The sequence below is a fragment of the Haemaphysalis longicornis genome, unplaced genomic scaffold (genome assembly GCF_048455015.1).
Source record: "Haemaphysalis longicornis isolate Haplotype H1 unplaced genomic scaffold, Haemaphysalis longicornis Haplotype H1 scaffold_2, whole genome shotgun sequence".
Classification (NCBI taxonomy): domain Eukaryota; kingdom Metazoa; phylum Arthropoda; class Arachnida; order Ixodida; family Ixodidae; genus Haemaphysalis; species Haemaphysalis longicornis.
In genome coordinates, this window is record NW_027526295.1 from 43106832 (window position 1) to 43251010 (window position 144179).

At 45.1% G+C, this 144179-nt stretch overlaps 3 protein-coding genes, 1 long non-coding RNA gene and 1 pseudogene across 5 annotated transcripts in view; all 5 read right to left on the reverse strand.

The window, feature by feature from the left end:
- LOC144167926 (uncharacterized) overlaps positions 1-3313 on the reverse strand; it is a 5395-nt pseudogene extending 2082 nt beyond the window's left edge.
- Positions 3314-12342: 9029 nt separating this feature from the next.
- Positions 12343-34043, reverse strand: LOC144167927 (uncharacterized). The gene is made up of 5 exons (XM_077697050.1): positions 34036-34043; positions 32189-32327; positions 19369-19438; positions 16839-17029; positions 12343-12502 (listed from the first exon to the last, which is right to left on the reverse strand). Exons 1-5 carry the CDS (start codon positions 34041-34043, stop codon positions 12464-12466), a joined length of 447 nt encoding a protein of 148 aa, XP_077553176.1. The 3' UTR covers positions 12343-12463.
- Positions 34044-36451: 2408 nt separating this feature from the next.
- LOC144167075 (uncharacterized) lies at positions 36452-51293 on the reverse strand. Its single transcript, XR_013321837.1, has 3 exons — positions 50863-51293; positions 43589-43651; positions 36452-36528 (listed from the first exon to the last, which is right to left on the reverse strand). It is a non-coding gene; the product is annotated as an uncharacterized LOC144167075 (long non-coding RNA).
- A 3201-nt stretch (positions 51294-54494) lies between these two features.
- Positions 54495-101454, reverse strand: LOC144167076 (uncharacterized). 2 transcript variants are annotated; one of them, XM_077696467.1, is made up of 8 exons: positions 101367-101383; positions 88648-88714; positions 88457-88524; positions 82299-82405; positions 78691-78797; positions 76752-76805; positions 65449-65484; positions 54495-54599 (listed from the first exon to the last, which is right to left on the reverse strand). In XM_077696467.1, the coding sequence occupies exons 3-8, from the start codon at positions 88486-88488 to the stop codon at positions 54531-54533; spliced, it is 405 nt and encodes a 134-aa protein (XP_077552593.1). In that variant the 5' UTR covers positions 88489-88524; positions 88648-88714; positions 101367-101383; the 3' UTR covers positions 54495-54530. The 2 variants fall into 2 exon arrangements, with proteins under 2 accessions (XP_077552593.1, XP_077552592.1); XM_077696466.1 differs by lacking the exon at positions 88648-88714 and having other exon boundaries at positions 54496-54599; positions 101367-101454.
- Positions 101455-110543: 9089 nt separating this feature from the next.
- Positions 110544-144179, reverse strand: part of LOC144168849 (juvenile hormone acid O-methyltransferase-like) — a 41628-nt gene continuing 7992 nt past the window's right edge. The window contains exons 2-4 of the mRNA XM_077697836.1: positions 129172-129724; positions 124778-124943; positions 110544-111147 (exon numbers count right to left, since the gene is read on the reverse strand). Coding sequence (XP_077553962.1) covers positions 110972-111147; positions 124778-124943; positions 129172-129724 — 895 coding nt within the window. The 3' untranslated portion in view covers positions 110544-110971. The remainder of the gene's footprint in view (positions 111148-124777; positions 124944-129171; positions 129725-144179) is intronic.

Sequence of the window (144179 nt, forward strand, 5' to 3'; positions counted from 1 at the left end):
CTGAGGGGTGATAAGGTGCTGTTCGGAGGTGTGCTATGTTATTCAGCTTCATAAAATTGCGATATTCCCAACTCGTACACTGTGGGCCATTATCGGATACCAGCATCCGGGGCACCCGAGTCTACTGAACAAGGTGCGCAGAGCCTCTATGATGGCTTGCGTGGTGGAACTCTTCATGGGTATCGCTTCTATCTACTTACTGTGGGAATTTACCACAATCAGTAGCATTTGACCATCGCTCGGCCCCGTAAAATCGATACGCAGCCTCGACCAACGCTCATTCGTCTTCGGCCATGCAACAGGGGGTTTCTTGGGGGGGCATAGGAGCAGCTTGGATGCAACTGGGGCAGGACTTAACCATGTGCTCAATGTCATTATCGATCCGGGGGTACCACATCAAGGAGCGCCCTAGCCGCTTCATTGAGCAAATTTATTGATGAGTATCATGCAGCGGACATAACATCACTGATCGGGCACTCTTAGGGACGATCACTCGATGGCCCCAGTAGAGAAGCCCGTAACTCCCCATTATTTCAGCCTTCCGGTTGAAGTAAGGCATCAAGTGCTGGTTCTCAGGCCCACCATTTCTTGGCCACCCCTCCTGCACCTATTTTTGCACCTTTGCTAAATCGTCATCGCACTCCGTGAGAGTGCCCAGTTGCTTCGCAGATATGAGACCATCATTGAGGGTTTCCGTGAGCAGGACATACTCACCGTCCCTAGTTTCTTCCTACGTCTCTGGCTGGGAAGTTGCTTACGTGGGGAGCCGTCTGAGGGCATCTGCTGGAACGTTGTTTTTCCCGGGCTGGTGTTTGATGACCTAATCGTTTGCGCTGAGCAGCAGGGCCCATCGCTGGATTCGCGCAACGGCCATCACGAGTACTGGCCTGTCCTAATGAAAAAGGCCCAGAAGCGGTTTATGGTTTGTCATCAATGTGAAAGTATTGCCCAGTAAGTATTGCCGGAATTTCGAAGCACCAAACACAAGTGCCAAGGCTTCACGCTCCAGCTGCGAGTAATTCTTCTCAGCTTCCGTCAATAACCGAGAACGGAACCCTATGGGCCGAAGTACCACGCCCCCACCTTGTGTGAAAGCACTGCGCCGATTCCGTCCGGGGAAGCATCGCATTTCAGTACTAGCGGCCTGTGTGGGTCAAAATGCGCAAGAACATGTGCGGATTTGAGAAGGTCTTTCACCTTGCTGAATGCCTGTTATTGAGGGGTACCCCACTCCAATTAGCTTCCTTCCGGAGTAGTTGGTATAAGGGCCCATGGTGGTCGACGCGTTGGGAGGAACCTTGTGGTAGTACGTGACCATGCAAGGTAGTACCTTAATTCTGCGCGATTCCGCGGTGCCTCAACCTCCAGGATGGCGTCTATGTTCTCCGTTTTTGGTTGAAGACCTCGAGTGCTGATTCGATGTCAGAAAAATCCACCTTTGGTTGGCGTAACTTGCACTTGTCTGCGTTCACGCGCAGGCCATATTCCTAGAAATGCTTCAATACTGCGCCCAGTGTAGTGCAGTCATTGCGTTTCTCTGCCACGATGACGTCATCTAGGTAGACCTGAACACGTGGAAGCCCCTGAAAAATGGTCTCCATACGACGTTGAAACACGGCCGACGTAGACGCCACTCCAAAAGGCAGGCGAGTGAAGCTAAACAGTCCCTTCTGCGTGTTTATGGTTGTAAGTATCATGGCTTCCTCATCCAACGGAAGCTTGTTGTACGTCTCCCGCAAGTTTATCGCGGTAAAAACTTCGCCGCTCAATGTCGCCAGGATATCCTCCACCCGAGGCAATGGATATTGCTCAGTGTGACAGTCTTTGTTTACGGTTTGTTTAAAATCGCCGCAAAGGCGGATGCAGCCATTCCGTTTCACTACCGGTACCACTGGTGTGGCCCAATCCGAATGAGGCACCGGGACAATAATACCCGCGCTGTCCAGTTCAGCGTCGACCTTTGGGCGAAAAGCATAAGGAACTTCGCGTGCTTTCCAAAATTTCGGCACCACGTTTTCTCGCATCTCCAAGCGTACCGAAGGCCCTTTTATGAGCCCTAAACCTGGCGCGAACACATCCGCGAATTCGGCTAGCCACCGGACCACGTTAATGTCGTCAGCCCTGACTAACGGCAGTTTCTCACCTGGCTTGTTCACGTTCATGACCGCTGCCTCGAGCATGTGGAACGCTTGAATCAGGTCGCGTCCGCAGACTTTGGGACCGGAGCAACCAAAGACTTGCAGAGATCCATCCGTCAACCCGTTTCCGCGCCAAACCTTGAGCTTCAGTTGTCCCCGCCCTGAAAGCCGTCCCAAGAAGCAGGTCAGTTTCAATGGCGAACCACGCAGCTTGGGCTACACTGCTTTGTTCCGTTCATATGTGGGCCACGTGATGACCGAAACCGGTGAGCCTATGCCGACCTGCATGTCAACTGGTACCCCAGCACAATCCAAGGTGCGCACGATGGGCTGTGTAATTCCGATTTGGCCGATATGACTGTTCGCTGCCTCGAGCGCGAACATACCGTCGGTGCCCGTGTCCTCCTCCCGTGACGACAAGGCGTGTACTTGGCGCACTGGTGGCACCACCCCGAAATCACTCTCATGGCTCGGGCGATATGACCGCGCTGTTTGCACTTGAAGCATGACGCCGATCGGAAGCGGCAATCCTCGGGTCTGTGCCCTTTTGGTCCGCAGCGGTAGCACTCAATCTGTGGCCGGATTTTTGGGCGATAGGACTGGCCTCCCAGCGCATGCACAGTTCCCTCAGCGGCGGGGCTTATTATCTCTTCACGTTGGCTTCGGCCATTTCGGCGGATATCGCAATTTCTTCCGCTTCACTCCTCGTCAGCTGTGGTTTCGCGAGTAGCTGCCGACGCACACCTGCGCTTTGCAGTCCACACACGATGCGATTTCGAAGCATTCTATCCAACGATGTACCGAAATTGCAGGTGTCCGCTATCTGTCGAATCGCCACGATAAAATCCTTGACCGGTTCGCCAGGCAGCTGGTTGCGGGTGAAGAACTTATAAGACTGAGCTATCTCATTCAGTTGCGGCGAAAAGTGCTGCTTATCAAGGCTACCACTTGCGGGTACGAACCTTCATTCACCTTACCCGGAGCACAGCGTCCGCTCAGTACGTCAACGGTGTGGGTAGACAGTGCAGTCACCAGCAGGACCCGCTTCTTTTTGCTTTCGTGATGCCATTTTCCTCAAAGAAGGCTTCCAGCGGAACCTGGTAAGCGGGCAACTTGTCGCTGGTCTCGTCGACCAGCGGCGGGCTGGCGTATCCTCCCGTGGGTGCAGCGGTCATGGTTGATTGAGTTAACGCCCCGTTCTTATCCAAGCCTCGTCACCACTGAAACGAACACGCCGGGGCAGTGGCTGGGCCAAGACCAAACGTTTATTGCGATAGCGCGGGTTAATGTAGCGTTCTGCGAGATGGCTCAAGAGAGAGGGAAGGAGAAGCAGCAGTGGTGATAACGGCGGCTTCGGTTGGCGTGACGTCACAGATACATCTGTTCAGTTTTTTTTCTTTCCGGGGGATAGTGAACATCCCTGTGACGTTCTCTTAATTTCGACATGCTGTTTGTGTATCTTCCCTTCAAGTGTTTTTATTTCATGCACTGTCACTTCTTGTAACCGTTTCTGTTTTTGTATATTTTTATTTACATTGATGAACGATACTGCATTTTGCCATTGTGATGTACACTATGTAATACCCTCCCCCGGAGGGCCTTTAGGGTAATTGTGAACTAATATAGAGTAAAACTAAAGTACGTAAATCATATATTTTCAAATAAAGAAACATATAAATAAATAAATCAGCATTTCGAAAAGAAAAAATACCGGTTCGGGTACGGTTCCGGTTCGGGTGAATTCATTCTGTTCCGCTTCAGTTCTGGTTCGACTGTATCGCAATCCGAACCGGTTGGCGAATCAGTTCACTAGTGGTGATAGAAAATGTTTTATAGTTTAAATCGGCAATATAAACTAAATACAATTCTAATGGATTCAAAATACTGCTTTTCATTGTAAGAGATGCAGAATTTCAAAAACAACGGTGAATAATTACGTCATATTGAGGCAAACACATGAAGCACTGACGATTTTTGGCTAGTTTCCCGCCCAGTTCTTATATTGTCAATTCTAGAGTCCCTAGCTTTCTTTTGTCCTTGTTGAAGACTGTACGCCTGGATTCACAGTACGTCAAGTTCTAATGTGCATGCCAGACGGCTCTACTTCCCATCACAGAATACAGAAAGGAGTGCCTCAAGGAGTCGTCTTAAGTCCTGTGTTATTCAACCTTACGCGTATCCACCTAAATCGTGTTCTCCTCCCGACGTCAGGGTCACACTTTATGCAGATAATATCTGCATTTCGTGTGCGGCACAGACCCGTCGTACAACGCAACAGCGACTACAGAATGCTTTGAGAAATGTTTCTCGTAGCTTGCGTACAAGGTTCTCGGCCTTTCATTTAAAAAAAAGCGTCACCATGGCGTTCATACGAAAGCGGGTGACTCACTACCCTCTAATCTTTGGCGGTCGTTGTCTGCAATACGCACGAACCCGAAAATACCTTGTGATTATCGTGGATCGAAACCTATCCTGGGCGACCGAAGTCAAGAGATTTTGTACTCGTATCTCAGCGGTGCACAAATTATAGGGTACCTTGCCGAAGTCGATGTGGCAGCGATGGTAGATCCATGGTGCTACACTGCAAAGCTCTGCAAAGCTTGCTGTGCTACAGCCTGCCTGTTCTGCAACGGCTGTCGCCGACATGTAAAAATGAGCTCAATGCGTTCAGGAATAACTGTCCGCGTACCTGTCTCGCCCTCCCTAAGGGCTCATCGTGTGTTGGCACTGTCGCAGAGGCTGGATGCTTGCCTTTAGATATTCTTAGATTGCAGGAAACATTTCGAACATACTTGAGGCATACGCTACACGCAAAATCCAAATTCTTGAAAGGTATTGTACAATGAAACAAAAATTCGACCTTTGCAGAAACTATAAATACTATAACCATCCTTTTACCTGCCCAATGCCGACGAATCATGTCAACTGATTCTCGGCTTGGAAACTATTACCCGTATGCATAAAATTTAACATACCTGGACTCACCTCAAAAACGTTCTGCCTATATTTGCCTTCTTCAAATAACGCTTGTACAAATAAGTAGTCAATACTCTCAGTTAACCCACATTTTTACTAATGGTTCGTCTACGCCTGACTGCGGTTCTTTGGACTCTTCATTTCATCAACCACACAAACACTCTCATACCGTCCTGAGCGCCCAACTTCAACCACATCTTCGAGCTGCATGCCATTAAAGAAGCAATTTGCTACATTCTGCTCCATCAGCCAGCCCAGTGGTTTACCTTTAACGATTCGAAAACAGTGGTACAAACGCTTCGGCGTGCCAGCTGCTTCAGCATTCACGAATATATAACCCGTTTTGTCTCCTACCTTAATCACCTTCTGCGTAGCCGGGCACCGCGTGATACCGCAGTGGATCCCTGCACACTGCAACATCATACAATCAAACCTCATTATATCGAACAGTGCGCGAACCATGAAATTGTTCGATATAACCGAAATTTGATATATACAATTTGATCAAAAACGCGTCCAAATGCAGCGCGATTCAATCACTAAAAAGGCAACAAGAATGACTACTCACATGAAGCGTTAAAGTGAACTATTTATTCCCAGGGGAAAAAAAACTGCAGCAGCGTTGACTGTTTCTTCGAGTTGACTGCATGTCGTACCACAGCCTGCTTCATGGTTTCCAAAGAGCCCACGAACGCGAGACCACAACCATCCATTCCGCCGAAGTAGCGGCGTAACGTTCCACAGCGGCTACAGCTTCCCCCGCAGTTGGGAGCGGAGCGGGGTCCTCGGTGGTCGAAGGGCCAGGTTCGCCATCCACCGCCTCTAAAGTCAGCTCGCAGGTGACCTCCGCGGCGATTTCCACGTCGGTTAGTTCAGCCGTGGTCCCCGTTTCGTCATTGCCGACGAAATCATTGATGGTCATGCTCTCTGGCACAGCACCCACAAAACGTGAGAACTCGCTCCACGTCTCTTCGAGCGAAGGTTCTTCGAAATGCTCAGACGTTTCATCTTCCTCGGACGATTCCTCGGCACCGACGACGAACCGAGCGTGCCTAAAGCTGTTGGCGATCGTCTCCTGCTTTACGTCACCCCAAGCACCTTTGAGCATTTCAATGGCAGTTAAGAGGTCGATCTTGAGGTCTTGGCCCATTCGCAGCTTGAGGAGCAACTTTTCGATCAGTCTTTGCTTGTAGATCGCCTTGAACGCCCGAATTATACCCTGGTCCAATGGCTGTAGTTTTGACGTAGTGTTCGGCGGCAAGAACTTGAGCTCTATGTTCTTGAGCGGCACGTCCGTGTGGTGTGCCGAGCAATTGTCGACGAGGAGGTACGCCTTGCGCCCCTGTTCCGCAAGCTGCGTGTCCCAATCCTTGAGCCATTTTTCGAAGACGTCGCGCGCCATCCACGACTTCCTGTTCCACGCGTACGTGACAGGAATGTCGCAGCGGTTGCGCATGCAGTGCGGCGTCTTAAACTTGCCGATGACAAGGGGCCGCAGTTTCGTGCTGCCGTCCATGTTGGCGCCCAAGAGGACTGTTGTGCGGGTTTTGTTCTGTTTGCCGCCATGACACTTCTCCCCTCGGGTGTCGAGCGTTTGTCGTGGGAGCATCTGCCAGAACAAACCTGTCTCGTCTGCGTTTAATATTTCCTTTGGTCGTATCTTGCGAGAACGCCCGGCCATTCTTCGTCCAACCACTTCTTAATGCTATCGTCGTTGGCGTCCTCGCTTTCGCCAGAAACCATCTTGCCGACGATCTGGTAGCGAGCTTTAAACCGTTGCAGCCATCCACTGCTTGCGGCGAAGCCTTCGGCTTGGTGGATGAATGCGAAATCCTTCGCTTTCTGTTGGAGCATAGGCCCCGACACCGGAATTTTTCTGGCTCTGGCGTCCAGGAACCACCTGTGGAGCGATCTTTCGACGTCTTGGAAGGCTGGCTGCCGAACACGGCGTGCACCGCAGTGCTGGCTTTGTCTCGCTTTCGCCTTGATGTCACATTTCGTCTTGAGCAGCGTGCTCAACGTACTCCGCGGTATATTGTACGCTGCGGCAACGCTGGACTTCTGCTCTCCTTTTTCGACGCGGCGGATGATTTCCAGGGTCGCAAACGTCAGTGACGTTCGTTTCGCCATCACCACGCCGCACGCGGCTGACACAGCGCCTTGCAAACACAGTCACGTAACTGCGCGAACAGTGTCCGCTAGTTTAAACCACGCACGACGCTGAAGAGTCCGTTAAGGCGTTGAGGCTTGGTCTGATCGACTTAAACAAGACAAGATGATGACTGAAGCTGATGAACAACGACTGAACCAACCGGTGAACCGGCTGAGCCGGAGTCAGCCAACTGCATATGCCGCCTAGCCTAGCCTACCGGCGCCTCAGACATGCGTTTGAGTCGAAAACGCCTGCTGCGCCACCGCTATTCTCCCCTGCGTTGCGGGAAAGCCTGCCGCCTGTCTCCGGAGCGCGCGCTTTCGGACGGCGCTGAGTTCGATATATCCATTTCTTAACCGAGCGAGTTCGATACAGAAAATTAAAAATGCATGTAATTCTTTTAGAAAAGTGACAATGGTTCGATATAAGCAATAATTCGATATACCAGTGTTCGATATAACGAGGTTCGACTGTAGGCGACGAAAAAGCATGTGAGGATTCCAGGAGATGTTTACAGGTGTGGACCGTGAGGGACATTTTCTTCACGAAACACGATGCCTCGACACTAGCAAAGAAGCTTGTTTTCAGGGAAAGAAGCACCTTCTGCTCTCTCCAGGAAAACTAGCACCCATTCCTACATCATGTAGCTGCTTCTTTGACACTAACGTTACCGTAGCGACTTGCAATTCAGCTCGAGACTTTGTTCCATCAATAACGTCTCAACGTAGCACTCACAAATGCCAGCGGTATCGCCTTGGCCTAACCTCGAACCCGTATTGCGAAAACTGCTGTTCACCGGAAATACTCCAGTATATTTTACTGCAGTGCCCTACATAGAGTCAAGCAAGAAACGACCTCACACAGAAGATGGAGTGCCTCAACTACAGTTTTTAACTTTAAAAGAACTCCTAGGACTATGGCCATCTTCCTCATCTCAGCGTAAAGTGCTAACCGCATAATTTATATACTTCAATGACATTGGTGTCACTGAGATGATATAGGACCAGAACATCCTTGCACTGTGCCACCGTCTATAGATTTTCACGTGTCGCACTGACGGTCCCAAACACACACGCTACCTCCTTTTATTACTTTTCTTCTTCATCCTGTACCTTCCGCCTTACTTTGTTGCAACCCCTCCCCGCCGAGTAGCATGTAGGCTTTATTTAACCTGCAGGCAGACCTCTCTGCTTTTCTCTAATATAAAGCTTTCTCTCTCTCTCCCTTCGAGTTTAAAGCAAGCCCCACTGTTCATGACTGTCTGCTTCTTCTTTTGTTTCGTTAAAGTCGCAAACTAGAATCCTCGCAGTAGAATCGGCCATTACCCTCAAGGTTAAATCCCTAGAGATAGGCCTGCGTACCGGTGAGTAACTTCCGTAAATAATGCGAGGACCTATTTAAATACCAGCCGCGTACTTTTCTTCATAATTTTTAGCCCAAGAAAACAATACACCAGCAGCCACACGAATACTACCCATTAATTGGATTTTTGGGCCACTTATGGTCATTTGTTCGCAGTCACCTTCTCGACGGTTTCAGCCAAACTCATTTAAAACTGAGCTTTACTCAACTGCCACTAACTAATTATTGCTCTGATCACTGGGATGCATTTTAGGTAGCTATTGCGAATGCGTGTGGTCCGACAGACTACGCTTTCCTCCCCCTCTCCCTGCACTCTCCCAGGAGGCAGAATCGTTACTCCGCCGACTACAAATACCTTTACCAACCCAGTTCAGCTACATCGTATGTTTCCAAGTCAATACTCTGCTGAATTCCAATTATGTTCACAACCATGACCCATACCTCTTATTACAATGCAGTGTGAACACAATCTTAGGCTTCCTCCTCTCCCATCCCCTCATCCCACCCCTGTGTTTTGGAAAACGTAAGGAGTCCAGCGGCAATCTGGCCGTCTGCCGACTCCTCGAATTCAGAAAGAAGGCACTCTGCTCCCCCCATAGATTCCCAGACTAGGAAAGCATTCCCACTTCAGCGTCTCAAATAATAGTCTCTCTCTTGGTCCCTCTCTCTCTCTCTCTCTACCTATCTCTCTATCGACATAAATAGACTCTGTTGCGCCTGACCACCATGCTCTTTCCCTCCGTAGGTAGCTGATTCTTACGACAGATGGTCCGATAACAAACTGAAAGGGTGATAGCACGCGTAAAGCATGAAAAGTAACTGTATTCTGAAGGCTCTAATTTGTTAACAGCACTACTCCCCCTCCGGAACCAGTAACAGTAGCATCATAGTTGCGAGTTAGAATAGCTAGCTGGTCTGTGAAGGGCACCTGCGATAACACAAATCAGCCATTAAAGAGACAAAACAGCACAACAAACGCAAAATGTGGGCGCAGTGCAAATAGGATAGTGCGGGGAGGGTGTGCCTTTCTGCATGTGTCGTCTAGTTTTTTTGGTGCGGCTTCTTATCCAAAACAAAATAACGTTGGTCCTCCAAGTTCGTGAGATAGCTTTTAGCAACGTGAAAAAGTGAGCGCCATAGTCTAACAGTTTTGTCGGTTATATTTATAATCAATATTTGGACATGTAAAAGTTCGCTCAGCGCGCCCTGAAAACCTATTATCAGCCACCACGGACCACGCTGATTTCTAATTTACACATGTTGATATGTTGAAATAAAGGCTGAATAAAGGAAGGGGTCTCTAGAGCAAAGTCCACCATTTTGTGCTTAGTTTATTCGCTGGCTGAAGACAGCAAAAAGGAGGTTAAATTTTTGGTGTAGGAACTCTGCACGGAATAGTTGAAAACCACGTGGTGTGCTTTCTTTTTTTTTCCCGCAGAAAAAAAGACACTTGTAAGAAAGACTGGTGCGTATGATGCCCCGAAGCTATTATTATGCTGATTCACACCGTATTTGGCGGGCTGGAAGAGCAATTGAAATCCCCTGGAAATTTTTGACGTGCGTCGAAATCTAAGTTTTCGTTTTTCATCTAGATCAGAAAAACTACCCCCGCATGGAGAAATTAAACCCGCATCGCCGTGGTCGGCAGTCTATGGCCCAACCACCGAGAAGCTTCACGCTGTGAAGTATTTAAAATTTCCAGGTGTGCACCCTATTTAAAGCAACTTTTGAAATACAGGAATGGCGCACCTTTCTAGTGTGGGCCTTCGCCGTTGCGCAGTGCACCAGTCTTGCCGCCCGATTGTCTTTACACAGTGCAACGAGGAAAGGGAAATGTCAATGTTTCATATCGGCGGCAGGATGCCGATAGCAGGTAATGCTCTTTGGTCGGTCCTCCTCTCTGCTCCAGCTACCAGCAGCAGCATTGCCACATTGGCGGCATGCCTTTCCTCTTGTAACGACAGAGAGAGCGTTGATAGTGTTGTGAGTGGTCTGAAAGGGACACTGCGTCAGAAGTCAGCAAGTTCATGGTACGTGAAAATAAAATCTCGTAATGGCGTTAAAACGGCCTTATCAAGAGCGGGTCTTCGAACCGTTTCGTCGAGAACCGGTAACCGTTATTTCCTTTACGGTTCAGTTCCGGTTCGGGATCAGCGGGCTTACGAAATAGAGTTTTAGCACGGGCCAGCCCTTGCCATGCCCGTGTATTTGTGTTGCTGGGGTGCACTTCCTCGCGCTTCCCGTGCGCGGCGGAGAAGCCGGGTCCTGGTCAACACGGTGACTACGTAAAAAAGGGATCATACGGAGTGCAAAATCTCACTAATAACGGTTCGGATTCTGATTCAGTTCCGGAAAAATAGCGGTTTAGGTCCGGTTTTCGGTTCGGTTCCAGTTAGAAACACTGAAGTGAAATTATTAATAATGATTGGTTGAATAATAATGAGTTAATGTTTAAATATAGGGATGGATATTGTACGTAGGTGTTCAACTACGTCTCCCGCTATCTTCGCTGCTTTTGGAGCTATCAACTTAAAATCTTAGAGGATATGCATAATAGCTGTCTCCTTAGCAGTACAATTTCATACTGAAAACTGCAATAGTTTTAAAATATTACCAGTTTTATGGGTTTCTTCTTCGGCTTAACGAATATTTAAAAACTGTTTTTACAGCCTCAGGGCTGAATCTATTTCTCTGTGCGTTAAATGCTTCTAGCTTTCTTCTGAATCAGAAATAATGCTGTCCGTAACCATTCATTTTAAATGTACTATTTATATATGTATTCATATATATATATATATATATATAACTTGCACAAACACACCCTTAGTAATTCTGAGGAGAAAGAGGTGTGAATACAACAAAATTTGTGCGAACATGCTCATTCTGGTTCAGAATGTGTATACCGCATTGATAAAGAACTGACACACAAATTGTTTCCAAAACTCAAAATGTCGAAGAGAAAATGTTTCTTTTCTCTGCTAAAATGGTGTTTTGAGAAATTGTACTTCAAATTTTTCGTTTCATGTTTTTCAAATCGTAGCTTCTTTCTCAAATTCTGCGAAAAGCTAGGCAATGCTACTGGGAAAGTGACTTCAGGAATAAATGATCACTCAAATATGTTAGAAAAGAAACCAATTGCATGCGCGCCAACAGAATAATAGGCGACCGACCTGACGTAAACAAGCATTTCGCCATGCATGCGAAACGTAATGGCGCACACAACGCTGCGCTATTGCGGTTTACAGTTAACTACCAAAAAATCAACTGTGTGCTATATTTCTAAGTGTAAAAATAAACGTTATCACACGTGTTCCAAAAAAAATAACAATGTAAATAACACTTAACATCTCTCGAAACTTGCAGTGACTTGGCGGGGCCACTTGTGGCGCATTCGGCGCTATTTTTAAATGATTTCTGAAGCGCATCCGAGGATGTCACTTCATGGGGACGTTCTTGAAGAATAATAGAATATTTTGGCACCATAATTGTCGGTTTTTCTATCCATTCATTGCATAAATAAAAATTGAATAAATAAATTGTGTTGATTTTATTGTGAAACGACACGGCAGCTGTCTGCGCTCGTAGCTACAGATTTCCCTGGTGAAGCCTAAATGCTATAACACAGCCTTGGGCAATAATCTCCAGACGGCCGCTTTCTTCAGCTTCATGGACCCAAACGGACAAAATCACCTAAGAAATCTGACTCATACGCAAATCTTCACGGTTTATTCCTCATTGTCATTTATTGCAATATGCTTGAAAAAAACGAGCATCTTTCAAAACAGGCTACAGCCATGCAAGTTATTTTGACCAGATTTCTGCCTCAACCAGCTCCTTAGTTGTTTCCTTGTGCCCATGTTGGTGGGGCGCCCACCTGAAACCGAATGACAAAATGCACGTTCAGTTATTAACATGGTTATTGAACGGAATACAGAAATTAAACACAATAATATTCTTACTGTTATCAGGCGCGTTACCAACACAGTTTTCAGTTGAAAATTTGACCAAACACATCTGTAGGTTTTTACCACTCTACGAGTGTTGTTAAGGGCGGGGACACCTTCTGCCCGACAAAGGACAACGCACCCCTCGTGCAACTTATCACAATACCTGACAGTCCGAAAATGTTTGCAAAGCCATTAACTTTTATTTATCAATGGGCTGACTAAAGGTGAACAGGATCTGATATTGGTTAATATAAATATTGGTTGCCTCTAAAAACATAAGGACGAATTTGCAAGTCTTCTCCCACCTGCAGTTGTTTGTGGTGATATCCTAATAATCACTAAAATGCATATTGCGAACACCTCCAGGCTTTTTGACGTCACGAGGCTACAGTTACTTATTTTGGCGCGGTCATTTTGCCGAGGAGGCATTATTACAGTTTTTGTTCATAGTCGCTTCGTAGCTGTGTCTTCAAGGGCAGCTTTCGGGCATGCAATATCCAGCCAGTGGATTTGCTCACGGGAATTCTTTGATGGGGCTTTGATCGATGGCGTTCATATGCAACCACTGATATTTCGAAAGGAATGGCGGTCATGCCTAAAGTGTTTGGTGCAGGGAAATTAACTAAGCCTAACAGGTGATTTCAGTATATCATATTACATCTAGTACAGCAAAGCGGGCTTGGTTACTTGGGAGTTTCGTGTTTGCGCCGACTTTGTTGTAAATTCTGTAAATTCTTCTTGTTAAAGGACGTCTACTTGATACCGACCGTGCCGAGCGCATTAGTTGAAGCCCAAACAGGAGATACACGAGTGGCTGTAGACCCCTTTGAGAGCCCTTCCTTCGGCAGTCAACGTGACCATGTTGAAACATTTGGTCGAAACCTCTGGACCATATGGATCATGATGGAACCTGCGGACCATGTGGAAATTTTTGGGTGTGTGAGAAGGTGGTGCAATTAATAGCATTCACATAATATAGATCAACCCTTACGTGACTGATCTGGCAGTAACTGACGTCTTTTCTGCACTTGAATGCAAGAAATTACCTTCATTCATGTTACGGACACCGCAGAAGATACGAAAAAACAGTTTTTCTCTCATGCATCCTTGTGAGATAGCACCATAGTCAACAGCCATCTAGGTTCACTGCAAGATGACGACCTCTCCCATTGACCTCAACCAGCTCCCGCCCTGCGGTGCGCCATTCTATTCTTGGCCTCTGACGTTTCTAATTCGTTTCTCCGTCCAGTTAATGGCCTTCCCCTTCTTCAAGACCCCCCTTTTGGTATCCACTCCTTTAACCTCCTGGTCCACCTGTTCACCGTCCGTATCACGACATGGCCGGCCTAAATGGGAACTATGATATCTTCTACTCGAGTTTGCTCCCTGATCAGGGATGCTCGTTTCCTGTCCCGTAGTGTTACTCCTGTCATTATTCGCTCCATGGCTCGTGGCGCCAACCTACGTTTGTTTTCCAGTCGTTTGGTAAGGGGACAAGTTTCTGCTTCATATATCATGAGCGCTAGAAAGCATGGTGTAAATACTTATCTTTTAGGTATAGAGGTAGTTTTGGTATCATTATTTGTGCGTGCTTGCCGAGTGCGTCACAAACCGTTCCTATTGTGCGCCAGATTTCTTTCTTGTGGTGGGAATCAGCACTGACCACCTGTCCAAGGCACCTATATTCTTCCACTTGTTCCAGTACTTCGCTGCTTATGCTGAAGAAGGCGCTTTCACCATGCTTATTCATTATAAATTAAATTACTTATACTTATTTTAACCCCACGGCGAAGCTGTACATCTTCTACCACTTTTTGCAGTTCTGTCGATTCACTGAGCAAGAATACGCTATCTGCAAACCTCAGATGACTCGTGTTCTCTCTTCCTCCGTAAACCCGTATTTTGCTTGTCACGCTTCCTGAATACCCCTTCCAGACATGCTGTTAACAATTTTGTTGAGATGGTATCTCCCTGTTGCACTCCCTTCTGGATCAGGAAGTTTTAGCTTTGCTCGTGCAGGATTAAGCTGTCCGTACATTCCTGATATATTTCGTTTGGGAGTCATATATAGGTCTCTTTTATTCCTTGGTGTTTTTAACGCCCCCATGAAATGTCCGGTGTCTGTTGAATTAAACGCTCTTGCGTACTCTATAGATGGCATGCAAAGAGGTTCATTATACTCTGAAGATTTTTGTATTACATGATTGATAGCATGAATGTGCCTTGTACTGTATCTTTCATAAACCCATCCTGCTCCCTCGGTTGTTAAAAATCAAGGCTCTCACCTATGCGGTTAACTCTTATCTTGGTAAACATCTTGTAAGGAATCGACAGTAGGCTCTCGGGTGGGTAATTTTTATGATTTTTCTTACCTCCCTTTCGTTCATCAGAACTATGTTGGCGTTGTTCCAGGCCATGTGCACTTTTATTATACTTAACGATCTTAACCATTCTGAGGATTGATTAGCAAGCTTCTTCAGTACAATATCTCCACCCTCTTATAGAAGATCCGCGGTTATGCCATCCTCTCCGGCAGCTTTTCCTCTTTTCATACAATTCAGCGCTCTTTCTATTTCCTCTTTAAATACTAGCGGGATATCACAAGATAAGCTTGTGGGTTCAGTTGTTTTCCCTCGGCCAACGTCACTGGAGTATAGCCTTGTGTAGAATCGCTATGCTGCTTTTATTCTCTTGTTCCTGTTGCGCGACACGTTGCGCTGTTCGTGTCTGAGTTCCTACATTCTGTCTCTGCCAATAGCCAGCTTCCTCTTTGTTGGGTTCAAGCTTCCTCCTGTATGCATGTTGTACATGGTGTAGGCATAAATGTCCCTCCATTTTTACTTTTATTAGTCAATTAGGACACATCCCCTAATTCGATTTGACCACTCGTACTCTACAATTTCATGCTGTTATATATCGCAATAAGTTCCCTTTTTTTCCACGTTAGCCTACCACAATGTTTCCTACATGCTGCTTCTCCCACAGATGCTGCCGGGTTTGTGATTGCAGTTGTTAGGTTGTCCTTTAGCGTATCAACGCTCTCGTCTTTCAAATCAGTTAAAAGCGCGAATTTATTCTGTGGTGTTATTTTGAACTCCTGTGACCTGATTTTCAGGAATACCTGGTGGTTTCTTACGTTTTGCCAGTTTCTCTCTTTTCTTTTAAACATAGCCGTATTTTCCACCTAATCATCCATGGCCGATGCTCTGAATTTTGCTTAACACCTCCACGTCATGTACAATACCTGGCGTGCCACTTAAAATGAATTCAATTTCATTTCTTTGTTCTGCCGTTGGGACTTTTTGATGTTCATTTGCTATTCCTTCGTTTGTGGAAGAATGTGTTCATTGGCCTCAGGATATTTCTTTTCCCAAATCAAACCAGTGTATCTCCAGCGCTATTGCAAGTGTCTATTTCCAGGTTGCCCAATGACCACTCTCCCAGCCATTTTTACCTACTCTTGCGTTAAAGTTTCCCGTCACAATTGTGATTTGTGTTGTTCCTTTGTTTCTTGTCAATTCGAAGTCTTCGTAGAAACTATCAATCGCATCGCCATCGTAGACAACTGTCGGTGCATAAACTTGTACCATCTTTAGCCTGTATTGCTTGTTTCGCTGGATCACAACGACTCCGACCCTTCGGTTAGTACTGGAGAATTACTACACATTCCCTGCTATCTCAATGTGGATGAAAAATCCCACCACGTGTTCTTCCTTGTCGTGAGCTAACTGGTAGAATAGAATAGACCCCCCTACTCAGTTCCCTGAAGCCTCACTTAACCCTACAATATCCCACCTAATGTCTGTCCGGGAGCTCCTCTAATAGTCCAGCTAAACTACCTTCGCTAAACAGACTTCGCGCGTTGAACGTTGACAAGTTCAAGTTGCTGTGGAACAGGTAACTTTTTTTGCGGATTTGTGTGCGTGCCAGCATTACGAACCCTGGTCACTGGCCTTAGGAGCTGATTGCTCGCCGCAAGCTCGTGCGCGTGGCAACCGGTGTAGTTTCCACTCTTCATAATCCGTTATCGGCTTTACTTTACTGAAATATAACCTGTCGTCAACACGTTGTAATAAGATGGCGTCTTTGGTCTTTTTCTTTTTGGTCTATGCACCAGCACAAATGCGGTCCACCGTTTTATGGGGAGGCTAAGAAATGATTTATTTATATGTTCATTCCGCACTCAATGTATGCATTACATCCCCAGGCATGAAAATTGGGGTTGGTCTTGCATAGTTATCTACCGCGCTTCTTCACTCTTACCATGAGCTTCCTCCACCCCTGGGGAAGTTTCACCAGCAGCTCGTCGGGCTCGATGATGACCGCCAGGCTTCCGACGGGCAAGGCAGAAGACGACTTCTGGAACGACGCCGCATCTCGCCAGGCTGTTGTGTGCCTCACCAGCAGGCCTTCCGTGGACACTCCCGCGTCGAGGCCGTATTCAGAGCTGTCACCTGTAGACTCGAAGGCGTCACTTAATTTTCTGGCTGACTTTTTTTTTCACGCTCGTATGCATAGATCACCCTAGGCACTGTGGCTTTTCGCTAGTGTTTGCAATATTGCCTAGTAATATTGTTGGGAACCATGCTTCGAAATCAGCTTGTTTTGCGCCAGTACGTCGCCCAAAATAGTTGTTGCCCTTTCCTCGAAGCGGAGTGCGCGTTTTTTCCTTAGGTTGCATGGCGCGCAGTGCAAGCAGGTTTTACGTGGAGATGGTGCCAGCTAGGCTCCACTATACTACACGGTTTATCTTCGATAGACATTGTTTTCGATGACAGGAGAATTTCTGGGAAGGAGACCATCTAAAATAAAGGCATGCAGGGCAAAGTCCGCGGCCTTATATTTACCAACGCTCATCTGTCCCCGTTACTGTGTGTTTCCTTGTGATTTACTGCGAAGCGACGTTTACTATGATTAACCATATTTATACAAAAAATTTGGTTTCCGCTGTATTGCGTGACGTTATGATACAGTAACATTCTACTTTAGCTATACCTACTAAGTCTTGCGTCAAGCCTAGTTTATATGTCGGTAAACCTGGATTTAACGAAGTTGACAAAAGTTCGCAGTTTTTCGCTTCATCTAAGTTTTCGTTATATGCAGGCTTCGAGTTAAGGCTGCCCGGTAATGAAGAACAAACGAAGCCAAAATGCGAGAAATCAGTGAAGGTGAACTCCCCGTTCACAAATTTATGTCACAGCGAAAACTGCGTGAGTTGCGCCTCCTGCTACCTCAGGAGCTTAGGCACTACACGGAATCGAAAGAATTCGGATTGAAAGACACGGAATCGAAAGACTTCAATGAGGTATCGAAAGTCTTCGCTAAATCCAAGGATTTGTTACATAACAGTTCGTTACATCCAGATTTACCTGTATAATTAATGACAAGGGTAGTACCTGAGAAGGATGTGGAAAACTAGGCACAAAACAGCGCAGCTTTCAGTGTCGCCGTAACTGAGTACAGATGTTTCCTCCCAGCCATGAACATCCATTCCTCAAAATTGCGCTTGAAATAACATTTGCCCAAGTGAGCCAGGATGTTCCGCAACCTTCTTATACCCAACCCCCTTAGTTAAGGTGAACCTGAGAACCCTACATCCCCAATCGGACATTCGCAACTTGCAGGGCTGTTTTGTAACGGAGGAGTGACTTGTAGAATCAGGACAATAAGCGTAAAGAGAAGAAGAGCAAAAAGAAGAAGGGGACTCATGAAATAATAGATAGCATTAGGTCATTCAAAAATGAAAGCTTATTTCTGTGCCATGACAAGATAAATGAGACTGATGGCAAATGAGACAAATGAGACAGTTCCAAATATAGATGGGGTATATTGTATATTTGTTAGCTAAAATCTTTGATTATTTGCAAGCATAAAATTTCAGTGCACAGTAAATTGTTCGAAGAGAAGGTCTGTAACAGCTTACCCCGACGTGAGCGAACAAGAGCTCAATGCTGTGACGCATCCGTTGTTTTATCACTTTCCAGGGGTGCGTGCCCATCTTTATACTACTAATAATGCTATTTCTAAATTTTTTATGTATGCGTTTTAAATGGTGCGTCTCCTTTCTTTCCAAATCCTTTACATTGCGTAATCCCATTTCAACCAGAATATTTAGGTCTTAGCGGCTATTTATATCTGCTATTAAGTATATCCTACTTATATAAAAGCGTCAAAGCAGTTCAATCATCAATTCTGATGTGAATAAACTTTGAGAACGTAGGGACGTTTTCGCGCAGGTGAAGGAGTGATAAGAAAAAAGCCTATCTGAAAAATGTTTTTTTTTTCGCCGCGGTAAAATCTATAGTTTTGGTGTGGCATTGACGTGCCTGTTTTCAAGAACTGCACTGACTCTTCTGGCCTTACTTTTTAGGTCACAGCAAGCTAAGCCTAGAAGAAATCGTCATTAGGTAGGCCGCCTACTCTTCCTGTCTTAATATTACTGCAAATCGCAAAACTCCTATTAAGTCCTAAATTTCCCACCATCGACAACGCGTTTAATCCTATGCATGGTAAGAGATGGATGAAAATGACCTGAGAATAAACTCATGAAAAAATAGTACAAAGCGTTGGGAGGAGGCCGTATTCAAGTATTTGATTTCGCAATTTCACCTAAATGATCTATAATTTAGGCATTGAGGTAACAAGTGCCCTTGTTCCTAACTCATGACATTTCGATGTCTATAGGGCTTTTTTTATGCGTGGGAAAAAACTAGCTGGCAGGATATGTGTGCCATTAGCTGCGCCAAATTATCACAGAATTTGGTCTTTTCAAATTTCTTGCTTCTGTTCTCACCGAGCGCCGGAATTCCAGGAAGGCCCGGCAGCCCAGGTGGTCCTGGTGGCCCGAGTTGACCGCATTCACACTGCAAAAACATGAGAACATCGCCAGACATTGGTTTCATGAGCGGTCTTATGCACCAGCGGTTCTGAGAGGCTATTGTTTTTGTTTTCAGGTAGGCTATCAGAAGCGTAGGAATGCAGTAATATGCCCATGGTCATCCTCATCATAACCGTCGTCATCAACATTGCCACTATCATATTTATTGCCATGCCTGCCGTGAATTTACCGAGCACAGTTCGTATCTCTCCAAGTTTCAGGCTTCGTCCCTACATTATTTAACTTCCCCTACCACCCATTATTCGTATCGGTTTGACGGTTGGTCTTACGCTTAACGGAGGGGCTGTCAGCGGATTGTAAAGGAATCGCAGGCAGGTTTGATGCAGGTAATAACAGAGAAAATTTTTGTCAGAGAATCATTTGTGCTAGCTCGTGTGAGAGGCTTTCATTCTGCAATAAACAAACACGAGGATGATGATGGCGATGAGCATCACCAATTCCGTAGTATACCAGTTGTTCGTAATCCAGATTACATCTCCTGTCAACACACCTATCTTGCTTATTTCCAAGTAGATCCTATTCCATTCCAGTTTTTCCCTAATCCAAGCTGCTCTTTTCTTGTACTCAAGTGTTACCCCTAATATTTTTTGCCTTTGCTTGATGTGCAGAAACCAGTTTTCATTTAACGGGCTTCCTAAGGCGCCAAATTTCTACGCCAAATTTTGTCCCTGAAAATCACATTGGTCATACTCCAGCTTTTTCGTAGCATTAGGCTTACTACTTTGGAATTCACATAACCATCGACCTTTTTTCGCGTTTAACGGACTTTTTACGACTGGTATCAGCCATAATAACTTGCCCAAGATAAACCGAGGTATTAACTTTGTCGAGAATTTGTTCGGCACCTTCAAGGAACCAAGGAGGAGGAGGAATAAATGTTCATTTAAAGAGCGGTGGTGCTGCTGTTAGGGCACCTGCCCGATGGGGGCGTCCCTAGTCCAGGATGCCCTGGTCTTGGCTGGCAGTCCAGGCCTTCTTCATCAGTATGTTCAGGGTACCAAGGTGTGGACTTTTCATGCAAGCCACCCACTGCTCGTGAAAGGTCTAAGAGTTGAGGGCTAGGCCTGGTGTTTGTATGCACTCCCATACTTGAGAGGTTACGCTGCCGGCTAAGAGGCTGGAATTACCCGTGGCCGTGTATAGTTTGGGGTAGATGGCATGAAGAAGGGTGCGATGATAATAAGAGTTTGTGTGTAGTCTTCGGTGGCTGGTGGCTTCTTGTCTGGATAACTGTAGATGTGCAGCCGGGAATATTATTCTGCTCTGGCGGTGATAGGCCAGAACATCTTCATATTTAACCAGAGCTACCGTCTTTGGAGCAGCAGGGGATGCTTTTCCCTCGCAGATAATGGTCTGGCGTACACGGGCGTGGGCAGCAGCATGGGCCGCCTCATTACCAGCGAGGTATGTTTGTCCAGATACCCAGAGGATTTGTATTTCAAGGAGCCAAGCCTAGGTTTTGAGGTTGAGGGGTGAGGTGGAGGGATAAATTACTGCGGCATGCTGCTTGCCATTCCCTTAGCACTGTGGTGGCGTCCTTCATAGTCCTTGCGCTTCGGTCAACAGCTACTTCGTCGCCGTTTTTGTGTGTGTGTGTTTTGCACGGACGGTGGTGGTGGATATTATTTACCTGCTGTATTGGTGACGCATACCGCGTGGGCTGGCCGTTGAAGATAAGGTGACGTGTGAATGTGCCTTGTCATCGGGTTTAGTCATACTTTATGTTTGTGACACTGGTTCATGTGATGCGGCGAGCTTGAGTGTAAATTGGGTCCACGTGTCGTGGTAGCAGCGTTACTGTGATGTTTTTCTAGGAATCGTAACCTGATGTTTTTGTGCTGGCGGCGTTGCATAGTTCAATCTTCTTATGGTGACTGTTCCTGTGGGCGTTAACTAGAGTCGTTCTATTCGAGAAGTATGATGGGCTTCATCAATAACTTCCCAGGTATTGTGCATTCTGAGTTGAAGTAATTTCTTTGTCGACGTCTTGGAAGGCGATCCTAGGGCATTTTTAGACGCTTGCCAGATTACCATATTCAATCTTGCCTTCTCGTTTGTTTTGAGAGCCACCTACGGTGTACCGTAGTCGATCCGGCTGACCAGCACCGCCCCTACCATGCGCAAGGTGCCTACCTTGCAATTCAAAGTATCTATGGGATACGCGATGTATTCAGTGCATCATTTGGCTAAGCGTTCTTTGTGGTGGGGCTATGGTGTGGAGGCCTGATCTATTTTGGTGATTGTAAGACCCAAAATACGCAGATTAGATACCTTTGTAACTGGTTTGCCTGCTATGTTAGATTCAATCTAACCTAGATTCAATAAAAAATTCTGTACAGAATTCTCGAAGCAGGTTCTTTATTTCCTACCTGGTATGACCGAATGAGACGATGTCATCTCCATAATTTGCTCAAGTACAGTCGAACACGGATATGTCAAATTATTGTGTATATATTAAAGTCTGAACATTCCCTTGGAAATCCTACGCAAATATATAGCGTTGTTGTACGCGTGTATCGAACTTCACACCACAAACACATTCTATATATCGAATGCTGCACCGCAGGTGCCCCTCAAAGTGCGCTTCTCCGGATTGGCTGGTAGCGATGATGATGACGTCTCGCGGGCGCTGCTTGGTCGAAGATGAGGAGGCGCCACCACGTCGCTTCAGTGGCCTTCAACAAACGTCTATTCCCCCATGCTTCACAACCTGCTCGCACGCTGGCACGGGAGCAGCCGTGTGGCACCGCGAGCATGGGGAGTTACTGAGTGCTAAAGGCAATAAAGGAGGGCGAAACCAGTTGGAAGCGCTAGGATTCTGGCATTTTTTTTCAGCTTGCTTCAGTGATTACCAGTGGCGGCTCGCGCAGGAGGACCTATGTGGCATGGTGCGTGTTTATTTTGTACGCCGCAACCCTTTCGGAGCCACGGTCACGGGAAAATGTGGATTTAGTGACGAAATTTTGGATTTAGTGGACATTTTTCGATGGGTGCAGGCCAGTGAAATGATGTCGGCTGCGGATCTCGTATTTCTGAGTGCGGTAATGGGCATCAAACCTGTTGTAAAAGGGAGAGCCGCGTGGACAAGGCCCGGCCGTTCCGGTGCGTGTCGTGTGCAAAGCAGCCTTGTTGCGCGGCTCCAGAGGAAGGTTGTTCTGTTACCGCGGGCAATGAACGTGAGTGCCTCGAGACTAAATTCAGCGAGCAGTCAGCATTCCCATGCGCCATTATCCGAATTTTTCGTGCTGTGAAGAACCAATGGGTGAGCTACCGCTTGTCGCGACTTGGGAGCGCTATGAGTGATGTGCGGGGTTTTCGGATAGGTTTCAGATGGACCTATATTATATTTCGAATTATCGATATATCGAACTCTTTCGCGATCCCCTTGCAGTTCGACATATCCGTATTCGACTGTTTTCCTCATTTCTACGCACTGTCGGGGGCAAATGTCTGTATTCCAAGCGAGTAGTGCCCGAAACCCATTGCAGCGACACCCGGCGATAGTGCACATGCAGCCGAGGGGCATATGTTACCTGCAGGCATCTTCGTTCGCTCCTATAAGCTGATACACTGTTGGTAAACTTACACTCCAATGATGTCGCTTCGGCTGCACGAGTTGAGATTCTTTTCAAAAGCGGTCCCGCATAGCCTCTGAATTGGCAGTTACTATCTCTGGGCGCGCTATCACTCGGATGTAGTCTCGCTGTTTTACAGCGAAGAAGTTAGCCTCGTCTTTGTCAGAACGTTTCCTGTTTTGAACAAAACATTCACGCAGGACCCTGCCGTTGTCGCCCAAGACGCTGAGCGCATGCGTCAGTCGTGCAGCAAGAGCTCGCTTTTAGTGTAAAAAAAAGACAAAGCAAGCATGGAAACCACATGATGAATGATGAGGCACCGGTGAATTTCAATCCCTTTCACCCCCCCCCCCCTATTCTGGTAAACACGCCTTTAAACACGCCCCTACGCCCCTACAGGTTTGAAGGAAACGTTGTACACCACTAATATTAGGCCTGTGCTAGAATACGCTTGCCAATCATGGGATCGATTTACTAATACAAATATTGATAAGTTACAGCGCGCCTAAAAACGAGCAGCACGCTTTGTCAGAACCTCATTACATCATTCCTAGACGAGATAACCCAAGAAAACGTAGACCGTATCAGAGCCGCATTGATGTCTTTAAATACTCATTTTTTTTTTCCTAAAACGACCTAAGATTGGAATGCTCTACCCAGTGAAGTAGTTGCCACATCTGATGTTCACACTGCCGTCGATGATTTTGTGATGTAACATGTAACAGTTGTGTATTATGCTCCCCCAATGTATTTTTAAGTGATGTAGCCCTTTTGTGTATTGCCCTTTTTCTGTGATTGCTTTATGCATCAAGATTGTAACCCCCCTACAATAATGCCACATCGGCGCTGTAGGTATAAGTAATAAATAAATAACGATTACGTTTGCAGCTTCTCACAAAAGGAGAGTGAGGTTGGCGTCATTCGTGGGCTAGCGCATTCCTCGGGCTAGCATGGACCCAGCAGTTATCGCCCAAGACGCCGAATGCATGAGTCAGGACGCAGAATTTGCCGCCAGGGAAGCCGAGCGAAAGCATCAAGCCTGCCGAGACAAGGAGGAACACTTCATACCCTCCCCCATCAGCATTTGCAGGGGTTTACAACAACTGCGCTTGACATCCACTTTCGCAGGGCCGGATAGCGTTCATTTTTTTGTTATTGCTTCTTACCCTCGTTGTGATTCCCGCGAGATCTGGTACTTAAGAATAAACACATTAATGGCCGCGACTTGAATGAGTGAAGCATGTCGTATGTTTGAGTTCATGATAAGGAGTAACAAAAGAGGCACCATCGGGCGACGCATCACTCTGCTCTTGTTACAGCGCTGAGACTGTCTCTGCCAAATGCTTTAAAAGGCGCAACAAAAGCGCAGTCGAAGCAAATTTGTCCGGCCCAGGTCACTATTGACAGCGTATCAACTCATGCGAGCCAACGAACATGTGTTCAAACCAGTGTCTCAGCTGCAGACACTCCCTCACATGATGGCGAAGCGATGCCTTTAGGCTGCCGCACGCGTAAAACCCAGACGTTTTCTCCGGACAGTACCTCTGATTTTATGTACGGAACAATTTAGGTTCCCGGTTTGTCGTCGAGGCTCGTCCGTGGCCAAGGTGTCACTCGGCGTCAAGCACCCGAACAGAGGTTTCTAAAAGATACCCGCTTGTTGCTCCATTTAGCCTTCCGGCTAAAAATTGTTAAGGATACTTGAACAAGCGGTTTATATAAGCAGAACCGTTCGAAACTCGAGGCACCGCTAACAGTGGTCATACATGTCCCAGTTATTTAGCGGAAAGAAAACGGCTAATACATTTGAGGCAAAACATAAGTACTTAACCGGACGTCGTCTAGTTTACTTACTTATAATGATCGTTTCGTTGGTTTTTTTCAATAGTAAGCGAAAAAAAGTGGCCGCAAGAGACAAGAAAGACTCGTTCAAATAGACACAGAATGGCTCCATCACGTGCGAGATCAAGGCAAGCACAAAAAGAGCAGACCCTCACTGTGCTCTTTCTGGCAGAAAAAGAAACAAAGACAAAAAAGTGTGCGAGCTTCCCAGGAGAGGGCGTACAAGCACTGCGAAGGTGGCAAAATTGCATTGAATGAACCTCTGTTCAAATCATCAAGAGAGGAGTGATACAGAACGGGGAGAGCGGGAGGGGTGGTAGCAAAGAGCGGACAAAGGCCCCAAAGCCCTCCTGGCGAATCCCTTCTCTGCACTGCCGACAGCTCTCACTTTGAGTGGAACTCCTTTAACTTTTTTTCCCTGAACGCGCGCTTTCAACGCCCTTTCTAGGGAGGCTGTATATAATTTTCTAATGACTATGCCGTTGTTGTGCACCCTTCCCTCTGAGGGCACCCACCTGGGCAGCCATCTGAGCCTTTACACGTCGTGTTGTTTTCGCGTATCCAACATTGAATATTTTGGAACTGCGCTAACCAACCCTCATATACACCACCAACACGTAAACGTGAATTACTGCATAGGTTCCAACTTCGTCAAGCGCCTTTTCATAATCTAGTAATCCCATATGAAAAGGATCATTAAAATATTCGGGCTTGAGATTATCTATTAACAGAAAGGAAATTCTCTTTAAAAATTCTCTTTCTTAAAAGTGGCGTGTATTTCTACTGCTTAATGTCTAATGTGTCGCTTATGATTTTAAGTATAACACTTGTAAAAAAGTTGTAATATAGGCATGGTATTCCTATGATACGTAACATCCCCTTCATTGTGCATTGGAATCATCTTTGGTTCGTTAGGAAGGTGGTACCTTAAAGTACTCCGTCTTACAAGAATGGCTCTGCTATCGGTTTGCTTACTATGTCTCCGCCGTAGCATAATACGGAACCGCTGTAATTTTGTACACCTTCCAGGTTTGGCTTTTTTTATTTTTTATAGGCATTTACCACTTCCCAAGTGCTACAGTATAAGCGTTTCCTGCGGCTACAGAAATATTTATTATAATGATGGCTTGTGCTTTTTGGGTGCACAGTGCACAGTATCTTAATGAGTACTTCAGTTCTGTTTTCAGTACATTTTGTCAACTGGGTGCAGAAAATAGGCAGGCTTGTTATACTGGTTAATAAAAAATAGGCGACATCGTGACGACCACGCGGGGTCAAACAGACATACACAGTGAACTTTATTGTCCACGCGGGGCGTTAAAAATTATTAGGATTAAAATTTTCGACATCGGGTGGCACTGATGGCTTATCAAGAGCTATCTCAAGCTTACCGTGCGATCACTTCCCTGTAGTTAAAAATTCAAAATTATCTTTGAAAAATCAGTGGCCATATACTTAATCATAGACGACTGCAATCTTATCAGTATCCTCGAGACAATGTAGAGACAACAGTATCCTCGAGAGAGTACCGAGAGTTATCGACCGGTATCTTTGAAGTGCGTTGCTTCTAAATGTCATCAGCATATCTTATGTAGTAACATTGTAGAGCACCAAAACCATAACTGCCTGCTTAACCGGTTTTCGTAAAGGTTTCTCTTTTGTCACCTTTCTTACCGAATTCGATCACGGTACAGCTAAAGCTTGAGATAATAAATTGCCTATAGACTGTGTGTGCTTAAACTTCGGGAAAGCTTTCGATGCGGTATCCTGCAGCTTGTGTATTGACAAAATCACTACCCATAATATTAGTTTGTTGATAGTGAACTGGGTAAGGGCGTATCTTGCCTCGAGAAGTCAGTTTGTCCTCTTAAATTTAGTACGTTCCAACTTGGCGGACGCCACACGAGGCATGCCACAGGGTTCAGTTTTGGCTCTGGTTTTGTTTTTAATTTCGATGAAAAAATATCACCTTCAAAATTAACTCTCCAATGAGGCTATTTCCAGGTGATTTTGTGCTGTACAGAGACATCAAATCGGATGAAGATGTAGGTACGCTTCAATGTGCTTTTGACAGCATCAGCCAGCGGTTATCAAAATTAACATGACTTTCAATAACGTAAAAAAGTTTCTAGGAGGATTACAAGAAGAAAAAACCCGAAATGGAATATCCGATGTTATGAACAATGAACGGTTATGTCAAGTACCCAAATACAAATACCTAGGTGTTTATTTTACTCGCAGTTTTGACTGGCTATGCCAGGTTGGCTATGTGCCAACTGTAGAATGTACAGAATTTGGTTTCCTTCGTAAGAATGCGAAAGACTTCTCCTAAGAATCTGAAGACTTGCTGTACAAGGCAAACGTAAGATTAATCATGGAGTATGCACGACTTAATGGTATCCGCCGATAACATGTGATAAAAAGAATCTGTAAAGGCTGTAAAAGTTCGCTGCGCGCTGTGTTTTCGGCGGATGTGGTGCCAAATTTAGTGCGACCGGAGTGAAAGAACAATTAAGTGGGACTTGTGGACAACCCACCGTAAAAAACTACGATTACAACTTTTGCATGCAATTTATACTTCAAACTCGCATACTAGTGGAAAAATATCGGTTTTCTCCTCAATATACATCAAAGCGAAAGGGTCACGCATTTCAATTGTGGGAATACTTCGGTAACACTGAATCGTGTCAGTTGCCTTTTTTTCCCAAGAGCGTCCGCGACTGGAACAACTTTCCCTGCTACATCGTATCGCTTATATCAAAGGATTCATTCTTTTCGAAGTTGGTGAAACGCGTTTTGTTGCAGTTGACACTTTAGAAAACAGTGCAAAAAACTCGGACAGAGAGAGGGCAGACACGAGCGCTGTCGGGCAACTGGTGAAATTTTATTAGGAGATTGCAATAAACCGAAGAAGGAAACAACGTGATCATACGCTAGTGCGAGAAAGAAAAGTGAGATAAACAAAGCCTAAACAGTGGCGTCGGCTATAAATGGCGATAAAATACACAAAAATTATTTTCATATATCCCGATACGCAATCTCCCAATCAAAGAGTGCCACGGACGACGAGTTCACGCATCCCTTTCCCTCAATTATTACAACTTAAGCATCAAAGATTTCGCGGGATCGGGCGTCACGGTACCGTTTTAAGATGCGTGTTTCCTTGAGCTTACCCGCCGCGGTGGCTCAGTGGCTAAGGCGTTGCGCTGCTAAACACGAGGTCGCGGGTTCGATTCCCGGCCGCGGCGGCCGCTTTTCTGATGGAGGTGAAAAGCAAAAACGCCCGTGTGTACGAGATTTCGGCGCACGTTAAAGATCTCCAGGTGGTCAAAATTAATCCGGAGCCCTCCACTACGGCGCCTCATCGCCTGCGTTGCGTCGGCGCGTTAAAACCCTACAATCAATCAAATCCTTGAGCTTGGGGTTTCGTTGAGCACTGCAAGAAGTTTTCCTATTCTTGCAGTGTAAGGCAAGATTGCTCCCTGTTCCTGTGCGCATGTTATATGCGTGCTCACGAAGACGGTCGTTAACGCACCTGCCACTCTGGCCCACACAAACCCGCCCGCATTACAGTGTGATCTAGTATACTATACAGTCCACGCATCTAATGTAATTTTTTGTATACTTCATCCCACACGTAGCCCTGGGATCCTTTCCAACATTCACCATGGCGCACCTATCTTCTTCAGGGGGTGTGAAACGCCGTGTACCTTGGGGATGATGTTGATGTGGCACCTGGCATTCTCTTGCTACATGTTGTAGCCCTCTTCAAACTCACTCGCTTTAAAACGGCCTCCGCTGAACTGCGCAGCAATGGGGTGGGTTACACTGCCGAAGTGAGTCTGCTGACCTGGCTGTCCAAGCTCCTCGTCATCGTGGGAAGGCAGGACCTAGTCAGTGCGTTTTGAATGGCGCTACGGCCATCCCACGTTTCACCACCTTCGAGTGTGCCGAAATGAACGATAAATTTCCTTTTTTTGTGAACGTGGAGAATATTGCCAACACACGAGACTGCCGAAGGTTAATTCCAGGTGTAGGAATCGCAGCTTCTCGTCTTCTGGCGTCTCGCTCGTCAATGGGAAGGTCATTAACACAGATAAAATGCCTCCAGAAGCTTGTCTCTTTGGCTCAATGGGTATTCACAAACCTTGAAAAGCACAAAGAAGTCATCAACATACCGAAACGTTCGTACGACTGCCAGGTCAGGAATGACGAACTGCCGGCGCCTGCCAACTAGAGCAAGAAGAAGGTCGCTGAGCACGGGTGCTATCGAGAAGACTATGTACACTCCCTCTCGCTTGAGTAACAGCTTGTGGCTGTGCATTACAAAAGTTGACTGGAGGTAAAATGCTAGCCCCTCAAGGCAGCATATAACATGCGCACAGGAGCAAGGTGCACTCTTGCTTTACACGGCAAGAATTGCAAATACGGCAACCCCAATCTCAACGAAAACCGCATCTTAAAACGGTACCGTGACACCCGATCCCGCGAAATCTTTGAGGCTTCAGTTGTAGGCAATAAGAGGAAGGGATGCGTGAGTTCGCCTTCCGTGGCATTCTTTGAGCGGGAGATTGAGCATCTGGCCAGGTGAAAAGAATGTTTGTTTGTTTTATCGCCTTTTATATCCGACGCCGCTCTTTAGGCTTTGATTATCTTGCTTTTCTTTCTCGCGCCGGCGTATGATCACGTTGTTTCCTTCTTCTATTTATTGCCATCTCTTAATAAAATTTCACCAGTTGCTCGTCAGTGCGCGTGTCTGTTTGCCCTCTCACTGTCCGAGTTTCTCGCGGTGTTTCCTAAGGTGTCATGTGTACAAAACTAGCCCAAAGACAAGCTTTAGGGCATTGGCACAGTTTTTCTTTTCCTTCAATGAACTCAGCAATTTTATGGACACTTGTTTGTGGTGTATATCTGCATTCTACAGATGTTTTGTATGTCTGATATGCTGTAAGCCCGATGTGGGGCTGTTTGCAACACTAATATTTTGTTGGATCCTTCCCCCCCCCCCTTGTAATTTCCTTGGCCTTGTGGGTATTTAAACAAACAACTAAATAATAAAACAATAAATAAATAAATAAATAATTGAAAAATAAAAAATTCATTGTTAAATAAATGCAAAAACAACTAAATAAATTAAAATATAACTCGGGCAAACAGCGCCAGGTTCCAGAAATATCAGGGGTGTTCGTCAAGTCAGTACCACAACGACGTGAACTCCTGTGACGTTTCTCCGTTATTTTCAATACGTCATCCGTGTTGTTTATTTTTTTTGCTTTTTTGACCGGATAGTTGCGTGCAGAATGTTACTGCCAATAGCTAGCATTAAACGGGTAGTTTTTAACTTCCCATTCTCTATGTTCTCTCCAATTGTCGCGTGTTTCTTACACGAATACGAGCATTAGTGATTTCGTTAATCATTTGGACCACTCTGAGATTTCTATTTTTAATTAGGCAGTTGATATGGCAGTACTCGTGGTCTCTCTAGTGTGGTTATAAGTTTGATGTTTTGTTAGGTTCGAATTGTTCGAGATGTTTTTATTTTACCGTTAGTGCTGTTTAGGTGAGAAATCATTATTCGGAGCTTCTATAATGACGACATCATTCCGTAAAACAGCAATTTGTTTTCGAGCGACACTCTGAATTTCCCGTCGTTTCTCACAGGGTGCACGTTGAAACTGCTTGTCTCTAGTATCCTAATTCTTTCAGTTTAAGGCCAAAAATTATTCTTGCGATAATTAAGGAGGCTCCGTGAAGTATAAGTATCACAGGAATGCTTCACGGAACCTCCGTATGTCGTACAATACTGTAATTGCTAAGTAAATGAATTCAATTAAAACTTTCCGTCCTAGTTGGCTTTTTATGCCCCTTTTATTATCTCTCTTTTAGAGAAGATTGCACAATTCTTAATTTACTCTTTTTGCAAATACAAACGCCATATCGCGTCCACTGCTGCGAGAGTGTATTTCAAATGGTCCTGGACTCAGGCTCCCCTACCTGTTTCTCTCCATCTTCTGCATTCAAGTCTCCCTAAGCATTCACGTCATCAAGTAGAAAAAATGCGACAATATGCGTGCTACACCCCTTTATTTGGGAACGGTTCACTTATGCTGTCACCATGGTGGCATGGTCGTATGCCAGTTTCCACCGTGACGACTTCACTATTGAGTGGCCCTCTTACTTCATGCGCAATAAACTTTCCTAACTCACTCAGGGCCGATACAACGAAACTCATAAGTCTGGGCCTGATGCTCCTGCTGGAGTAATTTCACTAGGCCGAGTTGGTATCGATTCAGTGCGTCAAAACGACTCAAAAAACCATGTACCAGAAAAACAAGCAGGCGTCGTGCATCCTTAGTACTTTTTTTGTTGATAGTTTTCTGCAGTTTAGAGAGAACAGATAGTGTTCTGTTATTAGAAGAAGAATTTTGGTATCGATTGGTCTTTTTTATAACCAAAAATACTTTCCCCAAACTACAAAGATAAAGCGAAAAGTGCGGACACTTTGGGAAGCAATATTTATTTAAACGACGGCAAATATATGGGTAACCAGACTTTAAACTTATAGCTGTGGTTTAACGATATATGTGAAAAAGCGCTGATAAAAGCCCACAAATAATTCCTATATAACAAAAGGACTACCATTCATTGGATGCTTATTCTGAAATTGGTTCTGTGGCATGTACTCCATCGATGTGACTGTTGTAATTTAGTTTTAAAAAGTAATTACAATCTTTTACAAATTCCGAAAAAAACATTTAGATTATGCAGTCAACGATGTTGACTTCATATGATAGCCCTTGCTGGATTCGCCTTTGTGTTGAGCCGGCGCACGTGTCACATGATGTGATCAAAACTTGCTCTCACTGCGAAGGAACACAACTTATAAGAGGGAGCGACAAACCCATATTGATGAGCATAAATGCTGATGGCAGGACACTGGCCTGGTAGAGGAAATCTTCACTCTATATCCTATATTTATGTCCTACCAGAGAAGTAATTTTTTTATATCTGCAATAACCCGATGTAATGAAGAATCAGCAAAAGGTCAAGACATCAGGTACAAAAGAGACTTTCAACTACATCTGGAAAACCGTTATAAGGCTTCTTACATTATCTACGAAACGGCTTATAATCTTTCAGAAGATACCATTTTTATGGAGATCCCTTTAGGCGGGAACCATGTTGCAGGATACGTTTTAACTAACCGTATGGCACGACTACCGTTATTTCGAATAATACGTTATGTAGGAAGATAACTGATAGAGAGCGCTGAAAAACAAAAATGAAAGTGTACCCACCTTGCCTGCCTGTTGGCAGGGCACACCAGGTGGACCAGGAGGACCGGGTGGACCTCGAGGACCCGGAAGACTCCTCCTTCGACGACTAGAAGCGGCGACCTCGGTGGGCTGAAAATGTGTGACAAAAACAACCACTAATCTACAGGATTTCCAGAAACCGCTATGTACCGGGCAGAACCACGTACCAAAAAAAAACGCACGAAGTTACAACATTGGTGGGTTGTCACGATGGAAGGGGCGTTGTTGTCAGTAGGTAATTTATTAAGGTTCTACAAGCTACAACTTCCCTGGTAGATCATTTATGCGACGCCTACAGGAAGATAGCAAGCAACAGCTTTCGAGTTGTCCTGCGAAGTATTGTTTTCCTGTTTTTATCTTTGCAAGTTCGACGCTATTCATTAGTTAAAAGTTAGAACACTCGTGTCTCATTCTGTCGTTCAAATGAATCGTGGAACTTCATATTACGAGAACTGGAGTCCTTAATGAGTAACATATATATGATAGTATGCCCTCTTTAAATGACACAGAGGTGTTTAAATGAAGCTAGAGTGAGTATTTGCGATAGCACAGCAGCATTCGCTGTCACTTGCAGCGTGGATGCAAACATTATTAGAAATTTTGTCGGTTCGGGTAGAAACACACTGCTGGCAGGGCAGCATGAACTACTTATGGGCATGGGTAGCTGGTAAATTTCCTGTAAATGTAAAAACTCATTTTCAACATTTTTTGAGATATTTTCTCTGAAACAACAAAATCTAAAAGCGCTTTCACGGGAACAAAAAACTACCTTGAAGTAGTTTGGCACGTTTGTACTGTTACAGGATATATTTCTCAGTTTTATATTTCTTCAAAATTGCTTACTGTCGTGTTTGGCATTACTAAACATATTAAATGCAGTAGTAATCGCAAGTTGCTGGTTTCCGGTTAGTTGGTGCAAGGGCCTGAACAAGCACTCGTAATGCCGTCGTGTTGGCGCAGCCACCAGTTATTTCATTCTTATACCATAGGATTGTTCCTATTTGGTATTTTCGGTTTAAGGCTGGAATACTTGCGTACAGCGAATTAACAGTGACGTGTAAAACATTTTGGAATTATGCGAAACTGTATCTTCGTTGAGACGTACTTGCGCTGCCTCTCGCTCAGGTGGAATATGTTTTTTTGGGGGTTGCGACAGGATCGTTGTGCATGAGCGTGGAAGACTTCGTTCGATTATAGTATCGCTCTTGCAACGGAGCACCGCCGGCTATCCATTCTACCTTTTGGGCACCGTCTTTTCCGCAGTTACATTTCAAGTGCATCCACAACCTGTCTTTCGTATGTTTGTGTGGCTGTTACATCGTTAAGTAGCGCTTGAAACTGGACGACAGCAGAGAAGACACACACGACGGCGCTAACTCGCAACTGAGTTTATTACGCCAAAACACAAATATATACTCAGAATGAACACGTGCCCTGGTCAGCCCCTGGAAAGTGCGGTTGGATAAACACAAGATGACAAAGGTTACAGGATTACGATTCGATAAACACAAGATTACAATGGTCACTATAAACGCGCAACCCACCAAACGCCCAAAGTAATGCATTTGATAAGAAAAGAAATTCATTTTCATTTAATGCCACCGACGCGTGGCTGACACACTTTTCATCATTCTGTCTTATATAGTAAGCTTCAATTATATCTTGTGTCAATTGGAGGTTGTGCCGCCACAGCACGCTGCTGTTCTCAAATAGTGAACACATTGCGCTATTGTAAGTACATTGTACTCTTGTGTTTATCGAATCGTAATCCTGTAACCTTTTACTCTTGTTTTTATCAAACCGCATTTTCGAGGGGTTGAACTGGGCACGTGTTCATGCTGGGTATATATTTGTGCTTATGCGTAATAAAATCAGTTACGAGCTAGCACCGTGGTGTGTGTCTTCTCTGCTGTCGTCCAGATTCAATCGCTACTTAACGATGTATTAACACCAACTAGCCCAACTGTCAATTTTACTGGGTGGCTAGTGTGTGGTTGCGTTAGCCTATGCAGCCTCCATAAGCGGACGCTGTTATTTTCATCATTATATGGGGTGTGATTTCGTGCCAAAAACGCTACGCAAACTTCCATTTCTACCAGTTTTTTTTTACTTTAATCGCAAGGTAGCCTAATATATACACGCTTCACTGTTACCCAACACATGTGTTCGGTTACATCGAGTTTTATTGTATTTGTTTCACGAAAGTTCAATCACCAAAGTTTTTTAAAATAGCATCTTAGAAAAGAACATTCAATTTTTTTAAATCTGGAGGTCACCTAAAAACTTCAGGCCCCAATATTTGCTTTAGCGTGCCTACACACTGCGCCATTTTCAAAGTTTTATGTATTTTGCAAAGCATGAAGGAGGAGGAAAAAGGTACTTTTGAGGCCTGACAAGCTCTCGCCAGTTTAAATTAGGACAACGTTGTAATCGACATAAAAAGTTTCTGGCCATTAAAATGGCTTCTGCAAGCTTCGGCAACTGTGCTAGATTCAAAGTTCCGCACAAACTCGCCAAGGTGCTAAAAATAGCTGTTAGCTGTTTTACACCCCATGCACTTTTTTGAGCAGTAAAAGCCACCTTACAACAAAATCTGATCCTCATGCTTTTGATCTAATCCGAAAATTAAAACCACAATTTGAGCAATAGTCGCAGAGGTCATTACGAAGGAAGTAAAGAAACTACTCGTTGCTAGGTAGGATCCAACCAACTGCGACCCATGATATGCCTTTGTTTAGAAATAGCAGCATCTTGCTGTTCGGCCCCTAAAGTTTTCTAAGGTTAGGCTCTTGAGACGTTCTGGTGTTTTATTGCCATAAAATTGTTGTAATCCTAATGATCAACCCACAATAGATCAGAATACACTTTACGTCCTGTATTCAAGCACGCTAGGACCTTTTCATTGAAAAGCTACGTCCTTTCCGCAGTGCGTGTTTCATTTATTAATAACAATTGGCCCTAAAGTATTTGGCAATAAAGCTCCACACTTAGCCCGTAGGCCTTACAACTCTCTTTGCGATCTAAATGGACGCTACACAGCGCTGCATTATCCGCAGAGCACAAGAACATTTTTGCCGCGTTCGGCTGTAGCAACCGTTCAGCAGACATTTCATTCACTGCAGCAGGCATTTTGGAGACCACTGTTTTTCTACCTAGGTTTCGGGGAGTGCAGAAAAGGTAATCTCAATTTCAAGGATGATATAACCCGTATTGGGGAGTTAAGTACCGTTTTACTGTACTGTTCGAGCCCCCATTTGCTGTCCTGGTACCCATTTGTAAGGAAGTCAGAATGGCATTATTCATAAGCAAACATCACTTCAGTGCAAATATTCACCCCACTTTCTAGAATGTAGGCTATTCAAAGCAAAGATAATCATCCGTCATTCAATATTCCTATAACAAGTGTGGGATTCAAAAAGCCTACACTAATTTTTGGGGGGAGTGCCATGCCGCTGGGTGAAGACTACCAGGCTTTGACAGTACCAGTGACATTAATCGGGTGCAGAGGAGCGATCTAAAGGGTAACTGAGGTTAAGTTACTTAGGACACGTTTTTAATATTTTTCACAATAGCAATTCTGAAACATATTACAAAGATATCTTGAAAGAGATTATAAAATCTCTTTAAAAATGTCAGAGCTCCATCATCATCGACTGCCCACGGCCTTCGGCGGCGAGCCAGACTTTAATGGCCTTCGGCAAATAGCCCTTGGCTAGCACCATCATCGTCATGCCTCCTGCCCTATAAGCGCACGCATTGCTTCTTCCTTTTCAATAGCTTCCACTAGACCTTCCATTTAGCCCAGACCCCAATGGTCGCTTCTGTCCTCCCTTGACGGTTGAGTCTCGTTCCTGGAGATCGACGAATCACACACTGATATTACCTCAAATCCACTTCATGGGCAATCATAAACCAATTCTTTTCCCAGGAGATTTTCGCATGGTTGTCATTGAAATCTTTAGATTACATGCGACCGTTTTGCTAGATATAACCGCTTGTTAGTTACCATAGTAAATCTCTAAGTTTGATCATTACAACCGTTTCTTGTGCAAAGCGGCCACAAAGAATTTTTGTAATTCTTGTTTAGGCTGCCTATTTTTGACACAGCTGTTTTTAATAACCTCGCATTAAGAAACGATTTCATTTTTTTTATTCTGCTAAGTATTACACGTGATTGCTTGTGTTTTTAACCGCATTGTATTCTGTGAAATGTAAACTGGAAGACAGAGAAAATTTCAAAAATGACTTGCCGCAAGAGTGACATCGCCCGGCAAGCCAGGAATCCCAGGTAAACCTGGAGGACCTGGTTCTCCTCTTTCACCCTGTAATAAAACGTGTTACCAATATTTTGAGACTGCCAGTTTCAATTTATTGTGCGTAGTTCCCATTACTCAGCGACAGTGAACGTATTCGGATTCATCGACACTCATCAGGGTGTTGTGGCGTTAGGGCCATCGTGTTAGCTCTTAAATTTACACCACACTGCATCAGGAAATGCATCTATTGCGGGATTGCTTGCACGTTGCTTGAACGTAGATGTGACAAAATATATAAACATCAACGTTTTCTATAGCCTCGGAATTTGCTTAACAAATGAAACCATGGTCCACAAAAACTTTTATCCTTGCGAGCACCTTAAGTGCCCACCAGTTACGCACCTTCATTGCTTCATTACAAATTTAAACGCGACTTAACACCTTATTTTTTTGTTGTACCACCATAATGGGCATATTTGTTGTACATTTATTGCTCCCTACCTTATGTTTTGTTATGTGACTTCATGTGAGGTGCGAATAGTATGCCTAATTGTAACACCTAAAAGTTCCCTATTGGTTGCCGCTGTCGAGACCAAGTACTGTCTCGGCGCACGGCTGGGGGCGAGAAGCCCCTAAGGGCCCGTTCAGTTGGCAATACGAGGTGGTTCTAGTCGTGGAGCCTACTGCATAAAACAAAAGAATTCCAGCGTCAAATGATTGTTGGTTAAGACTAATAAAGTTTACAACCAGCTTGATGAAGAATAAAGCCCTTAAAACGTGTACATGCGGTGTAGAACTGGTAACAAGGCCGAGACAGACACCCCTTGTCATACGCGCTTTGTGATCGACTGCTGACATTTCATTCAATTTCGGTACAAAGGGGCGTATGACGAGCCGCGACTCTCTCGGCCCTGGTACCAGTTTTATGGTGCATGTAGACCTTTTAAGCGGTGTATTGTCCATCAAGCCTGTTGCAAATTTTATAACTGTTACCCAACAACCATTTGATGAAGAATTTTTTTGTTTGTTTTAAGCAGTAGGCTCCACGGCTAGAACCACCTCGTACTGTCAACTGGGCGGCTGCTTAGAGGCCCTCGGCCCCATCCATGGTCAAAGATGGTACTTGGTTTTGGCAGCCGCCACCAAATAGGGGCATTTTAAGCGTCTTTATTGCACACATTGTTTTTTCGTACGTATGTGCGTCAATTTAGGTAAGCCAGTTGAATATACAAAAACCTTTCAAATGTTTACGTTGCCAGGACTAGACCACTCACGCGATTTGAGAGACTCATTGTGGTCTCCGCACAAGTTTGTACAGCGTGTTATTCTTCCGTATGAATATCCCTAAAAAAATCTTTGCCAAAGATCGCCAATAAACTCAGGAACTGAAAAATGGCGATTCTTATATTACTGCATATTACTTAAGCAGCTACCTGTTTCAACTATCTTGATTTTGGTACAGAAATATTTTCAATTATGCAAGATGTCCCAGCTATCATGCACCAACATTTTTTTAAAGAAAGCAAAAGCGTTACTCCAAGAAAATCTAGGGCGCAATGTTTCCAGTGCTGTCATATATCGGCCAGTAGTTCTGTAGTTAATGACATCAAATTAATTGTTACTATTATCTAACTCGAGAAGAACAATCCTAATTATTAAACTGTCAACAAGGCAATTGTTGATACCCGCGAGAGGTTTCTAACTCGGGTCTTTTCAGCGACGAACTAATTGCATACTTATTTATTCAGGCTCATAACTGGAAACCCCGCAAAATATAAAAAATACCACGCGACGGCGTTCCCGCCTCCGTCGTAAAGCAATGTCATCGAACAGGCTGCCTCCTAGTTAGCCAGACTGAAATAAAGAACAGAAAGACAAGAAATTGTGCCCGAGTTTGTGCCTTATCTGCCGCAAGAGCACCACGAAACTTGCTGTTTCTGCTCTTTCTATGCATGAACATTATCAAGGTGATGCGCTGTCTCTTCGAGAGTGTGACAGGCAAGGCAGATGCTTTCAATCAGCCAATTTGAGGGCGCAGGTTTATGCAGCACTTTGGAGCGCCGTCACGCGGTATTTTTCATATTTCGCAGGCTGTCTTTACCAGCCAAAATAAATGATTAAGCAATTCATTCGTCGCTGAAAATAACGTGGTGAGATACCTCTCGTGGGTACTTAAAAGTGTCTCATTGACACTGATGATTAGGAGAGTACTTGTCGAGATGGATAATCATTACAAATTATTAGATCTTATTGCAAACACATTACTGGTCGATACTTCACAGTACAGGTAACAATATGGACTTGTTTTTTTTTAAGTAACCCTATTGCTCTTTTTAAAAACCTTGGGGAATGATAGCCGGGGCATCCTGTATACGCTTAGCCCTATACTGGGCCGAACAAGAATATTGTGCTGATGGCTCGCGGGTGGTATCGTGCATTTCGATTTAAATATAAGCGCGCAAAACCTAAATATACTCAATATCATTCCGCGCCCGCTTGGCCCCAAGGGCTTTCCGTGATGAATGCTAAACATGATCGACGACTTTCCGAGTCGCTCATTTTCGAAAATAAAATTGAAAATATGATTGTCCCCCCGGTAATTCTGCAACACAGCAGCTATTTGTCTGTTAGGTGTAAAATGCAACCACAGTTACGATTGTTGGATTGTTTTTACATACCAGACGTATCGAATGGACGCTAGATTGCTTGGGCATATGTTAATCAAAAATGTTTACGTAATTACATTTAAAGGCATGCAGTCCTAGCGATCACGCAGAATATTTAGCTTGTTACAGCTTGCATAGCCGGAATAATGGAAATAGTGAATCACCAGTGCGTAAGAATGGATTAAAATTTGGTGGGATCAGTAATAAAACGCAGCTGGTGTAGCAAGGCATGGTAAGAAAATTCCACTTCAATGGAAGAGCGCCTAAGTCATTGAATTCCCGGAACACGAATATGTGTGTGCGTGCGTGCGTGCGTGCGTGCCTGCGTGTGCGTGCGCGTGCGCGTGCGTGTGTGTGTGTGTGTGTGTGTGTGTGTGTGTGTGTGTGTGTGTGTGTGTGTGTGTGTGTGTGTGTGTGTGTGTGTGTGTGTGTGTGTCTGTGTGTTTGTGCGTGCATGCGTGCGTGCGTGCGTGCGTGCACGCGCGTGTGCGTGTGGGTGTGCGTGTGCGTGTGCGTGCGCGTGTGCGTGCGCGTGTGCGTGTGTGTGTGTGAGAGAGAGAGAAAGAGAGTCAGCAAGCACCCACACGCTGCCAAAAACTTTAAAACTAGACATTTGTGATGGCTCTTACGCCACTCAAGAATATTCGCCCAAATTCGCGTACCAAAGCTCGCTTAAAAAATATTCAAAACAAAAAAGAATACCCGCTAAATATGAAGGTCTCGTTTCTAATTGTTTTCAATGTCAATTCCCGGTAAAGTGCGTCGGGCCTATACTTGTGATGTACTATTATGAGCAATATGAAAGGGAACACGGGAACGCCTAGAAAACACCCTCAGACCGAGCTATGCGTTATACGCAGCGGCCGCCATCGGAAACAAAGTGGAAAGAGGGACGCTGTTCTAACAACTGTTCCCATTCCCGCCGTGCGTCTTATCGGCTGCCCGACGATACCATATTATCGGCGAAATGACGTAAGCTGCTGCTTTGCAAAAATCCCAGCGTGGTGGGTGTGCCAACAGTTAGTGGAAGAGCGCCCTCCTTTCCCACTTTGATTTTCACAGCGCCATCCGCGTATCGCTCCGAGTCTGTTCCGAGGCTGTTTGCCACGTGTTCCCGTGTTCCCTTTCATAAAGCTCATAATAGTACATAACGTGGTAGCAGCTAACACCATTCGATGAAATCTTGTTAACAGTATTGACTAACGGGGACTGAAGAGCCAACGGTTGGGGCCAGAATGATTGAATATTCTGTGCGTGTTTTTTTTTTTCAGCGTGAGGTAAGGTTCCTTATGTTGCACCTATGACTTGTGGAGTACATGTCACAAGAATAGTGATACCTCATGTGCAAAAGGTTCCCAAAGGACGCTTTAAAATGTATGGCATGTTTTATATGCTCTTTACGCGTATTTTGAGCCGTGTTTTCCTCTAAAACAACACAAGTGATCTTACTGCAGGTAGCAAACCAGCAGCGCGAATAGATGTTGGCATAGCCAACTAAAGCCGTCGAATCACTTCTAAGTGCTCCCAGCTAATTCTACGATACTGCAATTGAATTGAAAGGGGATTTCTTATTCGAGGTGTTGGTACGGTAGACAAAGACTGTTTTTAGAAAAATTGTCGTCCTGTGTGATGAGATATGACGGATTAGCTAAGCTGATGATTAGGTCATAACGACTCTAGGAGAGTGCTTCCCTAGGCGTAACCGCCAGTCGATCCACCTTTCCAGGCGAACGAAGCGCTTGCTATTTGGGTAATTTTTATTACCGTTTCACGCAATACAGGAGCAACAAGTGCTCCAGGATTTCTCAATCCACTCTTCTAGAGCTGCTCTTTGGTTCTCAAGAAGGATAGAATGACCGACATTTTAGACGTATCTGCATGCGCGTATACAGTTGTTTTCTATGCCATAAGACAGATTGTGACGAAGTACTTTCTCTCGGGTCCAAACATTCGCCACTGATAACTTTATAACCCCCAGCTACAGCTGCTCTTTCATCTGGCATAGAATCTAAGAGACAAGGACTTTATTTACGGTCAGCCTAAAACGAATTCGCATTGTTTTGCCAGATGTACAATGGCCAGCTTGTCAATGAGGGCCTCCGACGCCAATCAAACCCGCCATTTAAGAGGATAGGATTATGGTAATGATGGGACAGTTGGGTGGCGGGACAGAAGATGTGCTCCTCATTTTTGTACGTGCAGGGGCAATTGAAACAGTATGCGTCTGAGCAATAACCCTGGAGGTAGAGACATGCCAGAGTAATGATGGTGTTCAGCGGGATAGCCCGCATGGTATGTACTTGCGCCCTGGATGGGGAAGTGTGGGGTAGCTTAAACGTCTGTAGCGACTGCCGCACGTGTTGTTAGTATTGTTTGAGTGTCTTTTTGTAGACATATGCCTCGTGGGCCATCGGCGGGAAAGGCCGAAGGATCGCAGGCACCCGGATAGTCATCTCGCTTCTAAACTGAATTCTGGCGATCCATGTGTCACCTGCACTCACACCAAAGTGATGGAGGCACGCGAGAAGAGCAACAGGGTTATAGCGCGGTCGTCACGGACGTTTTCGGGAAGATGGTTGTGCGGAAGAGCTCGAATCGCCGCCATACCATCAGAGCAAATGTGATAGCGGTGAGAAAGGCGCTAGGAATTTAGTTCTCTGGTAGCGTTAACAATCCCACCAGTTCGAAGACACCTGGTGAAATAGGATGCGTGCAAGGGCCTCCTGTGGAGGTGACTGCGGCCTCAGTTAGGCCGGACATAATAGCCCAAGCAGTGCAGCCACAAATAGGGTTATATGCCGCGCCAATACAGCATGTGACAGTGTCTGGAAAGGAGAAGTCGTGGTAGTGGGCGCGAGCTTGCCGTCTGCCCTCGGGAAGGTAGGGGAAACTTGGAAGAGGTAATTGGAGGTTCGTCCGGAACAATATTGTGTACACAGACACACATTTTAAGGTTTCAATGTGCTCTTAACACACATTCCAAAGCGGTCCTACATTTTCCAATACACGCCTTTACATTGAAAATGTACGCCACGGGTCGGTTTATTCGCCTTCCCAATTTTTGGTGCCTCCATAGGAATAACGGCCCATCGACATTCTGCCCATCGACTTTCTGCTACCACGGCCCCACAACGACCTGCCGCGGTGACTGAGTGGCCGTGGAGTTGTGCTGTTGAACCCAAGGACGCGTGTTCAATTCCCGGACGCGGCGGCCCCTTTTCTGATGGAAGCGAAAAGCGACAACCCCCATGTGTTCAAGATTTTGGGGAACGTTAAAGGTCCTAAGCTGGTCGAAATTAATCCGGAGCTATCCCCTACGGCGGGCTTCATTGCCTGTGTAGCATCAGCGCTCCAAATTCCACAATCAATCACTGAGAAAATATTCGTTGCCTGTTTTATATGCATTCTTATGCAGCATAAATGCCCACAACAGAGCATATATTGTTAAGACAACTGTTTTACTCGTCTCGTCAATATCGCGTCTTATGACAAGCTTCTCCTTGTGTGTTTCTAAATACCTTCACTTATTCATGCTCTGTTCTACAGCGAAGCTGTATTTTCCTCGCTTTCCGCATATAGCGTGCGAGGATAAAAGGGGAAGGCGGAAAAGTTTTTACGCCCGCGAGCTCAAGTTTTGTGTTTCCTTTTTGAAGGGCTCCTCGTGTGACGTTCTTTCGGGTGTTTTTCTCGCAAATTTGGATTGCTTCCGAACCGATATTTTGCCCGGTATCTTCCATGTCCAAGCAAGCGCACATCGGCGGTTGCCGGATATAGGTGCACGGGTGGGAGATGAAGAGGACAGCGTGCCCGCCAACCAGGCTTTTTGCTCTTCTGGTGGCGTTCCTGTTTTTCTGGTGAGAGATTCAAACGTTGACGTCTCACGGGCAAATGCGACCGGAGTGCTCTTCTCCCTGTCCAAGCGCTTCGAATCGGTATGTTATACAAACAATAGGACGCCTAAGACGAGGGAGGGAAACATAGGGCCTTTTGTTTATCCATTATTATAAAACTCTACTCCTTTGAAGTTCGATTCAGCTAATCGGCTCGGAAGTCTGTTGCATCACAAAATACAAACAGTGTTTTATTTCTTTCCCTCCATGGCCTTCGCCCAGCTTCGCTGGTTACCCCTTAGAGAAAGGGCACAGAATATTATATTTGGTGCAACTATAAGTGATATGAAAACACCTTTATAAGGGGATATGTTGTATACAAGAAGGTATTGTTTCGATCACTAACTTAAATATAAAACTTAGAACAAATCTGCAGTATTAAAACATTGCGCATCCTAGAGGGACCTTGTTTACTAACTGACCAACTTCCCCGCGCCTGGTAACCTTCATGAAATTAAAAATACTCTTTGTAATTGTTTCTCTTACCCGTTTTCGTAATGTGCGCTATATGCAATACAGCGTCCGGATACTGCCTTTAAATAAGTGTACTTTTAATAGGGAAGGACTTACCGGAGCACCAGGCAACCCTGGTATGCCATCTAAACCAGGAGGACCAGGAAGGCCTGGCTCACCCTGTAATAACAAAGATGAAAAACGAATAGAACATAAAATATCGTAACTGAGATACAGTGCATTAGTTATGAGCATTTGTGCTTCCCAGGTTAGGTACCCTTCACTTCGTTAAGTTTGCACCTCCAGTGTGACGTTCAGGTAGGGTGAAGTTAATGCATCTTCACAACGCACAAATAATGGGACAAAGGGGAGGATTACACTGGACAAGCGCTGAACCAAAACTCTTTTTTTTTTTTTGAAGAGACACAAATATAGAGCCACCGAAGGTATAAAACAAAGATAAAAACATGACATATGAACCCATTAAGAGCAACTGCAAGGGTGCATGTTCTCTGGTACCGCTCTCAACAAGATACCCAAAATGCGTATCTGAAAGCTACAAAGACGTCGCGCTAGCACAGGAGTCAAGCATTTTCCGAATTTTATACGCTTCCACTACTTCCGTCGCCTTTTGGTCACCGTGCCGGAACATTACTGTTATATCATGAAGGAAAGGCATACAGCCACAATCATTGCAATGGGTGGAAAGATGGCCTGAAGGCACTCCCTTAAGTGAACTGTTATGCTCCCGCAAACGAACATTAAAGCAGCGGCCTGCTTGGCCAACGTAAAAGCGACCAAATTTGAGGGCAATGCGATAGACCACACGTGATCTACAAGGAACAAATTATTTTTCATGTTTGCCACTACAGCCATCTGCTCGGCCATTTGTACTAATACTCTTTTCGATGGCGGAACACATGCTGTTAACAATATAATAATAATAATCAATCAATCAATCAATAAATCAATCAATCCATCAATCATGTTTATTTACGTACCCAGGAACAGCTAGAGGCCTGAGTGCTGGCGCACGGATAGTTACATGAAAACAAAATACAAGAAACGTATTGCAAGAAACAAACAAGCGACAAGAGACACACAAATTGAGGTAGTGAAAATGACAGAAATAAAGCACAGGTGGAGCCTGGGTACAGGTAAAAGGATAAAAAACGAAGATACCTTTGTTGCTCTGCTTATTGTAAAGACCACACAACAAGCAGAGCAACAAAGTTTGACAGAAATATAGCAAAAACAACGGCAAGAGCGTAGAGACAAATGATAAGAGCAACAAATGACAGTAAACAGTTTGAAAAATAGCCAACAATCAGTTGGCAAGACACAACCACACAGAAACCAAATTCAAGAAGAGAAAAAATAATAATAATATAATAAAGCTTCTTTCAATGTTTACATACATGATGTATATATTGACACGAGGCACCGACAGGCGATAACAAACTATGTGGTCATGGGGGGATTTGCCACAGATTAAACGAACGGGGATTGTGCGACGAGTTCCCGTGGAAGAAGAGGACGAGGTGTGATGATTGTGCTTCCCTCAGTGTGTACCAGCGGCACCCAGCCTCTTGCGTTTTGAGGATTGCAAATACAATTGCTACGGCATCCTCGCCTCGTAACATCTTGTGGCGGAGGTGCGGGACCTTCTGAGAAGACGGAGCTTCGCAGCGGTCGCCAAATTTCATTCACCGAGCTTCGCTCAGACGACCCAGCGGCTACTGCAGCCATGACAACCCCGCATCGCAACGAGGCCCCAGCGGCTACTGCCCCTTTGACAAGCCCCCACATCATTTTTTCGCACCCCCGGGACCCTCCCTTCTTCTATGGCAGGGCTGACGAGGATGTGGAAGACTGGATCATGATGTACTAGCGCGTCAGTGGCCACAACCGCTGGGATCAGACCATCATGCTCGCCAACCTGTCTTTCTGCCTCAAAGGTACGGCCCAAACATGGTTTCGTACGAACGAGGCACGCCTCACCAGCTGGGACGTTGTCAAAGAAGACCTCAAGGCCATTTTCGGGACATCTGCTAGTGGGCAGCTCACAGCAAAAACCAATCCCGCTTCTCGCGTGCAGAGCCCCACTGAGTCCTACGTCGGGTACATCCTCGACATACTGGGCCTTTGTCAAAAAGTTGACCGACAAATGTCCGAGGAAGACAAAGTGCGACACGTTTTGAAGGGGATAGCGGACGACGCGTTCAACCTCCTGGTTTTTAAGAACTGTGACAAAGTAGACGGAATTATCGCCGAATGTCGCCGCTTTGAGAAGGCGAAAAGCCGGCGCATCGTTCATTTCACACGACTTCCGAACACGGCCGCGACCTCGTCGTGCTCTGATAACGTATTGCCAACACCAGCTCAGTTCCCTCCCACAGGAACAGCACCGACTTCCAAGAATGTGACCAGAATAGTGCGTCGTGAACTCTGGTCTCTGGCTCTGCTCTGAACTCTGGCTCTGCTATGGGTGCGAAGTTTGCGACGAAGCGCCGCTAGTACACGCATAGTCCGAGAAATCTTCGCACGCCCTTCTTGTCTTTCGGCCTTGGGAATTTCGCTATGGCAGACGTTTTCACCGGGTCAGGCAGGACTCCCGCGGCGTTCATGACGTGGCCCAAAAACGTGAGCTCGTACGCGAATCGCCACTTTTCAGGCTTCAGTATTAACCCCGACGTACGAATAGCTTCGAGTACAGACTCCAACCTTGCAAGGCGTTCGTCGAATGTCCGGGCGATACCACAACGTCGTGGAGGTATACGAGGCAGGTGTGCGCCTTCAGGCCAGCTAGCACAGTGTACATGTCTCTTTGAAACGTTGCTGGTTCCGTGCATAGCCTAAACAGCATCACCTTCAACCCGTATAGGCCGTCCGGGGTTACGAATGCAGTCTTCTCTCGGTCTCTCTCGTCCGCTTCAATTTACCCGTAGCCTGTCTTCAAATGCATCGAAAAGAAGTACTTTCCGTGGCAGAGGTTGTCGAGGGCGCCGCCTATTCCTGGCAGGTTGTACACGTACTTTTCGTAATCTGGTTCGGTCGCCGGTAGTCAAGCAGAAGCTTAATGTGCCATATTTTTTCTTCACGAGTACGACCGGCGCAGCCCAAAGAATTTTGGTAGCTGTATAATGTCGTCGCTAAGCATGTCGTCGACTTGCGTCCGGATGGCTCCCCGCTCGTGTGAAGACACACGGTACGGTGACTGTCGGGTAGGTCGGGCTGCATCTTCGGTTATAATTTGGGGTTTCTCTAACGGTTTCTGACGTAATTTTGAGTTCGACGAAAAACAATCTCTGTAGCGACTCAGCAAATTCAGTAATTTGTTCCGTTCTTCTGGCGGTAACGCTGGATTCACGTAGAAGGGAATCAGCAGCTTGAAGGTATCTTCCGGTGCGCTTTCAAAGTCGGCGACTGCGACCAGGTTACTTGCTTCTTGCGTTTCTCTGAGGAACGCAATTGCAGCGCCCCTGTTTAAGTGCTGGTACTCCTAGGTTAAATTAGTGGGCAAAACGTGGGATTTGCGTTAACATCGCAATGGATCGTGCGACGGAGACACCACGGTCGAGAAGCAAACTTTTGTCACCCTCTACGATAGCAATGACGTCAAGGACAGCATCTTCTGAGTAAACAGTGATCACCAAGCTTGCGCGCGGTGGCAGAGTGACATCATCATCGGCGATGCTTACACCAGCATGGTGCTCTGGTTTCGGTTGCGGCATAATGAAGTGATCGCAGAAAAAAGTTATCGACTTGGTCTGCAGATCAATCATTGCACCGTTTTCCATCAAAAAGTTCATTCAAAGGATTACGTCGCGGGAGCAGTTGGGCAAAATGACCAACGTAGGGTACGTGGGGCCGTCTAGGATGACGCGTGATGTGCACGTTCCACTTGGCGTTACGAGATGGCCTCATGCTGTGCGTATGTATGGACCGTCCCATCGTGTCGTAACTTTCTTCAGTTAAAACGCGAATGGTTATCGGCCATATACTGTTGGCTAAAACTACATAAATGGATCAAGTAAACAGGTTACGTATCATCGTTAACGTCTAGTAAGCTTTTTAAAGAACGTCTGATTAAACATAGTCTTAAACCAATAATGTGTATTTATATGGCCCGCACTACCATATTTCAACAGCAGGAAATTTTCTAATCATGGAAGCAGTACGCGAGGAGAATGACGACGTTCTCCCATTTCCTTGGCCTCGACTATTTTTAGCCAGCTTGTGTGTAACTACACTAAAGCAGCAACTGTTTGCAATTATATATTAAACAATGCGTAGCCACTATTCTTGGCTTTTGTCACTATGGCAGGGTTTACTAGCTAGGATTAAACGTTTCTAGGCATTTTTTTGTATGTCAAAATGCCCCTTTCTGAATGTTACTTTACAGGCCCACGATTCCACTCTGGTTATCCAGTGCGGTAATCATGCTTTAGAATTTGTCCCCCAAGTTACTTAGCAAGGCCACGAAATCAGCAAATCTGAGGGTACTGGGGTATTTTCCCTTACCCCCACCTGTTCCCAATCCAATGTTCTCAATACCCATTGAAAACATGCTGTGAATAACATTGTAAGGATTGTGTTCCCTTGTCTGACGACATTCCTTATAGGTATTTTACTGCTCTTCTAGGGAAGGACGATGGTACCTGTGGACCCATTGTATATATCTTCTAGTATTCTTACGTAATGCTCGTCTACACCCTGCATCCGCAACGCCACAATGACTGCCGAGGTTTCGACAGGGTCGAATGCTTTCCCCATCTATGAAGGCTGTATATAGCGATTGACGATACTCCGCGCATTTCTCGATCACCTGATTGATCGTGTGAATATGGTCCTTTGCTGAAAATCCTTTACGAAACCCTGCTTGATTTTACATCACCTGAAATCTAAGGTGGCAGAAATTCTGTTAGCAATTACCTTGGTAAGTACTTTGTAGACGACTGACAGTAAGCTGCTCCGCCTGTAATTGTTGAAGTCCTTCATGTCACCTTTCTTATGAATTATGATGACGTTCACGTCCTTTCATGATTCCGGTACACTCGCGGTCATTAGGCATTGCGGATATAGGTTTGCCAGTTTTTTCTAGTACAATTTCCCGGCCATCCTTCAAGAGGTCTCCTGTCAACTGATCCTCACCAGGCGCTTTGCCCCCTTTCATTTCTTTGAAAGCCTTCTTTACTTCTTCAGTCGTTACTGGTGGATTATGTATCCCCTCTGAACTGCTTCCTTGTAAGGTATTATCCTGGATGTCGTAGTTACCGCACAGATCTCTATAGGACTACTCGGCTACTATAACTACTTTATCCCTATTTGAGATGAGATTCCCTTGCTTGTCTTTTAAGGGCATACATCTCATTTTTCTCATGCCTAGACACCTCCTCACTCATTTTAGGTGGCCTCCTTTATTCACAGCTTGCTCAATCCTCTCCATAATATACTTCCGTATGTCACCTGTTTTACGCCTATTGATTAACTTCGAAAGCCCCGCTATTTCTATTCTGTCAGCAGCGGTGAATGTGGTCAGGCTTTACTGCTTCCACTAAATATTTAGTCTCCTGAGAACGTTTATCAGTCTAGCGATCGTACCTCCAACTTCTACTCCACACGCCGTGATAATGCGTGTAACGTTGTCGCTAGCTTCCTGCGTCGTAAACTCTGCTTCCTCGGTTAGATCTGAATATCGCTTGTGCAGTTCAATCCTGAATTCTTCAACTTTCCGTTTTACTCTAAGCTCATTGATCGGCTTCTTTCGTACTAGCTATTTACGGTTCCTTTTTAAATCTATCCTAATTCGACATGTTTCCACATGCAGGTCGCTACACCCCATCCGTCCAAGCACTTCCACATCCTGCCCGATGCCAGGGTTATAGCATAGCATGAAGTCTATTTCATTCTTATGCTCCCCATTCGGGCTCGTTCAAGTCCACCTGCGGCTTTCCCGTTTGCAAAAAAACGTATTCATGATGCCTAGATTATTCCGTTATGGGAGCTGTACTAAAAAGCCCCAAGCCCCTTCGGTTATTTCTACAAGCCAGACGATAGTTCTCAACTGCCTTGTCTGCTTGTTGCGTACTTTTGAAATGAAGCCTCCCAATACTACGGTATACTGTGTTTTTTCTTCACTCATTCCCCACAACACATTCTCATAGAAGCGTTCAACCAGCTGGTTGTCGTGGCTAGATGTAGGCGCGTAGCCGGCACCACCTTGATTTTTTACCTCTCATTAAGCCTAATTACAAGACCAGCTACCCTTTCGTTAATTCTATAGTATTCGTCTATGTTGCCAGCTATACTTTTAACTACAAATCTATCTCCCAGTTCTCTTGTGTCCACTAGACAACGGTACCATAGTACGCGTTCATTTTGCAGCACTGTAAAGGCTTCACCTGTCCTCCTTACCTCGCTAAGCCCTATTACACTCCATTTAATTCCCTCTATTACTCGCACAACACCTCTAGACCTGCCTCGCTAAATAAAGTTCTCGCGTTAAGCGTTGTCAATTTCAGATTAAAATTAAGGCATGTCCGGATACAGGTACTTTTAGCACCCCCGGCTGCGTCACAAGGTCTGACCGCCACCGTGGTCAGTTGCTGCGCAGCCACTGGATACTGAGGTTGCAAGATTAATTGGCGTAATCATGGGAGTTAGTGACCATTCCTACACCAGGGCGGCCAATGCTGCTCTGGTGAGGGCATGCATTACCGGCAATGGTCACCGGGATCATGCCGCGCCACAAGCTTCCTTCTGCAATTTCATTAACACGCGGATTTCTTTTATCCGGTGGGAATTGGGCAGCATTGGGATTCTAACCACGGCCCTTCTAGACTCGAGACGGATGCTCTACTCCTACACCTCCACTGCATCGCAACAGCATATATTGTTCGTAAAAACAACACCAACCCCTCATTTCGGAAACAAACATGCCGCAAAGCAGCCGATGTCTGGATTTTATGCATATGAAGTATTAAACCACGAACTCATGCTTTCTGAACTGCCTTTGTGTTTTCGTCATCATTTCTTAACCTAGTTTCAAATACGCATGCTTGAAGAGTTTTTAGAGCAGCTTCGGTAACACTAGAAACTTGCATTTGAGGTCAGCTGCCTCCGACGTTCATTCCGTCATTCGGAGGTAGCCTAACCCGCGCACACATGATCTGATGTTCTAGGGTTAAGAATAGAGAGTACTTGCTTCAAAAATACCTAAAATAGAAAATGGATGTATATTTCTTAATCTGACTAGAATTTTATTTTTCAAAGTATTGTCATGTGAGGTACTTTTGTAATCATAAAGATCTTTCATGTACTACAATTTTTGCAACACTGCCAGGAAGGGTGCATGTCCTAGCTAACAGTAATGATATAAAACCATTTACCTTTGGACCAGGCAGCCCAGCCGGTACAGGCCCAAAAGAGCATGTGGTTTCTCCCCGCACTCCCTGCAGTTTGGATAGTTGCAGACATGTAAACTTTCAGAATACAGTATCGCTTACCGACGCACCTAATCTAATTGCATATAGCTCAAGTCAATATTAACCGCACTAGCTGTGCAGTGCTGCGCGGTTCGTCCAACATTGTGACAGTTGCCTGCAGCAAGATACGAGGTAAAGCGGAACTGATACTATTTTTGATATAAAGGTATCTCAGCACAGCATTGATTCTTGTGGCCACCAATGATTTGGGGAGGAGTACTGTTACTAGAGCCACTTCCTGGTTGTGCCACAACGCATGAGAGAATTCAGTTCAGGGCACTAGGTTGAACGTTTCTTTCAATTGCTCAAAAATAAAACATTGCCTTCCTCAAACTTCCGCGTTGCGGAATTATGGCAACACGACGTTCTTCACAACAAAACATAACACCGCCAGAAAACCAGGAATTGGTTGAGATACACAGGATATCAAAAAGAACACACCGTACGAAAAATGTCGCTCTCTTTTCAGACTCCCCGCTACGTCATATCATTTCCTTACGGATTATGCCCTTACGAACTCCAGGAAAAAGTAATAGTACAGGAGAGTCTCATTTCGCCATTTATCTATAGCTATAAAATGAGGTGCCCGAATGGCTGAGTGACTGACTGACTGATTCCTCCAAGGCCAGCCAAAACCGGTAGATCTAGAGCCGAAATTTCGCGAGTACATTTGCGTTGTAGCGTAGGGGCTCACAAAGGCAGGATTTTCGGAAATTGCACTCCTAAGAGAGCTAACGGCGAAATTGTCTTTTGGTAAATTCGGGGTTATGTCGGTCACTTGTTCACATATCGAAGTCCTTTTTGCTGATATACATGGGCTCGAAGAATATCTTAGAAATAGTTTTAGGATCTCGCCCTGACCAACACTCTCGGGGTGATTCCGCACTCCTGAATAAAATGGGTGTTCCTAAAGGTTCTACAACAAATATTTCACTCATTCATTTATCGAATTGGTTTTTGCTATCATATGTTACTCTTACATAAGACGAAAACTGGTTTTAAGGATTTCGCCCGGCAACGATGGTAAAAGGGCCAAATTTGTTTTGGAAATGGGACGCCTGACGAGCAGAAAAGGCCCAACAGGTTCAGGTTCAAAGGCCCAACTGCTGGTTCAAACGGCTTCATATTTCGCGAGTGCATTTTGATTACGCTGTTGGACCTCAATATTGCTGAAAATTTTAAATATTGCACCACCGATACAGCGAAAAGTGGTGAAATAATTTTTTAGATATTAATTTTTTTGATCGCACGACATTTCAGATATCTAACTGGTTTTTGTTGTTGTAAGTAACTTACTCGGTATTCTGAACACTGCACTACAAGATTTTTCTATGACACCCACCTAATAGGGAAAATCTGGATTTTGGCAAAACCGTCTGTTTTTACACATTCCCCACGTACGCAGCCCGTTAATATATCCAAGTCGTTCTTGCTTGGAAATGCTGCCCATCCAACTGCGGAAAAATCAATTTGAGAATTTTGTACTAACGCGCGATAAAAAGGCATGCGAGGTTTTTTTTTTCAATTCACAGCGCTTTGGTCGTGGAATTCACTGGAACTTTCTCGCGATCGCATAGCGCTCTCCATCTGTTGGAAGCTTCTGCAACCACGTGCCTCCCAGGACCCCGGTCATTTATACCTATAAAATGAAGTTCCCAACTGACTGACTGACTCATCAACGGCCAGACAAATTTGGTAGATCTAGTGACTTGAAATTTTGCAAGTACATTTGCCTCAAAGCGTAGGGGCTCACTAAGGCGGGATTTTCGGAAATTGCACTCCTAAGAGAGCAAAAAGGTGGAATTGTGTTTTCGTAAATTTATTTATTTATTTATTTATTTATTTATTTATTTATTTATTTATTTATTTAGAGAGTGAAAAGCGGTGAAATCATTTTTCAGAAATTATTTTTTATGCGCAGGCCATGTTAGATGTTGAACTGGTTTTTGTTGATATAAATAACTTACTCGGGTATCTGAACACTGTACTACAAGACTTTTCTATGACACCCATCTAATAGGGACCGTCTGGATTTCCGGAGGACATTGTGATTTTACACATTCCTAAATAAATACGCAGCCGGTTTATATTTTATATATCGTATTCGTTTTTGCTTGCAAATGCTGCCCATCCAATTGCCCAAAAATTTATTTCACGATGTTGTGCTAACAAGCCGATCAAAAGGAATGCAAGTTTTTTTTTTTAATTTACACCCCTCTGGAGATGGAATTCAGTTGTATTTTTCAGCGTTCGCATAGCCCTCGCTATTTGTTGCCCTTTGTGCAACCACGCGCCTCCCAATTGCCCTGTCATTTATCATAAATCTCAAAGAGAAGACGTGCCGGTAAAAATCGCAAAGGCATAGCGCTCGCTCATCTGTTGGGACTTCGTGCCACCCCGCGCCTCCCGTACTAGCCCATGTTAGTTATCATAAAACTATGACCGATGAGCGTCCTTCATTCCTTACGAGATAGCACTTCTCATGGGTAAGAATACCTTTCCTCGCCCATTCGGCCTCCATCGCATGTTCCCAGGACAATCACCTGCCGAATGCAAGTTCTATTTACAACCCGTCACTCTTCCTTATATTATATTAGATTGCAAGCAACACCCGAACCTCGCCTCTCGTCAACCTATCCTTCCCACCCATGAGCTGTTTTATAACCTGGTGACCAGCAGCGGTCTGGGTGTCCAAACAATTTTTCTGCAGAGCGAAGGCGTTTAGCGAGAGTTGCAGTAAAACAAGAGTTCCAGGCGTTCCGCGTTACAAGAACGCGCTTGGGGTTGAAGCCCACGTAGAGACCGCAGGCAGGAGTTGCTGAGTGTGTACCACTTCACGATGAACTAGCCAATATATGACAACTAACAAATAAATGAACACTTGTTATACCTATTAGTGTCAAATATATAATGCCCCCGCCCGCCCTCCCTCCCCCCCTCTCCTTCCGGGCCCCGCCGGGTACTACCGCTAGTATTCAATAAAGGGCGAAATCAGACTCTTTCTTGTTTTCCACATTCCGTAGGAACAGAATTCATACGGAGGTGGTGTGATGTTTCGGGGAGAATGAACAACAGCGCGACATTTTTCATGCAGTATGCACTAATTTGTCGCCATGTGTTTCTCAAAAAATATTTCGTGTTATGGCGGGCTTGTGTTAAGTTGGGTAAGAAGTGCGTTAACGCCGCATGTTCCGTCTCGGCGCGCTATGAAAAGGTTAAACACAAAGCGGCAGCTTGCAAAGTGAAAGCTGCTTTCAGGCTTGCTTTTTTATTCACAGATGGGTTTTTCTATGCCGCGTATTTTTTTTTCTAAACGGCTGCTAAGTGTTGTCACATTACATAACCTACAAAACACATGTAGGATTATTCAATACCATTTCCTTCAGTTGTTGTAATATTGTGTCCGTTTCGTTAGCAGCGTAATACAAGTATTTTTTTGCATGGCGCTTTTTATTTGAAAATATTTAAGTTTTTACTAACGTAACGCCGCGAAGTAATTTTATCAGTTCATCTGTGCTACACGGTAACTTACCGGCGCCGTACAAAATATATTGCCCGAATGTGAATATGAACTAAAGATTACTTGCCTTTTCGCCAGGACGCCCACGACGACCAGGCAGCCCAGGATATCCAAGATCCCCCTGTAATGGAAGATAATGAAAACATGGGTGCTTTTCTTTTAAAAAATTCACTTGACGCAACAGAGATTTACTAATAAATACTTCTGTATTAGCATAACGAGTGCGGAATTGTTCATGGTCCTTCATACCCGGTGTACAATTCTGTTAGGCTCATCATTTGCACGTCCGCACGAACTATTCCTAATGCTTGGCCTGCCGGAAACACAGTCCTGGTGAAGTAACACCAGCGTTTCGGGGAAGAAGTGAGGGGTCAAACGCCCCAATTTTTTGTGCACTGTCTTGACGGGAGCCTGAAATTTTCGCCTTAACAAAACCTGCGTGATACCACCCAGTTCGAAGCCGGATTTGATTTCGCTTCGTTGCCCCGCTAATTGATTTTTTGTGGGAAATTAACACTCTTCCAAGATCTCGGCCGCGAACATTGAGATTGTTCATCATGTCCCTGCCAAGAAAAGAAGAAAGTATATCATTGCTCGAATCTCATCGAGAGCTAGGAAATTTAGTTCTATAGCAGAGCGGGTAAGGCGCGTCAGAACACTGGGCTTCCTCGATTATCAGTCCCGGATCGTCCGCGGACTGCCCGAGACGCGATCCGGTGCTCGATTTTCCCATGTATTCCTATGGGACCTCCAGTCCGAACGCAGTCCTCGGACTGCCCGCGGATCGTCCAGGACTGCTAAATCGAGGATGCCCACTGCTGACGTCATTATAGAATCCCCTAAGCGTGAATCTTTCATTATCAAAGACCACCTCTCTCCAGGAAGAAAACGACAGTTCATTCGGGTTCTGCCCCAGAAGAAAGAAAATACCTCGGAATACCGGTGGACTGGCAATGGCGTTATCAATTCTACGAGAACCGATGAAAGTAAAGTGCATCGGATCTCCGACCCAGATGTCCTGAGAGTCATTTCGTCGCAAAACCAGTTATTCACGAAAATTGCTTGCTTTATCATAGCCTCGAATGTCTTCTCTTGCACTGAAGCTAAGCATCTTCGGGATCAATCGCTTCCATTATCGCTCGTACATTTCAACACGCGTACCCTAAAGAAGACATTATGACGACGTTCTAGCCTTCTTAGCTATATTCGAACTCACGTTTTACATAATCTGTTTTTCCCAGACATGGCTGTCGGCAGACGACGGGGATCTCTATTATTTACCATGCTATGCATCTGAACATTGTCAGCGCGATATATATCGTGGCGGTGGGTTAGCAGTACTAACAAGGTCATCAATTTCACGCAAGTGCCGTCATGAATTGTTGTTGGCAAATCTTATTGTGAGGGTGTCTGGCTGGAAGTATGGCATTCTGCTCAGCCTTTGGTTGATTGATTGATTGATTGATTGATTGATTGATTGATTGATTGATTGATTGATTGATTGATTGATTGATTGATTGATTGATTGATTGATTGATTGATTGATTGATTGATTGATTGATTGATTGATTGATTGATTGATTGATTGATTTTAACGCGGCGACACAACGCAGGCGGTGAGGTGCGCCGTAGTGGAGGGCTCCGGATTAATTTTGACAAGCAGGGGATCTTCAACGTGCGCCGAAATCTCGTACACACGGGCGTGTTTGCTTTTCGCCTCCATTATAAAAGCGGCCGCCGCGGCCGGTAATTGCTCTGCCTTTGAACAATGGCCATACCATCATTGCATCCACCTACCGTTCACTCTTTTCCTCGTACTCAGTCTTTTGTGTGCAGTTCGAAAAAATTCTCGACATCGTGACACCATCTGTGCTGACACGAACATAAGCCTATTTGATAGCAACAGCTCAGCATCCACTGAATATGTTCGTTGCATTTAGTTCTTAGGGTTGAATTCTCTTTTTGATTGTCGGACCAGATGAGATGTGAGCGGGTCGAATAGAGTAATTGATTAGACAGTGTACGATATCAGATAAATTGAATTGATGTGATCAATATCTCATCAATCAGCTGAGTGGGAGGAATGGCAAAATTCCGGCTTCTTGTTCTGGGACTCCAATATTCTCGGGGGATGTTCATTTTCTTGTTTTTCCTTTCTACTGCCTTTAGTGCCCTTGAGAGCTGAACACGAATAGTTCAGTAGAAGATACGCCCCAAAATCTCTCAGAATTATCAAACGATGTACACCCCAAGCAGGAAGCTCCTTCACTAGGTCTGTTTACTGAACGACACCGTTGACTCTAAGCATGGATGTTAAGTTAGCCACACAGAGAGCAACGCAGCAGCGGAGCGCGAGCGGGCGCGGCGGGGGATGCCGTGTCTTCGCTCCATGTAGTTCAGCCCGACGAATATACGGCGTCCTGCCGCGGCCGATTTTCCGCCGCTGGAACTTCCTCGGGGAGGTTTGCTCCATGTATTCCGGCCTAAATCAATTGCCTCTGCCGCAAGTCCCTCGGTTTGTATTCCGTCCTTGCGACAGTTTCTTTATTTCTGATAAACACGGGAGGTTTTAAAGCAAAGCTTTACTACTTCGTCCAGCGATTTCGGGGAGGATGCACAAATGACCTTTTGACCAAAGACACACCTCCAGCGACATACCCCTCGAAGCGCATCGCGTGATTAGCCGGGACGGCGTCGCCACCGCCGCCAACAGCGTCGCCACCGCCGCTGCGGCCGAGGCAGCTCACCACCCCCGTAACCTCCCATGCATGCGGCGCTGGGTCGTTTCAGGCAACGTGACTCGTCTCACGCCCGGAGAAGAGGAACGGTGCGTTCGCCATGAATGAACGCCTCGTTCGCCCGGCCCCCTCCTGTGAGTGTTGCACGTAACCGAACGGCTTTCAGACGTGGACGGAAATACAGCTAACTCAAAGGTTAACCAAGCGAAACCATAACTCAACTAGACAAAGCCACGCTTTTTCTTTGCATACCGAAAAGTAGCGGAGCTAAACCCCAGACAGTTTTTTTTAAACCGTCCGCTACTCTTACAGCTTTTCAGAGAAAAGCTGTAAGGTTTATTTACTCTAAATACTCCCGCACTGATTCTCCCTCACAAATAATGCTTACTAACAATATCCCAAGCCTCGAATCCAGGAGAAAGTGCTTCCGCCTTGATTTCCTTTCTTCACTAAGCAAAGGTGCACTGTCAATTGACCCATCACCGTTCTTGTCACCGTTGTCAACAAGACCTACTAGGCATCACAACCCGAACGCTTTCACCCCATATTTTGCTGCTACTGACACCTTCAAATATTCTTTTTTTCCGCGTACGATACAAGAGTGGAATGAATTACCCCCTGTATAAGTGCCTTGTTTGCTTGTATTGTTTGTATTTTTCTGCATTTTATCTTCTTGTGCCCCCCTGCTTGGACCTAGCCATGGTCTGCAGTATGTATTAAATAAATAAATAAATAAATAAATAAATAAATAAATAAATGTCGAGTATTTGGTTTCAAAGTTCGCAGACCACTTTACCAGCCTTACCGGTGGACCATTTGTTTAACACAGCAGTTCACCAGGCACAAAGTGGAAGGTATTTGCAAACAGGCAAACCGATGGAAGGATGATAATAAAGAAATAAATTGCCCTTCGACAAAATAAACACGTTTTAGGAGAAGCGTACGACCGCCCATTTTTGAGGGTCTAGTCGGTTGATTTCTAACGCAGATATATATTTCTTAAATCATTTTTTTAAAGTTTAATCCCACTTTGATTATCCCAATAATACAGGTTCCTTGGATGGAACAGGTGCGACTGACCTCATTTTTGGCATTTCGCCAAGTTTTATTGCCGAGCTTAAGACACCCGCTACGCGAATGATCAAAGTTGGGCATCCGCGCTAACGTGTGAAATCGAACGTTGTATCACTACGGTGGATGCGAACAGTGGCTCTGCCGCTTGGTAAAAGCCGCTAGGTTGACCTTGGCCGTAGTGACGTGTTTCGAACGCTCTCGCCTGTACCGGCCACACCTTGCGTGTTGCCTAGAAGCGCATTTTATTGGTTGCGCCTTCCCTTTTGTGACCTTGATTGAGTGGCGTCACTGTATGACAAGAGAACCTCGCTCAGCCAAGCTCTTTGGCCGCCTCCGACTCATGCTAAAGGCTTCAAACACCGCCACATTATTTTTCTGATACACCTTCGATACACAGGTTTAGGGTGTTTAGCATTCCATTGCGGGAGTCGACTGCGTCTGGGCGAGAACGGTGTCTCTGTGGCACAGGCTTTACCGTCGCCACCAAGCTTCCTGAACAGACGAAGTGTATTCTCGCGTCTTGATTACAGCAAATGTTACAACAGTGCGCTGGGCGCTTAATGCTTGGTACAGCCGAGAGAAGTAAGCTTTTTTGATGGTGCTTACTATGCTATCCTTCTTAAGCGTTGCTGAGTAGTACGACAAACCACTATTTTTATCAGATGGGTGAGCAAAATGGCCATTCCTACAAGTGCTAAACCTCTCCCAGACGAGTTAATTGGTTTGCAGAGTGTTCTTCGGGCTCCAGCATCTTTCTGGGGACAATAATGTAGGTTGTGGCGGAATTACTACAACCTATTGTACTTATTGTTTCCAAAATATGTACGTGGCCATGAATTCGTTTTATTTGATACCAACTGTCCTCAGTAGATGGCGCCACCAAAATGGTTTCCTGCTTTCAGGTTGTACAGGAGACATCTATAAAATTCTTAAAACAGATAGTTTATTCTGAATCGTTAATCCGAAAGGTAAATATTCAGGCTACTTTAAATGAAATCTAATATCTAAGAGCAACGAAGGTTTGCGTCATTTGTCTTGAGACTAATTCGAGAGATTTCGCTGCTTCTACCACCACGGGCGATAAACCGGAATACGTAAAAACCGCAAACGCTGTGCCAAAACGTGTCCTACCGTTTCCAACGGGAAACAAAATCTCTGGCTTCCAGTAATGCGGTAAACGCTTACGTAAACGCAGTAAACGATATACTAGAACTTCCTATTTTGACCAAACCTTTAAGGTGGAAGGAATGTGCACTCACGCGTTAAATATTTAGGGGAGAAAATGAATTATGCAAACCCCAATGAAATGCTACTGAACGTCCTGAGGGGAAGCCTTCGTCGTAAAAAGATAACCAGCGTGTTGTCGATAACGATAAACTCCCATCCACTCCGTTATGACAACTGGTCCTTGGCACTATAAATCGCAGTACCGAAACTGCTCGACACCAACATTTGAATGGCGTTCTCGACCCCCCGCGATGGCACAGTGGCTAACGCGTTATGCTGCTGAGCCCAAGCACGCGGGTTCGATTCCCGGCCACGGCGGCTGCTTTTCTGATAGAGGAGCAAAGCGGGAACGCCATTGTGCTCAAGATTTAGGCGCACGTTAAATATCCCCAGGTGGTCAAAAATAATCTTGAGCCCACCACAACAGCGCGCCTCATCGCCTCTATAGCGTCGGCTGGTAAAACCTCGTAATCAATCAACAAATGGCGTGCTCTCGTTCAAGGGATGCGGACGTAAACACTTGGAAGTAGCGACAATTGTTGGGGCCCTCCAGAAATCACCCGAAGATTGGTGTTACGAAAGGTCCCGCACTCTGCGATCGATTGTGATACAACAGCTACCCATAGTCAACGGTGTGCAGCAACTCCTAATTCTGCAGCTGCCAAAGAAATAATTCTTCCCTGCCTCCGTCTCCCTGCATCGACTACAGCACCTATCATTGTCGAGGTGAGAAGCATAGCGGAAATTATTAAATCACTGAAACTGCACTCCACCCAGATTCAGGACTCAAAATGCCGTGAGCGTTCGTCTAATACACGTACCAACAATTTAGTCATGCTAAGCGGAATTTTCTAGGACGCATCTATAGCAAATGACCTTCCCGCTGACTTAAAAATTGAGAAGGTGGTTCCTTATACATAGCGGGTCACAGGCATTACCAATTTGATTACAAGACCATCGATTTCGTAGCAAGCCCCGCAAAACCACGGATAACATCAGTATTTAAAATCTGAATAAATTTCTCACGTACAATTAGGTTTCTAAAAGTCACAGCAGAGTTACAGGAAAAAACGCATTGGTGTGAAACGCACCTCATGGCCTTTTCAACGAAAACTTCGCCTCATTTTGGAGAAACGTTCGTTTCTGCCTTCGTTTTAAAGCAAAGCTGATTCGTGGCGTGCGGGACAGCAAACTCCCAACGCGGCGGAGACGGCCGCGGATGGGAGGAGGGGCGGAGGGTTTCACTCATGGAGCACACTGTAGATGGAGCGGCGAATTTACCCACCGTTCCCCGCGCGCCAGTGCCTGCTCGCTGGCAGCGTCGTCAGCGGTACGGCTTTGTCGTCTGCTTTAGCAACGGTTATTTAGGACTGTTCTGGCGTGCTTCGCGTCCATTGCGCGCTACCTTCGCACGGCTTCATTAACCTCTTGGGCATAACCTCCAGGGAAACCCGCACCCGATGGAATTAAGTCGTTGTGCCGCAAACATACGTTAAGGACTTGTTCGCCGGGCGGGAAAACAAAATGTAGAGACACTTACAGACATCTGGCAGCTAGAGAAACGCTACATTTTCCGCACTTCTTGCCACAAATGAGACTTCATTTTTAAATTGGTGAATACCAATTTGGTTGTGTTTTAAGAGGGACTACAAAAGGCAAAAGGAGCAATTGGTTCTCATAAATAGCGATTATAAAATTTCCCTCAGCTTTCTTGCAATTCTCAAACTGACGAAACTAACTAGTTTAAATCGGTATAAATTGGAATCACTAAGCTCACATGCCGAATTGTTTCGGTGTCTGCGCATCAGGCTGGCTAGGTTCCGCTGTCTCACCCTTCGAAAGACGCTCCTCTCCGTTTTCTTTCCCTAGACTCACGACCGGGGTACAGCGGCGACGTCGCCCGCCTCTCTAGCCCGACTGTGACCGACGCTGCTGTTGCGTTGAGGACGCCGCCCCCGCGAATTCCTGGTAACGGTTGGCAGAATCCCTGGTTTCACTCTTTAGAGAGCCACGTGTGCGAATTCAATTGAGGTCGCATGGGCAATTGTGGGTGTCGTTTAAAGCGTTCTTTTCCAAGCACCTTCCCAACGTGGATTGAAGGCAATTTTTTTTTAATGTTGTAGTGGTCCGTATTTCGACTGAAATTATTCTTCCACAAACTGGTTTTGCTAACTTTAACCCAGAACTCCTTGCGGAACTAGCAATTTCTCCTGTTAACCGCTGCCAGTTCGCCTCAGCTAAAATGTTTGCCACAGAGACAAGCGTCGCTCACTCACGTGTTCCAGAAGGCTCGGTATTAGCTGATTCTCCTTTTCTATTTTTAATAACGCTACCTACTGTGGCCTTCTAGCCATTATGTTTGGATTATTCACAGTACAGTTCACCCTCTTATCAAGGCGAGAGCCTGAAATGCATAAGAGAAAAAGCGTCTGCGTCGGGGGCGTGTCGAAACAAAAAACAAAAATACGTCGATAAGCGTGCAGCGCCCCCGCCGAACAGAGGAGAACGAATAATAGTAAGATATTACAACGATAGAAGGATGATGGTACTGGTGAACCAACTAGAGAACAGGGCATGTGATTTGCCGTGCTTGCGAAGTAGGCGAGAGACCCTACGCACATGACACACACCACCGGATTACGGCTGCACGCCACCTCCCTCCCAACGAACTTTGCCCTCTCGCCGCTCCATTAACCGGAGGCGCCGCACTCCCCAACCAGCCCCAACCAGCTCCGCACTCCCCAACCAGCTGTCGAGGGGACGAAAAGAAGATTAGAATGCTGGTGGACGAAACGCAGAGAGGGGAATATTGCCTAGGACAGTTACCAACTGTAACAGGGAAAAGAAAGTATTTCGGGCCTAATAAGCTTTAGTGCCTGCCCTAAGCAGCGCTAGTATTAAACTAAGAGTGTAAAACATGGTTATATTATACCTTTTGGTAAGATGACATGTCATCACCCCGCTTCAAAGGGGAAACCAATAGCAATCATCATCATCATCATCAGCCAAGTCGCTTTGCGCGAATCACGGATGCACTGCTTGCACGCACTGTCGCCGCTTCCGCTACTCTCAGCAGCGTGAAAGCTCGCACTGTTGACACTGCCAACAGTAAGACATTTACTACTTGGGGAAACGTTACTCGGGAATATTTAACGGGCATTGTCCTGAACTTTCGCATTCCTGCTCTAAGGCGGCCTTAAGTGTTTCTGGAGAATTGTTTTGCCAATCTGTCGACTATCATCGTTTCCGACGCTCATTTCCTCTCCAATTACAACAGGTCTAAGCTTCCTGCAAACAAAACAAGACAGGGCATCAGCTCACAGCTTTAAGAAAAGAACTGCAGAACACGGGGTCCTGCCCGGCTCTGGTTCTGGTATGTCCGCTAGCATTGATTATTCAGACATAATAAATTGTACCATATGGTTCCTGGTTGCGTTTGTGTAGCCTGTTCATTGTGGTTAGTATATTCCGCCCAAAACAACTGATACAGTTAAACCTGGATGTAACGAATTTGAAAAAAGTTCGCAAATTTTCGTTACATCCAGGTTTTCGTTACATGCAGTTTTCAAGTAAACACCAGGGAAATCATCACGAACACCAAAAAAAACATGCGGCAGATGCCGATTTAGCGCAACTTACCTCAAATGTTTATTTAACACAAAAAAACTGCGTTATTTTCGCCTATGTCTTTCGCGTCAAAGACGACGCAACGCGGCGGTCCAGAGAAACGAACTCCTCCAATGCTTCCTCATCATCCTGCGAGCCGACGTGACGGCGCAGCACGTCCAGCGCATCCAAGACCTCCTTTGCTGTAGGCAACGGGAATGTATCCGCCTCTGACGAACCTTCATCATCGCCGCGATCTCTAACAGTTTCTACAAGTGCCACATCCGACATTTCTTCTGTAGACACAGCATCACTGTCAGCGTACAAAAAGTCATCGAGTGCAACGTCGTCGGGTGCTCCACCATTCGCGCGAAGTGCATCCCACGCTTCGGTGACGTCGGGTGGGTTTGAAGGTTCCTGGGGTTCTTCTTCATCGACTTCAGTTTCTGTTACCGCGGACACCCGGGCGTTCCTGAAGCAATTTGCGACTGTGTGCGCTTTTACTTCCTGCCAGGAAGCAGCAAGCATCTCAATCGCTTGGTAAATGTCGATTTTTGTCGGTCGTTCCAAGCGTATATCCAAGAGGATCTTCTGTATGATGCGACGACGATAGCAACACTTGAAGCTGTTTATGACCCCTTTATCTAACGGCTGTATTAGGGAAGTGCAATTCGCAGGGAAGTACTGCAGCTCGATGTTGGATAGCTGAAGGTCTTCGATGTGGTGCGCGGAGCAGTTGTCAAGCAATAGGCATATTTGGCGACCCTGACGCTTGACATCTTCGTTGAATGCCTTCAGCCATTCGCTAAAGATTTGTCGGGTCATCCAGGCCTTCGAATTGGCCACGTACTTGACAGGCATCCGCTTCGTGCCTTTGAAACACCTTGGCCGGGCATTTCTTCCAATAACTAATGGCATCCTTTTGTCGCTGCCATCACTGTTAGCACAAAGCAAAACCGTTACACGGAGTTTGCTCAGCTTGCCGCCTCGACAATCGTCCCCTTTGAGCGCCAGCGTGCGATTCGGCAACATCTGGTAGAACAACGCAGTTTCATCGGCGTTGTACAAGTCCGCTACCTCATAGCGCTTCAAGATGTCAGGCAGCTTCTCGACCACCCACGAGGCAGAGGCATCGCTGTCAGCGGATGCGGACTCACCGCTAATCACTCTACCGACGACACCGTGCCGGCTCTTGAATCCTTGCAACCAGCCGTTACTTGCCTTGAAATCGCCATGGCCAAGAATACACGCAAAATCCTTGGCTTTCTGTTGCAGGATTGCACCACTTATGGGCACGTTTCGCGCCCGTGTGTCCAGAAACCAGGTAAAGACAGCCTTGTCCACATCAGCGTAAGTTGACGTCTTGAGCCTTTTCTTCTTCGAACTCGTTCCCGACTCCACAGCGTCGCGGATGCTGTCTTTCGAATGCAATATCGTCGACAGGGAACTGGCTGGGATATTAAATCGAGCAGCAACGTCCTTCCTCTTCTCACCCGCGGAAACCGCATTTACAATCGCAAGTTTGTCTTCAAGAGACAAAACCTTGCGCTTCCTCGGCACGGAGCTCATTTTCACAGCGAGCGCTCACAACGATACCCACGACGTCGCCGCGCTCAGAATGCGCTACGCCTAACAACAGAACACCTACCGGACCAGCCTAACCAGAGTGCGCTCGCCCGTTCGGCACGGCAGCGCCACCAGACGTCACAAAACATCGATGCTCGCATGGATGGCACGCACTTGCTTGCTGCAATCGTATGCGTTCTACCCGCCATCTTGCCCCATATTTTTTCCCCTATTATATAGAACTTGCGCGTTGTATTTACAAATTTTTAGTAGTGTTACGGCTCAAAATCATAAATGATCAGTGCCGCGAATTCGTTACATTCAGGTCGATTACCGCAACACCTTCGTTACGTGGAGGTCACAAATACATGGACTTCTATGGAGATGGTGTTGGGGATTGGAAAAAATTTGTTAAATCCAGGAATTCGTTACATGGAGGTTCGTTACATCCAGGTTTAACTGTATTATAACATGGGTGAAGCCCTACAACATTAAGTTATTACTCGCCTACATTAGTTTTGTAGTATGCAGATCTACATGAGAGTGACGGGGCTGTAGGCGGGGAGCAAACGCACACTACTTAGCAGCCCGGAAGAACTATGAAGCCTTGTCTTCAAGATGTCGCCCTCTTCCCACCTCGCCATTCTTAATACAATCCAGCGCTCATAACTCCCCTCTCCACAAAATAGTCTCGTTAGAGCCACCTCTCCCATCTCGGCTACTCGGCTTTATATATGAGGTCAATACAGATCTACTTGCCTTCGGGCCTGGAAATCCGGGACGTCCATCTTGCCCCTGCAAGTAGAGAGGGCAATAATTTACACAATAAACACTGATTAGAGCTTATCGCAAAACGCAATGTGTTAGATACACTCCGATACAGGCTGATGAAGTATCGGCGCTTCTTGGCACGTACTGCGTACTATGCAACATCGCCGTATGAATAACCTTTCGGGCTTCCGATGGTTTTGCTAGTGCTTCCCAGCAGATGACTTGTGGGTGGTCTTTATCCACTAGCAAGCCAAACGAATATATTCTTTCGAGTCGGCGACATTTGTTGGGCCATTAAAGAATGCAGTAATGTGGGCGCCGTGAAGTTCTTATGGCAAAATGTTTTCGTTGGCCAACATTTTCGGTTTCGGTGATACAATGACAGTCCGGTGCAGGCAATCCAAAACGTTTGTGTCATACTGTCAGCGGGGTACGAATTAGTAAGGATCGGAAATATCTTGGTTCATAAATCGGAAACGACGCCCAATCTTCCGATCAAAACCGTTTATTGCTCAAACAGCGTTGTGTACTAGGAACACCGATTGACATGAAAAACATTGCTCGTCAACAATTCAAAATTCCATATCGCAGTACAACAAAAACTATAGAATTAACTTATAAATTTAACCCGTATTTCGCGTGAGCTTATTTGTTTTCGTTTCTGCCGTCGTTATTCGCCAACATACTCTTCCATTCTCTGTATTATTTCTCATCGTATCATTTGTTCAATTATATATAGAGAGCTTCACTGGGGAGAGCCCCACGGCGTTATCTGTGGTAGCGTAACCACCACTTTGAGCACTCCAGCCAGCAACCCGACGCGGTGACTATTTTGGGTGTAGGCCTAGCAACGCGTTTTTTTTTCCTTTTTGCTCACGTGGCATTTCTATCTGTGACCTCAAATGACGTGATCCCCAGCCAAGAACTTGGAGATGCGAAACAATTTCACGTGCCATCGGGAAATGAATATGCAGGCAGTTAGAGCTAGCTTCGTACAACCCCGACACCGTAGATGTGGATCAACCAAGTGAGGGCACGCAGCCTCACGGTTAGAAGCGGCAGCGCTATTCTTCCAGCAGGATGCTGGTTCTCCCGCAAACGATTAAGAGGAAATGCAAGTTTTTCTACGAACTCCTGCCCCAAATTTTACAGCGGTTATGCTTATGGTAACGCGTTGCTGGGAATGGAGGCGCACTTCTGGCCAGTGGTTTTAAAGGCTGCGTGCAAAACAGCATAGAAAACGGGGAAGCGCAGGTTACGTAAGTTGTCACGGAAACAATGCAGTGTAAAGGACAACCACACTGAAATTTTACCTCCGTCGATTTCAGATAAACGTACAGTACGTGCCATCAGTCAACCGGGACATGACTGGTAGGCCGGCGAAATACCTGGTTAAATAATTGGACGCGTTTAAAATAGCTCCGTCGCAAGCGACGCTGCGCCTGCCAGCGGATCGCGAAAGCAGCTGATACGGAAGTGGCACTGTAGGCGCCCCTCCGCTTTTTCCTACGGCCAGCCAGGAGAACAGGTAGAGTCCGGTGGGCGCGGGCTAGGACGAAGCGCTGCGCGCAGGGTCGCTCCGGCCGGCCGGTCGCATGCTGCCGCTCGCTCGCCCGCTGGGCCGGCTGGAGCTAGAGCACTGCACGGGCCTGATTTTAAGGCCCGAGCCCCACCGTGGTCCGTAAAACCTAGCCCAGACCCGGCCCGGGCCCGGGCATTCGTAAGTGAGCCTGGCCCGGGCCAGGCCCGGGCCCGTCGTCTCAAGCCCAGGCCCGGCCCGGGCCCGGTCATTTAATTTTGAGCCTAGGGAGGGCCCGCGCGTATGTCACCAGGACCACTTTTTGACGCTGATGAAAATTTGTTTATTATATTTGGTTCAGCGTCTTCGTAGCGGGTAATCAGACGGAGAATCTAGTCTGTACAATCACGTCATGAAGGGAAACGCAAAACATAAGGGTTTAAAGTGCACGTAGTTTAGCTTACAACGTCTGCAGTTCACGTCACATCGACGTCATAATAGCTCGTATTCTTGCACAAGAGACACCTTCACCTTTTGTTGTCTCGGCCACATGTTGGTATCGCTAAAAATTTTTGATCCACATTTTATGTACGTGCGTTGAAATATTTCACCTCCAGTGGTTGTTAAGCAGTGGTTTCTTTATCCCGCGAGTTCGATTCCCCGCGGCCGCAGCCGCATTTCAATTGGCGCGACATCTAAAACGCGTGTACATAGACATAGGCGCACAGCTCCAGGTTGTCTGAATTAATTCCTTCCCCGCTAGGGCGTTCCCTGTTACCGCATCTTTGTTATGTTGTACACCAAAATATAAAATCTTGATGGAGTGCATAAAATGTCAATAAAATTACAGCGTAGTGACTATCAGACCTAGCAAAACACGTTTTTAAAACAATGCGTACAAGTAACATCAAGAAGCGCTCAAAAATAAACTAAGAATATTCATTCTAATGGTCTTTTCTACACTTAAAGGGACCCTGCAACACTTGCCATCGACTACTAGTAATGTGTTTTGGGATAAAGTCTATTGTCCCAGAAATCTCCTCCCGCAAGAATTATGAAAATCCGTTCACAATTAACGAAACTACGCGCGATGAGAAATTGCGCATAATCGTTCCCTCTCAACTCCACCGCGGAACTCGACGAAAGCTGCGCGCTCTCTCCCGGAGAGGGGGGCGGCTCGCGGCGTTCTCTTCGGCGGCCTTCGATATATGACATGCCGGGTAGTTTTCTCCTTTTCTCCTCAACGCGGAGGGGCCTATTTCCGGTCTGGTGCCGCAAAAAAGCAGGCATGGGTGCCTGCTCGCAAGTGCGCGCTCGGGCTCGTAGGGCGTTTTTGAAGCAATAAACGTTTGTAGTCGAGTGGTCCCGTTGAAAAGGAAGTATTGAGCTCATCACTCAAACTCCGTGCGCACTCAAAACACAAAAGAAACGGCAAAACTGTGCCTACAGGTTCAGGCATAGAAGAGGTTCGTACACAGCGATGACGACGACGGAAATGGGAGAATCTAGCCGCGAAGTTGACCAGTGGCAGCCGATCGGGCAGCCATGGCCTATGTGACGTCCCTTAGGCCATGCATAATGAGGACAACTGAAGAGAGAGCGGTTGGTTTTTCCGCGTCTTTCACATCGATTTGCGCGCTCACCGCTTCACGTGCACGTGTAATATTTGGCTCAGGTATTCCTGGCAGTGTAATCTAAACGTCGCGCAGGTTTACTTGCACTGCTCAAAGAGTGTTGCAGGGTCCCTTTAACGCCAGAACTATTAACGGCCGGGCCTATGAGTTGAAGCCCAAGCCCGGCTCTGGCCCGCGACATTGAGCCCGGGCCGGCGCGGGCTCGCCGTTAACCTCCTTCGAGCGGCCCGGCCCGGCCCGCGGGCCGGGTTGGGCCCGGGCTTTAGGGCCGGCCCGGGCCCGTGCAGTGCTCTAGCTTGCGCGTCAGCACCCGGGCCTTAATGGCAGCTCTCTTCGCGATTTCGCTTTCAATATCTTTGATTTTCGACCATCGTTTGCCCCGCGGAGACGCGTATTTCAGCTGCCATATTTTGTATCTTGCAGTATTTTTAGGCAGACTGAACGAAAATAACGTTTTCAAAAGATTAAAATTTTGAGTTCAGTTGGCTAACCAAATTCTCAGATTTTGGAGTCACAGACTTCCACAGCAAATACAATGTGTATTGTTTACAGGCCTACAGCGCGATATTTTAAAGGTTTTTCTGCCATTATTGACAAAGTATCTCTTTGGGATTACCGCATAATGCTGTAATATTTTTGGTAACGATAAATTGTAGACATGCTGGTACTTGCGTATAAAAAATGAGCTTGAACTTTCTTTTATTAAAGCGATACGTAACGTATTGACCACTCTGAATTCAGTTTTTTTCTTTCTTTCTACAAGCTCCGACTAGTGCTTATTGGTGGGTGGAGCTCGAAAGTGCGGCTTTTCGTCCGACCACCTTTGTTCCATCTACATTACGCAGAAAATGATTGATTGATTGATTGATTGATTGATTGATTGATTGATTGATTGATTGATTGATTGATTTTTCTTATGTTCATGGTTTTTATTTATTTATTTATTTGTTTATTTTCAAGAGGTTAAAGTACATTCACACTCAGGAGGAGGGCGAGAGGCTACAGCCTGACGAGGCCCTTTCTTCCAAAGTAACTTGCACCGAAGTCGGGAGCAGCACACATCAGGAAACCAAATAAAAAAAAGAAAAATAGATACTGTATTTTCTTATATTATGCAGAAAAGGAACAACATAGCTGGCACAATTTTCGAAGCCCAAAAAGAAAGAAAACGCTATCGTAAAAGGAATACAAAAATACACATACACATACCATACACTAACATTTTACCGCAATAATTTACAAATCAGCAGAAAAAAGAAAAAAGAGTGACATGCACGCGTTTAGTAGAGCCACACAGCTCAATTAAAAGTGAAAGCACAACAACCAAGACAAGTTTAATACAGAAAGTTGCTCAATTTAAACATAAAAACAAGCATTACTAAATTAACACAAACGTAACACTCTTTCCAAGAAAATTATACTGTCTGCTAACGCATTATAAACGGGACGTATTATTGTAACAATATCTTAAATTAAGCAAATTTTTTGAACAGTTTTATGGATTTAAACTCTTTAATCTGCTCTTCAATCTCCTCGTTATTATTTAAAAAGTCTATGACCTGATATTGCGGCAACTGAATGTCACAACTTGTTCTAATTCTCGGCTTTCTATAATGTTTACTTCTTAAGGGGTACACTGTCTGAGGTGAAGGTTCTAGATTCGGAAATAGGTCGGGGTATTCATAAAACATGTGATGGATATCCTGCCGGCAACTTAAATTAACTAAATCGTGGATTTTTAGAATGCCCAAGCTTCTCCAATGTTGTTCTGTACTTTCTCTATAGGATAGATTCGCAATAGCCCTGATAGCTTTTTTTGTAGTACAAGTAAAGCATTCACATTTGAATTTGCAGTATTGCCCTATATCAGACGACGATAGTGCAAGAGGTACTGCACAAGAGCGAAACACAACTGCTCATTAAGCCAACAGGGTAACAAACACTTTAGTTTCCATAAAATGCGGACAGAACGCGATAACTTCGTACATGTGTGTTTACATGATCATTCCATGACAATGTATTATTGAAAATAACACCCAAGATAACGTATTCAGGGGACCACTTCAAGAATGGATTCCCGAAATATAATCACTGGAGAAAAATTGATTGATTGATTGATTGATTGATTGATTGATTGATTGATTGATTGATTGATTGATTGATTGATTGATCGATCGATCGATCGAGAGAGTGAGTGAGTGAGTGAGTGAGTGAGTGAGTGAGTGAGTGAGTGAGTGAGTGAGTGAGTGAGTGAGTGAGTGAGTGAGTGAGTGAGTGAGTGAGTGAGTGAGTGAGTGAGTGAGTGAGTGAGTGAGTGAGTGAGTGAGTGAGTGAGTGAGTGAGTGAGTGAGCGAGTTTCTGAAGACGGCCCTTCCTGACCTTTTCGCAACAACCCTGAGCCGTCGCTGAATTACTAGTGATGTATACCTACAGTTGCTGCTGACCATTTTGTCATACCGTTGACCATAGTAAACATCAGGGTAGTTCAGGGAGCTTCGCAAAGGCATACTGGTGTGCTTGTTACCGAGAGGCCAGTTTACAAATTTCAGCTCACGGTAGAACATAACTTCAGGAAGCCTAGATTATTGAACTAGCTCATTACAAATTAATTACCAATGAAGATACATTCGGTTGTCACGAGGCCAGCACGGTCTGGATCACCCGCACTAGAGTATATGCGATAACGTACCAAAACAATTTCTCTAAACCATATGAAAATAGTATGGCTCCAAAATTGTATCTATACATCAGGAAGCATCGAAATAGGCTCACCCCTAAGCTAAAGAAGCCTGTTATCCCTGTTTTTGCAATATTCCGAAAATAAAACACAATGCGGTCCGATTCCATATGGTATAAGCAATATCCTCTTCTTTATAGCAAGAGAATCCAACAAACACCAACGGATTGAAATACAAAGACAAGCCTGCACTAGACGGGTTGGCAACAATGTTTTTTTAACAGCAAATGCTGTTTACAACAGTTAAGAGACAAATATAGACGTAGACGTTAGACGTAGACGTGTCAGACATGTTAGACGTAGAAGATAAACATTACTTGCGAGAAACAGCGTCCATGACATTTTCCGGTCGGCCTTAGGCTCATTTATTTCCTCGTTCATTTAATGGTTCCTTCTGCCCACAGAACATTACTTCAACTACGATGACCTTCGTTTGACTCAAAGCTTGCTTTGGGCCAAGCCCATTGATATCACCTGACTTGGATACCTCCGACACAATATTTCTGTAACACCTACTGCAATTAAACTTTTCACCATCGAAATCTTAGGCCCTCCTTTATGGTTATACGGTTGTGGTGCAAGAATCGTCATAAAGCTTTGATGTCGCAGTAATATAACCCACACAAAAGTAAGCCATCCGCTTCATCTGCCAAAGATGAGGTCGCATTATTTCCCGTTCTAACTATCCCACGTTTAAGTCCAATATCTGGTATGCACGACTTATTAGGCTTCAATTTCCTCTACCCTTGAAATATCCACGGCAGTTTCCGTCATTACAAAAGTATCTTGAGGGTGCACAACCATCTTAAATTCACAACACGAGTCAACACGCGCTAAAAGTTAGACCGTTTTACCCCAAAACTCTTCCGCTTAAAGGGGTCATGCAGACAAAACACAAGTTTGGTTTGTCGCTACCAGCGCAGAGACAACTAGCCGCGGCAGCGTTTGGGCTCTAACTGTTTTTTATTTCTCCAGACAGACACACAGACAGACATTGAACTTTATTAGGTCCGGAAGGTCTAACCTAGCGGCCCAGGGGACCGTCCAGAGTAGACGCGGGCCGCACCTGCGCGGGTGGCGGGAGGTTTAGGACCTCCGCCCTAACGCAGGCCTTCTGGACAGCCCGCAGTTGAGTGTAGTATTCTTCGCTGTGGAGGACCATGGCCCATTCTTCCTGTGTGATGAGTTCGGCGTCTTCTTGTAACGCCGGGCACTGCCATAGCATGTCGTCTAAGTTACAGTAAGCTGCGTCGCAGAGGGGACAGTGAGGGTCAATGTCTGGGTGAAATAAGCTAAACCGGCTCCTGGCTGGGAAGGAACCGGTCTGAAGCATTCTAAAGGCTCCTGACTGTGGATGTGTGAGAGCAGGGTGGGCCAGCGGGAGTGTTCTTCGCGTAAGTTGGTAGTGTGTGACTACCTCGTTGAAAGTGAGTAATGCGTCTCGGAACTCTCTGGGGGCCTCGGGAGCTCGGCCTGTTCAATCGCCGCGGCTGATGGTTTCTCGCGCGCGATCGTGAGCGAACTCGTTGGCTTCGGGGAGCGTGTCCTGGACTCCGTGGCCAATGTGGGCCGGGAACCGCGGGATGTTATGGAACGTCACTTGTTTTCTTCCCTGTAAAATCCTGTATGAGTCTTTGGCAATGGTTAATCTAAGGAAGGCTCTTGCCGCTGAGCGGGAGCCCGTGTAGAGATTTGCTTGAAGCGGGTTTCCGTCATGGCGATGGATAAGGCGATTTGTTCGGCCGTAGTGGCCTTTGGTGCATAGAAGGACGCCGAGGTAACGAGGTTTCCTTTGACATCCACCGCTGCCATGCCAAACCTCCCCGAGCGGCCGTACTGGGCAACGTCCACGATCCTGTATTTGCGAGCTGTAAGATGGTTCGGGCCCTGGCTCACCTTCTCCCCTCGTTATATTGGGGATGTACATTCCTCGGTAACGGGTCTACCTAGAACGTTTCCCTCACCGTTCCCGGAACCTGCGCAGTGTGATCCACAAAATCTTCCTTGAGTGCGAGCGCACGTCAGCGTTTGCCTCCCCTTTACGTGAATAAAGTTATTTCTCTCTCTCTCATGGTTCCGCCTTCGTCGTCGTCGTCTCGGCGTGGCGGACCGGCGCCACGGCAGGGTTCCCCCCCCCCCCCCCCCCCGTAGAGCCGGGGGCCGTTATTTATGCCCACGTGGCAGTTTTTGACGGTTGAAGCTGTAAATTCCTGGGCATGGTTGTTGAGACGGGAAATGCTTGGCTGGCCCTGCGAGAGGCGACGTATGCCGGCTTTACCCGGTCAGCGGCGACGACATCGTGCGGCCGTTGATGTCGCGGTTGAAAGTCTTCGGGTGCCGCTCTATGACGCGGCATGGGCCATCGAAAGCGGGAGTGAGAGGACGATGGGCAGCGTCACGGCGCACGAACACGTGAGTGCAGGAAGAAAGGTCCTGGCAGTTTGTTTGTCGTCACTGGAGTCGTTTACAAGCATATTAGGTCCAAAAAATTACGGGAACGGCTCACGTCATGATCAAAATATTCCCAGTAACGCCCTACCTGCGCCGCGTAAAGAAACATCCGGCTACGGTGGTAAGGCACAGCGGCAACTTCCGGTGCCGTTCTTAAGTGGTCACCGAGTATAGCCGCGGCAGCGTTTGGCCTCGAACTGATTTTTAATCCTTCAACGCGAGTGCACGTGAGCGTGCGCCTCGTGCTCCGCCTTCGTGGTCGTCGCCTCGGCGCGGCGGACCCGCGCCGCTACAGGTTCATTCGAACGATTGTCTGGTTAGAACAATACTGACCCCAGTATTATCGTGAACTTCCTTCAAATGAGCTACAGAATTAAGGAAAAAGGGAATGGCCATGCGACCAACTAGCTCATTTCCCGCAACAGAACCTATGATGTCATATGTGCCAGCTATGTGGTTGCCTGAGGTAGGCAAAACCAAACGCAAATCAGCAGGGCTTCTAAGCTTGCTGAACGAGCTATTTGGGCTGACATTTAGGGCGCATTGTCTTTATAGCACTGAGAATGGTGGGGTAAACAATTAAAGTTACGCAAATACCCGTAAACATAGAAATACCGATGCGAACTGCTGGTGGTACTGCGCGCACTATGCTGTTTTTAGCTGCGCAGCACTGCGGCGCTTTAGGTTGCGAAACTGGCCGATTGGCGTAACCGAAGGTGTATTACGTGAGCATATTTATCGACCCAACAGCATGTTTCACGAAACGGTTACTTTTTACCTTAACAAAAATACGCGAGGTACAAATACCGCCAAAAACACAGGCAGAACACGGCCTCCCGCGGTATGGTGGCGCCATCTAGGTTGCGTAACGTTAAACAAGGCTCCCCAGCACATATGATGTCATTGAGAGGTCGCGAAAACACACTATTTGGCGGGAGAATCAAACTTTTGACTTAAATTGACTAATTGGTGCATGAATAAATCATAGATGGCAAAGAGAGGAAACAAACTTGTATTTTGTCTGCATGGCCCCTTTAAAGATATCTTTTTTCTCTGTCTTTCAAGCCCTGACTCTATACCTGGTGGCACTCGCACGGTGTCCATGGTGACACTCGCATGGGGAACGTAACAGCGAACGAGTTTTGAGCGCACCTTCTTTGTTTTTTATCTTACTTTGATACATTGTGGCTCATTCAGTATTGCAGATCAGTTTTGCTTTATGAATGTGCGCCTGTTCTTGTGTTGTATCATCTGCATGTCAAGTCCTGCAATTGTTTAAAAAGGGCTGCAATATGCATAAGTAAAATGAATTAAAATAAAAATATTTCCAAGTGCTGCCTAAGCGGTAAAAATGTGTTTGAAAAATCCAAAAAAATTATGTCAGTTTATGAAGAATGTGACATGTGTGAAAGCAAGTCGCTTGTAAGCATTATGCAAAATCTGACACCGTTTTTATGAAGGCCTAAACCAGTACGCAAGGGCCCCATTGCTTTACCGCAGGGATCAATCCATCAAATATTTGTTCCGTTTTGCCGTACACCGCAATGCAAATGTGGAGTAAAGGTCTGCGTTTCTGGGTCAAAAGCCGAATAAACGTCATCGTTATTTAAGGAGGCGTTTTGCCCTACTCTTTCAAATAGGGGTGCAGGAACAATTCGTCAATTTAAACAGACCAAGACACAGTACTGCAAAGTAAAGGTACAGCCGCCGAATTCTTCAATAATATCGCGGCAGCATCGACCGGCGGGTGAGTCAGCGCCTTATCACGGTAGAAAAACGGCAAAACGAGCGAGAATAAACGGCCCACTTCGCAGGCACATAATGGCCCTTGCAGTGCACCTGCCGTCTGCTACAGTGTTCTCGCAAGTGCAGCACAACCTCTTTCTGCTTTTAATCTGCCGCCTATCGTCATTGCCGCGAATAAAACGCCCTATAAACCATGGTCCCCACCCGGCAATCGGAAATGCCTGTTAATTGCCAGCAGGAAGGTATTGTTTCGGCATTTAACGAGCAGCCTAGCAGGCGACGGTTGAACTGCCGGCTTCGTTCTGCGCATGCGACTGTGCCATCTACCCTTGTCCGTTTCGCCGCTTTTTACCTAGACAAGGCGCTGATCCATCCTCCGGTCCACGCTCCCGCGATATTATTATAATATTCGGCGGCTGTACACGCTTCCAAAATATTTTATTTATTTCCAAGTTCTTACGGGGTGCACTCGTTGATAAAGCAAATATGACTGAAGTATCAGCAAGCTCGTCAGGGGGGACGCTCGAAATGTTCAGTGAAGGTAAAGAAGCTGCCCCGGCGTGGCCTGACTGCACAGATTAGAGAGCCGAAAAATCTTAGCCACTCGTCCCGCCCTTACAGTGCTGGCCATTCATGCGTGTCACGTGATAGATATACCTACACAACAAATACCGTTCACTGTGAACCGTGTGCTCTCCTTATAGTTTCAGAGTTTATTTTTTTTGTTAAGAGGTATCCCCACCTGTATACTGACTAGAAAGCCATTATTCCTAAACTGTGGTATAAAGTGGTAAAACGAGAGACATGGCCTGGCTACTTGTGACGAACAGGAATGACAGTTTATGCTGTATTCTCAGTTATGTGTTATATGAACAACTGCTGATGCAGCCCGGCATAAAGAAAAGCTTGTTTCCGGGGTTTCGGGCAAAATTACAGAATGAGTTGGTCGTTTCTAGCTTGAACACCAAAAAAACTACACAGTCCATGGCATCACAACCGTTTTATTTCGCATTCCCGAAGTACTAAGTTGCCAGGGTCTGTCGTAATTTAAGTCTTGTTTATCATGGTAATTTCCTACCTTTTGGGTTTTCATTTGGATGCCTATTTTATGGGTTCATTGCCTTTTGCCCTGTTATCGGCCCTCTGATTTATGCAAAAGAGGTTTAATGCATTGCACCCTAGAACGTCAATACGGGGGGCTTACCGGTCTACCGGGCGGTCCAGGCAGCCCCGGAATGCCGTGGTCTCCTTTTTCACCCTAAATGAAAGGAGGTGAGATGCATAACTTCACACATGTTTTTTCACATATTTGCTCTATTATGTTAAACACACGAAAGGTTCCTCTACCGAGTAGGGCTCTCAATCAGTCGTGGCCTTTGGGTTTCATTTCATTTATTTCATTTATTCCACCTTAAAGGCTCGAAGGCACTACATAAGTGGGGGCGGCGTACCAGGTATAGAAAACGGCGCAACAAAACACAAAGGTTACCAATGGTAAACATTCAGACAAAAATATTAATGCAAAAGGTACAAAATGCAAAGTATACAGTAAACATTACCAAGCGCAAAATAAACGTAGAGGTACAAGGGTAAACATTCCGGGGACGATGAAACATTTTAATCAGTACTTCAGAATTATTGTAAAAACTGGCACGAGGAAAGTAAATTCAGTCAGTTTGTGACATGTGAGTTTTTAGTTTATTGCAGTAGGTTTGGCGGGTAATGCATGTTACTAAATTATCGAGTGGTTTGTTCCAGAGTGTAGTCCCATTGGGAAAGAAGGAGGTAATCATTGCAGATTATGTGTCCATTTATAGGTGCAATAGGATGGCTGTGGTTTATACGGGATGAAGTTCTGAATGATAGCTGAAGAAGGACGTGCCTTGATTTAGGATGATAATAGAAAGCATGCAAAAGACACAACCGAGAAATGATACGACAAAATTCAAGGGACGGCAGGTTCAATGATTGTTTTAGTGCAGTAACGCTAATATCGTTAGAGTATTGGGAGTAAATAAAACGGGCAGCGCTGTTTTGAATCCGTTCTAAATCGTTAGTATGGTAAGTTTGTGAGGGGTGCCAGATTGAGCAAGCATATTCTAATTTCGGTCACACTTTAGTTTCATAAGCTAACTTTTTAATGTCTGGCGAGGCTAATTTTAAGTTGCGGTGCAGGTATCTGAGGGTGCGTGAGGCGTCCGAACAGATTATTTGAATATGGTTTGACCATGACAGCGACGATGACAGATGCACTCCGAGATATTTGTATGATAGTGTAGCGCTAATGGGAAGAGACTTTATGCTATAGATATACCGTGCTGAGCTCATTTTAAGGGTATACTCTTGAAGTTGGTATACTCTTGACGTTGCTTACCCTTGGTGTACTCTTGACGTTGCTTACCCGCCCTTCAAAGGCAGCATTTACCTTTGAAAAGACTTTTTCTGGCTTCTTTGGAAGTAGAAACGCTTTGAACCAAATTGGCACCTTACTCTTATAGAAGGATCTTGAAAACGAGAACGTGAAAGTTACTCGTTATAAGATACCAAGTGGTCGCTGTTGCCCGAACGAAAGTTGAACGCCGCCATTTCTGTGTTTCGCAGAAGCGTGGCGCGGACATGATTACATAGTAATGCAAACGGCAAAATCATTGCAGCATTTGACTTGTATAAGTTCCTTCCAAGATAAAATTGCTTCGGCGTTGCACATTTTTTTCGGGGCTACAAAATGACCTTTTAGATATTAAACAACACGATATAGCTCAAACGGTTTTATTAGTCATTTCACTGAGGGGTAAATGACACGGAATACACATTCCTGCAAGCAAGCGCACACCAATATCATAAAAAAAGAGAGTTTTTCTTGTTTAGGGTAAGTATTCTTTTGGCATATCTGGGTTATTTAAGAAATTTGTGTAGCGCGTTAAACGTGTTACGTTCGCTCTGTGTCTGGCTATAGCGACTACGCCAGCACAAAAAATTAAAGTTTGGATGCCCTGGGCAGTCGCATATTTACCTACGAAGGGTCAGTAGGCGCCCGAATTGTGTCCTATATATGACAAAGGTTTTTGGGGATCGCATGTCATCTTGGCGGTCTCAGCGACAAGGCCAGAACAATAGGGGAATTCTTTTCCTCAGTTGTTCACCTTTATGCCCGAATCCGTCGACCGCTTTTGGCGGCTTGATTCTGGTGGCATAACGTAGCTGCCGGCAGCGTCAGCATGCTTTGGCCCAGAGTCCCTCCCTGATGTTCCTGGAATAAATCAGGAAGCTTTAGTTAGCGCCACAACAGCGTCGCTGCGAGCATTGCACGCCACAGCCGATACCTCCTCTGTTTTGTCCTTCCCCCTTTAGAGGATTTACTGTGAAGGTGTCCTCAAACGCATTTATTGCTGCGACTACAAAGAAGACGGACAATAGCCTCGAAATGTCCTGAGTGACACCACAAAACAGCAAATCTTTCACAGACTTTCTACAGTATCTGGCGAATATGTCACAGTAACGTTTGCATTTTGTAGGTACTCTCTAACCAGTCGAATTAGCGTTGTAGCGTTCCAAAAAGTGCCAGATTTTACAATTTTAAGACGTTTTGCAGCAGACATTTAAAATGGTGTTTTCTATCGATACTCTGTGCAGGCTTACATTGAGTTGCACTGGTAGGCTATTGGAAATTCGATTTCATGAACTACATGATCCTACTATAGGGCTGTGGAAACAGTGCATAAACAACTGTTTTTATACACATAAAAGATGAATATGCCAAGGTTTATTTCTCAGCAAACATCGTAAATAAGCCTATAGGGCCGGTATTCAATTTTCCAATAGTAGCTACTATTCCGAAATAGTAGCCAAGTATCAAAAGTATTATTGGCTAACAATGCTAATCCATGACACGTCAAAATTTTCTTTGCAGCCTAACACACGTAATTTAATTGCGACCTAACGGTAAAACCGGTACACTAAAAAATTCCACCAAAGCATTACAATCTGTCTTTACTTGTTGATACGAGGCTCAATCCCAATGACTATCTGTTTACCTAAACACAATAACACGATGAAACTATTAAGTTTACAAAGCCGGAAGCCAACAAGTGAAGCACTGGGCGAACAAGTATTAACATATGACGAAATTAACACCTGGGAGGCCATTTCAAAATTTTTATCACTTCTATTTAAGTCATTAAATCATTTACTACTATTTAAATGACCGCCTGGGCATTCCAGCGCAAACAGGCGCTAAACTTTAAAAGAAAGTGCACCTATATCGATATATTGCAACGTTTAATATATCCCTCTAGCACTAAACGTGGTTTATAAAAGCAGCAAATGTCAAAAGGGGTAAGACCGCTATCACCACTTTGTACATTTTCCTACACTACGATATGGGACAGCAAAAAATTATGAACGGCAAAAAGATGTTGACGGAGCCTATCTTATATTTTTTTCTTTGCCAAATTGTACGGTATAAACTTATGTATCTCAAAACAAATGTGTCTGAACTTCTTCTGAGCCAATGTTTTTCTGTGAACACAACATTCAGCTATTAAACCTACAGATACCTAAGTTACCTGCCTCCACAATCTGTGCATACTGTTCCACTTTCGATAGCAGTCAAACATTGTTTTGTTGTTGTTTAACAAGCGAAGTGAAAGGATTCGTCTGGTTAAAGGCGACATGTATTGTGCCTTTTTGCTACCAGCGGATTCAACGGTGGTTCTAGATAGATTATACCACGATGTAAAAAGCGAAATCTGGAATTTTTTTACACACAACTTAATGAACCAATAGTTATGGTGGTTTGGGTTACCTCCCACGTTCTCTGCACCTGAACTGGTTAGCGAGTTTTGTAGATATTATAATAAATTTGCTAGTTCAACTAATAGAGGATATTGTTTACAACAAATATTGTTTACAACAAATGATGTAGAGCTGAGTAGGTATTTTTTTGCAAAAATAACTGCAGCTCGGAACAATTTTTCAACGTTTAAGAAATAAAGAGCGAAATTCGAACACACGACAGGCATCATTACAGACTCGCAAAGCTCCTCGGGTTCTTTCACTGGACAATAATGTGCTGCGTTACGCGTGGTCAGCCGCTGTTTCTCTCGGCTGGTAATGCGTCTGCAAAATAGAGCCAGCCTATTTGTTATTTTGTTCCTGTGGCAGAAATTTACTTTTTACGCATAATTCTTCCGGGTACTTTACCCGTGCCCTCATTTTGGCGCGCTCTATTATTGTAATTAATCTAGATGAAGACTTACTGGTTGATGTTTATTTCTTTACTGGTTAATTTTTATTTCTTTATCTATGTTTATTTTCCTTATATTATTTCTAATACCTATGGTGAACCCCGGATTTATTAGGAAAATAAGTGCGCGAACTATATAGATTTCTGGAGGAAACAAGCAAAGTTAGCATAGCATTTTTCTATGGATCTTTTGAAGGTGTTGGTATACAGGATGACTGCGACGCTGGCGACAACGTGGTACCACTTCTGGCTGTGCTTCAATGAATGCACTGCTCTAAATTAGGCGACGCAAGGCGGCACAGCACCTTTGATACTGTGGCCAACCTAAATGATACGCATGAAAATTAAGCTTTCCATTCAACGAAAATAAATTTATTTTGCGCGGTTGACTGCAGCACAAATATACTTGGTATAACCGGGAACTCAGCACTCTGTCGCTAGCAATTTCAATTTTATTGACTTTAAAATTAGGAGAAAAAATATTTATTTTCAATCTGCATCATTTAGTCGCCCTGTATGAGTTGTTCCTCCGGAAATTATCCAGCACTGAGCATTATGAGCAGCCTTTCCTCATATATACAAAACAAATTTTTAAGCAGACAGGCCAACAACAAGTTGGGGGATTTCTGATACAACTTTTGATCTCCTGCTTTTTCACCAAAACAACCTTTTTAGAAAATTTTTGTTCTCTCCGAACTAGAATTCATAAGAGCCATTTAGGCCCGGCTGTCACTCCACTTATTATTACCAAAAACATTGATTGACTGTAGGGTTTAACGCGCCGACGCAACGCAGGCGATGAGGCGCGCCGTAGTGGACGGCTCCGGATTAATTTTGACCACCTGGGGATCTTTAACGTGCGCCGAAATCTCGTACACACGGGCGTTTTTGCTTTTCGCCTCCATCAGAAAAGCAGCCGCCGCGGCCGGAAATCGAACCCGCGACCTCGTGCTCAGCAGCGCAACGCCTTAGCCACTGAGCCACCGCGGCGGGTTATTATTACCAAAAACAAAGCCATTTAAAAGTACATTGCACGTTTCGTTTAATCAAACTCCGTTACGCGGGTATTTGATGTGGTTCCGAGACGAAGCAAACATAGGAGACTACACCTAACGTCGTACGATAACGTCCTATGCATACCGAACGTCTTATGTTAACCTAACAGTATGCCTAATGCAAAAGATGAAATATATCCGGAGGAGCGATGGGGTAACTATTTGGTGAGAAGCTACTGTGCATAAAACTGTACTGGACTGTTAGACGAGGGCTCGGACACTTTGACCCGAAAACAAATGATGCGGTAGGAATTGAGCTTTTGTGAACAAACTATCTGCTGGAAAGTTGTCCATGATCAATTTCGCCTGCCATGAGAAGCTCAGACTATGTCTGATGGCCTTGTATATTCCTTTCTTTTTTTCTTCAGTCTATCCAAATGATTTATTTTTTTACTTATTTATAGATTTTGTGGCCCACAGTCACTACACTGACTATCCCGTCCTTTCTCACCATCAACCAGCAGAATGTCGTGCACATGGTTCTGAAGATTCTGGGCTGACTGTGACGCAAAGCCAACCACTCCTGCCAGCATGCAGCCGAGCAGCACGGCAGATTTCCTGCATGAGCAAAGAAAGCAGATGTGAAAATGACGGATGCATGTTGGTCAGCTAAGTGCCAACAAAAAACCTGTAACATCACCCACACGAATGGATGCAAAAAGCTTGAAAAGTCATGTCAGCACAAAGTCTCTCAAAGCATGCAGCTTCAGGCTGCCGACTCAAGGATGCCAGTTTTCATCGGAAGTCAAGTCCATCTCAATCACATCGCGAACTTCCTGTAAAACACTTGTTGTGGCCATTCCTTCCAACGCGAACTCGGCGAAAGGCGGAGCGTAAATGATAATGCATGCACTCGTAAATTAATTAGGAAGGCGTTTCCTAATTAATTAGGAAACACAGCCCCAGGGCAAGGACGGAAGAAGTGATGAACTAGAGAGCTGAACAACTCGGGAACGACTTGTTACAAGATGCGGAAGAACACAGGACGCAGACACGCATTCGTTCAATGATTAGTTCAATCACACGGGATATACAACAGAAGCTCAGCACACATCAATGATAATACCGACTAACAGGAAGTGTCAAGGCGGATTCAACAGCCCAGATACGCGATTCCTCGTTCTAAAAAATGCAATCGATGGCGTGCTCACACATTGTTCACCCGGAATGTCAACCACTGAAGTCTCCAATAATTCCCGAGAGTGAGCACATCGATACTGTTTCAAAATGCGCATTTTTCTAACCTTTGGGTGTCAAGCATGTTTCTCGCATGTCTTGCATTGTATTCCAAGATTACCTCCCGTTCTTGTGCGCGTAATGTAAGCATGTTCACGAAGGCGCCCATTTACGCATCTACCACCGTTACCTTCATCACTGCCATGTTATATGACCGATTATTGTTTGTTTTACTTTTGTTAATCACCTTAAACAGCTCTCTTAACTCTACTTGATACAACGTACTTGATCCGCTTTCATGTTTTTACGATTCCCAATAAGTTGCTTTGTTTTCTTACCTAAACGCGTGCTTACCTAAACCTTTGTTTTCTTACCTAAAACGCGTACGAAACGCGTGCTAAGAAAAGTCCAATTTCATACACCACGCTGTCTGCACATTTGACGTGGTGGTTCTAATGCTGTTCGTGTGTTGGGCCATCGTTGCTAGTTACCTGGGCGCTGAAGACCCCAGGGCATGCAAAATGGGAACATGTAAAAATGAGCGCATTTGTCATGGCGTTACGCAGTACCACACTGGAGATTTTATACTTAAGAAGGAACGTTAAAACAAGCAATCATATTTGCCAACGTGATGTTTCGTACAATGCTATTTAACGAGATAATTTCAAGCGAATGCTAATTGACTGCAAAAACGGCGCTAGGATAGCTGACGAAGCAGATACAAAGAGACATATCCAAATGATTTATGTTTGGTAGGAGTTATTGTTTACTAATTACGAAAATTTAAGAAAATTGATGTAATGGTAAGCTTCTTGTAACTGGCGAAGCAAGGCTACTCCATGCTCTCACAGCACGGAGAAAAAATCAGTATTTGAAGCATTAAACACGGAACGGAGGTTAAATTAGAGTGATCTATTGTTTGCCACGCGTTCTTCTCTGTTTTGAGAACACAGAGTGTTTGTTAAGTGTCAACATTTAGTTGAGTGTGGATCAACTGGCATATAATTTCCAGTCAAGCGGATTTCGCCTGATTTGGAAGACTAAGCATGCCTGCATTTTATTTTTGTTCTCAGGTGAAGTTCGTTCGCTTGTATTGACATTATTGGTTTCATTTTTTTCTGACGTTATTCGTTCCATGAAACATTGAGCAGACCTAAGTTTCTTGTCGAGTTGTTTTGTAAGATGCCAAGGTTCAGCTCCGTAGGTCATCATCGGCAGTATACACAGGTTGTTTATTTTTCTTTTGAGAGACAGAGGTGGCTCACTTTTTATTATTTGAGTGTGCTTACCCAACATCTCTCCAACCCATACCTATTCGGCGCCGGATTTTATTCCTATGGTTGTAGTCAGCACTAGCCATCTGTCCGAGGCAGTTATATTCTTTTAGTTCTAGCATTTCGCGTCCTCCGCTGCAGAGGGCGTTTTTGGCAGGCGTAATGCTCATTACATTAAATTTATTCATATATAGTTGCAGCGCCAGGGCCGTGTTTTCTGATTTTATTTCCTCGACCATTGTTTGCATGTGTTCTGCAATATCACTCAGAAAGGCATTGTAGTCCACAAACCTCAAATGTATTCTCCGTTTATTGCTATTCTTAAGTTTCATCAGTCAAGCATTATAAATATCTTCTTCAAACATGTTGTGAATAGTTTTAGCGACATGGTACCTCCATTGATTACTCCGTATCGGATCAGCAAGCTATCGCCTTGCTTGTTTAGGGCTATCCTGGTCTTTGAGTGCTTCTGGCACGGCTTGCGTGAGCATGGAGCCAAACGCTTTCTCATAGTCTATAAATGCGATGTAAAAGGCGTTAGTGTACTTTTGGGATTTTTCTATTACCTATTTGACAACACGGGCGTGATCCATCGTTGATTACCTTTTCCTAAACCCAGCCTGCTCTCTGGGTTTTGGGAATCCGGGCTGTCATCTCTGCGGCTAACTATAACTTTGCCAAACAGCTTGTAAACAGATTAGAGTAGGCTGATGGGGCTACCATTCCGAGGTCCTTGTGATATCCCTCCTAATCAATAGAAATGATGTGGAAATTTTTCCAAGCTATGTTCACTTTTTGAGCCTTTAAGTGTTCCGAAAATAGCAAACAAGCTTTTCAACTACAATATTTCCTCTCTGCTTCAAAAGATCCACCGTTATGCCATCGTCACATGCATCTTTTCTTAATTTTGTGCCGTTGGAGCCTTTCCTAGTTCCTCTTTAGTGGCTAGTAGCGCATCGCAAAGTGAGTTCGTACTTTCAGTAACTTCCCCTGGTGTAACGTCGCTAGCATGCATCCTGGTGTAAAATCGTTCTGCTACCTTTATTGTCTAGTCCAAGTTGAGCGTCATGTTACCCTGATCGTCTTTGAGTGCGTACATTCTGCTTTTGCCGATGGCTACCTTCCTGTTAGTTGCTTGCTTTCAAGCTTTTTCGTATTCACACCGTTACCTTGATCACTGCCATGTTATATGACCGATTATTGTTTGTTTTACTTTTGTTAATCACCTTAAACATCTCTCTTAACTCTACTTGATACAACGTACTTGATCCGCTTTCATGTTTTTACGATTCCCAATAAGTCGCTTTGTTTTCTTACCTAATGTTACGGTGTGTTTTCTACATGCTGCTCCTCCCACAAATACTGCAAATTCTGTAAGTGTCATTGTTCGGCCCTCATTTGACCCATCCACACTATCCTGGTTCTTGCTTAAGAGCGCAAATTTGTTTTGGTGCAATTTAAACTCTTCCGTCTAGACTCTGATCGACTCCATGCTGGGCTTTTTTTATTTTTCACGAGTTTTCTTCTTTCCTTTTGAGATTCATCCGTACCTTGCATCTAATCATCCTGTGATCGCTGCTGCGAATCTTACTCAGTACTTCTTCGTCCTGCACAATATTTTGGTTGTCACTTATAATGAAGTCAATTTCGGTTTTTGTTCTTTAGTAGCGCTTTTCTAAGTACATTCGCAATTCTTTATAGAAGTATGTGTTCATCAACCGCAGGTTATTTCTGTCAGAAAATCCCAGCACTGCATCTCCTAGAGAGTTGCGATTGTCTATTCCAAAGTTTCCCATCGACCTTTCTCCCGTTTGCTTCTGACCGACTTGTGCGTTAGTTCTCTGTTGTTTCCGTGTGAACCATGCGTATAAAAAATTAATCTAGCAAACGCCTTTGCAGTCTTACGGCCGTGTGCGGGGGGGGGGGGTAACGACATACGCGAGATGCGTATCTCTCTCTCGCTCTCCATCTCTCTCGTTATACTCTTTCTTCGGTGTTCGTCTGTCACTCTGAGGTACGGAGTGCTGCCTGCTCCGGAAGTACTAATCATCTAAGATACCTCAGAGGCTTAACTAGATAGGTTTAATCATACTTGGAAGGCTGTTTCGTACACAAACAGCAGTCGCTCTCTTGAAATGGATCTGACCACCCTGACGTAGTAGTTCGCCTACACCTCCTATGATTTGCCAAAGCAAATTTCCGTCCTGAGTCCACAGCAGCTGTAGAGCACCCGACCCCAGCGGCGGTGAAGCCAGCGATAAAGCACAGAGTGCTAAGAACATTTGGTTTCGGACCGGCCACCTTCAGAACATGCAAACGAGATGGTGTTCGCGTATGCAAGGACCGATCTCGCAATTGTTTTGTACACCAACTTAACCCTTTGATGCCCAGTGTTGCTCAGGAGAAACAACTCAAACAGTATTTTTATCTCGCACTTTGGGTTTTTTTTCGATATTCAGCACCATCTATCGACAGACAAAGGATCCCGGACTTGCAAAAGTTAAAGAATAGAGGGCGGCACACACCTCCGTGTGCTAAAAAATATTGTTTGGGCGTGCCAACTCGCATCCAGCCCGGGTGGCTGAATGGGCTAGTCACAAGTAACCGAATGGTGAGATTTTGTTGTTATTACAAATCATAGTTATTACAAATTATCACAAGATATTACAAATGTTATCACAAACACAAACTTTACGTTATTGCCTTCACTTGAACCATTTATCATGGTGATCAAAGTAGCTCTCCTGTTCAAATGATATATGGGCAGCCAGTGCCCAGTGTTTCCCAGTGCCCAGTGGGCCTAGTGTGTCCAAGTGTTCGACCTAAAGAACCAAATTTTTTCTGAATTCATAATTGTGATGTAGGAAGTTTTCTTAGATCATTAAATACTTCTTGCACGCTTAAGCTAAATAATGAACTTTTTGGGCATTAACCGGTTAATATGATAGGAGCCGGAAAATCGGAGCCTTTTGAAGGAGATGAGTTTTCTGAAGGCGGAGGACGTGACGTGTTTGACATTGGTGTCCCACTCAAATTCGTAAGTGTCCCACTCAAATTCGTAAGCCGAAGTATGTGGGGGTATCATTATTATTATTATTATTAGGCCGAAGTATAGTGGGTATTATTTATAGTGTACAGTTGGAGGTCAATGGGAGTTGTCCCAGTCAAATTCTTAAGTAAATATTATGCCGAAGTATTTGTGGGCATTATTAATAATATTATTATTATTAGGCCGAAGTATAGTGGGTATTATTTATAGTGTACACTTGGAGGTCAATGGGAGAGGCCTTCGTCCTGCAAGTGGGATGGTGATTATTATTATTATGATGATGATGGTGTTGGTGGTGGTGGTGGTGGTGGTGGTTGTGATGACGACGTAAAAAGGAACGAATCTTTCTTCCTAGTAACAACCAGCAGGGCACATTATTTGACGTTTAGCGCCTTCTGCCAGTCTTTACTCCAATCAGAAACTTCATTCAGGGCTACATGTAACGCTCTGTGATGTTCAGCTGAGTTCACCTCCCTATTACGTTCGATACCCTAGGTACGTGCGCCAATCTGTTTGAACAAAAACGCTGAAATATTTTTGTGAGGCGAAGCTGCATGGTCTCATTTACCCCCTTTTGTTTTGAATTGTTCAACGCTTTGAGAATTGTTCAAGCACAGTGTTCTGTATACTCTATACCTGCTGCCCTGCAACGTCTTAAAACTTTGTGAGGCTGCTGATCCGATGGAATAGTTTTTGGAAGGGTTTGGCATGTTTTGCTTCGACTTCATTCTGGATGAAAAGCGCCCAATTATTCTTAAACGTACAAGTTGCCATTATGAATCACAAACATTGAACGCACCAAAATGCCTTGGCACAAACCACTGCATTTACCCCAGTAAACTTTTGAAGACCGTCTGACACAAACGTATCCCCGCCATAAACATTTATGTGGTCGTAGTATCTCCTCGGCCTGTTCATTCATACAATGTTCAGAAAGCCACAACAATGCAAAACTGGTCCTAAATTAGGACGTCATTTAGGTTTTTCAACTATGAACCTTTTGCGTACTCTCATAAGCTGATCGATACTCCCTCGCAATTTTAAATCTACGTATGCAATAAAATTGCGCACTACCAGTCGCTGTCGCCCTATTTTGATCACAACACTCACATTAAAGTGGAGGCTGACATCTCCGTAGTCATCAGCCGAAAGAGCCCTTCGACGAATACTTGTCAAACCTGCATTAAAAAATGACACAATTGTACTAACATATAGGTAGGCGCACACTTACAAACACATAGCAAAACATCATTCTCGGCTGTCCACACGCGCTGATATGTTTCACATATGACCAGCCTTACCCGACGACCTCAGCGAGCACACTGTAGAGAGGCAACTTCTTTATGCTCCCGGGTAGTTTCGTGCTCACTGAAAATATAATTTCAATGTTAAAGGGACCCAAAAAAGCTTTGTGAAGGTGGCAATCAAATGCATTCAGGTGGTAGAACACATAACGGGGGATTTTCGAACCAAGTGTGAGCCCCATACGTTGTACGGATAATTTGTAAACAATTTTTGAAGATCGCCTTTCTCAGCCGATGAGCGCGCCACTGCAGTGAGCCGACCGCGGGTGACGCAACGGTGAGGCGCCCCCCTGATTCGGCCGATCGTCGGTCGCCGGCAACGTCACTGCCATTGGCTTCCGGTTGCTCTTCCTCCTTGCTCCGCGATCCCGAGGCAAAGGCGGGTCTGCAGCGATTGACGCGTCCCTAGGGGCAGGAATGTAGCTAGCGGAGAAGAACGGAAGTCGAGCGTCGCGATGTCACATGGCTATTCCCAGTGTTTCCAGCTGCTTTGAAAGAAGCAGAGAGGGAGAAGGAATCATTCGGCAAGGGGGAAGAGGTGCACTTAATTGCTTCTGGCGCAGCTAATAGTGAATGTAGATTAATGATTCCAACGGCATTGCATCGCTATATTGGTACTACGCGACAATAAAGGCAGTTTGTAACTTTTACAACAGTCTTTTTTGGGTCCCTTTAAACTACGGAAATTTTGATATCATCCAGTTGGCTGCATTTTAACGAGGCCAAATGGGAAGGTGTAACAAGTCCACTTTTCGATTATGCTTGCAGTGCAGTCCACACCCCAATGAGAGCTCCCTGGGAATGTTCTAACTCTCATGAGAGTGCTACTATCATACTGTCAGCACACAAGCGTTTTCTGAGGAGCAGCTTCCTCGCCTGAAGGTTACCGAATATTTACGCCTGTCTGAAATGAGCCCTTCTCACGGTTGAGCTCCAAGTATCTTAACTTACAATTCGGTAGAAAAAAGTGTAATGATGCTTACGGTCTTCTTAATGATACCAATACGCTTTCAGTGTAATTATGTTCACCGAAACGGAGTTTTAATGATAAGACGTACCTATATGCCATAATACAATCATACTATATGAATCGTACTGTAGAGCACGAAGGATGCGTATGCATGCTGAACTTGAAGAGCGCGCGATTCGAATGGCTTTGTGATTTTTTTCTGGTTACTACCAGTTATGACGTCGTTACAAATAAATCGGGATCGCACGTTCCTTTACATGCCATCGTTCAACTGGTGGGGATGCTTCAAATTTTCCCGTGTTTTTATATCGTTTTCTCGAATTTTATTTTGTTTCGTAGATGCTACTAATCCTTGATATCGATTTAATTATTAGCATGCTGATTGACAGCATTATAAAACAGAATTTAAAGTAATGCTTAACCTTAACTGCTGTCAGAACACCATAGCCCCACCTGCCAGAACAGCCGAAAACACGCTAACCATCCTTGACCTTTTCATCAGAAATTTCGACATCCGATTCGTATTAGCGGGTGTAATCGCATACGCAATTAGTGATCCCCTACCAATTTTTAATCCCTTGAGCAAACTTTAAGCCTGCTGAAAGATTCCACCATTACACGTATCGTCAGATCAACCCCGCAACGTTAAATTTATTCCGTCAGGTTGAAACAGATACAATTTGCGATCAAATTCTTCCAGACGGTAATGCCAAATAAGCTTACAAAGCATTTATGAGTGTCTTCACGACTGCATATAACGCTTCTTTCAAATATAAGGTACACACACTAATAAACAAGTCACGCAAACGTTGGGTTACAAAAGATATGCCGAACCTTCCTAGAAAGCGAGACCGACTGTATGGTCAATGTCTTCCAACCAGTGTCCTCAATCATTGAATTTATATAAATAGGTTAGAAAATACGTTAGCAATAAGTTCAAGTTTGCCAAAAAACGCTTCCACCTCGATCTTTTCACTTCATTAACAAACCGCTCGTAAGAAGTTTGAAAATTTTAAATTCTTCAGTCCAACGTTCACCAACCCTATCAGAGGTCTAATTAAGAATGGTCGGAAAATAACTGGAGTACATTAGAGCAACCTGTCCTTCATGAATTCATGCAATCAAAACTCGATTTTCTGACCCAGCTGATCGCAGAGAAATTAAAACATTATTTATGGAGTTCAAAAACACCAAAGCAGAAGATGCTTTTGGTAGTCAGATTAAACTTATAAAATACCTGATTTGTGTAACATCACACTGCTCAGCCCACATTTTCAATGCCTGCATATGAACTGCTAAAATTCCAGCTAGCATGCACCTTTGAAGAGTTAAAAATAACGTACAAGAATAGAAACCAAAATGATTTTCCAATAACCACCTGACAACTATTCTACATGGTTTTTCAAAGGGTCTGGAAAACAGTTTTGAAAGACCTTCAACCTCCTTTCCTTGTCGGTTCCAAATGTTGCCCCGCCACAATAGGGTTACCGACAACACATGTCGACCGAATTGGCACTACTAGCACAAAAATAACATAAACTTGAAAATGTCTAAAAGAAAATTACGGTTCTCGACATTTTTTTGGACTTCAGGAAGGCGTTTGACTTTATTAACCATGATTTACTTCCTAAACTTGATGACTTGGAATTTTGTGGTAACGTACTTTATTATCACCGTGCTTACAACGACGCTATACATATGAAATATTCACAGCCATTCCACAGTACAACCCGTGAAGTCAGTTGTTTTTCAATGGAGCATACTTGGTCCGCTTCCTTCTATCCCGTAAGCAAATGAAATCGCTGATGCTGATGGTCCTGCTAAGTGTATTATATCTGCCGACTACCCTAGTTCGTTTTCTAAGTAAATGTGAGGTTCATTTAACTGAATGGGCACACAAAACGTTGCGACTCATAAACAATTGGCTTTTCATATACAGTCAAACCTGGATGTAACGAAGTTGATAAAAATTCGCAATTTTTTGTTTCGTGCAGGTTTTCGTTACATGTAGGTTTCGAGTTAAGGCTGGCGTGAATGAAGCACAAAATAAACCAATATGCTAGACATCAGTTATGGTGAACTTACCTTTAAAGGATTTATTTCACGGTGAAAAACAGTGGGATATGCACCTTTTGCTTCCCCACGAGACTAGTCACTACACAGCACTCCAAAAATGAAAGGTCACTTACGCCCGTATTCATGAACAAAACTTAAGTATCACTTTTGCCTTCTGACACTTTTCGGTGCCTCAAACCAGTTTCAAGAATCAAACTTGTGCTGAAAGGGCGCCTTTTTGCGAACTTTATTCTCTGCCGCACACAGAGTTGCTAAGTGGGCGCTAGCTGAAATACTAACCGCCGTGGTGACGTTCGCCTTTACCGCTGGCGGAGACGGAATATAAAATGACGAGCGTGCCTTGAAAAGGCCGACCATCTGGTCTTCTAGCAGCAGAACTCATCACCGACAAACCGAAACCACAAATAGAAGAGGAGAGCGCGATTACACGCCGACAGGCAGGCCTAGCACCTAGCCGACACCACTCATACTGGAAGCGCACGGCAGTCTGAGGTTCCGGCGAAGTTCGCTAAATTAGTGCATTTTCTGAACCGATTTTTTAGAAAAAGTGCGAAAACAATGTCTCACCAGCGCAGAAAATTCGCTATGTCAAGATTAACATCACAATGCCTTCATTGTATTGAAATTGCAATCATGGGTTTCAGTACGACTGCAAATGGGGATCCAGGGGATCATTACATCCAGGTTTATTTGTATGACCTGATGAAAAATATAAACAAAAGTAAGGCCCGATTCATGCGCCTTTACTCTGCATCCAATACAGATTGACAAATAGACACCAAGTTGTGCTCTGTTTCAAAGGATGGTCGCCATCATCCTGGGAGGCAAGTCTGGCTGACCCCACCGCTGCGACATAGCTTCTGCTGACGTCCAGAGCGGAGGAAGCCATGGCCAGAGCTTCCCAAGACGGCGCCCTGGACTAAGGGTGCTCAGAAAAATAAAGTTTACTTCCTTCCTTCCTTCCTTCCTGCCCTGCTAAAGTGGATCTCCAGCAATGCTGTTGTAAACCACCACAAATTCTCATAAAGAAGCGTAGGAAATCTTTTTCGTCCTCTCGACGGGCTTGCCACTTGCGCTCGGCGTCCATGGCGGCAAATTCTGGGCCCTGCCTAGCCGGACGCATTCGCTCGACGCCTTGAGAAATAACCGCTTTACATAATAACGCTATACTTCCCTACCCTTGAAACGTAATCTTAAAACATAATCTTTACCAGGAACATAGAGAGAGGAGGGTTTTCCTCTTGTTCACAGGCGCCTTATCATCCGTAAGGCGGTCTTGATGCTTTTTTGTGATTTTTTAGACAGATACTAAGCTCTGTATTGTGTGCCGGATCAGCTTGACGCATGCACTCGACGTTTTAGGCGAGGACTGCTGTGTCTTGCCTGGGTTTTGTTTGCGACACAAAATTTTCCGACCAACTAGAGGCTAACTGCTTCGCTGTAGAACACCAGGTGTATATGTCTCAAACCCCATGTCTTGAGAAAAGCACTAACTGCCTAACAAAAAAATTATCCACTGTGACTTGTAGTCTGCGACAACACTACTTTTATTTCCAGGTTGACTTAATGTTATTATTAATAATTGCTTTTTTCTTCGTTATTGAATTTCGGTGCGTTAGTATGGCGAACAAAAACATTTAAAACCTGGATATGGTGCTCGTAGTACAAAAACGCATACTACGTATCATAAGCAACCTGCATTACTTTAAACGCACACACTAATAATTACACAATACTGAAAGTAAATTTTCCCCTTAATGGATAGCTGATGGCTCTGATTGAGAGCACGTGAAGCTTTCTCCTGAATAGTTTTTTAGTTTTCTCTATTCTAATACTAATGTATTCCTCACTCCAGGTAAGTATTGCCTGATGTAGTGCTTACTCCAACGAGCTTGTCGGGTTCCATTTATTTATTTCATTTCTTTATTTAGTTTTTCAATACCTTCCGGACCCGTCGGGCCTTACAGAAGGAAGTGATTGTTTAAATATCACAACAAAAGCTACTAGATACATGGAAAATCGGACATACAATGGCAGCAATAGATACAAAAATCAAAGGAAAAAAGTTAGACAAAGTGCCACAATATTATACAATATTATAAAGTAAAAAATGCAATCATGGAGGTCGATATAAATTCTCGACAGCGGTTTTAAAAGCGAGGGTATTAGCAAGGGTTGCAACTGAAGGTGGCAGGTCATTCCTTTCTTTAGACGTTTAAGATGCAAAGCATCTTTTGCTCGGGGCTATGTTCATTGTACGTTGTCCGTTGGCGTCCGCACCTCTCCTTCTCATCCCCCCTCCACGCCTGCTGTGCGATAATGCGCTTTTCACTCCGCCCTCCTCTCCACGCTAGCGCTATATATAACAGCGTTCACGCGCCGCTGCCTCAGTGTCTTCGTCGGATGAGTCTCGCTCCGGCGCCTGATGAGTACCGACCACGGAGCAAGATATAAAGAGGAGCGCCGACTGTGGCCCAGAAAAATTGTTTTGCTCGGGCCGATAATGTCCACGCGCCGCCGGCCGCCCAGCTTTCCCTTTGCTCTCTTCCTCCTTCGTTTGCCCTCTCGTCGCTGTGCCTCTGTACATGGCTCTTCCCTTCTTCGCTCTCCCCATAGGCGTCGTTTCTTTCGCAATGACGCCTGTCGTATGCCAGTCCTACTATGCAGGAGGAATGCCTGCACGCGCGGAATTTAAACACCCGTGCGCAGCCGGAATAGACGGCGCAGATAATCGCACGCCACCGCATACATGGCGATCGCTTATTCCCTATCGGGGGGCGTTTATTCTGACATTATGAAGACCCGCTAAAAATATTGTACTAACGCAGCAGATGTAAGACGCAACTGAACGACGACGACTTTAGAATCACCAAAGAATGAGCAAGAGTAATATGAAACGCCACAACATACAGTCTAGCATGATTCTGCTTACGACAAACCGATGCAGCGCAAAAATTACCCTCTGTTCTTGGCCCGCTCTCCGGCTGCCTGCTTAATTATTTATGCCGCTTCTGCGCACGAACAATGCTTAGAAGGGTCGCCCGGAGTCTCCATCGGCAAACGGTAATGAGACACACATTTCTGTTCCAATGACTAAATTGGACGGCTGCCCTGTTGTAATAAGTGTACAAAAACACTGTCATCTTGATAAGGCACCCAAGAATATCAAACGCAACCTTCATTGTAACCCATACCGCAACTTACCGCCCGATGTTCACTGTCACTCTACGGTCGTGTTATCTCGTCGATAACGCCGTGGATTCCAAATAAAATGCTGCGTTTTGTATGGCTGCAATTTTCGGCCTACGAGGGTTCCCGGCGTTTTTTTTTTTTTTGTTTTTCTTTAAGCGGCTGACCAGCAAAACATCCGGTTCGTAAAACCTTTTCTTTTAGCGAGTCATCACCACAGAGATATAGGGTCCGGACGAATTCAAATATAGTGAAATGAAGGCTTGTGAAAAGACCGCACTGTCAGGGCCTCGATCTTGAGCAGATTGCTACGTCGCGGGCAGTCGCGGGTGATGTTATCGCGTTTCTGTTATTTTCTGATGAGCGTGTGAGTGCCGGTCCGTGTTCTAGGCACACTCTGTTTTGGACGTAAGTTGGAGAATTGCGAGAAAGCTGAGGAAACTTTTATAATCGCTAGTGATCAGAACCAGTTGGTCCTTTCGCCTTTTGTAAAACCTGTTAAAACACACCCGAATTGGTGTTCACAAATTTACAAAACGGAGTCACATTTTCGGCAAGCACTGCGCAAAAGGTAGTGTTTGTATAGCAGCCATATGTCTATATGTGCGCTCTACATTTTGTTTTCCCGCCATGCAAACCAGTCCTTAACGTATCTTTGCCGTGCCGTACGACCACTCAATTCCTTCGGGTTCGGGTTACCCAGAAGGTGCTGTCGAACAATCAAGCCGTGCGAAGGAGGAGCGCAATGAATGCGAAGCGGCGCCAACGCAGGCCCAAAGCACTCCGTGCACAAAACTACCGTCGCCGAAGCAGACGACAAAAGCCGACGGAATGCGTTCCGCCAACGCGCCCACCGGCGCACGGGGAACGCCGGCCGCTGGACCATTCGCTGCGCCATCTACATTGTGCTCCGCGAGTGGTGGACATTAAGAGCCCGCAGGAGAGAGCGAAGTCGGCACTCCTGTTTATCTTGCTCCGTGGTACCGACAGTCCTGCTAGCGGATTTCTGACACAAGTTCACCCAGCATCAGCCAACCAGTTAACAGAGCCGTTCGTCAGAGGGAACCCTGAGGTGATGCGAAGCATCGCGGAGTTTCCAACATGTGGGTAACCAAAGCAAGTAAAAATAAAGGGAACTTCGCGATGCTTTGCATGACCTCAGGGTTCCCCTCGGGAAGATGGTGTAATTTTTTACAAGAAAAGAGTGGTAGAATGAATTCGTGTGGGCAAAAGGAATGTCAGCTTCCTTTGCATGATCAGTACGCGCAGATAAGTGTGCAGGTGCGGAAAGGAGTTCGTGTATAAGACTGGGGTTGTGATAATAAATTTTGTAAAATAAAATGAAGGGAGAGGCAAGTTTACAGAAAGCTTCGTGGATGATACGCTCGCAGTACGACGATATCAAGCGCGCGCTGCGATTCTGAACTGATTTTAAAGTGTTTGAAAGATGATCGAGGCCGGGATCCCAAACCGAGGAGGCGTACTCGAGTTTTGAACGCACAAGGGTCTTATATAGCAGAAGCCTTAGCGATGGAGATGTCATGTAAAAATTCCTGCGTAAATAGGCGAGCATGCAGTTGGCGTTATTAGATATCTACTCGATGTGTTTTTCCCAAGATAGGTTAGGGGTAATGCGAACTCTTAGATATTTGCAAGACGTTACGTCTTCTAGAATAGAACCATCGAGGTGATAGTTGCGAACATCGGAACAATGTGTGTGACGAGAAATACTCATTACTTTGCATTTTGTAGTATGTAAGCGCATGTTCCAATAAGCGCACCAAGCAGAAATACTGTCCAGGTCCGCATGAGGCATCGTACTGTCAGAGCTGTTAGACATTTCCCGGTAAATAGCGCAATCATCGGCAAACAGTTTAATGGAGTTAACAACACTACGCGCGTCATTTAAGAAAATGAGGAAACGCAACGGCCCGCGAACAGATCCCTGAGCAACACCCGAAATAACTGAAGAAAGGGACGAGTCGAAGTCGTTAGCTGTGACGAGTTGGGTTCGGTTAGAAAGAAAATTTTTGATCCATGTAAGCACCGGTTGGTCGATATTTAACTTGCTTAATTTCAGGGATAGAAGTTGGTGAGACACGACATCGAATGCCTTAGAGAAATCTAGGTATATGCAATCTGTTACAGTTTTCTTATCTATTGCTGCAAAAAGGTCATGCGTAAAAGAAATAAGTTGCGTTTCACATGAATAAGACTTGCGAAAACCATGCTGAGATGAGGAAAAAAACAAATTGGCCTCGACAAAGGTTCGATAAAACCTTGAAAGGCCTCGATAAAGGTTCGATTGGCCTCGATTGGCCTCGATAAAGGTTCGATAAAGGTTCGAGGCCAATCTCGATAAAAAAGATTCACCTTGATTGACCTCGGAATAAATTATATGTTTGAAAATTTTGATGGACACGCTATTATTGATATCGGCCGATAGTTCAGCGGTGATTATTTATCACCGGACTTATACAAAGGCGACACCTTGCCCACCTTCCAATCTCTCGAAGGGACTGGAAAAACAATTTTAAGAGAATAATGGATGAATGCACCTCAGTGTTCTTTAAGAACTTTGAGTTAATGTCATCAACTCCAGAAGAAGAGAGCTTCAAACCATTATTGATATGCACTACACCAAACCAATCAGTGTGCACAGGATCCACGGGAATAAATTGTGAACCAACAAAGTTATGGAGACGCGCACCATGTAACTGTAAAAAAGATTTAGAAAATACATCATTAAGCACGTTACAGCGCTCTGAAACCGCGTAGCAACACCATCATCATCAATTAAGTATACAGAGTTACGTTTCGAGCTGTTGCCCAAGTTCCAAAACATTTTAACATCCTGGGTAAGAAGTGTGGAAAGCGTGTCATGTTAAAAGACCAACATTGCTTTCTTTACTGCGTCTTTGTATGCAGTAGTAGCCTGGTTGTAGGGACGCCACCGGTAATGCGCATCGGTGCCCTTCGCTTTACGAAAAAGGCGTTGTTTCTTATTCAGTATACGTTTCAATAAAACCTCAAACCAAGGTGTTCGATGCTTACATGATAGGGTGCGTAGCGGGATGTATTTGTTTATTAAGTCACTATTTTTGTCCTTAAAAAGGTGCTAATTCCATTCAAACGAGCGCTCTTCAAACTTGGGCAGGTATTCATCAGTAAAAATCGCTAGTCCTTGGTTGATTGCAGTAAAGTTCCCCTTGCTATAATCTCGAATCTGTTTTGTTGTAATTACTGGGCGGTTAACTTTTTCATTAAGCACAAAGTGAATGAAGCAATGATCACTAAGGCTTGGAAGGAAAGTAAGTTCATGGACCAGATCGGGAGCAGTGGTTAAAGCAAGATCGAGAGTATTTGCGCTTCGAGTAGGCTCGCTTATTAGTTGTGAAAAGAGAAAATCTGTGCACAATTTTCTGAATGCTTTTTTCTTAGATGTAGACGTTAGATGTAGACCTTTTTTTGGTCCTATCATAATCTTGTAGTCATTTCTCGCAAATGTGGTTGGCTTGGGCTTAGTGGTGATTGTGCTAATCCCGGCCGCTGAATGATTGGGGTGAATCCTGACGTACTGCCACTCACCTTTTGTTTTCTTCACTGGGCCCCACCACCCGTTTCACTCCAGTTATGCTTATAATTCATTGTGATCGTATCTTCTTTGTCGTTGTTGTTCATCCCGTCTTTGTAATCTGCTTTTCGCGGTGGCCGCTTTTCTGATGGAGGCGGAAAGCGGTAACGCCCGCATGTTCGAGGTTTCCGCGCACGTCAAAAATCCCCAGATGGTCAAAATTATCCCGGAGCACTTCTCTATGGCGCGCCTCATGGTCTGTGCAGCGTCGGTGTGTTTAACTTCATATTCAATCAATCAATCAATCAATAAATCAATCAATCAATTTGATCTGCTTTCCTTTTTCAGAAGGTTGAGTGTTGTTCCAATGTTCTAGGAGGGCTTACTAACTCGTCGTACTCAGAAGCTAGGTCTATGCAGTAGGCCTTGCTTCACGGCTCCATATCCGACTGGACATCGACTACAAAGTCGCACAATGGGCACGTATGAACCAATCGTGTGCATTCGTGACACACAGAAATTTCGCGAACAATTTATGTCGAAAAATTATGGGTAAGGGGGCTAAGACACCGGGAGAAGACGGGACAGCTCGCACTGTCCCGTCTCCTTGCTCTGTCATTGGGACCCCCCACCCGGACTTTTAACATCATGGATCACCGACTCGCCCCAGAAACCACACTCCGAATAATTTATCCCCTTTTTGACCTCATGACTTTGCATATCCTACAGTTCACATAAACCTTCACCAGGATCCCACCGTTCAATGCAAAAAATACGTTTTGAAACTACGATTGAAGGCTTTGATTACCTGGCAAACTGGATAAAAGCTTTCTTATGTATTTTATGCAAAACATTTTCGCCACAAAATGTCAGGTGAAATCTACGCAGATCGTGGGTGCTAACACAAACTGTCTTTCGCTTTCTTCAGCCACATCACCGAACAATGCATTAAACGCCCTAACAGCCACACAAGAAAGGCATAATAACCATGCACACCCACAGGAATTCACGCAGCCCCACCAGTTGGTAAACGTCAACGTGGGCCAAATAAAACATAAAACGTTTGAGCTTCCACTGGGAATCAAGCACGCCCGTTTGGGGACGCCCATTTAAAAAAGTCAGAAAAAAAAACCAGCCAAAACAAACGATCCACAGCTGTAAGCGTAAAAAGCACGCTTCTTTGCTTCCTACCACTGAAACAAGAAATGTCCTTTGTTTACAGAGGAAAACTTCTAAATTATTATTCCTAGCAAAATATTCTGCCGCTATCTTGAGGCTAACCGCGACGTAATTTCTGGATGTGGTGTCTTGAAATGAGGGCTACAACTTTTCTGTTGAATCCCCCGCTGGCACCGTAATCATCCTGCAAGAACCCTGCTATAAGGCCATCATCCCTGCACAGGTGAAGCATGGCAACAGATGCTCCTGTCTGTCCCCTCGGGCCGCAACATGTGGTGCCGGAAAACCAAAGACGAAGCCCAGAAGCCGACCTATAGAGCACAATCAATGCCAGTGACTGCAGGCAATTGAGCCCCAGAACCATCTGCCGCCGACTCACCCTGAACTGGCTGGCTCCATGGCTAACTGCGACCGAACTTCACGCTCGAAGCCCTCGAAGGCACCGACGCCAAAGCCAGTGTGCTTACCGTCTCCTTGATGGTCGCCAAGTTAACAAAACTTGACCGACACCATGCGTTCACATCGCCACTTCACCGACAGCGAACACCCACTGGAATCAGTGCCCCGATGGAGACAAATGCCACCCCATCCAGTCTACTGCACTTAGCACAAACACTACCGCAACCGAAAACCAAGATGATGAGATGGATGCTGTGCGTTCGTTGCGAAACTATGTCCGTACTGATTTCAAGATAATTCTAGCCAATAGCGAGTGATTATTGACTTCACAACTTCCCCAAGGGTCAAACCCGAAAGCTAAAATAGAGCCTGATATCTAGCTTTGTTCTGGCTAACGCTCTTCTCAAAATATGTTACTAGATAGAGGGCAGTACAACTGCATGCAACGCTCGAACGTCATCGATAGGCAGCGCCAGCCAAAAAAGAGTGTCGAACAGCGAGGAAGATTGGCGTCGCTGCGTCGTTCATGGCTGAAGGTGTTTGTGGCAGATGCATATTGTGGTGGCGGGAATATGTTGAACCCCCCGCTGGGACCTTCCTAATCGTGTACGAATCCTGTATAAATCCGTCATCCCCGCACATAACCACGGATCCTGCTGTCTCCTCCTGCCGTAACACCTTGCTCGCAACCATACGTGCCAACATCTTTGTAAGTCATAAAATCATCATCATCATCATCATGATCAGCCTATCTACGCCCACTGCAGGGCAAAGGCATCTCCCATTATTCTCCAATTACCTCGGTCCCGTGCCAACTGTGACCAATTTATCCCCGCAAACTTCTTGATCTCATCTGCCCATCTAACTTTCTGCCGCCCCCTGCAACGCTTGCCTTCCCTAGGTATCCACTCTGTTACCCTTAATGACCAGCGGTTATCTTGCCTTCGCATTTCATGCCCTGTCCACGTCATAAAATATTGAATATAAAATCCGTTCTTTTAAGTGGCGCCTGTCTCGTCTTAAAAACAAGCATCTGAGTGATACTATACATTAGCATGAATTAATTGCGGGCTATTTTTGCAGTGAATTTGCATGACACTAAGCGGCAGAGTCGATTACGGCGACCAGGTACCCTCAACTAAAACGTTGACTCGATATTTCTTCATAAGGGAAGTCATATTGTTTGTGTAGCAGCAACATCTTGCTGAACTATCCCAGTATTAACTGTGATAGTTCAGCAAGACACCGCCGCGACACAAACGGCCAGAACTGGTAGAAATTAGTACCCAGTGAGGATGCTGGACCATGGATCCATTGTCTGTAACTTACCTTTAGGAGCGGAGCCGGAGCCTTCTCTAGTAGTCGCACCCGCTGTTGCACTCAGTGGGTGACGGGGCGACGCGGGGTTTATAAACACGTAGCGCTTTCAGGCTGTGACCGGATACCCAAGCAATGCCAGATAAGAGAGTAGCTGGCCGGTGATAAAATTTGGGCTGATTATTAGCCTCAAATAACGGCGGGCTGGTCAGCCGAGTGCGGAGCTATCGTGGCAGCTGCTGTGGTTCAGTGATCTCTGCCAAGTCGGTGACTAGAGTTGCATGTTGTTGCGCAGACTGAAATGTTGGCTAGTGCAGACGCAACTTTTCCTAGGGATCATAGAAAGTTACTTAGGTTGGGTGGGTAGATTTTCTTTGGAGTCTAATTCACACATATTATTAGTCTCGTCTAGATATAAGACATACACAAACGCGATGGCTCTGTACAGTAAGTAGAGTCAAAAATGCCAAAAAAATAAAAGCAGTGTTACTTTATTCAATTGTTTTCTTTGCCTAATTAGTGGGTCGCATCCGAAAGATAGTTCTCGACATAATTTTTCTCTGTCCGGTGGCCAAAAAAGTGAAGTGCGCAAAGTAATTCCCATATATATCTGCAGGTAAACTTGGTATCAATCCTTTTTTACGACGCACACACGTGTCTCCTTCTCTGGCTAGAGATGAAAGCAGACATTTAAATTACCCAATGCCTAAAAAGAGCTCGTTGGTAGTCAATATTTTTAATCTATTTTATAATTTCCAATTTTAGAGTGACTGCACATCCATATGTGAAGGATGTGTAATGTCGAGGGAGGTATCATCTCCACATAGGACAGCTTGCGCCTTGTAAAACGAGGAAGGGTAATCAATAATAAAAACGTACGGAAGTAACGGACCTAAAGCAGGAACTTCGGGACGCCACTAGTTATTTCCTTCAGTGAGATTCGTTACGAGATACCAGCACATGTGTTTGTGGTGAATTAGGTAGCCCCAGAAAAAGTTTATGGCTGGACTGCAAAGATATAGGGTTCTTCTACTTTAGTGAGGAAAATTACATTAGGGACAAGATCAATAGTACTTTTATGTCATGTAAATTGCTTGTGTAACTAAATGCACAGTCGTTGCTGTAGAATAATGTTAGTAAAAATCCTTTTCATTTTGGCTCAAAATTTAATTTTCTTTCCCTAATTTAACAATGTCTAAATTCAGTATTTTTTCAAGTATGGTGTTTATACAATATTGTGGCGGGCCAGCAATTTTGCATGTTTCTAGGGTGATCTGTTTGAATATTACCGTTGTCTGCAAAGTTGCGAGATCGTCCTAATGAAATCGTGATGTATATTATACGATAAAAATTAATTTATTGGGTGGGCCAGCATTTGTATTATATTTTTATATAATTAATGTAATTCAATAAACAACAAGGGCTGTATTGCCTGACATTTGTTTTGTGAATTTTACAATTTCGCCTGTCATAATTTCTTTCAAAGAACAGCAACTTGCAGGCTGAGCGAGCAAGTTGGGTAGATAGTATTTGGGGGACAGCGCAAGACAGCAGGGAGAAGATAGAGGCAGAGAAGCAAACAGGACAACCGCTTACTTTCTACTCACTTTTTTTTTAATAGTACTGCAATTCATCATTAAATTCGAATTGCGCAGTGGGATGAGCACAAGAGAGAGCACAAACGAGCCCAGTTTCACAACTAAATATTTTTATTGAAAAAACCGTAAATATGTAGGTGTTGACAGGGCGCTTCACGTGGTACTACACGCAAGTTAACTGAAAGCACAGAACTCTCCCGATAAAATAATAACAGCGGGGCCAAGGAGGCTATGATCTGGAAAATTTTGGTTATCAGGGGGGTTACCTTTTAAGCTAAATGTGCTGCTTCATGCTTCATGCGTTCAGCTGCGTGTGAGGACACAAACTGCGCTCTCTTGTGCCATCTCTTGCCCTTGTCCCGTTTGGCAGTGAGAATTGAACCATAAATTCGTCTCAACTCGTCCAGCTTTCCCTGATTCCAACACTACTGTATCTTTATATAAACGAGCATGCTTCTTTTCTGGTCACCACTGCTTTATTCCATCCGATGATGCAGAAACACTACCGAACGAGAAAGCCAAACCATCGACGCCCCATTGTTACGAACGTGCCACATTTTTCCACCACCAAAGTTCTAAAAAAACCGCTTTTTCGTGTGCACGAGTGTTTACGTGCAGCTGACACATTCGCTTCTACGATTACTGATATGAGACGCTTCCACAGATGCTCTTGTTTTTTCTCCTTTATTCTTGTACAGATTGCGCTGCTGAGCACGAGGTCGCGGGTTCGATTCCCGGCCGCGGCGGCCGCTTTTCTGATGGAGGCGAAAAGCAAAAACGCCCGTGTGTCCGAGATTTCGGCGCACGTTAAAGATCCCCAGGTGGTCAAAATTAATCCGGAGCCCTCCACTACGGCGCGCCTCATCGCCTGCGTTGCGTCGGCGCGTTAAACCCTACAATCAATCAATCAATATTCTTGTACAGAATTTCTGTATTGCATAACAATGAATTTATAACCCATGGTCTGTTGATGTTTTGAAGAACCCACTCACTTTTTAATGTTTAGCACTTACACAGTAGGGTTGAGCTGTTATCCACTCCTTAAGCTGCAGCATATTTCTGTCTTTGGCCCCGTCGAAAAGGAGTTAGAGTAGCAGTTGGCGTTTTGCTTTTCTGTTGTGATCGTAGGTTGTTTTATTTGCATAGTACAGTGCGCATGTTCAGGATATCTTGTTCTCAATGTCGTGTGGCGATTTAGTGTAGAAATGGTTGTTCTTAGGTCACTTGCTCGTCTGTAGTGAATAGATGTATCATTGGGCAGTACCGCAAAAGTCAGTTTTCTTTTAAGTGCAGAGCACATTAGAGGCTCGCCTTGTCGTCGTAGCTCGCTGTAGCGCTCGCCGTCAAGCGACAGCAGGAATCAGGTGGTGCAGAGACATCACGAACCCAAGTAGAGCCCTGCGTACCCGTCGTAGAGCATCCGGCAGAGGCTTCGAAAACCAAACGGTTTAAATAGTCATGACCACTCGAAAATCGTGAACGGCTGGTGCTTGTCTTACATCTCCCCGTTGTTCAGAGCAAAAAAACTGCAGATGCATTTCAGGCAAAATAAATGTAACTAACCCGAAGCGCCCGCGTTCATTTATTTAGGAACGCTCGTTGGGTTGGTTTTTACGATAATAAGCAAAAAACGAAGTTGCAGTGCAACGCGCGAACGTGCGGGAGCAAAAGCAACCACAAAAAGAGCAGAACTTCCGCTAGCGCTCTTTTAGGCAGGGGGCACGCGAGCACAGCGGAGGCGGTAAATTTGAATTGTATTGGGTGGTACCAGTGAGCGGACAACGGCGCCGCAGCCCATTATGACGAATCACTAGTCTGCACTTCCGGCAGCTTTCACATTGAATGTAACGGCTTTCATTTATGTATAATATCATTTTCGTTCCTTTTTATTGTACGTAGTAAATAATTGCTCCAGTACAAAGTTTTGTTTTATTGCTTCGTCGGCTTATACAGGGTGTCCCAGCTATCATGCACCAAGATTTAAAAAAAGAGTAAAGGATTAACTCGAAGAAAACCTAGTGCATAATGTTCGCAGTACTATGAAGAAGCGGAGAGTAATATTTTCGTTAATGAGACTTAATTAACTAATTATAATTAATTATCTAACTCGAGAAATACTGTCCTAATCACTAAAGTGTCAATGAGGCACTTGTAGGTAACCACGAGTGGCATCTAACTGCGGTATTTTCAGCGATGAACTAATTGCGTACACATTTATTCTGACTGATAAAGAAAACCCGCGAAATATGAAAAATACCACGTGACGGCGCCTCCGCGCGCACCGTAAAGCAACGCCCTCAAACAGGCTGCCTCTGAGTTAGCCAGAATGAAATAGACAAAAGAAAGAAAGAAGAAATCGCGACCGAGTTTGTTCCTTATCTGCACACGCGTCCCGGGAATCTTGCTGCTGCTGCTCCTTCCATGCATGCTATTATCAAGGTGATGGGCTGTCTCTTCGGGCGGGTAACACGCAAAGCAGTTGCTTTCAATCAGCTTTGTTTGGGGACGCTGCTTCACAATGCGCGCGCAAGCGTCGTCACGTGGTATTTTTCATATTTCGCGGGTTTCCTTTATCAGTCAGAATAAATTAGTACGCAATTAGTTCGTCGCTGAAAATAGCGCAGTTAGATGCCCCTCATGGTTACCTACAAGTGCCTCATTGACACTTTAGTGATTAGGATAGTATTTTTCGAGTTAGATATTTAATTACAATTAATTAATTAAGTCTCATTAACGAAAAAATTACTCTCCGCTTCTTCACAGTACTGCAAACATTATGCACTAGGTTTTCTTCGAGTTACGCGATTTCTCTTTTTTTAAATCTTGGTGCATGATAGCTGGGACACCCTGTATATCACTTTTAACAGGCGGCAGCACACAGGCCTCTCAGCCGTCCAAGGGCATGCTATCAAAGTCAGGATTGAATGTTTGATATACTGTAAATACCTATCATTATCGGGATACGTTATTCATGTAAAAAAGCAATGGCGTGTGTGTTCTTCTGGAAGCATGGTCCCAAGACCAGAATTCGCCATTCCGTCTCGCGGGCATAAAACTCTTATAAAGTACTTGCTATTCGCAGCTTGTGGCTTTTTTAAAACAATTTTTGCGATTGCTCAATGAGTAGGAAAGTGAAGCTAAAAGACTGCAATATCAAGACTTGTGCACCCAGTGACGAAATACCGGATAAGGTATCTGGACACTGTTTGACGCAAGTGGGTGCCGGCTGTAGCAGCCACCGACACCACTTTTTGACTTACTTGTAAGCCGAGTCGCGAGACAAGGGAGCGTATTGCGTGCCTGGCGACGTTATTTGCCCGCACTTAGACGCGCTGCTGGTAGTGGCAAGGTCGGTTCTTTCGAGCCTGTCTGACGGGGGCCGCAAGAGTGCACAAGAGAATCTACTGTTTCTTTATACGCATAAAAATTATATTTTTAGGCTTTTCGGTGTGCGCAGTCGGCGCAGTCCAAAACTTATTTTTTTTAAGTTCAATGTTATAACACAGTTATCCTTGCATTTAAATGCGGTAAGGTCATTCGTCTCAAGGCAGTATAGTGCATTCTTGGAAGCGAAGCCCCCGAAACGGATTCGTGAGAATCAATTGGTATAAGAGCGCTGAGAAAACCAAAAGTTCATCGCCGCCCGTGTCTGTCGTCTCCCCTTGTGCAGCGTCTAAACCCGGTTCCCACTTCAAAAACTCTGAGCCAACTGGCCCAGCTTTCTACATTAGTCAGAAATTCCTTTTTGTTGGCCCATCAACAAACCAAAATATAACACTAAAATCGTAAACAAATGAACGAACAAATAAAAGCCTCAAAAACAAACTTGTAATTGTACAGGAGTGCAACCCGTGTAAGCTGCATTTCTTTTCTATAAAAGAAAAGGAAGCGGCTTTCAAGTTCCTTTTCAACTTCAAAGCCGCTCGTTTTTCCAAAAATCTTTGCAGATGCAGCCGTCTGTCGCGAAAAAGGTGATCGAGCATACAGTGAATAGCAGGCGTTCTGCCGCGTGCAAAGCCTCTTGTTCTGAACGTAAAGCAATGCATGCACTGCCCGGCTACTGACAAATGTGCAGCCAGAATTGCACCATGGAATGTAAGCGACTAGAGCCAGAACCCCGGAAAAAATTCGCGGAAAACTGGCAAGACTATAGGGACGTGGTGAGCCGTGCCCTTAATCGGAGGCATAAAGGCTGTGGTGATGACAACTACTAAACACCTGACCATTGCCACAACTCTTCAGGCAGAGGAAGTGGCATTTTCTTATTGATGCCGCGCACATCAGCCGAAACTGTCATCCCTGGCTTGAAGGAAGCCTGTCACAGCTTTCACACGGCAGAATTTCCAAAAAAAATTCCAGATTGATGTGGACGCCAGCTGACTCTTGGCAACGTCATTCGACACGCGATGGCTTGAGCTTTAGCCTACCGGCCAGCGTGCGATAACTGGTTGTAGATGGCGATTCCTCTCGTCTCGTATCAAGAAATGACTCAACACTAAGTCAAAACGCCGTCGGTGCTCTACTGCCCGTCCATCCCAAAGTAAAGAGCAGGAGCCCATTCTTAGGCTCCGCTAGGTTAATACGTAGGCCAATACGACTGAGCTTCATGCCATTTCAGCCCTACACGTGGAACAAATCACGGGAAATTCGAAACATTTACCTCTACAAAACACAAAGTACTTCCGCTATCACCGCAGATTTTTTCTGGAGAGTTTTTGCATACCGTCACATGTGTTAACGACTTGATGTTTGGTTTATAAAACGATTTTTTAATCGTAAGCATGACACATTTTTATAAAATTCTGAATGTCGGGGGCTGTTTTTTCTGCCTCTGAACACGCTAGGGAGACAATTTCTTTATTATTCACCAACCATTTTTCATTCGTTATGCCCATTTACTTTGCGTAGAAAAAATGGTTCTATTTGCATAATGCACCCCATTTGAGGTAAGTCAGCCATTTTGCTCTAATTCGAAAACCAACATAAACAAGTCCACTTTGAATTTTGCCCGCTCTACGCGTCTTCAGAAACGAACGATTAAATCAGGTACCATGCCGATGGCCATCTTCGCAGTGTTGACAAGTTTGGTAATGCAAAAGGTAAAGAAAAGGAAGGGACGTCTGGAGAAAAATCTGCTTTTCCGTTTTGGGCTTCGATAGGTGAAGGCAGAGAAAGCGAGCAGAAAATTATTTGTACTGTAAAGAAGATACACTCTTTGCACTCTGCGTAGAATACTGTAAACGCAAATGGTGGGCCTTTCTGTTTTTTTATTACTATTATTATTATTCAGCAGAGCACGCAGGCATCGAGCTACCGCGCGAAGGTGCAGCTCAAGGAAAAATTACGGTCCGGGGTGGCGGCGGTGTGGCCAGAGCAGCGTCGACGTATCAGTGGCAAACACCGGCCCCACGTTACTTCCAAATATGCTGGCAGCGCGCCAATCCTAAAACATCATTTTGAAGGAGGAGAACGGAGTGAAATTGGACACACGCACAGCGAGAGGAGCTACAACACGGCGTTTACTTACAAAAGTGTGTTTTTTTATGTTCGGGCACATATATACCTCCACAGTCACAAAATACATGGAAGAGCAAGACTAACAGGATTGTGTCTTGTACCACCAACACTCGTCCCTTAGCAGAAACCACTTGCGCCACAAACACGCGCTCCACTACGTTTGGGCCCAAAAATATCTCTCTTTTCTGGAGAGGGTCACAGAGGGCATGCTAACGCAGTTTTCTTGTAAGTTTGCTATTTCCGCGGCTTCAATTATTTCTTTAGTAGTTTTTTTTTCAGTTTTCGCCATGACAATTCTATAAGAAAAGATAGGGACGCATCCACCATCCCTACAGTGGAGACCTAGGGGCCCACACTGATCACCCTGTGTAAGTTGTAGTCTTGCTCGTTTAATCGTTGATTAAGCCCCGTTTTTTCACGAGGAAACAAAACCGAATAGACTACGTGCTCTACGCAGTCACCAAACTGGTTTACGCGCTTTGTGGAGCACGACTACGGAGTTCTTGCATTTTGTCTACTCTGGCATGCATGGCTGACAATTTATTGGGGGCAGAAAATACCACTTTCACGTGAGCGCGTTTACCCATCCTTTTCAGATTTTATGCAATTAGACATATGTGTGTGATCACGGTTTTTTCGTCCCTTGTGTTTCGTTCTGGTACTTGTAAGCGGCCCTGCGTGTTTGTTTTTAATTTCTCTAGGACGTCTATCGCTACGGATGATAACAGCGGTTTCGGGTACCCCGCTACATGAAGTCTGTCTATCTGCTTACTAAGACTGTTTGGAATAAAGTGAATACATGATACACTTATTTAAGGCATTTCTGAAGCGGGTTGCACGCTTGACGTTTTTATGAGATTAGAATGGCATGACCGAAACTGTAAAAGTGGCTTACTGGCTCTTAATGCATCCGCCTACAAGATGTGATTGCACGAAAACTGAAGCTTCAGATCTAAAACCCTCCCCGTCTTTTCCACTGGTAATTCAAACGTTAAAACTGGTGCCTTAAAACAATCACAAAACTAGTGCAAAGCCTGAAACATTATTTGTTCAAGACCCACCTCGTTAGAGTTAAAAATTACAAATCTTCTAGCTAACGAAAAGTTCTAGTTACATTTGAAATTTGGAGTTAGTCATGCAGCAAGTAACCCAAGTGGGCTATTAACAGGTCACTCAGAATTGGTTCTATACAGGTCCTGTACAGGACAAACCTATTCTGCGTGGCTGCTGCAATCGCGAAGCGCAGAACATCGTTCTGGTATATCGCTTGCACAGCGCGAACAACGCGAACGAATTGGGTACGCTGTTAGCGTCGGTCCTCTCATGCTATGCTTAAACGCCTATAATGTCGTTATTCAGGTCCTATTTAGGGAAACATTTGTGTTATCAGTTGCTACACCCCTGGTAAAATAAAGTGTAGCGCGAATGCCGTACTAGTAGCAGGCGGGAAAAGAGGGTAAACTGACTTTAACGTGTACAAATTGCGCATATAATGAACAACAAAAGAACCACAATGAGCCAATGCCTGGTCGAGAACGATAGAATGTTACTGTTGAAGCGGTAACGGTGCGAACCATGTTTGGTAGGGTATGCATGGGGTGTGCGAGAAATGTGTGTTTCGGGTATCCTGCTGCGGTAACGTAAAACCCCAATTATTCCGCTATATAGGTCCCGTGTCAGCAAACATTTGCGTCATCGATTCGTACACCCCTGTCATCGTAGTGTAAAATGGAGGGTAGCACGAGCGCAGAACGAATAGTATGCGCCAAAGCAGAGTAAATTGACGTTGGCGGGTCCAAACTGTGAATACTAATTACCAACAAAACAAACCACAACCGGCCAGCGCATGTGCGAGAGAAATAAGACGTGACTCTTGAAACACTAAGGACGCGAAGCGTGCTAGCAACTCTATGCGCGGGGTGCACGAAAAGTGACGTGTTGCCGTTATTTAAATCAGGAACCAAACATGCGCATAGATACCAGCATCAAGCTCATGATGGACGGAATCACGTGCCTAAGCACTATTCAAGATTTATTAATGAATAATTTTTATTGACAATGAGCCTCTCGTGGATCGTGATAATTCGAACGTAACAAATGCCAAGGCATGCTGGATTTAATCGCCACCCTAAATGAAATGTTACAGTCGAGGCAGCTGAAACGCAGGATTGCGGGTAGCTGTTGTAGTCAATACCCTGTGGAATACTACGTGACCTTTTAGGTTAAGGAGAAATGCATTGCAATGGCCTGCGTGGAAAACCATACCAGTGTGCTTTACAATTCCTAGGAGTAGTTGGTAATGCTCAATAAAAACCTATCCTCATGCATGGCATACCGTGCAAAGTATGACGGAGTTGCCTGTCAGTAAAAGAAGCCTGTAAATAAGCCCAGCACCTGTATTTTGGGTTCGCCACCCACGCAGTTGTTTACTCCTTTATTCGGAGCAAGGTGTCAGGTATTGCTTGTCGAAAGCAAAAAGTCATTATTGAGCTCATGCAGACCCTAAGGGACACTCGGCGCCTTCCTGGAGTGCGCCACAAGCACGTTGTAGGGCTGGCTGATGCCATCAGCTGTCATTGGGGATGTCTCGAGCAGCGCGATTCTGCAGTCTTCCCAGAATTCCTCGCGCTTGGTCCTCGGGATATTTTCGTCCAACTTGAAAAATGGGATGTATGAACCTGAAATAGAACACAAGATTCCTGTGTTCTTAGTAACAAAATTATTTCTCAGTTGATGTGGTAGACAGCTTGTATTGTTTCTTCCTTCGGCTGACTAATCTTAGACATTGAGAACTACAGTAAAACATGCGCGAAAAAAGACGGCTCCGCAGAAAAGAAAAAACAAAAACACAGGAGACGGGGGCCCTGTAACTGTATTTGGAAACGTAAACATATGTGACAGACCCCTACAACTCAAAATGACTGACACACATACAAGTATCAATATTAGTACAAAAATATAAAAAAAGACAAATACGAACTCTCAGGTGCACAGCCTAATATCCTTGCAGGTGTCGCCTCACGAATGCCAACTCAGCGTACTGCATACTGAGCGAAGGGGAGCTACGCCCATCGACCCCCCTGCTAATTTTCCCCGCTTCCACATACTCCATTTGGGTAATGCCCCTGTTCTTCAACAAAACGATTGCTTTTCTTTTTGAAAAGTTACTTACACCCTTCTTACACAAATGCTGCAGGTTGGAATCAACCATATCCGAAGGAATTTCCGTATCCAGCGCGATACTTGTGTGCCGAGAATCTTTAAGAATTTGCGGAGCCCAATTGTCTAATTCAGAAGCACTAATTTCGGGGGGATCGAGAGTTTGGAGAATGAAATTATCCCTTCCTAATGTCTCAGGAGTGGAGGTCCAACATGCGTGCTTGGCGGGTGATGAGTCACGCTGCACGCTATTGCCTAACCGTAGTTGGAATCGACTGGTGCGATTCTTTCGTACACCGATGGTCTTGAATTTGATCCCAGGGAAGCCTGCCCTTGCGAGTACAATGTTGGTCTCCGCAGGCTGCATGTGGCGCGTTAAAATCGCCTACTGTGATAATCGCATGCGGTGATACCGACTGTTTAGCAAAAGTGAAGAGGGGATTAAGTGTATGCCCTGTTTCCTTCGGACTTCTGTACACGTTGAGGATGTAAAGCCGCTCAGCGTCTCTTTTGCTCGCAAAGAGAGTCACCAAGTCGTGAGGAACAGCGATTCCACCAAACGCCGTGCGTTCAGCAGGAATATTAAGATGAACTAGCACTGCTCTTGCCGTTACCCTTGAAATGCCTTATAGCCAGGAAGCTCAACTAATCAGCCTACTTCTTGTAACGCAATTACCGTAGGGGGAGTTTCCATTGCTTGCGTTAGAAGGCTGCAGGGCTTGTCGCTTTCGCCGATACCCCGTGCAATTCCACTGCCAGACCCCAATGTGCCGCGGGTCCTTCTTATTCCCTGGAGACGTCATAATTTAGGACGAGAGCCGGGTTAGAATTGCAGAGGGTGTTAATTTTGTTCACGAGCTCTTGAACGCTGTTGCGCAATTATAAACTTAAGGCCACTACGTTAGCATGAACATTCGATATGCCGGCTTGCAGGGCTTGGTGAATATTCGAGCATTCGGCTTTTTGCTCCGTCAGCGCCTGCTTACAGGAGACGTCAATCTCGGTCAATTGGTGTTGGACTTGTTCGGGTGGTGTAACTGGAGATTCACAGGAGCGTGATTCGTCTGAGACCGCCTTGCGTTTGTGGGAGGAGGAGTAGGCGAAGTGGAGTCCTCTTGCCTAGGGGTTAATAGCGACTTGAGAGCTTGGTTTTTCTTGTCGCAGAGCCGCATTCTCTTGGCGGAGGAGGGAGATTCCAGCCCGGATAGCATTGAGTTCCTGAAGGGTATCCTTTGAGGGGCTGAGGGGAAGTGGTAGGGGATTGATTTGCGAGTGTGGGCAGGCGCTACCGGGCAGCTCACCTGGTGGTCGGGGGTGGCTTGTTCACCTGCAGGCGGGTACTTATGCTTGGCAGGAAGTCCTTGTGGTTGGCCGGCTGGAGGCTTGATGGGGGTTCCCTGGAGGAAACCTTGGCGGCCGGAGGGTCCGGTTCGCAGCGGTGGTGGGAACTGTTGTCTATCGCTCTGTCCTCGAGTTGATAAGGCTGGAGCACCACCCGTTGCGGCGATTTGGGCGCATGTAGGTGCCCGCAGAAAGCTGTGTTTCCCACGACGGTGAAGGGAGCTCGGAGCGCGCTGTACTACCGCCGCCACGACTCACTACATGTCAAGGCTACTTTGACCTGTACCGGTAACCACCACGTTCTGCGTCCAATTCCTTCATTTGCGGACTGTGACTTTTCCACCCGTCTGAACTAATTACCGCTTTGTCGCAGTTCTCTGTTATTCTTTAGTTAATCACTGTTGTCTGTATTTGTTTGGGTTTCGGGTCACATAAAAAGAAAGTCTCGTTTTCACAGTTTATTAGTCTGAACCTGATAATGGTCAGGCATTACATTCGTTGCATTTCCCGCAGGAGGGGCGGAACAAACGCACTCGCCAGGAGGGATCCTCAAGACTGCTTCCATTGACGCAGCACGGCAGCATTAAGATGCCACAATTTCAATGCAGCAATGCTGCATTGAAATTGAGCTGGCTCGCCTAAAGGGCCGGCCAACGCATTAGGCGAGGAAGTGGTATTCGCTTTTTAAGCAAAGCTTATTAAAGTCGCCCATAAGACGCCGCGTTCCGTCAACCTCCCCATCAAGCTTAGCCAAAGTCAAGCCAGTGCCTCCTGCCCAGTGCATTAACGAGTCTAATCGGAAGTTCGTACCAAGGTGAGAGGAGAATATGAGAAATAAGGGTTCCTTCTAGCACAAAACAGTACTGGGGATGCTTATACGTTTACAGGAATGTCAGGTAAAATCCTAGTTGGAGCTCTTAATGATCTGCTGTAAAACTTCAGGCCGCATTTGTCACCACTTCACCTGGACTGCGCACTTCAAAGGTGGTTCCGCCCGCTCGCCATCGTCAGGAGCTGTCTTTTCGAGCCCGTGGGTAACTTTACCTCTGAAGGCGGTAAGAAATGCGTACGACAGCGCTCCACACTTCTTTGGGGCTGCTGTTTCCCTTCCTTCGCATGAGATCCCGGCTCGCATCTCACACTGCAATTTTGGGGTGATTTTGTGTACCACAATTTTTTTATACCTGACACATTTTTTTTTTAAACACAGCTCTACGTAGGGCTTCCTCCTTCGGTGAAATTTTGCGTCGCTTGTATGCGGCGCGATAAAAAAAATTCACTGGTCATCCGTCATTGCAGAGTAGAATTGGCTCCTAATTCCTTTTGCGTGGCCGCAACAGCCGCCGAAATCACTCGGGCGCTAAGAGCGTCATGGCACAATAAAGTGGTTCCATTTGGCAGTAATGCATTTGAAGTAAGAGTATTAAAATTATGCGTCCTTAAAATATGCTGGAGTTGATGTACATCGTTAAAATGTGGAAGTTTACAAGGCATTACAGCCGTCGTCACACTATTTCTCATAAATTATAGCTCGTGTATTTCTCGTATTACAAAAGCGATGAAACAAAGCACAGTTTTTTATCAGTTCACTCTTACCTCTAAAAAATTTTCATCTCACTTCCTAACTTCCAATTAGTTTACAAGCTGTATGTACGTCATCCTGGAGGTCGCTTGACGTGGGGGGAATGAGTCGGCAAAAGTGGCTCAGCCATTTTAGGGGCTCGTGCTGTCGGCGTCTAGTGTCGTCTTCGTAACCTTCGTCTGATGTAGTCAGGGTAATAAAACACAGGAACACTCGTTTACGCCTCGCACTACAACGTAACGCGTAATAAAAAAACACCGGGACACTTGTTTGCACCGCGGGCTAGAGCGCTTTGTGGTTCAAAGACGCGAGACTTTTACCCCAAAAATGTATACTTCGATCTTTCAACGGTATCATTTCCGTTGGCGAAAACGCCAAGGCGCCAAGAATAGACTCATGCTTCACCCCTGCCCAGGTTTCACGTTAGTGGAGATGGCCCGGGATTTTTATAATGCGTATCATTGTTTGCCTAGGACCCCTCACAACCAGGACGATGGAACGCCCTCCATTCCCATAAAAATGCAGATATCGCTGAAGTTCAGAATCAGAATCAGAAATGTTTTTTTTTTATTTTCCTCAGTGGAAAAACGGACCTCAGACAAAAAGCTGCTCATTCAGCAGCTTTGCGAGGCCTGAGGCCCTACACACAAGGTGGCAGCGGCAGCACACAAGACACTTGCAGGCTCGAAAAAATGGGAAAGGAGATAGAGAGAAGAAAAAAAAATGTTCCCAAAAACGGTGTGATCAAGAACAACAACAAACTAACAGAAATACTTTCATACGCACTAACGTAAATATAACACCACAGTACACTTACGTAGTATAAACCCATGTACACGCGAAAAAATTTCAACAACCGTGATCATATACACACCGGCATAAACACGGATACAGGTGTATGACATGTGCACAAACGTCCAATGCACGCATGCATACCTGCAGGGAAAACGACAATTTATGACAACTTACCTTCGGGGAAAACAAATGACGAAAAAGCTTGGTACGCTTGGTAAAGAAAAAACAAAGAAAAAACGGAAGAAGCAGACGTTCACACAACGCTGTGAACAACGTAAAAAAAAGAAAAAAACGCGCACGCACATATATGGAACTCAAAGGCAAATCCGACAGGTCTTTTTGGATAAATAAAAGTAAAGCAGTCTAGCACGCCACATGAGACCTCGCTGCTATCTTCTACCCTTCAGAAATTCTGTTGAAAAATTGTTCAATTAGATCAAGCTTATTTATTTTGGGACCATCAAAAAAAGTTATATTACTGTTCAGGGTGTAGCGTATTATATATTTTAATATTTGTTGGCCGTAGTTTGTGCGCGTTCTGGGAACAATCCACTTTTCTGTGCTTCGAGTGTTCGCGGCCGGTATGCGTTCTTGCAATGCTGACATTTTCATTAGGAAAGAGGTGCGGAGTGAGGCTTTAGAAGTGAACAATGAAACAATAATATACTGCAGCATCATGGGAACGGGTAGACATTTGAAGCGAATGAAGAGTGGTTTAGTATGAGCACAGTACTGTTCGCCCGCAACGATGCGAATCGCTTTCTTTTTCAGGCCTACAATTGTATTCATGTTAGTGTGTGAGGCTGTACTCCAAACAAGATGACAATATGTAATATGAGATAGAAATAATAAATCGTATATCTGCTTTTTTATGTTAACCGGAAGAATATTATGACACCGAAAAAGGGCTCCTACAGCTTTTGACAAACTTATGGCTACGTAATTAGCGTGCTGAATCCATCGCAGGTGCTCGTCAAATATAACACCGAGTGTTTTATGCTAGCTAACCACCTCAGTAATATTGTTACCAAAGTTAATAACTAAATTTGTTTCTACGTGCCGATTGATTGGGCGGAAAAGGACAGCTTTCGACTTAATCGTAATTATTTTTAGATTGTTCATGTTAGACCAATTTAAAAGGCATTTTAGGATTTCATTTGCTTTCTTAAATATTTCTGAAGTTGTAGAACCAGAGATAAATAGGGAGGCGTCGTCAGCGTAAATTACAACTTGAGTTTCTTTAGAAATCGTTACCAGGTCATTCATGTAAACATTAAAATGAAAAGGTCCCAATATACTGCCCTGAGGAACACCGCATTTTAGGTAACGTTTGGATGAAGAAAAACCATCGATATGCACTATTTGTTGACGATCTTTAAGGTATGAACTGAAAATTTGGAGTGTCGTGCCTCTCACTCCGTACTTGTTTCATTTATCTAAGAGGATATAATGGTTTAAACAATCAAAGGCCTTACTGAAGTCCACAAAGACACCTAATGTTAGAAGTTTGTTTTCTATGTTCTGTAATAAAGTTTCTTTTTGGTATAATAAAGCCGATTCTGTAGAGGAACCTTTACGGAAACCGAATTGAGATTGTGAAATAACTGATTCGCATCAAAGAAGTTTTGCAAACGTGCAAGTAGGACAAGTTCCACCTGTAATCGCTATAATGGCGTAAATGGTCGCACAAAATTTTGAAAAACTGCAATAACGAAATTGAAAATAGGGAAAATGGCGAAACGTGCAACTCCGTGCATTTCCACAATATTGTAGATTTCCCGCAAGTTCCACCTGTAATCTTTGTAATAGCGTAAATTGAGATAATTTGTCAAGCGAAATTCTTAAGAAGTAAAAAAAAATAAGAAGAATATAAAATAATTAAGGAAACTGCCGAACCATGTCAGCCCGTCATTTCCCCCATAATGCAGAGTTTGCGAAAATTCTATGTCTAATCGTTATAATAACGTAATGGAGATAATCAGTGTGACAAAATTTTGACAGACTAAAGAATGAGAAAAAATAATAAAAATTACGGAAAACGACAAAACGTACAACGCATGGCATTTCCTCAATAATTCAGATATGGCGAGAATTTCACATTTCAACGTTATAATAGCGTAATCCGAGATAATTTCTCGCAGGAAAGTGAAAAAAATAAAAAAACTATAAAATAATTACGGAAAATGGCGAACCATGTAACGCCCTGGATTTCCAAAATAATTGAGATTTCGCAGAACTTCCAAATTTATCGTTATGATACCGTAAATGGAGATACTTGGCCGGACAAAATCTTGAAAAACTAAAAAAACAAAAAAATACTAAAAAATTACGGAACATTGCGAAACGTATAAAACCCTCCATTTCCACAATAATGTAGATTTCGCAAAAGTCCCACCTTTAATCTTTATAATAGCGTAAATGGAGATATATGGTCGAGCGAAATTTTGAAAAACTAACAAAATAAAACATATAAAAAACAATTACTAAAATGGCGAGCCGTGTTATAGCCTGCATTTTCACAATAATGCCGACATCGCGAAAGATCCACTAGTAATCGTTACAATAACGTAAATTGAGATACTTGGCCAGAGGAAATTTTGAAAAACTATAAATCAGAAAAATATCATAAAAATACGGAAAATGGCGAAATGTATAACGCATGCCATTTCTACAGTGACTCAGATTTCGCGAAAGTTCCACCTGTTATCGTTAGAATACCTTAAAGGAGCCATGAAGAGAAAACACAAGTTTGGTTCATTCGAAAGATTGCCTCGTTAGAACCATAACGACACCACTTATAACGCAAACTTCGCTTAAATAAGCTACATAATTAGGAAAAAAGGAAATGACCATGCGACCCAACCGCTCATTTTCCGCAACAGAACCTGTGATGTCACTTGGGAATGCTCTGCGATTGGCGGAGGCCGGCAAAAGCAAACGCATGTTAGGCAGGGCTTACAGTTTGCATAGTGAGCTAAATGCCCGTGAAACATACTGCACATTCTTTTTATGACAAAGAACGGTGAAGTAAACGGTTGAAGGTCCGAACAAACACGCAAGCGTGTGCGCCAATGCATACGAAACTAGCGCCGGCCGAGCTCGACATCTCGCCGTCGCGCAGACGAATTTTCGGGTTCGAGGCTCTTCGGGGCCAACGAACCGTTCCAGCACGCACAGCCGCGACCTTGCTTCGTATCGTAATCCCTTCACAGGAGGTTGGCCGTCATATCGCCAACCAGCAAAGGTAAAAATAGAAACGAGGGGAGTAAGGAACAGCAAGAAGCGACGAGATAGTGCCAGTCGTTGCGTAAGTTTCGAATGGTGTTGGCTTCCTGCTGTCGTTACGAGCTCGTTTCCAGTTTACAACCACTGAAAACTTCAGTTTGTTCGAGTACTTTACAATGAAATTTCGTTGCAGCGTTTTGAAATGCCCATGTAGTACGGGCAAATCGTCGAGGGAGTGCGACATCCCCGCCGGTGAGGAGATCTCCTTTCATGTGCTGCCCAACGACGAACCTAGGCGAAGCGAGTGGCTACGTTTTGTGAACTTTGCAAACGGAGGAGAAAGAGAGCTAAAGGAAGTACGAGTGTGCTCGCTTCATTTCCGAGGAAGTGATTACGGCAGGGACCCTTACGTTAGCTCACTCCTGGGACATGCTGGCGCTCGTCGCCGACTTCGTCAAATCGCTTTGACTTGGGGAAAAAAATGCCGTAAACACCGTGCATTGACGCTCGTATCTTTCGGGTCGAAGCAGAGAGCTCGCGCGAACGGCTTTCCATACACGACACCGGCCAACTGGCAAAAGTGATACTGCTACTGAAATTGAACTATTATTAACCGTAATCAAAATACGGCACATACGTACCAGTCTATATTCGTTCGTCGCGACGGGGCTGACGAGGCAGCGGTGCCACCGGCTGGGCGTTCGTCTGTTGTGGCTATCGCGGAATGGTCGCTTTCCCGTCCACCGCGTATCCCACAACTCTTGCCGCTTGTGCACTTAGAAGCATTAAGCGTTTTAGTGGTGTGATGTTGTTAAATGCAAGCCCGAGCTCCTCGGCGAGAGTTTTGTTCTCCGGATTAGGCGATTCCATGACTAGGGCTGCGGGTGCACTAGGTTTTACTAGTATTTTTAAAATGGCCGCCGTCTCGATCGACTCCCGCGTGTAGGTGCTATATGGAGTCGAGATACTAAGTATCTGTTTCATGGACCGGCTCTATGACGCCATTGTACACGTCACGGAATGTTCAATTTTAGCGGGAGATTTAAAATTTTGGCTCAAATTGCCTTATTTCTCAGTGAATAAAGCATCATTTGCTTCCGGGAAAGCGCTTGGGGTACTATGACACACCTAATCTTTCGAATAAAACAAACTTTTGTTTTCCGTTCATGGCTCCTTTAAAAACTAAAAATGAAATATATATATATATATATATATATATATGTATATATCAAGGTTGCAGTCGTCATTGCCAGTGCTATTCGGCTGTTTCCGAAATATTTAATAGTGCCGAATAACGTGTGTTTGTCATGTTTCTTTGATACAGTAATAAATAGGCGAAAATATAAGTCGAGAAAAAATCCGCCTTTTTTCCGGGAGCGGGAGTCGAACCCACATCTCCGCATAACACGTGCGGTGCGTTAACCAATTACGCTACCCCGCAGCTTTTTTTTTTTTTTTTTTTTTTTTATTGCCTGCTTTGACATTTGTACAGCACATCACACATCATGCCATGTAATGATATGTCAACCCTACTTGGCTGACTACTTGGCTTTAAAACTTTCTAAGACACACTAAATCGTCAAGCACAGGCAACCACTCAGGGGGATCATCCTCAGCACGAAACACTTCCCGTATATACTGTACGCTTTCAATGAAATTTTCCCTGACAGGCCGGGCATTTATATCCGCATTCCTCACCGCCATTCTCGTCCTCCATATACTATGAAGGCTGAGGAGCATGATCAAATCGTACGGCACCCCGCCCTCATTTTTTTCAGGTAAGAACCGAATTCCACGCGGCGTTATGGGTAAGTCTTTCTTTAACGTACGTTGGAGGACGTCCCAGTGGAACACTGGGTCCCAACAGTCGATGAAGACGTGATTAATAGTTTCCGGCTTTTTGCACAGTCTGCAGTCGGTTGTCCACGGCACAAAAATACCTCTTTCTGCCAACCAAGTATCTACTGGAAGGGTTTCACTGTGTAGTTTAAAAAAAAAGGACTTCATTGCAGGCTTCACAGGCATACTTTTAACCCTCCTCAAAACATCAAGCCCTGTGCCCTCACCGTATAACGACCTATACAGTGGCACAGGTAAACAAACATCAACTAAATCTTTGTACAGGCGCTTCCTGGAAACACTACACAGGTAGTCGAAAGAAAAACGTACCTTCAAAAATTCAACAGACAGAGCCACTTCACGCAAATATCCTTTCACCCCCCTGCACACAATATCACTTGAAGACACAACAAAGTCAGGCAGCACATTTTTCAACCGCACTTGAATTACAGTGCGCAAGAAGGCGTCTTTTTGATCCCGGACAAAACAAAACCTTGCGACAACTTGTCGTAAAAATAAATGACAAAGACCAAGACCCCCCTTTTTGACTGGGCGAAAAATGTTAGACCGACTGGTTCTTTCCCAGCTGGAAGACCAAATAAAGACCGCAAATACTCTGTGGATTTTTTGGACATTAGCACGTGACATACACAACACTTGCAGCACGTACCACACTTTGGCTAACAAAAAAAGGTTGCAGATAGTGGCCCCGCAGCGGCTCCTCTCTCGACTTTACAGGGGGGGTTTATATTTACGAGTGCTCTGAGGCTGGCCAACTAGCGCCGCCCCTGGACCGCCGCGGGAGACGTAGAACGTCTTTTTTCCCAGCGGCCGCCACGTAAGACGTGGTCGGAGGTCGGGGTTAGCAATTGGCATATCCGAACTGCTGGAGCCAGAGCCCTCGTAATGCATGTAGCAGAACAGAAAGATACGGGACGAGGGACTCTGTAAGGACGTATTTCAAGGTTGCAGTCGTCATTGCCAGTGCTATTCGGCTGTTTCCGAAATATTTAATAGTGCCGAATAACGTGTGTTTGTCATGTTTCTTTGATACAATAATAAATAGGCGAAAATATAGGTCGAGAAAAAATCCGCCGTTTTTCCGGGAGCGGGAGTCGAACCCACATCTCCGCATAACGCGTGCGGTGCGTTAACCAATTACGCTACCGCGCAGCGGTTCCTCTCTCGACTTTACAGGGGGGGTTTATATTTACAAGTGCTCTGAGGCCGGCCAACTAGCGCCGCCCCTCGACCACCGCGGGAGACGTAGAACGTCTTTTTTCCCGGCGGCCGCCACGTAAGACGTGCTCGGAGGTCGGGGTTAGCAATTGGCATATCCCAACTGCTGGAGCCAGAGCCCTCGTAATGCATGTAGCAGAACAGAAAGATACGGGACGAGGGACTCTGTAAGGACATATATCAAGGTTGCAGTCGTCATTGCCAGTGCTATTCGGCTGTTTCCGAAATATTTAATAGTGCCGAATAACGTGTGTTTGTCATGTTTCTTTTATACAATAATAAATAGGCGAAAATATAAGTCGAGAAAAAATCCGCCGTTTTTCCGGGACCCACATCTCCGCATAACGCGGGGTAGCAGCCGCTGCGGGGTAGCGTAATTAGTTAACGCACCGCACGCGTTATGCGGAGATGTGGGTTCGATTCCCGCTCCCGGAAAAACGGCGGATTTTTTCTCGACTTATATTTTCGCCTTTTTAATATTGTATCAAAGAAACATGACAAACACACGTTATTCGGCACTATTAAATATTTCGGAAACAGCCGAATAGCACTGGCAATGACGACTGCAACCTTGATATATGTCCTTACAGAGTCCCTCGTCCCGTATCTTTCTGTTCTGCTACATGCATTACGAGGGCTCTGGCTCCAGCAGTTCGGATATGCCAATTGCTAACCCTCACCTCCGACCACGTCTTACGTGGCGGCCGCTGGGAAAAAAGACGTTCTACGTCTCCCGCGGTGGTCGAGGGGCGGCGCTAGTTGGCCGGCCTCAGAGCACTTGTAAATATAAACCCCCCCTGTAAAGTCGAGAGAGGAGCCGCTGCGGGGTAGCGTAATTGGTTAACGCACCGCACGCGTTATGCGGAGATGTGGGCTCGACTCCTGCTCCTGGAAAAACGGCGGATTTTTTCTCGACTTATATTTTCGCCTATTTATTATTGTATCAAAGAAACATGACAAACACACGTTATTCGGCACTATTAAATATTTCGGAAACAGCCGAATAGCACTGGCAATGACGACTGCAACCTTGATATATGTCCTTACAGAGTCCCTCGTCCCGTATCTTTCTGTTCTGCTACATGCATTACGAGGGCTCTGGCTCCAGCAGTTCGGATATGCCAATTGCTAACCCTCACCTCCGACCACGTCTTACGTGGCGGCCGCTGGGAAAAAAGACGTTCTACGTCTCCCGCGGTGGTCGAGGGGCTGCGCTAGTTGGCCGGCCTCAGAGCACTTGTAAATATAAACCCCCCCTGTAAAGTCGAGAGAGGAGCCGCTGCGGGGAAGCGTAATTGGTTAACGCACCGCAGGCGTTATGCGGAGATGTGGCTTCCACTCCCGCTCCCGGAAGAACGGCGGGTTTTTTCTCGACTTATATTTTCGCCTATTTATTATTGTATCAACGAAACATGACAAACACACGTTATTCGGGACTATTAAATATTTAGGAAACAGCCGAATAGCGGTGGCAATGACGACTGCAACCTTGATATATGTCCTTACAGAGTTCCTCGTCCCGTATCTATGTATATATATATATATATATATATATATATATATATATATATATATATATATATATATATATATATATATATATATATATATATATATATATATAACTACAAAAAATGTCGAACCGTGTAACGCCCTGCGTTTCCGCAAAAATGCTGATTTCGCGAAACTTACAAATTTATTCGTTATAGTAATGCAACATTGGTAGGACGAAATGTTGAAAAACTATAAAATAAGAAAAATATTGAAAAAACTACGACAAATGGCAAACCGTAAAACGAACTGCATTTCCACAGTAATGCAGATTTTGGGAGTTCCACGTATAATAGTTCCGCGTAAATGAGAACACTGGTAGAAAGAAATTTTGAAATACTAAAAAATAAGAAAATACAAACAAAAATCCAGAAAATGGCGAACCATCTAAGGCCCTGTATTTGCACATATTTCGCGAATGTTCCACTTTGAATCGTTATAACAGCGCAAATGAAGATAGCGAAAATGGTCGTACAGGATATAGAAAAACCAAAAAATCTGACTGTAAAAACTCACACCAAAGACACGCGGAAATAAGAATGCTATGCATTTGTAGGTAATTTTCTGAATTCCTGCAGAATTTCTATGTTAACTTCGGGGCCTAAATAGGTGAATCTATGAATCGACAAATGTGTAGTAAAGAGTTTTTTTTTAATATTTCGAGTTTTGCATGGCCGAGGTGTATGTGCTAGCTTTTTATAGCAACTCTGTACAAGCGAGAATATTGTGGGAATTATTTGAGCCGCCGGGGCGGGAAACGGGCATGAATGTCCTTCTTTAAAGCGCAAAGTCGGCTATATTTTCATGGCGGAGCCAGGAGTAACAGAAACCATGTTATCAATATCTTTGGCACTGAGTATCGGCGATCGCGGTATGCTTTAGCTGTTTTTCTTTTTTTTGTGCAAGAACATTTATTACCCCATTATCTGAAAATCCAGGGACAGTCGCGACAGGGCATTGATTGTCAAAATAACACTTAGCGCAAAGTCAACAAAAGTAAAGAACTTTTGGGTCCATCTGGGGAAGACAAAACTGCCGCTCTTCTAGGAAAGGGGCAGCTGCTCGCTGCAGCTGATGCCACTCTCCGCGAACACCCCGCCAGCGGTAACAAGGTGAAGATTTCGTGCGTGGCGTATACCACTCGGATGACGCACACATCGAGGAAAAAGAATCTCAAGTAACCCCTACCTGCCTTTACTAGATATGCTGTATTGCAGTTAACAGCCCCGTGCAATGAAAGCAGCAATGGGGAGACAGTCAGCTGTATTTTTTTTTCCTCAAGGGTCACTTGCAAGCAGACACCGAAATCTGGTGTTTATGAGGTTCTGCGTGCCAAAACTATAATATACGCTATGAGGCGCACCGCAGTTCAAGGCTCCATATTGGTCTCGATCAGCTGAGGATCTCTAACGGGCACAGAAATCTCGACATATGGGCGTTTCGCTTGTCGCCTAAAAGCAGCCGACGAGGCCAGAATCGAACCAGCGTCCTTGGGCACCGCATCACTACACCTTAGCCACTCAGCCACCACGGCAGGTCAGAAACCGATCTTCGCTGCTCGAAGGAGCCACACTCACCGAGACAGGCTTCCGCCGTGGGGAACACCCACTGGCTCGAGTAGATGTGGCAGGCCACCACGTCCAGCCCAGCGGCTGTGGCGGCGCTCCTCTCCCGTTGTTTCAGCTCCTCCCACGGCACGGGGGCGTTGTAGCTGAACCGGTCGGACAGCATTCCACTCAGGTCCTGCACACACAACCAGTGCATTGAAATCCGTGAAAAAGCATGGCAGCCCGCTTGGTCTTCAGGATAGCTGATGGCCACGAATAATCAACCCGCGCGTTCTGAAATATTGCGGAAAAGGTGGCCAGAATACATGGAGCGAATATGTGACAAAAAGACTAAGAACAACGCCCGGCGGCAAGTGCCCGAAGCGCGACCGCGGAAACACGATCTTTTTGGGCTGAACAATTGCTATAGGGTAGCAAAAACTTTTTTCTCGTTTTTTTCCCCCCTTTTTTCTGTCTTTTTTGTTTGTTATTGTGCCTCCTTATTTTTGTATGCAAACGCATATGATCTTCCGCGAATGAAAGTTTACGGACATTCCTTTCCTCAGAGTACAGAATAAGTTGGTTTCATGGTTATATACGTAGAAAATGTAGCAAGGGAGAGGGCAGGGCAAGGGAAGGGAGAGTTCGTACAATCGGATCATGGTTGGTGGGTAGGGAAGAAAGTGAAAGAAATTGAAGAGTGGAAAAAAAGATAACAAGAAATCATAGTCACGCGATACGAAATGAGAAAAAAGAAGGAAAACATTTTAACAAGGTAATTGCTGTTTTCAGAGTCCCGTGGTAACAGAGGGGAAAGAGGGGGGTCGAAAGAAAACATACCCATGCAATCATATGGCGCACATCTGGCCGTACGCATCCGTTCAGAGAATCAGAGTCAGGTGAATGAAACGTGAGAGATGTCTATACTTGGCTTCTGGTGGTGGGAGAAAAGGTTAGCGCGCACAAAAGCAGTCAGACAGGAATTTTCGACAAGAAATGAGCCTACAGTCATATGCAAAGAGCAGAAAAAAGCAGCAAAAAAAGGACAGGGGCAAGCAGGTCATGAAGAGAAAGGTGACAGAGGACAAGTGCACGCACATGACGCGCACCTGGAGGTACACATGTGGTCGGTACAGGGTACCAGTTCGTGGAACCCCGAGGCGGTCAGCAATAAATATTACAAAATAGAAATGCAAAAACGGAAAGGGAGAGGAAAGCAATTCCAAACGCTCGCGTGCAATAATAGATTAGAAGGTGAGAGTACCAAAGCTAACAATGGTAAAGCAGCCTTCTACACAAAACATAATGTCCAGACTTGCTGGTCAGATTGTTTTAGTGAAGCCACTGTGCTAAAGAACTTAGTGCAATAACGAAACTATAACCGTCTATGGGGGGGGTCGCCAACTGGAAAGAAATAAACAGGCATAACACTATCCTCAGAATGCTGAATTCCAGCATACAAAAAAGAACGAGAGAGGGGGAGGAGAAGGCGCAAGGCGAAATTTTAATCGAAGGAAAGACACGTCAGTTTCCTATAACTTTCACTGATGCCAAACGACGGTGACTTAACTTATAGATAAGGTAGGACTCATGAACCTCGCTATCGTGATGCGTTTTTGCGGGGCAGGTTTTCGCATGAGAGCGGTGATTGTTAAACATCAAACTGAAGGGTGTTTCAGTCTGCCCGATGTATTTTTTGCCGAAGAGGGTGCATTCCAGCAGGTATACGACGTTGGTGTAGTCACAGTTAAAGTTCTCTTTTACAATAATATAATAGTTTCAAGCCATGCTAGCGGCGCGCTGTGCGGTGGTCATTTGTGCGCATACCGTGGTTAGTTACAGGGCATGCAACCAATGGTCTGTGGTCGGCTGATTCTGGATTTTGTGAGAACATCGCCCAAATTTTTGCACTGTCTATAAACAACACGTGACGACTCGGGAAATATTCTTTTTAGGCGTTCACTTTAACAAGGATATTGTGGTGTTTCCCTAGTATGGATGCAACTTTCGGGGAAGAGGACAAACGGGTCAAAACGAGTTTGCTTTTGGGTTGGGTTTCCGAGCTGTTTTACGGAGAATTTCCGTGCCGTTTAACTGGTTAGCTGGGGTAAAAGCGTCGTCGATCACCTGCTCTGGGCATTTTTTATTCAAGAACGCTGCTTTAGGTTTTCTGCAGTTAGAATCGAAATCCGCTTGGCTTGTGCAGATTCGCCTAAAACGGTGAGATTAGCTATAACGTGTTGCGGTCTTGCAGTGCCTGCCATGGCTGCTCTGGAAGTGCAAATACTGGCACGTGTCCGTATGTTTCCTATACGATTAGTCTGAAGCCTGCCCTGAGAATCTGTGACTGTAACATCCAGAAAATTTATGCTGTGTGTAGAGCAGGAACAAGAGAGGGAGATCCTAGGATGCGCGAGGTTAAACGCCTCAATAAACATAAAAAGGAACAATTTGGTAGGTCGGTCTGTCTTTCAATTCAGCCGACAGGCTAAACTTCACGCGTTGTTCAGCAAAATATACGCTTATATGAAGAAGAGCGTCAGTATATAACTCGTGTCTGCAGCGTTCGGTCAAATGAAAGTACAAGTGCGCTCAATTTTCGTGAGTGCAAAGCGAAAGAAAACGCGCTATACCAACGTTTGAAACACGAAATAAAAACAAGGCGGTCACTCAAGCTTCGCGCTACAGGCTCGATCGTTAAGACTCAACAGACCCAACAGATGGCTCGCCAGCTTTGCGAACTCGACAAAATTGAATTGAATGGGTGCACCGAGAAAGGAGGGAAATAGAGTGAACCACAAGCTGGACGCTGCTGGACGCATTGGCGCACCGGCTTACCTTTCGTCACAAATTTCATTTCATTCCGTTCGAGACAATGATGTGTATTGTATTCCCATATCTTGTGGTCAGGTTTCTGGGACATTATTGTAAAACAAGGCATTTTACCCTTCTCATTTGCCATTGCGACGATTGGGGCCGTGAATGGTGTTTTTCACACACGAACATGCCACGACCGCGCCACAAGAGAGTCAGCCTACGCGTCCCGTACAAACATCTAGGTGCTCCCAGTTCATCAGTCATTTTCCATTAAATAGGTCCGACAAAGACGTCTGGTTAATTAAAGAAAAAGGTTACTGGAGAACAAAAAGAGGGAAATAACGGAGAGTGAGGTGTGGTGCCCTGTGGCGCAGCATGGTTTTTACGTGCGGCACCTGCAGGGATCGTGTGCGGCTAGAACACGTGTCAGCTGGTCAGGGCATGTGAGGTTATATATGTCTTTCCAACAACAAAATCAGCTGACAGTAAGCGCTTCTGCTGTTCTCCTTCTCTGTCTCTGTTCAACTGCGCCTCCTCCAGATTTCCTAAAAAAGCTCCGCGACTCTCAGCATCTTCGCTGACTGCGCGCGGCAGAGGATCCTTCTAGGCCTTGTATTTATGGCCAAATAAAGTTCTCTTCATTTCCAGCTCTCTTTCTCTCTTGGATGCACGCGCCCCACATGACGTCAGTCTCACACGGACCGCAGCGTGGCCGACCGCTCTCAAGAATGAAACCCTCGGCCAAAACAGTTATCACTAGTGAAAGAGGTAATTTATTATTCGCCCTGGTATTAAGGTAATCCTCTTTAGAATGGTAGACCTCGCATCCCTGATCTCCTTGAAACTGCCATCTAGACGCATACTCTCTATTGCCTCAAATAGCCTGGACCACACAGACTTAGAACCTAGAGTGGCGGGCAGCCTGCGACGCGCCATTTGGTGCGCGCGGTCGGATATCACCAGTTTCATGCCAAGCCCTCATCGCATCAGAAAGGTGCGTTTGTCGAAAAGGTGCTCCATTCTCCGGTGCTCTTCGCGTGCAAAGAGTAAATTAGATTACAGCACAAGGCACAAAATGCTTACACACCAAACTTCCTCCAATTTCATACCGAACTTCAAGGAAAAACGGAGGTATTGGCACAGTTATCTCAGTTTGAAGGGTTTGTGCCAGGGCTGCTTTACCCAACAACTAAGAAAATGTCTCGCATAAAAACATCTGGGAGCACAAAATGCACAGCAGCAATTTTGCAGTTAAAAGGGATGCATTCGGATACCATGAATGGCTGAATGAACAGCGTAAAACGACTAAGACGGAGGTAAAGAAGACACAATACAAACGCCCAACTCTGCCAACTCTCGATTCTACTGCTACAAATTTCTCATTAACCCTACTGTGGTGCTCGTGGCCGACTTGTTTAATCATTAATCAAAACATTGCGTCCATTACTGAGGTCTGCACCACCCAGTATATGAAAAACAAAAACATATGACGCTGCTATGCCGACTTTGAATTACCAAGTCTCAGGGGTTGTACTCAGGAATAATTGCAAATATTTTTATATAGTTGCCGCCAAAAACAGCATTAAAAACGGGGCTCAAATACTCACTGGCATGTAAGGCCTCCATTGCTGCTTGCTGAAGACCTTGTGCCACATGTCTGTGATGCCTGTCCTGACAAAGCAAGCGACCAGGCACTCTCCGTCGCCTTTTAGCAGTGTGCTAACATTGTGGTACGCCCTCTCCAGGTCCCACACGTAGTGAAACGTGAGGAAGGAGTAAACGCGGTCAAACTGACCGTACTTGTCAATTATTGCTTGTGGTTCTCCGCGCTCAATGTCCAGATGCTCGAAGGCTACCTCGGGCTCTCGGCAGTGGCGCCTCGCATAGTCCAGCATCTCCCAAGAACTGTCCACGCCAACCACGCGCCTGCACGGCCGCAGATGTGGCAGCAGGTGTTCCTGGATGAAGTTGCCCGGCCCGCAGCCGACGTCAAGGTGCTGATCACCTTCGCAGCACGGTCGCAGGAAGCGTACGCTCTGCATAGCCGCCAGGTTCTCCCGGTAGCTGTACTCCTTTAACTCCACGAAAGGCCCGGGACCGAGGTTGGACGGGCTTCCTTCCATCTTTTGGCAGCTACAGCTTGTTGTGGCACTGCAATACCTGGTGAATGCGGTATTTGTAATGTTGGTTGCTTTGAAAAGTCAGGACAGCTGAGGGGCAGCAACAAAGTAATATACCGTGCTCTAGCTTCAAGGATTCACTCGAGAAATCGCCTTAAAAACGAAAACCCCTTCCGGAAAGAAGCAATAACGTTTTTGCGGCAGTCGTACTGCTCACGGCAACAGCTAGAATAGAGTGCTACGAAAACTGGTGCACAAGGAGTACCGCGTAAAATCGTCCATGGTGCCCGCGTGCATATTCCAAGCGTTCGTTGTCAGCGACTCTTGGATGTAGAGGCACACATAATTGTGTTTCTGAGGCTTACAGAGGTACGACAAAATAGCAACAATCGTTTCTTGTCTCGACCGAGAAAGCTACATGCTTCGCCCCGAATGGCACTTTTGGTGGCACACTTGTAATTTCAAACCTATAAAACAACCGAAAAATTATTCTAAGCGTCACAGTAACAAAAACAATGGCGAACGTATAAAGTTCTTTATTGTTAGCGTTTTCACAGGGACGCCATGCACGAATATTTGGTTGGCGGGAAATGCGTAGGGGAAAACGCACGTGACCACTTTGGCGAGCACTACGTTTTTGTCACCCCAGCATGCTTGCACGAGGAGTAACTCTCAATCAGACTAGCACAAACTTGGCCTCGCAGGCATTGACTCGCATTAACGTTTGCACTAACTTCAACACCACACATAACTGCATTCGGTCCGTCACCAAGAGTTTTTTTGCACATTTTATTTCATGTGCTCTAATTCACTTGACTCTCATGTTCATTCTTATACTTCTACCATTCTCAGTAAGTGCGTAGCCGTACCGGCAGTCATGATTTTTCTGACCCTCAGTCAAATACATTGATCGTTTGTTGCGCATAATTGCCGTAGAAGCGTTGGCTCACCTTTTGGAGCCAGCTTCCGTAGTTAACTGTGGCGCAATCTATCAACAATATCGTCAGGAGCTCATCGTTTTCTATGTTATTACCGTGTCTTTAATGCAAGCTTCCCTGGTGTAGCTACGTCTTCGCTAAGCGTTGGTCGCGTTAAGCACAGCGCCTAGAGTTCCCAATATAATGGTAGTAGAACAAAGGTTCGGGCTCCCACCCAGTACCTTGCTGAGTATTTGACGTCCGATTGTGTTTGTGTTCAGAAAAAAAGCGCAGCGGAGTTGTTTATGTTTTTTTTCTCAATCATCTCTGCACCGGACTCTGAAGTTCAAATAGGAGTTTATTACCTGTTCAATATGCTTGAAATTCTTCAGTGCGTAACGTTTTGAAAGATTTTCTTGCTACAATTTAGGTGCTGTCAAAAAACCCCCAGCCGTTAGTGAACTGCCGGCAAAAAACACACTTTAAAGCCAGAGTCAGATACCTTGCTGCGAGATTGTGCGTATTGGTGATGCGCAATTTCTGGTTATACTCAGAATAGGGAGCTTAAATTTAGTGTCTGGAACACTGCCATGAAACGTAGGTAAGTAGCATGCCTATAATGTTTTGTAAAACAAACATACTTCTTCACATGCATCATCTAGGCTGTAAAGTTCTGGCGAGTAAAAGAAGCGGTGAGATCAGGTAACGAAATTAGTGCTTCATGCACTACAATAGAAGGATAGACAAAAAAATCAAGAAATATCAAGTGTATCTTACTTTTAAACACAAAATAAGAGTAATTGAAATCCCATAAACTATGTACGGAACTGTTTAAAAAAAGAACCCATTATACGGTTTCAGAAAACATTATCATGTTTGGAGACACACAGCCCTTATAGAAGCAATAAGATTTACCCGAGAACAAGAAGACTTTTTTTAGTAATAGAGAATTCCTTTTTGGGGCCTCTCTATAAAACATTGGTTTGCAGCTCTGTACGTTCTTTAGAGTAAAATTTTCAGGTAACCACATTTTGTTAGTTATTGCGAAGCTTTGTTCAAGGGAGTAAAACATGAAAATATCGATGAGTTTTCGTAGCGCCGGTTATTTTGATTGCAAGTATGTATACAACAATTTTTATCCTGTTGAGGTACGGCCTTCTCGTTGTGAAACACGAAAGATACAGAAGAGTAGAGAATTTCACTAATAAATTCTGTTTGTTATAATTTGCTTCGTTGGAAATGTGGTCCTAAGGTTGAGAAATTGTAAAAGTAGGATATTTGTTCCCAGTTTTTTTTTGTATAGTAAATAATTGAATAATTGAACGCGCGTGAAGACTAAATGGTTTCTATTAAATTTTTTATTCATCCACAAGGCAGAGAGGGCGGTTTCGAGGTATTTATTAAAAAAATTACCATTCCTTTCTGAAGAAAGCTGTGAGAACCGTTTAAGCTTTCCAACACCAAAACTGCGTCAACAACTTCGCTAGAAGTGCGTCTAACCTTCGCTCAGAGTGCGTCCCATTGCCGGTCAAATCTTCATATACCCAAAACTCAATCAAATAACGAATTCATGCGACGATTTTACGCGCACTTCGCAAAGGCATATAGGGATAATATAAACGTATATTGATACGTGGTTTATAAGATAAAGGTGTACTATTGTACTCCTTCTTATTTGATCAATATCAGTACTGTCTAATCTACAACCACTCGTTGTTGGCTATTTTCTATTAACCATTTTGACACTATGCAAGCCTGGTTTCGCGTACGCTCAGTGTGCTAAGACTCAACAGGTCTTCTCAGAGCTTTTCGGTGTGCCATATGGTCCATGGTGAAATGCATTAGTTTCTTGACCGCATACAATAGGTCCCACTAAGAAAGCTTTCGCTTTAAGAGCCGTCGTTTGAAGCCAGTGCACTAGCTACGCAAGGAGGTTCTTTGAAGGTCTTGCAGACATGTTTCTCTATTGATGCGTCTCACGGCTACATAACGCCTATTGCCCAATGTCGCCTCCTTGTTGACGCCACGTATATTTGAGCTTAATGTGGCTTTTTGGCTTAGCCTGAAGACAATAAAGCAGCCATGCAGACCAATGTTGCCGATTCTTTTGTTTTACAAGGCTGGCCGCAGGATCCACGCGGAAATAAAAAATTTAGTGCCCTTCCACTCTGTCAAGAAGGATGACCTGCAAAGCAGCACACCCTCCACGGAGTGCATGAAGCAAAACACTTTTGTTGGCAATTTACGACTTAGCATACTTCCTGGCTAATTACCAAATTAAATTTGCAAAGACCCCAGCTTTATCCTAGCGAACAAGCATAGAGCTGTCTCTTTCCTTCCCGTGTCGTAGGCATCTTACTGCTTGTGTAACACGCCAACCCATTCCACTCTGCCACTGAGGACACCGGCAACCGGTCATGAGCGGGCACTTAGAAGAGAAAGATACTGTCGAACATGTCGCTCTGAAAGCCCTTTAAACATAACGAGTGATATTGGCACACGTTGGCGTTCCAAGCGGGCCAGTGCAGTGTCCGTTCATTCGGGAGTGATTCGCAGCTACACGACCAGCTGGAACTTAAGGTGGCAACGGTGGTGTCAGCGGATTTCCGTGGTTTTCGCGCCCATTTACGCTTGTGTTCGGGCTGACGCTTAAGTTTCAGCTCTGCTTCCTCCACGCGAGCGACATGCGTCCGTCCCGTAGCGAGTTAACACCTCGAGGACTTTGACCTCTGTATTAGTGGGCACACACGTGGGTGTCGCTTTCGCTGCCCAGTCGTAGGCTTCTTATTCTATGTGCAACCCACCAACCCAGACCCAAAGCGCTCTAATACGAAGGACAGCTGACCGGGTGCATTGAGCCATGAGGCTGCCACGTTAAAATCTCCCACCACCCCAACAGCTATGTCATCGGTAGCGGCATTAACTCCTGCTGTGCGTGCATGCCCCCTCCCTTCATCCCCAAGCCTAAACCGGTAACGCCTAACCCGCCTAAACCGGCTTCGGGGGATCGGGGCCTAATTAGGCTTGAGAGAGGAATGCTTTATATGTGACCAGATTAAAATCTATTATTATTCTTCCGCCAGATGAACTATGACCATCTGGTCGACGAGGGCCTCCGGCGCCACAATGTTGCTCGAATGGCTTTCAAGCTAAAGAATAGTCATGTTCTCGCGCCGGCGTTCCAACGGGGCAAGTTGCTTTCAACCGGCACGGGCGCCCAGATAGTCGGCGTGGTGGAATTAGAAGCGGCAACAGCCGCGACTACGTTTTCGGCGGCGGTGGTGGCGGCGGCTTTCGGGCGACTTTACACCCATTCGCGCCTGTGTTGATTCTCCGAAATCATCTGATAACGGCGCTACGGCCGCTTCCAGCCAAATGCGCAACTAGTGAAAGAGCCATCAGTGGTGGCGACGGGAATAATCGTTACGATAACCCTTGTAAAAGAGGAGTCGACGGTGGTGAGGAGGAGCCCCGGGGTGGCGCCGAGTAAATCTGCTTCACCAGAATGAAAACTGGGGGGAAGGGGGGGGGGGGGGACCGCAGAAAGTGATACATTTACTGCTTTGCAAAAAAAAGGACCAACCGTGCTTTGCGCTGCGTGGGACGGCAGCGAAATCCCTGAAGTCGGCTTAGGGAAGAAAAACCATACTCGTCTGGCAGGGCAGGCAAGCCTCAGTCGTTCTGCATTTATCTCGGAGGCGGCCGTGAAGGTTCCAGAATAACCCGGGATATACAAGCCCCTTTTTACTGTTGGCTGGTTAGAAATTCTCATTTCTGCATCAGGACTGAGTCATCTGTCGGAATTGCCAGTGCCATTCCACCACAGTCGCAATTATTTGCAGCCTAGGTATTCTGTTACCGACTTTATCACTGGATGTGCCGACCCGGTTAAATACTTAGGCGTTCATATAGGTAGCGTCTTAATCTGGTCCTGTCACGTTAACAACATAAGAAAGTGGTCTAACCGTAATCTTTGCATAGCCCCTCCTCAATAAAATTACTTGATTGCTTAACTTTCATGCGGCATAAACTCGAGTAAGCTAACGCTGTTTCTGACACCTACCAAGCTTACTTGATTAACAGCCTACAATTTCATCATAATTACAATACTCGATTTATTCTTCCGTACTAATCATACCATTCCCGTGTTTCAGAGTTAAAAGCAGGATGTAGTTTTCGCACTCTTCATTCTCGCAGTAAGATAGCCCGACTCTCTCTCTTCCACAAATTCGTTCACTCACAATTACTTGGAAACAACTACGTCCGACTACCTCCCCGCATTACCAGCACTATTCACCCCAAGACAGTCTATCCCGAACGTACCCATACTAGCCCTTCTCAACAGTCGTTTTCATTCCGCACCACCCGAAACTAGAATGACTTACCTGCTGCAGTTTCTGCTATCACCAACCAATCCCGTTTCAAGCACGCCATTTAAGAAGTGCCACCATAACTCCTGTACCTCATCTGTTGCTATTATTATATCGTTGTAACTTTACTTTCAAGTGCCGCGTCATTCCCACCCATCACGTGTTGTTCCGATGGTACCTTCGAGGAATAAATAAATAAACTTGCGTTACTCGCACATTTCTGCAAGAATGCCTGTAAAGCTTCTCTCCGTATTAACTTCCGGCCTGTACGTTCCTACTTTGAGTTCACTGTTATAACAATGCCTCTGCGGAAGCGTTGCCAGCTAGGTTAGTTGAAGAAATGAAGGAACTTAAAAGGGCGGCCAGTGGTTCAACAACTAACACTAGTTATCAACGAGGGGGAATGTTTTTGGTATGTATATATTTACCCTTCTTGATACTACACTTCCGTTGTTAAACCAGCGGTCGCCCTTTTAGATGCGACTGCATCTCATTCACTTGCCTTGTCCCTCCATACGGCGTTGTTGTCCGTCCGCAACCCTCCCCCATTCTCCTCGCCGCACGAGCTGCGTTCTCCGCCGCTCACCCCCTCTCCTCTCCGATAGCGAACACTCTCTCGCGAAGTCCTTCTTGGTGGAATATAAAAGCGAGCGCTCAAAAAACAAGGACGAAGGAAGAAGTAGACAGCACGGCGCTTACTCGCAACTACTCGTTTACTGAAAAACATAGACATATATACCATCCAGAGTACACGTGGTCGGATTCCCTCCCCCATTATACACACCATTACACGACTTAACAGCGGTCGAGGCACCTGCGGCAGAAAAAGATAAAGATACAACACACGCCAAACTTGTGGTACGCAAAACCTGAAAACAGCGCCACAACCTTAGATAGACCAAAGCATTAGTTCCGCAACGTGGGACACAGATAGGAGTATTCCTTCTCGGTCAAAGTGAGGGAGGGGGCGCTGACACATCGTTCGCCACACCTTTTAATGTGGAATGATTCTATAACTTCTCTCGTGGTTTTGTCCCGAAATTTTGATGAAACTGAAGCCTCGCAAAAAATTGGTGTACATCCACACGCAGAACAGTGTTTCGCCAAGTTAGAGCCATCCTTCGACGTTACTGAACTTCGATGCTCTTGCAGGCGTATATTCAAGCATCGCCCAGTCTGGCCCACGTAGATATGGCCACAATTCAACGGTAAGCAATAAACAACACACGTTGCACAACGAACAAAGGGGGGGTTGTGCTCTACTACGCAGTTTCGTTTTCTTTGGCATTTTTTACTATTTGATAATAACCTATCTACTTTGCTACACACACTGTTCAGTTTATTCGGAGCCGAGAAAACCACTCAGACATCAAACCTATTGGCAACATTCTTCAACCCGTGCGCCAACTTATGCACGTAGGGAATGACTGCCTGTTTTGTGGGCTGTTTTTCGCTGTCGTTTTCCTTGGTCCCCCAATTATCTTTAAGTTGTATCTTTAAGTTATAAAGTTGTATCTTTATCTTTTTCTGCCGCATGTGCCTCGACCGCTGTTAAGTCGTGTAATGGTGTGTATAATAGGGGAGGGAATCCGACCACGTGTACTCTGGATGGTATATATTTGTATGTTTTTCAATAAACGAGTAGTTGCGAGTAAGCGCCGTGCTGTCTACTTCTTCCTTCGTTCTTCTTTTTGAGCGCTTTTGTATTCCACCAAGATGAACACATACCAACTACCCCAACTTTTCGTTCTTCTCTCGCGAAGGGCATGGATTGGTTTCGATTGCGTTGGCTTGGCTTGGCTTGGCTTGGCTTGGCTTGGCTTGGATTGGATTTGATTGAATTGGATTGGATTTGGATTGGTTTAGATTAAAGTGGATTGTGTTGGATTTTGTTGCGTCATAGCCGCGCCACGTTGCGTCATAGCCGCGGTCGTTCCAGCACCAGCGTTCCGATTTTGGGCACGTGCATAGACTTGATCTTCGCTGCAAATTGCACGGTGGTCCCGTTACTTCACCATCCACTACCCGTACACTTCAGCGACCACAAGGCCGTCATCGGTAACGTTACGCCACGTGTTAAATAAAGAATACATCATACGCGTTCCTCACACGTTTCACGCAATCAGAGAATCAACCCAACGGAAACACCAAGTGAACCCCCAAGATGCTTCGCATCTGCACAGAGTTCCCCTCGCGGGAAGGTGGGATAATTTTGTTCCTCCATCTGTTTCCGTTTCGTTCGATCTGGTTCAATCCAAGAGACAATATGTCACCACATTGCCTGTGATAGGGGCCACCATCGGGATTCTCTATTACAGCTCTAACTGATGGCAGCATGAGAAGGAATGATTTTTAATATTAATGTACTCTTAGCATACCCTAATCTATTTCGCAAACACGGAAAACCAAGGAAACGTATCTTTTTTGGTATCAATAAAAAGTACACATCTGTTATGCTCATTTCCGAAGCAGTCATACTGGCAGAGAGGTTCACGCTTGTCCCACTACGGCATACTAACTGAATTCTGCTTCACAGCACAATTCTAGTAGTGCTAATAGAATGGCGAAATTTAGAGTGAAGGTAGTTTTTACTTGCGTGCTAAGACAAACACCATAGCAATAAAAACGAATGAAGTTCCTATTGCTTTTATACTTAGTAGATTGCATTTTCTCCTTTATCTGAAGACTACAGCGGTCGCTACTCACCAGCTGTAGAACACCTGACCAAAGCGGCGGTCGCGTAAGGCAACTAGGGGAGCTTTATCTCTGGATAGAAGAAAGCCGTCTCTGGAATTCAGATCGGGCAACCCAAACCGTTAGAACCCCGTTAAGCGGGATTACCTAGGCTGCGCTGCTGAAGCAACGTTGAGGCTTCAAATGAAATATCCTCAGAAACACTAGGCTGCAAGAACAGCTGAGCGTTTTGTTGTGAAATTAGGTGGATATATTTTGATCTACTGAGAGAAAGAAGGAAATAAATAGCTTGAGGTGCGTTTTCGATCAACAAAAAGTTAAAAGGGAATGTGGAACGTTTTTACAAACTAAGTTAAATGTCACGAATGCTGTGATGACGCTAGCAAAAATACATGTAAACAGAGGCAGATTTTGTTGCACCAGCTTTCAGCGAGTAAAGTGACAGTATTGATAATTTCTACTATAATGTCAAATGAGCAAAGTATCAGCTTCGATTGAGAGGGAACACACAAAAAATCCCGAAGACGCGGGAACGCGAACATGCCGCAAGGAACAACCGGTATACTGGCAATGGTCGATCAGACCCAGGGGTGAGAATTGCAGAAGAGATAACCTGTCAAGGGGCAATGCATACTTCCACCTTTCACGGAACAAGAGCTAGTAAACAGACATGTTAAAATCTCGAACAGGAAAATGAACAATGATATCGCGATTAAGTTCTAGGTAACGATAACCACAGAAACATAAGGTTACCTCCAAAAGCACTGGGCTAGAGCTTAGGAGAGAAAGGATGAAGCATGTGAGGACGTTGAAATCAACGTTTCTGGCCCAGACAGACAGGGCGAAGAAGTTTGAAATAGGGTTCAGAACACATTAAATGTCTTTTAAAAACGGCAAAAAGTAGACATACTGAATGACAAGCAAGGTCATCAAAAATCAACATTTGCTGTGTAAGAACGTGATAAGTGAAGCAGCCGAACCTATCAAAAAAGGATCCAACAAACTCACAAACGATGAGGAACAAACTTTTTCCGACCGAACTAGCAAATAGAATTCTCCGAGCATTTATAATTGGCTTACAGCAACTAGGATAGCAATATCTGTGTTCCTACAACGCAGTAAAGATTAGAGACGGATTACCCAGAAGTGGTAGCTTAACAGGAGCTCATACTGCAACATCACGAACAACAAAGATAAAGTAGTGAATGCAGCTGAAGGGGTTCGTAAGGATTTCTGATCTGGAAATGTTAGGGGATCGAATAGTCCATTGCTTTGAAAGTTAGTCAATAATAGTGCACTGTTCTTTTTTGAAACACCGTTCATGTGGAGATTCGCGTTATACCAGTACTGCTGTTACTCTACTCCCAAAGTACGGCTAAGAGCCGTTAGCGGCGGTTCAATGATCTCTTTCGCAGACCTTCCCATTTTATCTGGAATTACTATTTCTTAGAACTGTTTTAGTTTAGGTTTAATTGCTAAGTAACCAGCCTCTTCTTCAGATCAGTAGTTTGATGTCAATAATAGTAAATATACCTTGCACAACTTTGTTGTGTCCTCCGCAATTGTCGTATTACCCTAATTTACTCTCCTAAAGTATTTATGTAATGTGCTTACATAATCCTATACCTTTCTCTGCTTTGGTGAATATCGGTTTTCCTTACTTCTGATAGCCTCGCTGACACTGTCGACGTGTTGGAACAGCACAATGTTCGTGCGAAGACCTAGAATCTAACCCTCGCCTTGGCCATCACGTTTTCGAACGTTCATGTAGCGGTAACATAGGAAAAGGCCACTAACCTGCGGCCAAAGACGCAGAAGGCGCTCAGTCGTGCGTCTGGCTTGCGCCGCCCCGTATTCTGCCTGGTGACGGGTTTCACTTTCAGCTTGGCGCGCGCCGAAGTTATGCAAAATTATGCAAATTATGCCGGGTACGCATCCTCGCCCAACCAGATCCGACCAACCACGCATATTCCGCAATCCGCAATCCGCGACAAGAAAACCCTGTACGTGCTCAGTGATACAAACGAATGGTTTAGTGGCTGCTCTGTCTAAATACCTCTCTACTGCTTTTTTGTGGTAGAATTAGCACCTGCCCCGTCAACTGCGCTTCTTTCTTTGTGTTGCTCCACTTGTGTTTCCAGCTATGATACATTGATTCCGGTATCGTGCATGCGTTGTATTTGTGATACGACAGGATCTTTTATATTTGCGTGTAAAAACACAAAAACGGACCCTGACCCTTTTCCTCCGGAAACAGGGGTGCACGTGGAGTTTGACGTCAGAGAAAACGAAAACAAATTTCTTCTGCGAAAATCAAAACAAGAAACCATTTCCCCCCCTGAGTGAAACAATCTCGGCCTACGCATGCAGCAGCTGATGGTGCACTGTCGGACGTGTCTTAGGGAGCAAAATTTACGAGAGTACACTCGGGCAAATCCAAGCCAAATGATCGGGTCATGGTCACGTGAACCCCCAACTTTTAATCCTCCCGGCAGGTGGCGCGAGTGTTAAAAAATCTATTTAAAATTAGGTTAAACACAATATTATACTTTTAAAATTTTGTTGCTGATTAGTCTACGCACCTTTATTGATGTAGAAGGTTCAATAGCTCTGAATGTGCATACGTGTTTGCGGCTTCTTTACGCACGATGTGAAGGCAAGCCTGGCCAAGCCACAACCCGAAGCCGCGCTTCGGCTCTCGGCACCGTTTTGGCGTGCGGTTTGGCACAGTTGTGCTAAATTATCTGGTGGAGAAAGAAACCCTTATTGCTTTTTTAGCGGCATCGCTTGTACATCCTGAACGAAAGGTGGAACTATTTTTAAAATGTCTTGGTGTGGCGTATCGTATTTACGTTTTTTTCGCTCGTCAAACGCTACGCGTATTGCGTTGCTTCATTGAATTCAGCCATGGATAGTTCTGCCTATAGCCTGTTTCGGCATCTTTAAGATAAGAGCGGAGGAAATAGGCTGAAAATGCGTAAGAGACATTTTTTCCGCTTGAAATAATAAAATTATAGGGTTGTTATGCCGTTTGCTCTAACAGTGAGGGATGTCAACGGTACGCGCCTGTCGTCCCACGTAGCTTTCAAGTGCCGCGAACGACGACGGCGGTGAGTTATGTGCGGGAGTGGCGGCAGGCCGGCGGCCCGCCGGCGACGCAAGCGTTGTGCGCTGGGGCTGCCCTTAAGTTCCGTCAGTGGTACGCTGCCTAGGATTATTTTACTAGCTCGCCATGGCTATCTCGGCTAGCTATTACTGCTACTATCTGTTAAACTGTGATGCACTGCAGTACCATCCGTGCGAACGTATACGCGATGAAGTAACCGTATCTGCATTATTTGACTGATCTGAGCATAAACAGCATCCCTACAGCCATAAACTTTCACACGTGTGCCATTAATCGTACGCTGCCTGCCTGCGTACCAAGCGAACCCACTCGCCGACTCCAAAGGCGCTTGCGCGTCGCTCCGCTCTGGCGCTCCAGGTGCGGTGAAAACGAGTCTTTAGCCGGCAGATAACAGCTTTGCTTCAGACACGGTGCGCATGCAGCGAATTGAAACCTTCAAATGGTGTCTTCGCTTAAATTGTATGTCAGGTCTGGTATCGCAGACATTGTATAGATCTGTATCGCACTTGCCGTTTTTCAGCATTTGTTCTTTTTCCTCTAGTCATGTTTTGGCTAGTTTTATGAAGCACGGATTTTGCATATTCCACACATTAACTCAGCTGTACTGCGTGTTCTCGCCATATGGGACATCCTGAAGGTAGCGCACTTATACACGGACACAAGCAAAAGAAACGACAAACCACAGCGCTGACTCACAACTGATTTTTATTAGAACACACACATATTTAAATACTTCAACCTAAACACTTGTTAACGTAAATATAACACGCGCTTTCATCCACACAGTTTGTTCATGCCTGTCATGTTTTGCAAATGATACGCTGGAATGTGACGTATGTATTAAGTGGGGTCACATGGGTTCAGGATGAAGTATTCAACTGTGTGTCTGTCCTAATAAACATCAGTTGTGAGTCAGCGCTGTGGTTTGTCGTTTCTTTTCCTAGAGTCTGTGTTTAAGTGCGCTACCTTCAAGATGTCCCATATGCATTACCAACTAGCCCAGTTGTCATTTCTTCTACAGTTCTTGCCATGTTTTTGTGCCCATGGCCGCTGGGCTTACTGCTGCGTGCCTTGGTGCCCACACACCGGCCCAATATACCCTCGCCAGGTGCCTGGTCTCGGGATGTGTTTATTTCACATACCATGGGGCAACAAGTGTGTTTGGGCTTTGTATTACCTTGACTTCTCTTGATCTTTGCCCTCACTTGACAATTAAAGCCAAAGCGATCCAGGCTATATGAGCAGCATTATCATTTTTGTTAAACCAAATATGACCTCATTTGCATTATGAATATGCCTAACCCCTGTCGCGCTATTAAAAATACAGGCATTCTTTTAGTGTTGCTAATCGCGCGACCACACGATCGCTGAATAGAACAACACAATTTCTTATGTACTATAGAGGTGGCATGTGCTGGAGGCAATACTTGAGTACTGGTCGTAAAGATATTTACAGATTGTTCGCAGTTCTGTTCGAAGGTTCACTGTTATTGAGGACACTTTGTGTACGCATTGAAAAATAGAGCGCGACTTCGACAACGACACAAAAAAGAACGACAGGACAAGCGCTCAAAATGCACAAACGTACGCAACAGCTCTGTTTAACGAAGTTTGTACACTATTTTTTTAGTCATCTATGCAGGTCCACAGCATCGGTGGCCTACACTCAACCAGGTGACAAAGCAACGGAATTCAGCATACCAGACATGCTGCAAGCACTTCATGGCACAGTACTTCATGGATCTTGCTCACACGCGGTTATCAAAATACCCGTGCCATCAGTTTTCCCAGTGTTATTTAGTTGCATCAGTTTCTCCATGCAGTGCTTCTTGCTGCTTTATTGATTCTCCTGGAGGATAATGCCAATATATGCTATCTTTTGAACCTTCCCATTAGCAACCGCAAATCAAATTCAAGTATCCGCAATCAATTAGAAGTAACAACTGAAGAGCATATAGCTTTATCGAAAGGAGCACTGAGAATTTTATCTCTCGCATGCCTCATCTCGTTAAAACACTCACAAGAACGTCCATCCTCCTAAATCCACTCAAATTATTGTTGCTCTCAGCTCGACAACTGTGAAGCAGCACATCGACGAAAAAATATCTTACAATATCAAGATTGCCACGGTGAGAGGTCATGATCGTTATTTGTCACCGCACGCGTTGTGTATTGCTGGAGTGACTTGCATGGAAAACAACAGTGTCCTCACCTGCGTTGTCAAGTGCTCTCATAACGTCCTCAGCCAAGATGGCTCTCTTGCTACGCCTTAGACGCTCGTCTGTACTTAGTGTAACACCTCAAAAGGGTAAACTAGTCTGGTGGGTTTTTTTTAAGTGAAAGTGTACTCGCATTCGGGTAAATACATGTACCTGTTTTGAATGCAGTGTACACCGACTATGCTGCTCTGTGGTCCTTTTCCGGGCTCTTTGTTTTCAGGCGAAGCACAGCTTGCAAATATACGCAGTGTGCTCATAATGTGCTGCTTAAAAACAACGTGAAACAGGCAGATAAACAGTATAATTCCGTGTTGTATACGCATATGCGGTGTAATCCGCGAGGATGTACGCGGCAGAAACATTTTTAACCTCTGTCATGGCACATGGGGAATTTTGGAACATCCCTGATGCGAAATGCACGCTAGTAGCATTTCTTATTGCCTGGTGCCTGGTTGTGAAATGTTTGGATGCAAAGCAGAGTAATGTCAAGTTCAATTTTTCACCCGTTTGCAGCGCTGTTCAAACTGTGTTCGACTGCGTGTTCGAAATGCTAAAAATGTGGCACGTGGTCCTTCAAATGTTGCTCTACCTTATGTGACCATGTAACGCGTTGCCATTGTCTCATACACCTCAACCGTAAACTGCTTGCCAATTTTTTATACTGGAGTGTTCGCATTGGCTGCGGAAGACGTGAATTTGTGTGCCTTCGTGGAGCCTGGTATCTGTCGATTGACTACATACACGTGCCTAAAAGCTCCCCGCCTCGCCCTTTCCCTTCACTAGGAAAGCAACACTTTGGAAAGCTAACCCTTCTTCTTGGGAAATTGCCCGCTTGCCATTGGACAATAGACAGTCGAGATTTTGTATATCTATTAGGCGTTTTGCGTTTTCATGCCCACACATATGTGATTTTATCTCAAATATCACTACTGATTAGTAGTTACAAAGAGACAATAGACCTCACTGGGGTTAATGATAAATTAAGCGAGTCTATCAAAGCCTTTTGGTAAACAGGGCGAATTCGTTTCCCTTCTTTCGCATCCTAACTGAATAAATTGCCCGTATAAACAACTTTGATCTGCAGACATTGTGGCCGTCAACACTTCCGAGTATCCCAGTGTTTATATTTTAGTATGGCTTATATTTAGTGCATGAGTGCCACTTCATA

What these genes read in the sequence shown, in the direction of transcription:
- LOC144167927 (XM_077697050.1), bottom strand. An exon ending in CCTGCCAACAGGCAGGCAAG is followed by an intron (nt 19,439 to 32,188) that starts GTGGGTACACTT and finishes ATGTTTTTGCAG; the next exon opens with TGTGAATGCGGTCAACTCGG. An exon ending in AGGGGTGGAGGAAGCTCATG is followed by an intron (nt 12,503 to 16,838) that starts GTAAGAGTGAAG and finishes ATTCGGTTTCAG; the next exon opens with GTGGGCGCCCCACCAACATG.
- LOC144167076 (XM_077696467.1), bottom strand. Translation starts at nt 88,488, where the DNA reads ATGACTACGGAGATGTCAGCCTCCACTTTAAT. An exon ending in ATGTCAGCCTCCACTTTAAT is followed by an intron (nt 82,406 to 88,456) that starts GTGAGTGTTGTG and finishes TTGCTCATGCAG; the next exon opens with GAAATCTGCCGTGCTGCTCG. An exon ending in CTGGACCGCCCGGTAGACCG is followed by an intron (nt 65,485 to 76,751) that starts GTAAGCCCCCCG and finishes CTCTACTTGCAG; the next exon opens with GGGCAAGATGGACGTCCCGG.